The sequence below is a fragment of the Adiantum capillus-veneris genome, chromosome 28 (genome assembly GCF_014529385.1).
Source record: "Adiantum capillus-veneris isolate H3 chromosome 28, ASM1452938v2, whole genome shotgun sequence".
In the NCBI taxonomy this organism is placed as follows: domain Eukaryota; kingdom Viridiplantae; phylum Streptophyta; class Polypodiopsida; order Polypodiales; family Pteridaceae; genus Adiantum; species Adiantum capillus-veneris.
In genome coordinates, this window is record NC_140958.1 from 116138721 (window position 1) to 116282899 (window position 144179).

Genomic DNA, 144179 nt, shown 5'->3' on the forward strand with positions numbered 1-144179 from the left:
TTAGTGTTGCTGAGTCGGATCAGCATAAAACAGCTTTTATAACTGAATGGGGAGCCTTTGCATACACAGTGATGAGTTTTGGGTTAACCAATGGACCACCTTCATTTAATTTTGTTGCTCATAAGGTGTTTGAACCTTACTTACAGGACTTTATGAGAGTCTTTGTGGATGATTTCTCAGTGTTTGGAAAGAAGGATAAACATCTGCTACATCTGAAGCTCTGTTTTGAAAGATGCAGACAATTCAGGATGGCTCTGAATCCTTATAAAAGTGTAATTACTGTGAGGAGTGGAATACTTTTAGGACATGTGGTGTCAGAAGCAGGAATGGCTATAGATGTCAAGAAAATAGAAGCCATTCAAGCAGCACCAGTTCCTACCAATGTTAAAGAGTTAATGAGGTTTGTTGGACAGACAAAGTGGCACTCCAGATATTTGAGGTATTTGTCTAATGTATGCTTGCCATTAACTCAATTAACAAAGAAGGATGTGGCATTTGTATGGGATGAACCTCAGCAGAAATCATTTCAGATGTTGAAGAAAATGATATCAGTAGCACCAATTTTGCAGCCACCTGATTGGTCATTGCCTTTTCATGTGTTTGTTGATGCCTCGGATATAGCAATAGGAGCTGTACTGATGCAGGAGAAGGAGAAGGGATGGTTCAGACCTGTGTACTATGCAAGCAGGGTTCTCACAGGTGCAGAAAGAAATTATCCTGTGACAGAAAGAGAAGCTTTAGGGATGGTATATGCATTGAATAAGTTCAGGCATTACTTGTTAGGGAACAAGATAGTTTTTCATGTTGATCATCAGGCCTTGTTGTATTTGATCAAGAAGCCACTTCTTACTGGAAGGCTTGCAAGATGGATGTTGTTGTTGCAGGAGTTTGACTTTCAGATTGAGCATACTCCTGGGAAGGAGCATGTAATTGCAGATTATCTAAACAGGATTGAAACAGGTGAAGCACCTACTGGGGTAGATGATGCATTTCCTGATGCTCAGTTGTTTGATGTGCAGACTACTGTGACTGAGTCTTGGTATGATCAATTGCTGATGTTTTTGACTGATGGAACTATACCAAGGGAGTTCAATGCTGATCAGAGAAGAAAATTTGCACTGAAAACCAAACCCTATTTAGTTATTGCAGGGGCACTATATAAGAAAGGCATTGATCAAGTGATAAGAAGATGTGTGCCAGAATTTGAGCAAAGTGCAGTCTTGCAGGAAGCACATTCAGGCACAGCAGGAGGGAATTTCTCTGGAGATATTACAGGGAAGAAGATTTTGCAGGCTGGATTATGGTGGCCCACAGTTTTAAAGGATGCACATGATTATGCCAAAAGATGTGTAATTTGTCAGAAAACAGGTCAACCTGATTCAAACAGGGATAGGATGGGGGATCATCCTATTTTGCCTTTGGAACCTTTTCAAAAGTGGGGTTTGGACTTTGTAGGACCTGTCAAACCAACTTCCAAGAGGGGATGCAGATACATTTTAGTGGCTACAGATTATTGCACTAAGTGGGTAGAAGCAGTAGCATTGAAGGATAATAAAGCTTCAAGTGTGGCCATATTTCTTTATCATAACATTATGACCAGGTTTGGGTGTCAAGTGGAGCTGGTAAGTGACAGAGGAACTCATTTTCTGAATGAAGTAATTTCAGAGCTAACAAGGACACATATGATTATGCACAAGAAGTCTATAGCATATCATCCACAGGCTAATGGTCAGGCTGAGAGCTCCAACAAAACACTGGTAAGGATTTTGAAAAAGATTGTGACAGAGAATCAGAAGGATTGGGATGATAAGTTGGATTCTGCCTTATGGTCCTTTAGAACAGCTTTCAAAGTCACTACTGGTATGACACCATTCAAGCTGGTGTATGGGCTGGAAGTTGTGGTGCCTATGGAGTTTGTGGTACCAAGTTTAAGAGTCTCAGCAGAGAAGCAGTCTCCAAAGTTGTCAGTACTACACAGGAACAAGTATCTGATGCAGCTGGAGGAGGATAGGTTGGTAAGCTCTTACATTACTGAAGTCATACAAAGAAGAAGACAAGCATGGGTGACCAAGAATGTGAAGTTCAAGATCTTTCAAGTTGGAGATTGGGTAATGTTGTACAACTCTAAGCTGGGACCACATCCTGGTAAATTGTCATTGAGATATCAGGGACCATATCATATTGTGCAGGATAAAGGACAAGGGACATTCATCATAGCTGATGTGTTTGGTACAAGAGTGGAAAAGGCAGTTAATGGTTTCAGGCTGAAGAAATTTCAGGGAAAGCCACCTCATTTGGACTGGCCAAGTGTAGCCTGCATGACTGTAATACCCCTGCAGCCAAGAGATTCAGAATCAGCAAAAGGAAAAGGAAAAATGCTGGCTTGCATGGATTTGAGGAGGTCTTTTCATAGTATCCCATATAATTCACAGGTTGGAGGAAGTAGGCAGTTCCAAAGGGCACATCCGATTCAACATTGCAGATGTTGGAAGAGTACCTGTGTCGGAACTGACCAAGTCGGAATTTTTAATAAGAAATTATTAGGCCCCATTAATAACTTCGGGGAGTGTGCTGAAAAGAAGTTTCGTAGCACTTCAAGGATACCAGGTGGAGATATGTGTGCATGGTACAGCGAGTATAATCATACATGCAACAAAAGTTCAGTACGTCCAGTTCACATGCAGCAGAGCAGAGGATTCGGGTTTTCGCTTGAAGAAGCTTTATTCAGTCTTGCCATGCCGAAAGCAAAGCAATTGATGGCCATGCAACCACAGCCTGATGAGGAGCAGACCGAAGGTTCGGGGCGACGGTTGAGAAGCAAAGCTTTGCCTATGCGGCTTGACGTTAGCAGTGCAGACGAAAACAGTGACTCTGTAGAAGAGGAAACGCCAACGCCGACTCCTGTGTCAGAAGGTAAGGTGATTCAAGCATTAATGGACCCTTTTATGGACTTCAAAATTGACATAGATTGTCAGGCAGAGCGCAACGCCATATGGTTGCAGCAAATAGGATTGTATGAGTTTGCGATTGTGCCTTGGGAAGAATGTAGAAACAATGTATATGCAAAGTCTCAGTTGGAAATACTTAGGAAGACTAAGGGGAGAGTGTCACCGCATGTGGTACTCAATGTGGAGTTGGTGTCTGAGGTGTTCAAGCTGCCTTTTCATCCTAATACACCTATTCCAAAGTGTTCAGAGGAAGCACTGTAAAAGGAGTTTGGTCCAAGAGAAGGAGGCAGGCAGTATTACATGTTAAAGAATGTGGCATATGCTAGGAGAGAGCAGCTTAAGTGGTACTTGGAGAGGCTATGCTTTATTGTGAAGTTTGATTATATGTCAAAAGAAAACTTTGCACCATTAAGCTATGCAGAGCAGGGAGGAGAAGTGAGCTGGGCTCACTGGGTGTATGAAAAGTTTGCAGCAGAGATTCATTCTTCAGACAAGAGGAAGACACAGGCAAATAGTAGGTTATGTGGTTACTTGTCAGCATTGTTTTTTTTTGCACAGAGAGTACAGAATGGTGAAGCAAGGTGGCCTGTGAAAGCAGAAAAACTGGTGCAGGAGAAGCAGCAGCCAGTTCAGATTGAGCATCCCATCATGGTGCATTCTGAAAAGATAGGATTTGTGAAGTTTAATGCTAAGCATATGGAGGCTTATGAGGATTTGGTGAAATCCAAATATACTCCAGGAGAGGCCTTTGAAGAAATCACAGCAAAAATGTAGTTTGCAGAATTTGGCACCATGGATGTTGATTCACCAATGCAGGTAAAAGCAGAGGAAACACCAATAAAGCTTGGTAAGGCTTTCACATTATCCAACAAGAGGAAGAAGTCTGAACCAGTCAGCAGAGTGTTTTCTAGATTAGATTTCAGTGCTGAGGAAGTCTCTGGAGTATCAGTAGACACTGGGAAATTGGACAGTGATAAAGTAGTTCAGATGCTGCAGCAGGTGCAAGAATTTGTGAGGCAGCAGAATAATATGCTGAAGGTTCAGAGTATGCAAGCTGAAAGGAATGCAGAAAAATTGATGGAGTTTAAAGGACAGGTGTCACAGGTGAAAGAGTTTGAAGAGCAGATAGCTATGATGAAAGTAAAGTATGAGCAGGATATGGAGGAAACAGTGGGGAAACAGAAGATGGAGTTAGCAAAAGTGAAGAGATCATTGGGGGAGTTTAAGCAATGGACTGAGAAAGTGGAGGCAGCGGTTGCTTTGGAATTGGAAGACATGGCAAAGAGAAATGCAGAGTTACAGGTCACTGTGGAGATGCAGAGGTTGAGATTGGAACCTTTGCAGATACTAGAGCAACAGATGTTGGCACAGGAGGAAATTAGCTTGAGTGCAGTATTAATGAAAGAAGGAGAAGTGTCTATTCTCAAGAAGCAGTTAGCTTTGGTTGCACAGGAAATGTGGCAAAAGACCAAGGAAAGAATGAGATTTGTCATTAAGTATCCATATGAGGTGCTAAAGGCAGGGTTAGTGCATGAGGTAGAAGCACAATTGTTGAAGGAAGTGGAGGAATTGCAAAAGGAGAGAGACTGTTTGAAGCAGCAGGTTCAGCAGATGGAAGAGAATAAGAGACAGCAGCTTGCAGAGGCAGAAAAGAAAGAGGAGAATTTTACTAATAGTTTTTTGATGCAGGATGTAGCTGAGGAGAAAGTGGCAGAAGAGCAGATTGATACTGTGATTGCAGATAGAGCACAAGAGGTGGAAATGGGAAAAGCTGATGCAGCAGATGCAGTAAAGGAAGCAGAGCTGGTGGATCATAAAGTGAATGATGAGGACCAGAGTAAGGAAGAAGCTGTGCAGTAGAGGGTGGATTCCTGATCAAGGGATATGTGAATCCGGGTCAGATTTCTGCGAAATCTACCACCGGGGCGTACCATGTGTTGAGAGGCACATGTTAGAAACTGACTCTGAATAGCTAAGTCGGATTTTGACTTATCGGATATTTACTGAGCTGTATTTTGCTAAGTCGGATGTAACTGTCTTTCAGTTGCAGTCTGCTGAATGTCTTGTGACTGGGTAGTTAAGTCGGATTTATCTATATAAGTGGGGAATGTATCTGCGCAAGAGGTATCTGTTCTCTGATATGAATGTGATGATGATGGTGCAGTGCAGCAACTATTCAGTGTATTGTCTCTGCTTACTCTGATATTTTTGAGTAGTCATGTTTACTGTGTCTGAATTGTTGTTAATGAAGTATGGTGGAGTAGATGGTTATTCTTGCTGTGTATGATGTTCATGTGTTGACCTAACCCACAACAGGAACAATGGTGAGCTTCACAAACAATGCAATCAATGCATGAGCCTGTGCAGCCTTAACATCCCAACGAGCTTGTTCTACCGTAGGGAAAACAACTCTAACTACAACAATCCTTGCAGCAAGACCTGCAACATCCTCAACATCGCCTACATCCTCAGAATCAGGACGTACATCAATGCCCTGGACAATGTTCCAGACGCTCTTTGACACAATAACAGGTTGTATCATATAAGCCCACATAGGGTAATTGTCCCCATCCAACCTATCCTCAGCAGCAAACATCTTGAACACATCTATGTTGTTGTTGTCAGCCATGGTAAATGTTGCACCTAATGTGAAAACTGCCTAAGAATAGGAGAAATGGAGTGGGAACAACACGTGCTATATAGCACAAACTGTAGAAGACTGTAAGGCACCTGTTATGCAGAAAACGGCATTGACATAAATTCTGCACAAAATGACAAAATTGCCTGTGCAGATCTGCCTGTAGTGGAAACGGAGGCCGAAATGAGCCCGAATCAGAAATCTGAGCAGACAAAGCTCTATGAGCTGTCCCAAAATATTTGTCGACCTGTGAACGCTCGCCTAAGCTCATTGAAATCGGAGAAAGTGAGCAGGCGTGTGCTGGAGCAGCTGGCGACAGAGCCTAGGAGGACGCAACCTGCTCTGATACCAATTGTTGGAATTAGGGTTTCAGAGAGACACACAAAACTTCGAGAAGACGAAGGAAGCTCAAGGCACACAATAGAGAGTGTATTACTTACTGTGCAATGGAAAGATTGACAGCCTTAGAGTGATGGGCATATATACAATGCTCGGGGGAAAAAACCTCCTAAAGAGGGAAAAAATGCCCCGGCGGTCCTAGTGTGTTCACACCCATCACTACCACATGTATATGGTAACAACTTGGGAGGGTCAGTGGGCATCCTGGCAGGGACCTCCTTCTCGAACCATGCACCAGTGATCCTCACAGTGGCAGACAGGCAGAGGAGTGGGAGCACAATGCTTCGCATCCTAGAGAGGGTCTTGTTGGACTTAGCACTTAGAGAGACGGTAGAGGCTCTCTGGACAGAGGGCATGGACAGGTAGGATTCTCCTGCTGACAGAGTGGCCTCAGGCCTAGCTCAGATTAGCCATTTTTTTCTTCAGGAGTCTCTCACTAGCTGGGCTGCAGCAGCGAGAGAGGCGAAGCAGCGTCTCAGACAGGGCATTGCTTCGTTACAATGGATGTAGGAGCAGCATCCATAGAGTCCTTGGCTGGAGGAGCAGTTACAGCGGGCTCGACAGGAGCTTGCTAGCACAGAGGAGAGGCGAAATGAGTTTTCTTTCCATCGACAGGCATCTCAGTGGGCTCAGGCAATGAGACCTCGGCACTCGCATACCAAGGTCAGTCAGTTGAGGAGGCCCGACGGATCAGTTGCTTCTGAGCCCGAGGATATGCGTGCAGTTGATACTGACTTCTACCGTGAGTTACTGTTTGTAGAGCCCCAGTTAGAGCGTCAGGATGCATGTAGGGAGCAGGTTTGGGCATAGATGCCTTGTCTTGTGTTTACTGAGGAGATGCGTCAGAGGCTAGAGCTGCCACTTCAGCTTGAGGAGCTGCACATAGCTCTTAGGGCCCTCCCCCGTGGTAGTTGTTCAGGTGAGGATGGGTTGACTCCCAGTTTTTTCTTGGAGTACTAGGACCTGCTTGGCGCAGATCTCTGTCGTGCTTTTCAGTACATTTTTCACACAGGAGTGATGCTTGACAGCATGAGTGAGGGTCTGATCTACCTCATTCCCAAGGAGGGTGGCTCCTTGGATGAGATTCAACAGTGGCGCCCCATCACCATCCTCAACTCAGCCTACAAAATTCTTGCCAAGGCTCTGAGTTTGAGGATTCAACCACTTCTAGAGAGCCTTATACATTGGACCCAGACAGGTTTTGTCAAGGAACGCAGTATCCTTGACAACATCTTTACTTTTTGGGAGGGTTCTGCCCTGGCACGGCTCCGTGGTGAGGACCTTGTGATTCTTCTCCTCAACTTTGAGAAGGCATATGGCAGAGTTGACGGGGACTTTCTAGAGGGCACTCTACGCAGGATGGGCTTCTTAGATGCTTGGATCAGAGGGTGTCAGCCTTGTACAGATAGGCTCATAGTCAGGTACTTTTGGCAGAAGGTAGAGGTGATCGCTTCATGCTTACACGCTCAATCAGAAAGGGCTGTCCTCTTGCCCCCTTTCTCTTTCTGTTCTATGCGGAGGTGATGAGCAGGTTTTTGGTGTCACAATAGGTTGGTCTACGGGGCTTAGCAATCCCTATTCGGGGAGATGAGCTACTGGACATTGAGTTTGCCGATGACTCAGCCTTGTACTTAGATATCCAGGAGGCCAACCTTCACAGATGTGAGAAGGATTTGGAGACCTTCTGTTGTGCATCGGGCGCACTGATTAAATGGAGAAAGACAGTGGCTTTCTCGATTGGTAGTGCTCATGTGCTAGATTGGATGGTAGGAGAGGGTTTCAGGTGGATCCCCCCAGGGACTGCAGTTCAGTACTTGGGGTGTTAGGTTGGGTTGGACTTGTCTCCCAAGCAGCAGATTGCTCCCCTTCTCCTGTCTATCAGCACATTGTTGTTACATTGGAGCTCAGCGCAACTTTCTTTGGCTGGCCGAGTAGTAGTTGCCAACCAGCTGTTGTTGGTGACTATGTGGTACATCACTTCCTGCTGAATCTTCTCGAATTCTTGTATCAACTAGGTAGAGAGGCTGATCAGGAACTTCCTTTGGTCAGGACGTGACACTAAGATAGACCGATCCAAGGTGGCTTGGCAGGTCATCACTCTTCCTTGTTCACAGGGAGGGCTTGGGATCATTGATCCAGCATAGCAGAGCAGAGCCCTTCTTGGGAAGTTCATCGTCAAAGGACTTCTTCCAGGTGAGGAGCCCTGGAAGGAGTTGTTGCTACAGCGGATTTGTGCTAGGGTGCCTCAGTCAGGAGTCCCTTGGATACCTTCGACCAGATGGATCTTTACAGAGATGCACAGAGTTGGTTTGAGCAGGAGATTGGAGGACCGCTTTGCTGTGAGTTTGCTTCGATCTTGGGAGCTCTCACGGCGTGGCCTGGAGCAGAGATAGCCGACGTGCATGGAGGAGCGCCTACGGAAGCCCCTCGTCATGAACCCCATGGTTAGCACTCAGAGAGACCACTTGGTTGGTAGTCGGCCTCATGTTTCCTGGGGTCCCATGGCAGCAGGTCCAAAGCGCTCTCTAGGTGACTCGCTAGAGTTCACAAGTTTGTCAGAGGAGGTGTAGGGGCTCCAGCTACAGGGCATGAGAGGGGTGCAAAGCATGTGTCAGGACATCTCAGAGTCAGTTCCACCTGAGTGGCTCACGCCTCTCAAGCTAGTAGCACCCCGATGGATGGGAGCCTTTACACGACTGAAGGTTCTCATCTCAGTGAGGGCCTACTCAGAGACTGTCCCAGCCCTATTCTTCGAGCTTCAGGGTGGGGGACGCCTATAGCGAGTTGCAGTAGAGGCCCCCCAGGTAGCAGAGTGTTGTTTTCAGAGGATCCGAGTAGTGGGCATCTGTGGGAGGACTTGGGTCATAGACCTTGAGACTGGACACTAGAGGCTGTGGGCTTGGGAGTCTTGTCCACGGGCACGAGTACAGTGGGATCCCGGTGAGTGGCTATGGAGGGACCCCTTCTCCTTTGCAGACCACCTAGGAGTCCCATTCTTTTAGTACACTGTTTGACTGGGACGTCATATACTAGCAGCACAGAGAGAGGCCCGCCCCGTTACAGCACCTCATTGGCAGGAGGAGGGTCTCAGAGTTGAGTTCTTGGCAACCTTTTGGGAGAGTTTATGGGAATCCAGACAGCCGAGGCGAGTCACCTTGTTTCAGTGGTTAGTCGCACACAGAGCTACAACAGTAGGGAGCTGGCTAGTGCATAGTGGTCTCTCGGTCACATGTGCAGCTTGTGACCATTTGGTGGCGAGTCAGCGTCACAGTCTTTGGGACTGTCCCTCGGCCTAGCATGTGTGGCTACGAGTTCTTCGGCTGATGCCTGCTCTCTCCACGGCTCGACAGTACACTTGGGGGGCAACGGCTTGGTCCACCCTCACGGGCCTAGCACTTCAGTTTGAGCTATCTTTCACCAGCAGGATGAAAGTGATGCAAGAGGGGCGACCTACACTCCAGCCTACTACAAAGCTTACTCCATAGGAGTGGTGCAGTGAGAGAGAGGAGTGTTGGGAGCTCATCAGTGGCCTAACACTCTGATTCATCTGGCGGGCCCGCTATTTCCGCATCTTTGAGGCTCGCCCTGTGCCACCAGCAGAGACTATTCGTGACTTTTGGCTAGAGCTGATCCATACTCTCAGAAGACAGCTTGAGGGACTACAGGGCAGCTCTGACCGCATGCGGGAGTGCCGCGAGGCTTTTCTTCGAAACTGGCGTCCTGGGCCTTTCTACACCATAGTCCAGGGTGTACTCCGATGGCATTACCGACCACCTGTGTGGCTCTTCCCTCCCCCCATCTCTTGATTTAGCCCCATTGTACATATACTGGTTTTTTCATTGGCAGAGTCTCCCACCATGGTTGTTGTAGCCCTATGGGCAATTTCAGTAACTAATAGAAGGATCTTTTTCTCGGGAAAAAAATAAAATAGGTTCTCGTTTCTATGAAAAGAACAATTCCAAATTAGAATCTCTCTTGGTTGATTACTAAAATTCCTTACATTAGGGTGAAAAGTTGATACTTCCTGCTGTGTATCTTTTAATGGCGGAGACTGTTCCAGAATCGGAGAGTGTCCACGCACTAGTAAGCTCCACATTTTGTCTTTTTCTCACAAAATAATTGTTGATTCAAGCATATATTCATCTTTATTGTGAGGTCCCCACCCCGTCGTATCAAACAACGGATCTGATGGTAAACCTGGTGGCCACTAGATCTATAGCGGAAGCAAACAAAATGGTTCGGGGTTCAACTAGCGGACGATCTCTCATCACAAAGTGAGTCGAGTTCGAGCCTACTAGCAACAAGATCTAGCTCCACCTCGCAGGGGAAGCGTACTTAACTATTTAGCGATCCTAAGACCCACCTTCCAAGAGGAGAGAAACCCCGAGTGCCTTTTTCCCCATGTTTCAGAGGCACGTACTCTCGAGGATTCGCCGCTCAAGGGGCAATGAGTAATACCAATATCGAGTAAGCACTATGGGGACAGAGAGTTCCCGACGAATCGGGACCACCCATCTCGTAGGCATTGGCAACCTGAGCCAAGTCCCCACTTTCCACCCCCACACTCACACTTCCTTGTGTGACCTAATTACTACCACAAAGGTTGTTCAACATAAAGATTCCTTGTTTAATTCCGAATCACATTGTTCATTAATACAACCCTTCAACCAGTATTGCAAACAACACCAAGACAGAATTCTAGTAAAAATTCTACTCAAACTTATTCATAAAAGTTCCAATGTTCTGGAGGTACAACATCCCCCCTCCAGCGAGAGTTTACTCCTCCCGTTGTCGCCTAGCTGCCCATACAACTAGGTATGTCCACCGCATAGAAAGCACGACATGAACATTCCCACTGCTTAACCAGCAGACGTGGGTTCCCACCGCTTAACCAGCAGTCGTGGGTATCCACCGCTTAACCAGCAGTCATGGATTCAAGAGCCCTTAACCAGGAACTCTGCCCCCTGTGATCAGTAGGGGGTTCATGAATAATTCAACATTGGAAATAGAATGAGCATGACGAGCTAAATTTTCCCTAGCAGACATTCTTTCCTATTGCAAACAGCATTCCCATCAATCATTTCCTTCCTACTTTAGAACTTAATGTACAATGATTTCAATGCCGAGGTTTCCGTCGGATTTCTCCAACATGTTTGGGGATATGAGCATTCCTAACTAGCGTATGCAATGTTAATTTAAACAACTTGAATAAAAATATGATCTACCTCTTTCACTTCTTCATCGATGGCCCCTGAGATGGCCGGTATTTGTTCCTCCATGGGAGCCTTCCCCTTCCCGTTGACATTGCTCGTTCCTGCCTCGCGATCATGGGCACCACCGAAGCGCGTCCTCTTAACCGGGGCCATTTCTCACTACTTCAAATGATTAGCTTGGAGAAAGAGCTAAGGTTCACAAGCATCATAACAGTCCAATGGGTAGATTAGTGACATCAATTAATCCGTCCTATATGAGAGTCTAGATTTCTTTCATAAAGCAATCATTAAGGATGGCACATAATCCTATGGGAACCGGCTCTAAGATAATTATTCGGCTTACATGATCAAGAATAATTAGGATTTCACTATTGGAATTACCAGCGAATTGGATTAAGTATGATTAAAATATTTCCTAGCAATTAGATGATGCAGATTTACCCTATGCATATGTGTGAGGAAAAACCAATTCCTAGAGACTTATTGACGGATTAATATCTCCTTAATTACCTCTTAATGCATAAGAGAAATGAATTCAATTAAGCTACAATGTTAATGAGTGATTACAATAGTGATTCTCTTCAATCTGCACAAATACTAGCTTATCGATTAATTACTATGCTATCTAGAGAGAGAAGATTCTGATAATTATGCTCTAATCATTAATCGAGAGTGAAGAATGGCTGATAATTCAGCTATGGAATGATGATTACATAATAGAGTACGAATAAGGAGAATTTAGAGAGTAGTCAAAGAGATTTTCGGCTAAGAATAGGCATAATGTACGAGAAATTTTTGGTGGTAGAGAAACGGATTTTCAGATGGCATTAATTAAACTGTCGTTACCGTGATTAAGAGCTGGTAATCTTCTCGATTTTCTGATCTAATCGAGCTTCTTGAGATGAAAATTCGGCAGCACCTCCCTCCTAGCTTCTTCTTCAATAGGTGTGTGATTCGGCAGAACCTCCCCAATGTATGTGGGTGTGTATGTGATCATAAGTGTGTGTGTGTGTGTGTGCAGGTCTTTAAATAGGCTCCTACAGGCTGAAAATTGATCTGGGTTGCTAAATGCATCTGGGAGCTTCTCCAATTAAGCATGGCAAGTCCAGTTCTCTACCCACCAAGTGTCAGGTTGGCTTGGTTAACTGGTTTTAAGACTGAGTTGCAGGCTTGGCAGCTTTCCCAAGACTCCCACAAAGCAAGAGGGCGCCCCCTAGCTGCTAAAGCTGATCTGGAGTGGCCTCAGACCTGTGTCCCGGGTCCCCGGTGCCTCCCGGATAATTTTGTGAAAAATTGGTTTTAGGCTAAACCGGGCCATACGAGTCGGATTTAGATGTCGTAAATTGCTATACTAAGCTCTAACTAAGACGTACGGGTCTGAGTACCTTCCATATTTAGCAGCCCCCCCCCCCGGGGTCCGAAAATGTATTTTTTTCAAATTCGGGGTACTGGTGCAGTTTTTCGAGACGATCAAAACTGGACGGGTCGGGTGACCAAAAACTTACTATTTTTGGAAATTTTTCACAAAATTTATTTTAATTCACATTTTGAAGCTTTATAACATTCTAAACATCATGGCACTGACAAAATATGGAAAACTGCTAAAAATAGTAACTTATTCCATTGTATTCATTTCGTGGTATAAGGGTGCTCTTGTGATCAGGTCAGAGACCTTACATTTATGACATGGAAGCATAAGCAAGCTTGTTTTGTGTTCAAATGTTGTCATGCCACCCAATCTTCTCCTCCTAACATAATGCTTGCTATTAGTTTATAGCTAAAGTCATATCATTGGTGGACTTGCTTGTGTTTAACCACCCCCTCCTACTTAAGATTGTTATTGTTTCAAGTCACAAGCTCATGTCATCTCCTTTTCCCTTTGGATAGCACTCTAGACATTCTTCTTTTATCAAGTCTTCCTTATACAAGTTCTTCCTTAGCCTGGATTGTCTCATGTTATTCCAAGTATGTCATGTACAGTCAAGTCCCTCTCTTGAATTGAGCAAGGTACATGGATTATTATTTGGGGTTTGTTGTTTACCCCCCCCCCCCCCCCCCCCCCCCAACCGATTGTGCATTTTGCATATCATTGTATGTATTGATGTTTGCGTATGTTGGTCTCCTTGTAGGGTCATGGGCAACCTGCACGTATAGGATGTTACACACAAACTTTAGAGGCCTTATGCCATTGTCTATCACTCACATAAGGTATGATGAGATCTTAGCTTACTTGTGACTAGAACATGCCTTCAACGTGGTTTTTTCACCCGCACGGTTTGCTAGTTCGTTGATGCCACTTTTGAGTCGACCTAGCTTTTTGGAGGGGAATAATGGGGACTGGTTGTTTATGGCATATGCTCACTATGATAGGATACAAGACGGAGATTCACATCAAATGATATGGTCTTCAAAACCTTCTTTTATATCACCCTTTTTATGTCTATGGGATGAGTGCCTCCTCAATGCAGAACCTTCCATTATAGTTGAGATTCTCTCTAGCATATGGTTAGTAATTATCCACACTACACACCCTACATAAATAGTACGACTCTACTTAATGACCCCATCCTTTGTGATCATCACGCTCTTGGATATGACATCCTGGATAGAAAGGTCATCAAGAGTTCTTCCTTCTTTCGTGAGGGTGCTACGTTTGGCATATAGATTTGACCAAAGCACCAGCAAAAGCACAAGGTGTTTCTCTAACAGCCGACGAGTAGCAATCTGATGGTGAATGCTCTCATTTATGAAAATTCTTTGTGTAAGGACAACGCCTTCAAGGTGCAAGAATGTTTTATTGCATCTGGAGAGAGGCCTTCACTTGGCATCCGATGAAAACAGTGCAAAGTTTCCTGGCCCAGTTCTTTGTGATCAATGCACTCCAGAAGATGACATCCTGGATAGAGAGGTCATAAAGAACTCTTCATGCTTTTGTTATTTGGCATACATATCCACCATAGCATCGGCAAGCATGGCATGTTTCTCCAATAGCCCACACCTAGAATTTTGATTGAATCCTATCATCCATGATGAGGACTGGTGTAAAGGCCTCAAGCCTTCAAAGTGCAAGCATAGGTGATTGCATATGGAGAACAGGTGATTGCATAGGTGATTGCATATGGAGAACAGCCTTCACTTCGCATCTGATGAAAGCTTCCTGACCATGTCCTTGTTAAGGATTTGCTAGAATCAAAGCGTTGAGAGAGACGACCTTCTTGTGCTGTTGTGAAGGCACCACATCCAATGAAAATAGCGCAAAGCTTCCTGACCCTATCCTTTGCAATCAACATGCTCTAGGAGGTGACATTTACGATAGAAACATCATCAAGAACTCTTCGTGCATTCATGAAGTGCCACATCAAGAACTCTTTGTGAGATTCATGAGGTGCCACATTTGGCATACACGTGAAGAAAGCGCCAGCAAACACGTGTCTCCACCAGCCCACGACTAGCACCTTGATAGTGTTTCCTCTCATCTATGATGTAAGGCCACATGTCTTCAAGGTGCAAGCATAGGTGATTGCATATGGAGAAAGGTCTAAACTTTGCATCTGATGAGAATAACACAAAGCTTCCTGACCCTGCGCTTGTTGGGCATATGCTGCAATCAATGTTCTCGAAGGGATGACATTTCTGGCAGAAAGCATAGAAAGGGTGACACTTGGCAGACATATTGACCAAAGCATTGCCAAGCATAACATGTTTCTCCAGCAGTCCCTAACTAGCAATCTCATTGTGAGTTCTCTCCAACATGTCAATGAGATACCAATGTCTTGCATTACGCCACCGGCCTCAAAGGTGCACGCTTATTTGATTGGATCAAGAGAGAGGCCTTCACTTTGCATCCAAGGAAAACAATCTTGGATCTTCCGAACCCTATCCTTTTCAACGAGGGCAATCCAAAAGACCACATCCCATACAGAAAGGTCATCAAGAACACTTCCTGCTTTTGTGAGGGTGCCCCATTTGGCATACATATTGCCAAAGCACCGACGCTTTTCTCTTAATAGCCCATGACTAGCAATCTGACTGTGAATCCTCTCATCCATGACAATGCCACTGGTCTTCAAGGGGCAAGCATACTTGATTGCATCTGAAGAGAGGCCTTCACTTTGCATCCGATGAAAACAGTTGAAAGCTTCTTGACCTTGTCCTTTGCAATCAATGCGCTCTAGGAGATGACATCCTGAACACAAATATCATGAAGAACTCTTTGTGCTTTCACTAGGGTGCCACATTTGGTGTCACATGCACATCTAACCCTATGTGCATGTGGACAAGCTACTTCAAATCTAGGGTTCAGGTCAGCTTAGGAAGTGTTCTGGCACCTTTGTGAGCCCGTGTGCAGGCCGTGCATGTCCACGCACTTAGAGTAGTTGCATATCCTCTGGTTGCACACAGCATGATCATCAGCATGAGAGTCAGTACCCATCATGAGCATTTTACAATGCATAGAACCCATTTTTCCCAATTATTCATTTTCCACTTATTATTTGATAAGTGACTTTGTTGGGAAACTGAGTAGAGCAAATTTGCTAAGTGGCTATATAAGAAACCTAGCGCTAGCACTTTCTGGCAAAAGAGGCAGCAAAAGTTCCAACAACTCGTAGTGCACCTTCTTAGCAAGATCGGGAGGAGGCCTAGCGTTTCCAGCCACCAACAGCAAAGCAGTTAGCGTTTTTGGCTACAGATCAGCCTAGCGTTTTCAACAGATAGCAGATCAGCCTTGGCGTTTTTGCTATAGATCACATGGCATTTTTCAGTTGCAGACCTTGCCGAGCATTTTGTTGTTTCTGGCATCAGATCAGCACCATTACATCAGCGTTTCCAATTTTCAGCACTTAGACACAGCAGATATGCCCCTAGCCTCACAGATCTCACCTAAACGCAACAGATCCTCACCATACCGTCAGATCAGCCAGTGTTTTCAATTTCAGCCCACTGTCCGCAGTTTTTAGCATCTACGTTTTCAGCGCATCGTCGTCGCTATCGCCGTCCTCATCGACACAGTGTCAGTATTCAACAGAGAGTCAGTAGTTATCATATTTTAGATTTCAGCCCCTAGCATTTTCACTTTTCAGCCTGTCCTCGTCGTCGTCATCATTGTCGTCGACATCGTCGGAAAGTTCATTGCATCTAGACCATTGTAGCAGATTTGTGGGAAAAAGCAACTTTGGTGTGAGTGCAAGGCCACAAAGGGGTGCGCCGCCGACAGGGAAGAGTCGAGATTGGGTAAGAGAAAAGCCTTCTCTAACGCAGATTGCAAGCCTTCTCTAACTCAAGAACCCAAGAATCTCAAGAATCCAAGTTCCTCGCGAACTTAAGTACCCAAGATCTCATTGTATGCTTATCACTTGAAGCGGACTGGATACTTTGCGTGAAGGTGATGAGCATGGAGGAGGTGAAGAAGAATTTTACCCACCAATTTTTCTGCCTCAAATAGCCTTCCATGAGTGGATAGCCTGCAACCACTTCCCCGCTCTATCGTCGATCAAAGATGTTTGGAAAATCTAGATTTGTGGCGTACTATTCTACCATATCCTCGAAGCTGTGGTGATAAGCTGCCAAAATAGCCAAAACCTAAGGCTTACAAGACAATGCATCCTCCACCACACTCTTCTATCCTTGATCATGCACAATCTGAAAGTGAAATTGTGACTAAGTGTTTGCCCACTGTATCTGCTTGTCCGAAAGTTGTTTCGGAGATGCAAAATAGCGCAAACTCTGATGATCGGTGAACACTGCCAAATGATCTCCAAGTAGAAAGTGTCGCCATTGAGTAAGAGCATGGAGGAATGCCAAAAGATCCTTCTCATAAATTTGTGCAATCCATTCTGATCTGGAAAACGTTCAGCTCTCATAAGCTTAAACTGTGACCCCAATGTACCTCAAATGGCTTTTGCAAGACTGACAAAGCCAATACTAGGCCAGTCGTCAACGTTGTCTTGAGAGTCTTGAAGGTTGCAATCTTAGATGTTCCAGCATGCGAAAGGAACCCCTTTCTGTGTCAAAGCATGTAGAGGAGAAGAAATCTCCACAAATCTTTGAATAAACCGTCGGTAGTAAGAGAAAAATCCCAAAAAGCTTCGGACATTCTTCAAATCGGGCCAATATTTGATGGTCTCCATCTTGGCCGGGTCCATTTTGACACCCTTCACAGAGACGATGTGTCCAAAAAAGCAGATCTCGGGTAAGGAAGACTTCTTGCTTTTTCTCTATTTATTTTGCTTTTTTGCATCCTGTCTAGAATTGAGGACGACGAACTGTCAAAACTTTCTGAAGACCAAGAAGAATCTAAGTCATTCTTGAAACGAGCACACTTCTTGGATGTGCTTGCCACCTCCAAACTCGACTTTTGGACCAAATAACTGGGAAAACCCAACGATTTCCTTCTCTTCTGAGAGGCTTTAAGCCTTTCAGTATCTGGTTCATCTTCTCTTCAAGATTTTTCTCTAACTCTTTGTGTGAGTGCAACTTCCGCTCTGCACTCATGTGTCCTTTCAACTTTCTTCATGACTTGAGAGGAGAATCAATGCCCTCACGTCATCTCGAGCGAAACTCATCCATCGGATAAATGTTTAGGTGTTTCTCGAATCTCAGGTCTATGAAGTAATTCATCAATCTTTTCACACACGTGTCAACCTCTAGTTGACGCTTGGACTCCACTCTTCAATTTCCGTGTCGTATTTCAACTTTCTTTGCCTACCCACTGAGAGGTGTTATCTCTGTCAAAGATGCTCCGTGAAAATCCATGTGTAATCTGGGGTTCTTTATGGATTATACACTTTAAGACATAGCGATAAATACAGAAGCGCGCCCGATGCGTGATGGATGAAGGGTGCGAGTGGCTAATAAGTTTGGAGTCGAGACACGAAGATTCTTTCACAAAAAACTTGTTTGCTCTGTCAGATTCTCCTCGAGGATAGTGACACGTGGCAGACTCGTACATAAAAATCCTTGAGGATAGTGACACGTGGCAGGCTGGTACATAAAAATCCCGGACAGGCTAACATCGCAGGGCTGCCGTACGGAATCTCCATGAATTGCAGCGCAAAAAAGAGGGTTGTACGTATCTGTGTTATTTGCACTGGCTGAAATTTGCTGGCAGCTTTTGGATATAAGCTTTTGAATTAAAGGCTTTTAAGTTGAATGCTTTTCGGGCTCTGCTTTTGGGCATCCCTTGTATCAATAAATAACTTCTCAGAGCATCTGGACGTAGAGTCTAAGAGTGAGCACCTACCCACTCTCTTGTACTTTGAACACAGATTAATACAAAAAGAAATACCGAAAGGGGTGCCAGTCTTGAGGCCAATACCTCTAGGCACGGAACTATGTTGGGCCGTGTCGACCTAATTGTGAATTGTGAACTGTTTTGAAGTGAATCTCTGTTGTGTCGCGGTAGAATCTTGACTTGGGGTGTCCAAGTTTGTTATAGTGGTATCAGAGCACAACCGATTTCTCTTCTACCGGGAAATCCGTTCCTTTTCTCCCAACACTTATGGATTCCAACAGAAATAAATCGACTTCTTCTGCATCTGTGAGTGCGGGAGGAGATCACGGAGAAGATTCTCATGAGCAATCAGAAGAGTATGGCCCACCTGGGCCTACTCAGGCTGAGATTGAAGAGATGGAGCGTCGACAATTGGTTGACGATGCAACAAAGATGATGATTAACATTGTGAAGGATCTCAGCAATCCTTCAAAGAAGTGCACACCCAGTGGCAAAAGGTCACAGAGCCACCCATCAAACCGGCACTCAAGAAACGTCCTTCTTCGAGGATGTTTACAGAGCAAGAATTAGAAGAGGTGGTTCAAACACAGATTAACCGGCTTTTGGACGCAAACAATAAAGACAAAAATCACGACAAAAAGCATAAGAAAGGAACTTACTTTTTGGGTTATTTGGGGCGTCAATCTTCCTTTGCATCGGTAAGAAAGCAGAAGAAGCCTGTACGATTTGAAGGACTACCCAGTTCTTCTTCTTCTTCTTCTTCTGATAGTTCTTCTAGCTCTTCTGGCTCGAGCAAAGAAGACAGGAAAGGAAAAAAGCGAAGTAAAAAGCAAAGCTTCGGAAAGGGCAAAAGGAAAAGAAGCCTAAATTTCGTCTAGTTTCTGACAGTTCTACAGAGGACTCATCCTCAGATAGTTCGAACTCCGACGATCAATGTTTTATGCAAAGAAGAAGCATTTCTATAAAGCCAACCAATATGACTTCCTCGAAGATAAAAAGCAAGAAATTAAGAGAATTCAAAGGTGGACAGTCAATTAAGTTTGACTCTTTTTTTGGATTTTGAGATGCTCCAAGGGCTTTGGCCTTCATACAACAGTTTGACATAGCTTTCTCTGGAGGGCATTATTTAGAGCACTCCAATATTTGGACGGCTACATCTTTCTTCAAGCGAAATGCTCGAACATGGTGGTCCACCCTTCTACTGAGAAAGGAAGCTCCGGTTAGATGGTTGAAATTCAAAAAGCTTTTTATTTCTTGTTGGCTAACTACGGAGTATGAACAAGATATATGAACTGCTTGGAATAATCTTCGGATGACCAAGGGAGATTCTCTGAACGCTTATTGCGAGAGATTTTGGAGCTCTTTTCTACCAGCCTCTTCATTTAAGGTCTCGTTTAAAGAGCAGATTGAGCGGTTTTGCTGCGGACTTCCTACAGAGATTAGAGACAACAAAAGTCAAATTCTATTCAAGAATGGACGGGTCATGCAAAATGGGGTTTTGCCATACATTCAAGCAATCTGATGTACCCCACTGATGAGATCTTGACTGAGAGAACCCAACAGACTTCTAATAATGAAAGTACAAAGAAAAATAGTTCCCAAGAAAATAAATACAAGGATTCACGAGCCCGGATCACTCTTCAAGAGAGGGCCAACTACATCAAAGATGGGAAGTGTTTCAGATGCGGGGAACATGGGCACGTCTCCGCGAAGTGCCCTAAAAAGGAACAACAAGAACAAAATGAGGACATGCCAGAGAAGTCGAGAGCAACTGAGGAACGTGGCAGAAAAGGCAAGATGAAAGCATGACTCGTTTCAGATTGCATGAGTACTGACCCAAGCACGATTGATGAAAGTATAGAACTTTGTCGATCTTGGGGCAAAGTGAAAGATCAAGAAGCCCTCATTTTCTTTGATAGAGGAGCCAGGGCCAACTTCATTTCACTAGAATTGGCAGCACGGCTCGAGATTACACCCGATCAGATGGGAGTACAAGCAGAGGTAGTTCTAGCGGCACCCAAACGGGACGTGGCCATTACACCTGTCACAACTTCGGTTGCATTTTCAAGGGTATTTGGGGCACGAGGACTTCTACATAAGGCCCTTGGAAGGTTGTGATGTCCTCCTTGGAGTCCCTTGGTACCATAAGAACAATCCCGTGGTCGATTATCGGGCGAAGAAAGCGACATTGACAAATGAAAAGAGCAGAAAAATTGTACTTGATGTGAAATTAAAGGGCGAGTCTGTCCCTATTGTATCGGCTTCGGATGTTTCGAAATTAATGAAATCCAGTCGGTTTTTTTACTCGATCTTTTTGAAAGAGTTGAATGATGAACATAGGACAAATATGTCTGAACTTGATAAAGAATGCCAAGATTTTCTCCACACTCATGCGGATTGCTTTTCAAAGGGCCTGTCAGGCAAGTTTTCATCAGCTCGTCCTGACAATCATACTATTGATCTGATACCTGGAAGCACACCACCAAACCAACCACCTTATCGAGTGAGCCGAGCCTAGAATGAAGAGATTATGAACCAAGTGAAAGACATTTTGTAAAAGGGTCTTATCCAGCCGAGTACTTCACCTTACTGCTCTCCAATGTTGTTGGTTTTAAAGAAAGGCGGATCTTGGAGAATGTGCATTGATTATAGAGCTCTCAATAAAATCACCATCAAGAACAGGGTTTTTGATTCCGAGGATCGATGATATTCTTGACCGACTACAGGGATCCTCTTGTTTTAGCAGGATCGATTTGAAGAGCGGATATCATCAGATCCGAATCACGCTGGGAGATGTCTACAAGACAACTCTTCGGACGAGCTTTGGTTTATATGAATTTTTGGTGATGCCTTTTGGCCTTACCAATGCTCCAGCGACTTTTGACCTAATGATGCACAGGATTTTCAGAGAGTACAAATCTTTTGTTGGCACTTTCTTTGATGACATTATAGTCTTCTCTGACGATGAGGCAAAACATAGACGATATCTGCTATAGGTCTTTCAGGCATTGCAAGATCACAAGTTGGTGATCAATTCCAAGAAGAGTGAAATTTTCTTACCGGAGATATACTTTTTGGGACACATCATCTCAGCGGCAGGAGTGCAGATGGACCCGGCCAACATTGAGACTATATGTGATTGGCCCGATCTGAGGAATGTCCTAAAGTTAGAAGCTTCTTGGGCTTATGTTCTTGCTACCGGTGGTTCATTAGAAAGTTTGCAGAGGTTGCTTTCCTCTACATATCTTGACACAGAAAGGAGTCCCTTTCTCGTGGGGACCCACAGAGGTGACGGCCTTTCGAACTTTGAAAGAGAAATTGACTACCGGACCAGTTTGACTTTGCCGGATTTGCAAAAGTTGTTCGAAGTATATTGTGATGCTTGTGGTCGTAGTTTGGGTGCGGTTTTAATGCAAGAAGGCCATGTCATTGCCTATGAGAGCCAATTGTTTTCAAGGCCGGAATTGACAGCACAGATTTATGAGAAAGAGCTTTTGGCGGTTATCCATGCTCTTACTCAGTGGCGACATTACCTACTCGGAGCTGATTTTACGGTCTTCACTGATCATCAGAGTTTACGCTACTTCTTGTCACAAAAAAAGCTATCAAAAAAGCAGATGCTGTGGGCTAACATCTTGTCACAGTTTCACTTCCAGATTGTCCATGTATAGGGACAAAAGAACTTGGTGGTAGATGCTTTGTCCTGGAAGCCGTTAGTCTTGGCTATTTTCGCGATTCATCATAGAAGCTTCGAGGACATGGTCGATCAGTACACCACAGATCTAGATTTTTCATATGTATTCAGTCAAATACAGATTGGAGAGGTAGTAGCGGGATATTCCATTCGGGATGGCTACTTGATGAAGAAAACGATGTTGTATGTTACACAACCGTTGAGGGAAAAGGTTCTAAACGAATGCTATTGTCCACCATTTACGGGTCACCGCGGAATTGGTACCACCTTGAAAGGTGTGGAGCAATACTTCTTTTGGCCGAGACTCAAGAAGGATGTGTAAAATTTTATATGCAGTTGCTTGGTATGCCAGAAGGTCAAGTTTAACAGGCATAAAGCACACGGATTGTTACAGCCTTTACCCATTCCCGCCCGCCCCTGGGAAAGTATTGCTATAGATCTCATTTTTTATCTCCCGAAGATACAGAGTGGGCACGATGGTATCTGGACTGTTATTGACAGATTTAGCAAGCAAGCTCATTTCATTCCAGTGAAGAAAACAGTCAAGCCGGATCATTTAGCGAGACTGTTCATTGCCTAGATATTCAGATTACATGGCATGCCTGAGACAATAGTCTCTGACAGAGATCCCCGATTCACGAGTTTGTTTTGGAAGGCTATTTGGGAGAACATTGGCTCACGGTTGCAGTTCTTGTCATCTTTCCATCCGCAGACATATGGGCAATTTGAGATTGCAAGTTCAGTCGTACTAGATTTATTGAAGTCTTACATTTTTTATCACAAGACTCAATGGGAAAAGTTTTTGCCCTTGGTGGAATTTGCCTACAACAACACGATCCACTCTTCGACGAGGGGAAGGCGCCATTTGAGATTATTGAAAGTGGTACAAAGGTTCCACCCTTCCTAAGCACGAAAGATAAGATTTTTGAAGCCGACAAGTACACGAGGGACTTGGAAAATCCTTTTGCCAAGGCTTGGGAGGATTTAGCAAAATCTTAGGAAAGAACAAGAAGGCAACAGATCGACATCTTTGCGATTTGAAATTAAAGGAAGATGATTGGGGGCCTTTACGATTTGAGAAGGCACGCTTGAGAAAGAAAAAGGGAAAGGAGATGCTTTTTCCAAAGCTTAGCATGAGATACTATGGACCTTTCCAGATAAAAGAAAAGATAAATGATGTCTCCTTTAGATTGAAGCTGCCCGATACTTGGAGAATTCACAATGTGTTTCCTGTCAGTCTCTTGAAGCCTTTCAAAGGCGATGTGCCCGATGATGGGGAGCCAGATGAGGAACCCAAAGTGGAGGAAAGCGAGGAGATACTCGTTCCAGAACAGATATTGGCATATAAAGATAGAAAGATTAAAGGTAAAGTGATTAGGCGGTTCTTGGTTAAATTCAAGAACTATTTATCCTGCATTGGATGCAAAGTGGATGGAGGATGAGGACCTAGCAGATACTCCTCAGATTGTGGAACTTTACCTTGAAGCATTCGGTTTAGCATAGCCTTCTCCAATAGAACCCCGATTTCAGCATGGGCGAATCTAGTGCAGCAGGTTTGCACAAGAGGGGAGCCACTCCGCTCCTTTATCAACAGATTGCCCCGATTTTTGATATAGTCACTAATGTCCCTTTGGGTTTTAGGGATACTGCTGAGCTGACAGTATTCTGTTGTATGACTTGATGAGTTGGAATTCCCGAAAATGAAAATGATACCGATTGATTTGTACTTGACTTGTTTGAGTGCAGGTGCTGATAGATGAAATGATTGCAGCATTTTGGTCTCATAAATCTCTATAGATACGATTGCAATACAGATTAGTTAATTGGGCATCTGTGAGGTCCCGATTGGATCTAGATGCGATTGCTAAATACGTTGCCGATTAATCATGGTCTCAGATTTGGAATGATTTTGAATGTGATTTGTCCTGTGATGTCTTGTGTGATTGGTACATGTGCTAGATGTGTTGTGCCTAGTATGTCGGTACTAACAGTCAATGTTTGCTAAAGACAGTTTGTGGCCTTTGTCTGTTTTGCAAGCGTAATCGAGGGCAATTACAATGCTTTCAAGAGGGAGGTATGTGACGTGGTAGCAAACCCGAACAGTGACACGTGGCAAGACGATACGGAAAAATACCGGATAGGGTGACGTTGCAGGGCTGTTGTACGGAATCTCTGCAAATTGCGGTGTAAAAAAAGCGAGCTATATGGATCTGCATTATTTGCGTTGGCTAAAAGTCGCTGGCAACTTTTGGATATTAGCTTTTGAGTTAAAGGCTTTTGAATTGAATGCTTTTGGGGCTCTCCCTTTGGGCATCTCTTGTATCAATAAATAAGTAGGCAGGGTCTCACTTCTCAAAGCATCTGGACACAGAGTCTAAGAGTGAGCACCTACCACTCTCTTGTACTTTGAACACTGATTAATACAAAAAGAAATACCGAAAGAGCACCGGTCTTTGGGTCCAATACCTCTAGGCATGGAACTACGCCGGGCCATGTCGACCTAATTGTGAATTGTGAATTGTTTTGAAGTGAATCTCTGTTGTGTGTCTGTAGAATCTTGACTTGGGGCGTCCAAGTTTGTTACACCATACATATTGACCAAAGCATTGCCAAGCACATGCTTCTCTAGTAGCTTGTGCCTAGCAATCTGATCGTGAATTCACTTTGTCATGTCAATGTCTTGTGTTAGGCCACATGCCTTCAAGGTGCAAGCATATTTGGTTGCATCTAAAGAAAGGCATTTACCTTGCATCGGATGAAAATAGTGCATATTTTCTTGACCTTGTTCTCTGCGATCAACACACTCCAGGAGATGACATCTCAGATCAACACACTCCATGAGTGTGTTCTCTGCCATCAACACACTCCAGGAGATGACATCTTAGATCGAAAGTCGTGAAGAACTCTTTGTGCTTTCGTGAGGGTGCCACATTTGGCAAACATATCGACCAAAGTACCAGCAAGCACGACATGTTTCTCCAACAGCCCAAGACTAACAATCTGATTGCAATCTCATCATGAGACGACGACTCTGCCATGTCAATGTCTTGAATTAGGCCACATGTATTCAAGGTGCAAGTGTATTTGATTGCATTGTAGCGGAGATAATGTGTTGTGATCTCTATAGTGGGTGCTCCTCAATGTGAAAACATTGTAGACAGTAAATAACAAAGTTAACAGAGTGACTCAAGAGTAGAACCTGAACAACATGAGACTGGACTAACTCAAATGAACCAATACAGAATTTGGCATGGCAGTACACTCAGCTCCAAGCGCACAACCCATGGTAGAATGGGGGTGTCGAGACTCAAATTTGCAGGGATGGTGCAGTCGTGATGTGCATGAACTCAAAACGCTAGACTCAAGACGCTCGACCATACAAAGTAGACGATGATCATGATAAAGATGCTATCCCATGTTGGAACCAATCACACATATATGTATCATAAAGAGCCAACAACAGCTAGCAAGATATCTCAACCCAGTTAAGACTATCTACAAATTGTTGTGGTGGTGAGCTGACAACGGTGTCTCGTGGACCACCATCCGTATCATTTGCCATGCTTCATTGCCCAAGCCAGAGTACGTCCAATGTTAACTCCGGCCCAACTGTAGCTAACTATTTGTCCCGTGCCAGTGACATTGTAGCCCTGCTACATGCATTTGAAGAGAGGCCTTCATGAAAGTAGTGCAAATCTTCTTGACATGTTCTCTGCGATCAACACACGCCAAAAGATGACATCCCAGGTTGAAAGGTTGTGAAGAAGTCTTTGTGCTTTTGTGAGGGTTGGTGCCACATTTGGCATACATCCCAGGTTGAAAGGTCATGAAGAAGTCCTTGTGCTTTCGTGAGGGTTTCATGTTTGGCATACATATCAACAAAAGCACCAGCAAGCACGACATGTTTCTCCAACAGCCCAAGACTAACAATCTAATTGCAAATCCTCTCATTATGAGACGGTGGCTTGCATAAGGCTACAATCCTTCAAGGTGCAAGCATAGATGATTTCATAAGTAGAAAGGCCTTCACTTTGCATTCAGTGAGAACATCGTGTAGCTTCCTGACCCTATGCTTGTTGAGAATATGCTACAATCAACCCACTCCAAGAGATAACATCTCGGACATAATGGTCATCAAGAACTTGTTGTGCTTTTGTGAAGGGGCCACATTTGGCACACACATGACCAATGTGTTCCGTAAGTATGTGTCTTTCTGAGGTAACCCTGTTTGCAAAGCTTAGTATGTATCCTAGTGACTTGTACAGATCCTTCTTTACTAATTAGTGTTCTACAACAGCTCCTTGATTGTGAAGTCTCTCCGCCATGTCAACATCTTGCGTTGGGCCACAAGCCTGCAAGGTGAAATCATATTTGATCGCATTTGGAGAGAGGCCAATGAAAACAACATATAGCTTCTTGTCCTTGTCCTTTGCACTCAAGGCATCTAAGAGATAACGTTTCAAAGAACAAAGTCATGAAGAACACAACAACAATAATAACTCAAGTCTCTGACCCTCAAATCAAAGTTGGGCAAGCTCCTAAAAGTTGAAGTCTCTAAGGTAATAACCATGACTTTTTTGAATAGCTAGTAAATGCATATGTTGACGTAATTTAGCAATGTGTCCAAAAGTGCGGAAATCGCTTGTAAGGTTATTACGTTTGTGTACCTAAAGAATTGTAGATAGTACGCTCCTTCCTCTGGTTTCAAGCTTTAGCAATTAATCACTTTTGTTTGTTTTATCGCAAAGAGAGAATTTGTTGTACTCTTGCAATTAACTAACATGATTTTGCATTGTGATATTTAGGAACACAATCAAATTAGCGATGCACATTTAAGTGATGATCTTTTGGACAAACTTGGAAACAAAGATGATTTGAAGGTAATGTATATTTGTGGCATGTTTTTAAATTTCTATTGTAAATACACAATTATAATTGTGTGGCATGTCATCTAAGGGACACATGTCATATGCTTTCTATTTCCATGGTGATATATATTCTAGCGGTCCATGCTTTGGAATTAATTGATAGTTTGTTGCATAAAAGTAGAGCAATTTTGTACTTTTGTATCAAGCACACTTTAATTTAGCAAAGATTCATAGACTTTATAGTGTTGAGTGAGCAGCTATGGGACCAGCCAAGTGAAAGTGAAGACAAAATTGTGAGCTTCCAACATGATGAAGAGATTGAGGTCTCAGTATACACAGTTTGTTTTATTTTTGTGTGTAAAAAGCAAACTTGAAGCTCAATGAAATGCTAATTGATCAGGTTTTGGACACGGACAAGTCAAGCAAGACTGAGGATGAAGGGCGTAACTTTCAACACAAGGAAAATAATGAGGTACATCTTTTGAAGTAGTTGTTCTTTGTTTTAGTATCTATAGTCCAACAATATTTTAAACACGTATCATGCATATTTGGTCCCAGAATACTCGACAAGGTTGAATTTCTTTATGCAGGAAAGTGGAGATATCCATGGTCAAATGTGTGTGTCATGCCATCATTAGGGCTTGTAGTCTCAAAGGCATGTGAAAAGAACAATGCCAAGAAGGACAATGATAACATTGTCAATACCTCAATAATGGAGAATCGATATGAGAGAGAAAACATGCTAGTTCATGAATACCATTCGATAATATATGACATGATGTGTTTGCGACTAGTGTTCATATGTTTTTTTTGTTTGGTTAGTTTTTCAATATTATTTTTTATTATGTATCTTGATTCTTCCTTTTAGATCGATATGACCGCTACTCTTGCACGAGAAGTGACACTTCTTACTAAAGAGGCTTTCAAGAAGAAACAAGAAGGACTCATTGATGACAATTCTTTAGATCTTGAAACTGTAAGTTGAATAGTATGGGTTGATTGTAGTGACCTAGGGTATCTATTGATTTCTTATATGAAACATGTAGGCTACTGTCATTAATGGTGATTTGGGAAAGGAAAACGTTTTGTTTTTGAACTCTAATCTTCTAAGATTCGAATTGAGTTTGTAAATGTACATTCTATAATGTAAAAGTGTGCAAAAACTTACAATAACACAACTTTTACACGTTTTTCTACATTGCAAGAGATCGAAGTGTACTCAAAGAAGAGGACACGTACCAAGGGGCTTGGAAAGAGTATGAAGAAAAAGGTTATATTTGTTTAAATATTGTTAGTAATGTTACTTCTCTCATTTGGATAGTTGATGTTAAATGAACATTGTATTTTAGGCCTTGAAAGATATTACAAGTGCTATTGTTGAGAGGCCCAAACAAACAAAAAACAAGACACAATGGTGAGAACTTATCTTTTTGAAATCATAATAGAATATTCATTACATAAGTGGCAAGTAAATTCAAGTTTCTTGCAGGTTCCGCATGTTTCTATTATAAGGGCAAGATGTGAGCGACTTGTAAGAGCTCCTTCAAGATATAAAGATTGAGAAACTCTTTTTGTCACACATGCTTTTGGTCTTTTTGCTTTGGTTTTGTAAGACTTTCTCTATGTATACACATTGCCTTCATGAAAGAGATAGTATGTCTTTAAGATTTCTACTTATCGATCTATTATGAGATGGCCTTTATAGAGACAATATTGTTGTTGGATCCTTTTTTGGGCTTTGTAATTTTTGTGTTGCACTATAATATAGAAAATATATTACCATGATAAGTGTTTTCATTGGTTTCGTAAAGTTTGTCTTCCATCTTTGTTGCTTAAAAATATATTTTTGGCTTATATAAACTTTTTGGATTGGTGCATTTTACCATTGTTATCACAAAGACAAAAGTGGAAAAAAAGAGAGTGAGACAAGCAAAACATAAAGATGTTCAAATATGGAAGCTTTCATATTATAAACAACCTGCAGAGGTTTGCGATCTTAATTTTCATCTAACTGTTCTTTGTTATGTGCGTTGATTGTATTCCTTATGATACAGCAGCTTTATGTTGTTTGGTCTTTCATAGATCAACATTGCAAAAAAGTGTAGTGTGGACTTTGATTTACTATCAGAAGAGGACAAGGAAACGATCATCATGAAGTATTTAGATGAACATGATGTAGATGCTATGTATGGAAATTTGTCTTCTAAGGTAAAGCAACTACAAAAAAGGAGGAGGTACATTTTGTGGATCTAAAGGGGTCCTCAAAGAGTTTCATGTTGGATATAGTAGTTTCTTGGATAATTGCATTAGGAAAGGTCTTTGTCGCCCAACATGTGGGACTCGTTGCCACTGTCTATATTAATCCTTCAAATTTGAACTAAGGGATTAACTTGAATGAGCATCTTAATGGATCTAATATAATTCTTCTTGATAGAAGATGAAGAATATTACTTCAAACTATCAAATGTTCTCACTATGCGCAATGGAAAATTGGTGAAAGTTAAATGTGCTTTGTAGATGGCTTAAAAGTGTCATGCTCGTTATTCTCTTCAGCTTTCTAGTTTTTGTAGAAAATTATCTAGAATTGACAATCTCTACATATGCAAAATGGTTATGTACAACTTATTGAAATACATAGAAGGGATCCTTGAAATAGTTTGACTTTGAAATGAACATAAAAAGAGAGAATTATAATAGCCTCATCTTGTATACGTGTAATTATGAGCATGTTTTTAGAGAATGATGTGTAAGTGTGAACATAGGAGCTAAGGTCTTTTGTCAAATGTTGTATTGACCTAGTTCTTTTTTGATACGAGCAACACAAATATTGCCAGGTCTTTGCTCGATGTAAAGTTTAACAAAGATGATGCAAACAAATATACTTCTCCATTGTTTATTCTACTTTATAGCTTCTCTTTATTTTCATGAAAGGAGAATATATACTCTTTAAACAAAATATTATATATATATATTTATTTATTTATTTATATTTATATTCATGATTGGATGAAGATCAACGCACCAAAATGCATTGGCACCTCTTTAATAGTTAAAGGAGAGAATTGCACTCAAACAAAATGGATTTAGTTGTTTCACATTGTATCAAAATGTTAAAGGTATCTTATGCACTCAATTTCAATCTTATATATATGAGACAGAGAGAGAGATGCTATATGTTTCTTACATTGCTTAAATTATATAAATTGAGCTTGCAATAAAAGAAAATAAATATTTTTGTAAAATTAGCAAATGGAAAAGTCATCTAAAAATTATGTAAAAAAGCTCTCATTCACATCATAAGAAAATCGCTTTTCTAATCATGCTAATGTAGTGTTTCTATCCTAAGAAAAGTGTTATTTGATTCATTAAAAGATCTTATGAAAAATTCTCATGTTAGTTTTTATCAATAAAAACTACTTTTTTTAACATGTAAAGCTTGTTTCTCATCATTGAAAAATTGGTTGAAGGATTCTTATCATGTGAAATTTTATTATCATGTGAGTATTTTTCTACAATAGTCTCTTTTTTCTAGCATGAAACGTGTGAAGAAAAAAATTGTGACATGAGAAAAATCATTTCTATACAAGAACTTGGAAATTCATAGTGAGTTCTCTGAAGCGTGCCAGAATATGCACATACATCTATGAAAATTGAATTATTACCCTATTTTCTCTTCATGAGAACTTGTCAAAAACTTTTGGTGAGATGGGTCAGGAGGTGCTCGGTGGGCGAGAAACAGTTTTCCGGGCCCACACCACCTCATCACTCGGTATGCATGAACTATAGTCGTTGAAGCCACCTGCGCATGACTACAATGTATTGATCGACTCTTCGTGTTTTTATTGTTTGCTTTGCAGGACCCTCAGCTCCTTCTCCTCAGATTGGAAATATTTTGGTGAGGACCGCAAGTAGTGTAGGGAAGGGATTTTTTCTTGCCAGTTTCATGACGTTGCCTAATAGCTCTGTCTTACACAAACTTCACCCGAAGGTGGTGCGGAGGACACCACACCTACAGCTCCTATAGACCTATCGCCAGCTCTCGCAACTGCGTCACCACAGCTACGCCCTTACCCTCCACACTCTTTTTTTGTGTCTCGCGCAACCTTCTAACTTCTTTAATTACTGGCTCATTGCAGGTTGACGATAGAGAGGAGTTAGCATCCCTCGAGTCAGACGTACACAGGGCGCACTTGGACGTTGATGTTGCACGTTTGGAGAACGGGCTAGCTTATTTTAGAGCTGAGCACATTGCCGGACGTGCACACCACTTGAGCCGATCGAGCTCCTAGCACTCACCGTGTGCAGCCTAGCATTCCACTATATCCATTTGCGTCAGACTCGGGCCTCGGTAGTCTCCCCCTCTTATGGGAGACTCGTAGTGCGCTTGGCGACCATCCAGAGTGCATCATATGCCTTGAGGTCTTCGACCACGGGGGTTGGTATAAACTTGCATGTGGACATCGGATACTTCTTTATTGTTTAAGGCGCAATATGGCAACGCGTGCACCCTGTCCACTGTGCAGCCGAGAGATCCCTATACATTTGTATCGTCGGTGGGGTTTAGATGACCTGCATCCAGGCCCACGGATCAGAGTGGATCTTGTCACTTTCGGCGTTTACTAGGTCAGACTCTAGACATGGACAGAGCTGGAGTGGTATATGTGCTCTTAGACACTGGTTATGACTTGGCCCAGGCCGAGGAGGAAGCACTCAGTGTGACACATGTCATCCCGACATATATCACAGAGCAGCGGGAGGCTGTACAACACCATTGGGACGTGCCAATCGACGACGCCTTAGACAGACTGCTACGGAGGGCATCGGCCGCTATCACATTTCCTATTGTTGTTGATTTTCTTGATGCCTCACTTATTAGAGACATGGAAGCCATTGAGACTACCACGCGTGTAGGCTTTGCTGCTCGCATCTATGCGGATCGACGCTTATGGGAGATGGGTAGAGATGCTAGACGCTTTCTGGTGGAGTAGGAGCTTGTAGTTGCCAGAGTGCGGTTGCCACGGGAACGCAAGAGAGCAGAGGCAAGACAGCGAGCTCAGGAGGTTGGCGAGTCATCAGCGACTACAGGAGAACACTGCAGAGCCCAGTCAGTGCACCATAGCTGAGAGGGTGGTGGAGGCACCTCGCACCAAAACATAGTTGGCTCCTTATACAGAGATTGCAAACTCAAATGAGGACTAGTTGTGTATCATTTTATTGTATTGAATCATATGTATTGTATCTCATGTTGTAGCATTTGGGATTGGAGGAGGAGTCTGAGGATCGTTTTGGATTGGTCATGATTTTTGTGTATATAGGCTGGACACCTTTTGGATTGTGTTGTATCTCATGTTGTATCATCTAGGATTGCAAGAGGAGTGTGTGTATCATTTGGAGTTGGTTATGCCTCTTTTGGGTTATATACATTAAATGATTCCTCATTTCATATTGTGCTTAAAATTTTGTTTGCTCCATATTAAAACCTTGTCAAATGTTTTCGTTTATGGTTTACGGTTTAAGGTTTATGGTTTATGGCTTAAGGTTTAGGGTTTAGGGTTTAAGGCTTAATGTTTATGGTTTACGATTTAAGGTTTAGGGTTTAGGGTTTATAGTTTAAGGTTTATGGTTTGTAATTTATCTTTTATGGTTTATGGTTTAACATTTTGACGGTTTATGGTTTAAGGTTTATGGTTTAGGGTTTATGGTTTATGCCTTAAGGTTTATGGTTTATGGTGGGGGTTTAAGGTTTATGGTTTATGGTTTAAGATTTTGACGGTTTATGGTTTATGGTTTAAGGTTTATGGTTTAGGGTTTAGGATTTAAGGTTTAAGCTAATTAGTTTAGGATTTATGGTTTATGTATTAGGGTTTTGGGTTAAGGGTTTATGTATTAGAGTTTATGGTTAAAGGTTTAGAGTTTAGGGTTTTTGTACTACAATTTAGGGTTTAGGGTTTAGGGTTTAGGGTGTGGATTCTAAGGTTTAAGGCTTAGACTTAATGGTTTAGGGTTTATGTATTAGGTTTAGGGTTTATGCACTAGGATTTAAGGTTTAGGATTTAGGGTGTGGATTTTAGGGTTTAGAGCTTAGGCTTAATGGTTTAGGATTTAGGGTTTAGGGTATAGGATTAAGGGTTTAGGGTTTAGTACTCTTGGCGCCAAAATATGCACACGTCGGGAGTGTGCACTATCCCCCACGCATGAAAATTTTGGTGGCTAAAGGATGTTGTTTTGGAGCGGCGCGGCCCAGGGATCTCATTAACGTTGTCACGATCGGGTGATTACGTCAATAACTCTAGTATTTACGTAAAAAAATCACGTGATCACGTTAATTGTAAACGTGACTTTCATTATGACCTGTAAAAACGTATAGAGCCAGGTAGCCCTCCGAGTTTTCCATCTTTTCGTGTGAGGCCCGTAGGACTTTTTCATTTTCGGCGGGCCCGCTGGGTATATGTAATTTCCCAGTGGGCCCACCGGTGTCATGCAGCTCCGCTGCCATAAAAAGAAAAAGAGCAGAGAAATGCAAGCTAAGCTTTTTTGAAGCTTACACATTTAGTGAGCATGGATCAGGGCTTGATAACAGGTCAAGTTTAATGATTAATGTATGCCAGATGCGGCTTAAAAGTGTTGAGCTCTATATATAGCACGAGCTCCATATATAGCAATTGGGTCCCCTCTATATATACATCATCTGTGTGAGTATTCTACACACTTTGGGGCTTGTACATGCTGGTGTCATCTCTCTCTCCTCTCGTCTACATGTGCTCTCTCCCTCCGGTTCAACATGGTATCAGAGTGCACAATTCTCAATACAGCTAAGTAGATTTTATCTTTCTTCTGTTCGTGATAATAAATTAACTTGCTTGTTATCACGGATGACTTGCGATGTTATGGAACCTGCACTAATCAAGCTTTGATTATAAAAGTGGAAGAGAGAGAGGCAGCTCCGCGAACATGAATACGTGCAGGTTAGCGAGGTTAATGTATGCACACGAGGTAGAGAGAATTGTTGAGTATGAGAGCGGAAGAGAGAGAGCCATTTCTTCAAACATTAACACGAGCAGGTGGTTACTATGTGCACACGAGAAGAGAGAATTGCTGAAAACAGGAGCCGAAGAGAGAGAAGCTGCTCTGCAAGCATTAACACCTGCAAGAAGGTGCACGAGAGAGAGAGAGAGAGAGAGAGAGAGAGAGAGAGAGAGAGAGAGAGAGAGAGAGAGAGAGAGAGAGAGAGAGAAGCATCTATAATTAGCGGGCTGAGGAGTTACAATAGCGTTCTTGGAATTAATCACTCGCTATTATCAGCAATACAATATCATAGAGTTCTCTGACCTTCAAAAGAGAGTGTCAGATTAACGCTTCTTTTCTTTACGAGCATGGCTAAATAAAGCAGAGAACAGTCTGAACAGGGCTACCTTCAAGGAGAGGAAGGAGTATGAGAGCACGCAGTGGGTGCTCCTCTCGCTTGTCCCAGCGCTACCTTGCAGGGGCTAGAATCACTTTATTACTCTTTGCGTTAAATATAGCTGCTCAGTGCTTTTTAACTGTGGTGATATTTTAATGATGAGGAGCGGCAGGGTCTGCTAATTAGTGACAGCGCAGACAAAGCCATGCGGGCCTACAACCCGACCTCGCCCTGTCGTACACTACCAAGGGTCTGCTCCCTGCATGCTGAGAAAGTCTCTCTTCCACCTCCCATGCTGACGAAGTCAGTTTCTGTCGGTAGCGCGATGAGTTTTTAGTAGCAAGGAACCACGTACAGCACACCAAGCTTTATTTAACGCAAGAAGCCAATCTGTTATATTTCTTTCTCGTTTCTCTGTGAGCTTAGTGCTGCGCCATGGATTTCTAGTTTGCATTTACTTTATGTGGCTGACGCAGCATATTGTGTTGTCTTCGCCGGCGGGAATTAGCAAGCTTGACTGATTTGACAGGGCCAAGCAAGCTTGAATGATTTGGCAAGTATGGCCGACAGTTAATGATGTTGATAATGAGTGGCTGCAAACCAGCGACTGTTATTGAAATTGAATTATTGCAGAGACCAACAATCTCGTATGTTTGTGAGCTGGTGGGCGCTTTTGAGAAACGTGCAGTCAACATGTTGGTGATGCAGTCAGCACGCTGGTGAGGTAGTTTTGTTCGTGTGTGTGCAAGAGGCTCTGCCTTCTATTTGCTCTGGCCTTTTTCCTTTAAATAGCGCTGCGTTCTTTTTACTTTTTGCTCTTATGGCGGCCTAATCCTCTAGTTCACCTATATTTGTGGCCTTTGCTGCTCATAATAACGGCCTTTGTTAAACACTGCAGCATGCAGGTCCTGCAAGCCGATGGTAAGAGTCGGCAGCACCAAGGTTTGCTTTGACTCGTGTGTCAGTTCGGTTCGTATACTCACTGAAAATCATCTTCACAATAGTGAATATCGATATACTTTCACTCAAAATCACCTTCAACACATTTACAGATCGATAGAGCTGCAGAGCCAAGCGTAGTAATGCGCGAGAAACTTACTCTTCTGCAATCTCAATAGTTATGGGGATCTTGGTTGATGTACTGCTATTGATGAGGAGGCCTGGTTTTTCGGAGGTCCTTTGGGCTGGTGCTGAGTCACCCCTCCTCGCCCTCGCATTGATTGGCTAGCCTTTTGGACACCTTTTCTTGGACTTCTCTCCTCAGTCCGCCGGCTCTCCTCAGTCCGGCTCCCTCTGCATGCCTTCAACAGGTGCGCAACTTTCAGCAGTGGCAAGCCTTGATTGGCGCCTCATGTCTATGACCCAAAAAAATTTCCCCTCAACTTACGTATGTCTCTACACCACAGCATGTCTGCATTTTGGAACCATTATTTATAGCTCCCAAATTTTCACTTTGTTATAAGCTAAAATAGCGCCCTTTGAGACATAAGTTTTCTCCTAGGTCTTAGGCTTCTACCTTGATAGTGTTTTTCCACATTTCATAAGCATGTGGATGTTTTGAAGATGTCTGTTCATCAAAGTACTCTAAACGGTGCCTAAAGCAATCCATATGGCTAGGAGTACTTGGGAAACTCGAGCAGATTGGTCATCGCTCCCTTGACAAATAGGTGTTATAGAACATTGATGGGTGCAATTCATTTGAACCTTGGAGGTGGACCTCAAGGGCCTGCAGGCACCAGAAAAACAAAAACCACGAAGGACCTTGCTGAGGTATGGATTGTAGAGTTGTGTCTTATGGACGGGGTCCTAGAAATCTGCTTCGTTTTATGAGTTTCAATTTGTGCTGCAGTATTTACATGCAGACACACTGAAGTATACACTATTTTATGTAAGGTCCTTGACTCATTAGGTCGCAGCTTGGATGTGATGGCTGAAGACATCATTGCGGATAGTTTATGTCTAAGGTCTTGATGGGGACTAAGATGTAGATTGCAATGTTGTCCTTTTGATAACATAACAATGGATAGTACATAAATACATGACATGAAATGATGTCCATACAATATTCAAGAAAATGGCCATAACAATGATGCCATGACAATGAGATGGCCCATCTGCATGTATAACAAAATAGGAGTATAAGTGTGCACATATGTATATATAACAAAATAAGAATGTATGTGTGCACATAACTACATGACACAGGATGATGTCCGAGCAAGTATTCATAACAATGACCTTAGTAATGACGGCATGTTGATGACGATGTCCAAGACGATATTCATAACAATGGCCATAACAATGATGGCATGACGATGACGATGTCCGAGACAATATTCATAACAATGGCCATTACAATGATGGCATGACGATTGATAATGTTTGTGAGGGTATTCATAATAGTGACCATAGTAATTATGACATGAGGATGACGATGTCGGAGATTCAAGACAATGGTCGTTGAGAGAGAGTTCAAACAAATTACCATTTCGAGGAGCAGTGGCTATAGTCTGTCCATCTTTCTCAATTCGGCATTTGGTATGATCAAATCCAACAAACAGACCAAGATCAACAAGTCTACCAACTGAAAGAAGATTACGTTGAAGATCTGGTACATGTAGTACTCCTCGCAAAATTCGAGTGGAAGAAGATAAGGTACCAAGATATAAGTCTCCAATACCCTTTACTTGACAAGTAGTATCATCAGCAAGATAAAAAACACGTTGAACTGGCAGTGGATGATAGTTATGGAGCCACTTAGACTGATATGTCATATTTCCTGTAGCACCAGAATCGACAATAAAAAGTGATCCATCGCGTACATGAAGTATTCTGTCTGGAGAAACTGAACATAGGACGCAGCTTGTTTCTGGTACAATGTTGTTTCGATGTTCAGTAGCATATGCTCTATTCTGATCTGAGTCGAATCGACGCTTATAGCACATATGAGACTCTATTTAGGGATCCCACGAGTATGGGCTATTATTAAAGCTACCTATGACCTACTGCACCAGCTTCGCCTTTGTCTCTTTAGGCTGCATCTTTGTCTCAATGTTTTATAGGGAATCGATGAAGCTTCTCTATAATTAAGCATAGCTTCTCTACTACTTCAGCTTTGTCTTTGCTTCTTGTGGTTGTGTCTTTATCTTGATGCATAAGGGGAATGGTCCTGCATGACAACGAGGCTTGGGTTTAGCGCATGGTAATCGTAGTGGATGGTTCAATGCATGGTAATCATCTCAAATGGTTCAATATATCATTATTATATTTCTTATTTTGGTGCTATTTCCTTTTATCATGCTCAAGTTTGCATATACTCTTGCGTATTATGATAAAGTCTCAACAAGTTACAGTATTTGGAGAAATATTATTCATGGTTCTTGTCATGAAAATGTCATTTGATGTGCAACATTAATACATGATTCGTGCAATTTGACACATATGCTTTGTACATAATGACTTTACTAATAATTTTCTTGATGATATGATAGATTACCTCCAATCACTCACAAAGTTTATGTTGGAGCCTATTGTCGAGCTCAGTGCTATGCTTGTGATTATCATATCTCACCTTTCTAATCAGTATTAGTTCCTCGATATCTAATGGCACTATGGTTGTTATCGTCTCAATGCTCCCTCGTTGTCATGGTGCTATCACTCTTCTCGTCTTATTACACCCTCGTGGTCATTACCATCATCGTCTTTGGTCCTATGAATATTATCGTCTTATTGCACCCTCGTCATCATTGGTGCTATGGTTGTTATTGCCTTATTGCACCATCATCGTCATTGGTTCTATGAATGTTATCGTCTTATTGAATACACCCTCGTCATTAGTGGTGCTATGGGTGTTATCGTCTTATTGCACCCTCGTCGTTATTGTTGCTATGGTTTTTATCATCTTATTACACCCTCGTCATCATTGGTGCTATGGTTCTTATCATTATCGTCTTATTGAATACACCCTCGTCATCAGTGGTGCTATGGGTGTTATCGTCTTATTGCACCCTCGCCGTTATTGATGCTATGGTTTTTATCATCTTATTACACCCTCGTCATCATTGGTGCTATGGTTCTTATCATTCTTGTCATTAGGGACTTGGCAGTTGTGACTATGCACCACTAGTGTTTCATAGCATTTATGTACAGTCTTAGTGCACATATGATTGCATCTACATAACATTTGTTTCTCTGTCGTCTCTAAAGAGGCATGGTGAACCGTCTCTTAGGACAATCTGATGTGATTACTTTTAACCTTCACATTTTGCTATGTTTCCTGAGTTGATGTCATTTACAGGATAAAAGTCACGTCAAGCAGCATGTACAGGGGCTCAAAGATATTGAAGCTACTCAAAGATATTGAAGGATTTGCATCAATTCAATTATAGGGTTATTAAACTTCCAAAGACGCTTGAAAGCGCACAATGTATATTATGGAGTGATGTTGCTCCTAGAAAACAAATTTTGTAAACTTTGATAATTGTTAATATAACAGTGCATGTATATGGTGCTGTGGATTTTTCCCTTGTTCCCCCAAGGGTTTTTTCATCCACAGCTAGGGACTCCTATTTGAGTGGGGGTGTTGGAGCTATATATACCAACCCCTATGCTATATATAACTAGGAGTCCCCACTATATATATGTACTCAGTGCGTGCTCTACACACACTTTGGGGTTTGCATATGATGGTGTCTCCTCTCTGTCTTCTCATCTAACTGCACGAGAGTAACGTCTAGCTTCCATGGCTTTGACTTCAAGGTGATGAGGAATGTCATATTTGGTTTATTCATGAGTAAGTTGGTCTTGGTGCTGACTGTAGGCTCAAGTTTGTGAGAATAGGTTGCAGTTTGCAAATCATATAGTTTCTTTCATTATATTTTGATTGAGATTATAGACTGAGATTTGATTGAACAGGCCCTTGAAAATCATGTAGACAGAAAATTGTGGGGGTTACGTTCTTAAAGCTCTTGTGTCATATGTGAGGCTTATGTTTCTAGCTGGACTTTATGAATTTGTAAACCATAGATTTTCTTTCATTATATCTTTGATTGACATTGTAGAATTAGATTGACTGAATAGGCCTCATGTGGACAAAATTGCTGGGCCGGGTTATGTTCTTAGAGCTCTTATGACGTACGTGAGGCTTATGTTTTTAAGTAGACTTCGTGTCATATTTAATTACTGAATTCATTCAACAGAGACGAATTTTATACCAATTGACTTTGATCCCATGGAATGCACATGGATTTTAATATTAGTGCTTCATATCATGAATTGCTAGACATTGTGTTGAATATTTAAACTTCAATTTATGATGCTCATGTAGTGACATGACCAATATTGGAGAGTTTGATGGAGTAATTTACTCGATTTTGTGCCTTGATGATCATTCTATAGAGTTGAATGCGTCATCTTGCCACTTGAAAACTTATTTTCATGGAAATACTTATGAATATCATCTCGAACATCGTCATCGTCATGCCATCATTGTTGTGCCCATTGTTATGAATATCTTCTCGGACATCATCGTGTGTCATTTATTTATGTGCACACATACATTCTTATTTTGTTATACATATGTGCTATCTGATCGTCACGCCATCATTGTTATGGCCATTGTCTTGAATCTCCGACATCGTCATCCTCATGTCATAATTACTATGGTCACTATTATGAATACCCTCACGGACATTATCAATCGTCATGCCATCGTTGTAAATGCCATTGTTATGAATATTGTCTCGGACATCGTCATCGTCATGCCATCATTGTTGTGCCCATTGTTATGAATATCATCTCGAACATCGTCATCGTCATGCCGTCATTACTATGGTCATTGTTGTGGCCATTTTCTTGAATATCGTCACGGACATTATCAATCGGCATGCCATCATTGTTATGGCCATTGTTATGAATATCGTCTTGGACATCGTCATCAACATGCCGTCATTACTAAGGTCATTGTTATGAATACTTGCTCGGACATCATCCTGTGTCATGTATTTATGTGCACACATACATTCTTATTTTGTTATATATACATATGTGCACACATATACTCCTATTTTGTTATACATGCATATGGGCCATCTCATCGTCATGGCATCATTGTTATGGCCATTTTCTTGAATATTGTATGGACATCATTTCATGTCATGTATTTATGTACTATCCATTGTTATGTTATCAAAAGGACAACATTGCAAACAGTCTCTTATGACATTTTGATTGTGATTATTTTCATTGACATTTCTAAGATTTTCTCGATTGTATTTCTTGAGTTTATGATATTTGTAGGTATGACCAAAAGTTAAAGTTTATCAAAACATTTTTTGGTGAAGAGATTATGGCAGAATAAAGAAGTTTATGAAGACATTTTTGGTGAGCAGATGTTGGCATTCTACACAAAGATATCTCTCTCTTGAGCCTTTAAAGGCCATTGTTGTACTTGGTACGAGTGATGTAGCTCCTCATAAGCATTCTCTGTAAATTCAATGATATTTTTAATATAATGGTGGGTGTATATAGAGCTGTGGGTTTTTCCCTTGAGTCCCCCAAGGGTTTTTTCATCCACAGTTAGGGACCCTTATTTGAGTGGGGGTGTTGAGCTCTATATATAGCACGAGCTCCATATATAGCAATTGGGTCCCCTCTATATATACATCATCTGTGTGAGTATTCTACACACTTTGGGGCTTGTACATGCTGGTGTCATCTCTCTCTCCTCTCGTCTACATGTGCTCTCTCCCTCCGGTTCAACAAAAAGGGCCAACTGATGCCAAAAATGGACTATTCTTAAAGTGAACACATATGTGAGTTTATGATCTAGAACTGTAGTGCTTGAAGTGCTCTACCGGCTTGTCTTTACGGCTCATCGATTGGAGCTACAGTGAAGAAGTTATGGAAGTTTGAAGTTTAAATCGATTGTAGATCCATACCGGATTGGGCGACTGCAGCTGAGGTGAAGAAATGAAATGATTGCACGGGCCTGAAGTGCACACTTTGTGGAGCGCCTCGGTATTTTCAGATCAATGATCGGAGTTATGATTGCCAAGTTATTAGTTGTTAAAGATTCACCAGGGGCCGGCTTCGTACGAGTTCGGTCGGCTCAGTCGGAGTGCCATTTGGGAATTTTACAGCCTCAACAGGGTTTGTATGCATTTTATGTAGTTTAAGAAGTCTAATGGGATTTACGGCTTGGTAGGCAGAGTCCGGTGTCAGTTGTTGGCATGCTGAGCTGGGTAATTTTTGCATTATTCGGGATGTTGTTATGGCCAATAAGATTCTCAAAGATATTGTTAGTCAAGGCTTACTGGAGAAAAATGTCGTGCTTGACATTGCTTGGCCGACATGTGTACCAAACATGATGCCTTTTATTTGTTGCCTAACATTGCCTGGCCGAATTGTATGCCAAATGTGGTGCCTTTGATAATGCTAGCAATAGGCCATAACCTAATGGCCGTCCACTAAGACCGGCCGCCCATCAACTTAAAGGCTGCCCAACAAACTTAGGGGCTTGAGTGTGAATAAAAGAAAAAAGAAAAAGCAAAGAGATGGCGTGCAGGCAGGAAACAGTGCAAAGGAGAAGGAGAAATGCGCTTGCACTGCACTCTCTGGAGCTCGAGTGGCTTTCACACAGAAACGCGAATTGCTCTACATGCGTGGGCGCCCATTTTCAGAACCCTTCCAGCCGAATTTGTGCAGGTCCGGAACCTGCTCTTCCAGGGAGAAGGAGAAATGCACTCGCACTACGCTGTCTGGAGCTCGAGTGGCTTCGACACAAAAACGCGAATTGCTTTACATGCTTGGGTGCCCATTTTCAGAATCCTTCCATCCGAATTTGTGCAGGTCTGGAATTTGCTCTGCCACGTCATCGGCACTGTTCCCACAACGACGGCGCCGTCGTTGCATAAGTTGAGAGATGGCTATTAATAGAAAAAAAGGGAACGACGAGGGCAATAAGGCAAGAACGTAAGCAAAGGCGAGGAGAGAAGGAAAGGATTCGGGGGCTCTCGTCCAAGCTGTCACTCTCGTTCCGCCTATTCTTTGGTAAGAAAAGTAAGCAAAGAAGGTGAGGTGAGCTCGGAGGAGGAGCTTCGAGAAGGATCTCCCTTCCCGCTCTCGAGCTTTAAGGAGAATCTTGCTCTCTCTCTCTCTCTCTCTCTCTCTCTCTCGACTTCCACAAGGAGCCTACCTCTCTCCGTGCATGAGAAGGGGGCATTAATGGCGAGAAGGAGCTTGAAAAGAAAAAGCGAAGCAAAGAGGAGAACGAGCAAGAGGAGAGGTTTGAAGATTGGTAGAAAGAGCTTAAGCAGGAGAGCTTGGGCAAGGAGCTTGAGCAAGAATCTTGAGCAAGCCAAGGCAAGAAGACATTCCAAGCAAGGTCGAGATTAAACAAGCAACCAAGGTTGAAGCAAGCAAAGAGAAGCTTGGCGAGGTTAAAGCAAGCAAGTAAGGTGAGAAGCTTGAGTCGAGGTCAAGGAGGGAAAATCTCTCTCTCTCTCTCTCTCTCTCTCTCTCTCTCTCTCTCTCTCTCTCTCTCTCTCTCTCTCTCTCTCTCTCTCTCTCTCTCTCTTCCGAGCTTGGACAAGAGAATCTCTCATTCTTGAGCTAAAGAAGGGGCAAGAAGGGATTTGAAGACAGCAATTGAAGACATATCAAGCAGTAGAACAACCGATCTAAGAAAACCGGCACAATAGGCTTTTGTTCGTCACCGGCAACTTGAATTAGTTATTTCTTTTTTATGAATCTCGGAGCCGTTAACGGCCCGGGTAATTGTAACGGGAGCCTAAACTCCTTGATTTCAGTGAACCTAAGTGTCGGCACTGTTAAGAGCCTGACTTGGTTATTGCCAGCAAAATGTACTCGTAGCTTAAATTGATTAATTCAAGGTTACGATGATTGCAGAGCCTTTTTCACCTGTTGTTCTCTCTCTTTCACACCTCTCACAGTCACAGGCCCGCCGGTGCCTGCGCGGCTCACATTTCGAACATATATCCCCCGATATCTTTGGTGAACCTGACGCGAAACGAGCCAGGGTGGGAGGTAAAGATGGAGATACCAAAGCAATTAAAGCAGTTTATTGACGATTTCATTTCAAATGGATTTGATAAAAATATAGCAGCTGTATTTTTTCAAAAATGATGGAATTGGTTCAGGGGTATCTGCAGGAAGCAAAAGCCATGCAGATAAAAAAGCAGATTGATGATGATGTAGAGCTATATAGCACTTGATGTTGTATGTGAGCAATATCATATTTTTTGGGAATATGATCTAGAAGGTTTTATTGCATGTTATGAAGATGAGATGAAGAGCCGAAATGTTTCAGAAAATCGGATGATTGCAGCTTTTGAAGAGGCTGTGAACTCGGATTTTAAGAAGCAGGTTCAAGAACTGCCAGAAGCATATACAACACGGTGGGAGTATTTTGCGGAGGAATTTATTTACGAAAACTGAAGGATTCTAGATCGGGAAATAAAGGAGATTACTGAATGAAGCCAGGTTGTCTTCAGTAAAGGTGAAGGGGATCAGATGCAGTTCCTCAACTATGATGAATTCTGGGAGCATATTTCTGCAAGAAGTAAAGCCAAAGAAAATGCTGAGTTGGAAGTAGCAAATTCAGTTTCAGAGGAGCATATTTTGAGCAATGAAGAAAAGGTAAAAGATGAATTTAATGCTGAAACAGATTTATGTGAATTTTTTTCAAAGATTTCTCGCATGGACGCTACCTCTAATAATGTTTCCAGTGAAGACATAGACTATACAACAAGTGGTTCGCAAGTTGTTGACCTTGACATGGGTTATTCTAAAGGAGTTCATCAAGCATATGAGCCTCTATAGGATATTTCTAAAACTATCAGCACTATAGGCAAGCAAGACAGCATGTTTGCTACATATGATTTCATAAACAAAGCTATTATATAAACAGTAGCTGATGAAGTGACCAAGATTGTGGACCCAGTACAGGATGAACCTGAGGATATCAACGAACCTATGATTGCTACTAACCATATGTTTGCAGATGCTATTATCATGGAAGAAGATGCCATAATCGATGATTTCTTGTCTAGATATGAAGGAGATGATTATGACAGTACAGAACAGCTTTTTGATGCATGTACCTCTTCAGAGGGGGTGTCAGATGATCCTTTAAAGTGCTATGATGTATTGCTAAGTAACATGGATGCAGATGAGGAAGCAGAGAATGATATGGATGAGTATGAAGATTGCTTAGATTATGCTGATTGTGAACAGGTTATCGACAAGGATTTTACATCTATGCTTGTGGATGGACTGCATGAGGAGATAACTTTACAGTTTTGATTAATGTTGATACTTCCAAGGGTGATTTTCCTGAGGATGTTATGGATGAAGATCTACACGATAAAGCTATTTTTCATGATCAAGTTGAAATCCCAACAAGTGAAAATTCGTCTGATGATACAGGTCGAGAAACTCCTAAGGTTTCTCGTGATGGCTATGAAGCTCGAGGGGGTGATGATGCTAAATTATCCTTGATACTGCACAAAGTGCATAGGGTTTTTCATTTGCTGGACAATGTGCTAGATGTAGCTGGATTTGGATGTTGTTCCTATTGATGCTTATGTCAGTGATGTCTTGGCTGCCAGTAAAAGGGAGTCAGATTTCTTTAATGCTTTTTGGTAACGAGCTTTAGTTGCCAAAAGTTTACGGGATGTGGGTGTTGCACTATGATTCAGGTGAAGCTCTAGTATATCGCGGAGCCCATTAATGCCATGTGATCTCAATGGAGAGTGATTCAGGAGATTCTAAGGATGTTCGTAAGTAGATTCAATATGGATGGATGCTGTTAAGTATGCATAGTAATTGCGTGCTATTTGAACCAAGGGTAGCATATTTGCACCAGAAATGCTTGATGTTGATTTATATAGGAAATGTATACTCATGTGGAAATTATGATGCTTTAGTGTGTGGGAAATTCCTTATTATCCAATTTGATCATGGGGGCTACTAAAGTGCAAGTTACAAATACAGAGGATAACAAATGCCTGATGTAGCAGGCTGTATGATACAAAGTTTTGTTTTCTAGAGTATGCTAAGTTAGAAGAGTGTTTGGTTATGCATTCAATAAGATAACATGGCTGGCTTCCAGCTAACTTCTTTGGACAATTAATGAAGTCTCTTCACATCTTTTGAGTTGTTTCTACTACGAGAACTTGAGGTAAAGGACTTGACAGCCATTCCGTATGCAGACAGAGTAAGGCATACTTGAGCTTGATAGGGTTCCTTAAAGAGATCTCAATGGTCAAGCTGTGTGTATCAGTCATTGGAGCACTTGAGTCTGGCAGGGTTCACTAAACAAGTTATCCATGATTGAATGCTTTGGAGATACGACAGCTGTGGTTCAGAGATTTTTGATGGCAGCTACCTAATGATTAAGCTACAACATTGATAATAGGGTATAAGCCTTCTTTCATTTTTCATACGTTTACCAATTATGTGAGTCTGATGATGGAAAAGAGCTTAAGGTACCTAAAGCAGATGCAGATTGAAGTGCAGTTGGCACAGACTGGAGGCTGTGCAGGTTCAGAGCGGGTGGATGTCGTGCAACTCCGCTGCCATGAAGAGAAAAAGAGCAAGGAAATGCAAGCTAAGCTTCTTTGAAGCCTATACATTTAGTGAGCAGTGATCAGGGCTTGATAACAGGTCAAGTTTAATGATTAATGTATGGTAGATACGACTTAAAAGGGCCAATTGATACCTTACTGATGCCAAAAATGGACTATGCTTGAAGTGAGCATAGATGTGAGTTTATGATCTAGAACTGTAGTGCTTGAAGTGCTCTACCGGCTTGTATTTACGGCTCGTCCATTGGAGCTACAGTGAAGAAGTTATGGCAGTTTGAAGTTTAAGTCGACTGTAGATCCGTACCGGATTGGGCGACTGCAGCTGAGGTGACAGAAATGAAATGAATGCACGTGCCTGAAGGGCTCACTTTGTGGAGCGTGTCGCTCTTTTCAGATCAATGATCGAAGTTACGGTTGCCAAGTTATTGGCCGTTAAAGATTCACCGGGGGCCGGCTCGGTACCAGTCCAGTTGGCTCGGTCGGAGTGCCATCTAGGAATTTTACAGCCTCAACAGGGTTTGTATGCATTTTATGCATTTTAAGAAGTCTAATCGGATTTATGGCTTGGTAGGCAGAGTCCGGTGTCAGTTGTTGCTGGCACACTGAGCTGGGTAATTTTTGCATTATTCGGGATGTTGTTATGGGCAATAAGATTCTCAAAGATATTGTTAGTCAAGGCTTACTGAAGAAAAATGTCGTGCTTGACATTGCTTGGGCAACATGTGTACCAAACATGATGCCTTTTATTTGTTGCTTAACATTGCCTGGCCGAATTGTATGCCAAATGTGGTGCCTTTGATAATGCCATCCATAGGCCATAACCTACAGGCCGTCCACTAAGACCGGATGCCCATCAACTTAAAGGCCACTGAGCCAACTTAGGGGCTTGAGTGTGAATAAAAGAAAAAAGAAAAAGCAAAGAGATGGTGTGCAGGCAGGAAACGACGCAAGGGAGAAGGAGAAATGCGCTCGCACTACGCTCTCTGGAGCTCGAGTGGCTTCGACACAGAAACGCGAATTACTCTACATGCTTGGGCGCCCATTTTCGGAACCCTTCCATCCGAATTTGTGCAGGTCCGGAACCTGCTCTACCACGTCATCGGCACCGTTCCCACAATGACGGCGCCGTCGTTGAATAAATTGAGAGACGGCTATTAAAAAAAAGGAAACGACGAGGGCAATAAGGCAAGAACGTAAGCAAAGGTGAGGAGAGCAGGCAAGGACTCGAGGGCTCTCGTCCGAGCTCGGGCTCTTCTTTCAGCTATTCTTCGGTAAGAAAAGCAAGCAAAGAATGCGAGTGAGCTCGGAAGAGGAGCTTGAAGAAGGATCTTGCTTCCCTCTCTCGAGCTTTAAGGAGAATCTTGTTCTCTCTCTCGGCTTCCACAAGGAGCCTACCTCTCTCCGTGCATGAGAAGGGGGCATTAAGGGCAAGAAGGAGCTTGAGAAGAAAAAGCGAAGCAAAGAGGATAACGAGCAAGAGGAGAGGCTTCAAGCTTGGTTGAAGGAGCTTAAGCTAGAGAGCTTGAGCAAGAAGCTTGAGCGAGCCAAGGCAAGAAGACATTCCAAGCAAGGTCGAGATTAAACAAGCAACCAAGGTTGAAGCCAGCAAAGAGAAGCTTGGCGAGGTTAAAGCAAGCAAGTAAGGTGAGAAGCTCGAGTCGAGGTCAAGGAGGGAAAATCTCTCTCGCTCTCTTCCGAGCTTGGACAAGAGAATCTCTCATTCTTGAGCTAAAGAAGGGGCAAGAAGAGATTTGAAGACAGTAATTGAAGACATATCAAGCAGTAGAACAACCGATCTAAGAAAACCGGCACAGTAGGATTTTGTTCATCAACGGCAACTTAAATTAGTTATATCTTTTTTATGAATCCCGGAGCGGTTAACGGCCCGGGTAATTGTAACGGGCCTTGATTTCAGTGAACCTAAGTGTCGGCGTTGTTAACAGGCTCTCTTCGCTATTTGCTAGCAAAATGTACTTAGAGCTTAAATTAATTAATTGAAGGTTACAGTGATTGATAGATCCTTTTTCACCTGTTGTTCTCTCTCTTTCACACCTCTCACAGCGAGAGGCCTAGCGCCTGCTCGGCTCACGTTTCGAACACATATCCCCCGACACTGGGAAAATGAAAAAGCCCGACGAGAATAATTATATATAGTAAACAGTGTGCTAACCGCGGTCCTTTAGCTAGGCAAATCCTTGGGGAGTGTATCAGAGTGCCGGGTATAGTCATATCCTTGTCAATTGACATAAGATTACAAATTCACATGTGCTTTTTTTGGACCAAAAGTGATTCTTAATTCAGTAACCACTTCTAACAATTGTTAAGACGTTTACTAACATAAAGGTACGAAACCAAAACAGCTGAAAAGTTGGAGAGTCATACTCATTGCGAAGAAGCCATTGGTCCAAATGAGAGATGTAATTAATTTTAGAAGATGAGCATATGTAAATGACGAGTTGATAGTGAAGGGTCGGATGTCCTATACTAGTGTACCGAGAATATAAAGATCCTTGAAGTCTTGCAGTATTTGAGTTGATTTACACTTGTCATTCCACAATTTAATTGGGTTAAAGTAGCTTTTATATATTGAATTGGTGGCATGGGTGGGCTACAATTCTTCACTGGGGACAAGTAGTTCTCAGTTGAGTGATTATATTGAAGGTTTATTTGCGTTAGTTCATGCATTGGTTTATACAGAGAGTGCATTATGTACTACAATAGATTATTAGTGATTAAAATGATCAATCATATATTTTATTGCTTTCGTTTGTTTTTTTGTAGCAGTTGAAATTAGATGTGTCTTATTGTTTGTAAATCAAAGTGGACATATAAATCATAATAATAATAATAATTGCATTGAGAGATTCATAGCATTGGTATAGTTATTATGCCATGCATAGACTGCATTGCAATGTGTATGGTTGCTCACAATATAGGTGATCGATATCACTACAAGAGGTTGTGTGCTCTTGTGACGCTGTTAGCGACAGAAATACATTGGGTTTTTATAACCCCCGGCGTCGCTAAAACCGTCGCTAATAGTGTCGCTACAAGAGCGTCGCTATATGCGTCGCTATAGGCATCGCTATATGCATCGCTATAGGCATCGCTATATGCGTCGCTATAAGCGTCGCTATATAGCGACGGTCATAGCGACGGTTATAGCGACATTTAAACAAAAGTCTATAGCGACGCTCATAGCGACGCTACAGAGCCATAAATAGCGATGCACGAGAGAAATTTTTTTTGGTGACAGGGCATTGAATGCCCTGCCACCCATCAACCATATTGTACTTGATTCACTTTTTAAAAAAAGTGCAAGGGTAGATAATAGACCCAAAATAGTCACCCACAAGACGCATTGTTTGCAAAATTGACAAGCGTAAAATTGACAATTGTACACATCATAGGCAAAATGAATTGATTGGCAAATGTAGTAATGACAATTGTATAACATCATAGGCATAAAGAATTGATTGGCAAAATGAACTGCGGTGACAAATGTAATAATATACATGGTTCAAAAAGACGTATAAAATCCGTCTCATGATACATAAGCTATGAGAAACCCTAAACTAATGCTATCTAGCTACGGCTAAACTGACGTCGTCTAGTCAGACGTCTCATCGCGTCCAAGCGGCGTATTTGTCGGATTCTGCAAAAAAAGACAATAAGACAGCTTTCAGTAAGTATAAACATATAACGACATTTATAAAACAATACAAAAAATAGAAAAGAGTAAACCCTAATACTAACCATGCCGCCGCGAGAATTGAGAATGTCCATCAGGGCGTTTAAGCCCTTCCTGCATGCGTACTCACGCTCGTACGGTGTGGGATCACGTCCTGTCATCGACCACTGTCAAAACATACAAAGATTTCATTATGTTAGAATTAAAAAACTCATAAACCCTAAACTATCGAACATAAAGAGCAATGCGAAAACACTTACAAAATTGGCCTCAAATGATGCCCATCCACGGCTCCCCAAGTGGTGCGAGCTCCCTGCCTCTACTCGCGCTCTGGCTGCATCCTTTTGTTGCTTCCACTTGTCGGGATTCTCGCGCGCTGCTTTCTTTTCATTCTTCCAATCTTCTTTGGCCAGCCAATCTGGCCTGTTCCACCCATGCTTGATTGCTTTTTGCACTTCGGAACGCTTGTCTTTGCAGTATTCGCGCATTCGAATCTTCATCAGGTCTTCATTGAAGCGTTGATCCCGTGTTGGAACGGGAAACTCATCATGAAGTATGCTGATGACTCTGGCTTATAAATCACTTGGTACTTCACTCCATTTGTTTAGTATGTAGTATCTAAACAGCTGAGAGCAAAGACCATGCATGCACGAGATCACCTTCTTGCCGTCATCATCCATGATGATGCCGCCACTGAAGTCGACGGAGTAAGGCAAGCCCTCTGGCCCGTGACGCGTGAACCTGGGTGTCCCGGCAGGGGTCTCTAGCGGCGTGTCCACCGGCGTCTTGGCCCCGAAGCGAGGAGTGTCGAGTGGGGTGGCTCCTGGCGTAGTAGGTAGAGGTGTGTAGCTGCTAGGAACAGTCAGCCGCACAAAACCTGGCGTAGATGGCGATGATGTGGCTGGTGTGGGGGCGGGCAAAGAAGTGGAGGGTAAAGAGCATCGTCGAACACGAGGCAGTGTGGAGGCATCGGCGGCAGAATCCCCACAACAACCGCCACCGCCACCACTAGAGCGCCGGTGTCTAGACGAGTGTGAAGATCGTCTCGTCGACACCGAAGCTTTGAAGCGCGCCGAATTCTCCGAAAGAGAGGGAGATGCGGATGGAGTAGGAACACGTGATGATGCGCCAGAGCGATGACGCTCCACATGCCACTGTCTCTGCTGCAGTGACAAAGAAGAAAGAAACTCCTCATCATCCATACCTGCATTAAACACACGAATATTTAAACTTAATATTGAATGAATAGAGTAGACAATGACGTAAAGACCATTAAATACAATGACGTAATGACGCATATAAATACAATGACGCAATGAATTGAGTGATAAAAGAGGCAAGTCAAAAACTCAGAATTTTCAATCAAAAAATATGAGCGCGAGTAGAAAAGAGCGTTATACACCATGGAAGGTACTTAGAGAGCCAGAGCTTTTACAACACGGAGCAAAATTGTTCAAATACAATATTTGTGGCTTTAAGAGATCTCTCTCTCATCCTCGCATAACTCAGCATAACTTCTTATATCTATATAGAGCTCTCCGTTTAAACACATATCCTCTGTTTCATTTTATAGCTCCTCTGCATGCACCCCATATAGAGTAGTAGCATCTTGATGCTCGTCTAGCACCACCGCAGCGGCTTCTGATTGAGCATCTTCTCTGATCTCCTCCATTGATGCCGTTGCGATTGGCACATGGTAGCCTTCATACGTCCTTGCACTACGAGGGGCTACCTCTATGACATACCACCAGTTTGATGTAGACTTTGTAGAATGAAATATTACCTGCCAGAGCCACATAACTTACATGAGAGCTTTCAAGCATATAACTTGTAAAAGGGGGATGTTAACTATTTACATACTTACTTGTTCACAATGCTCGGGTAGTACGAAAGTGTCTCTTAGGTCAGTCCATTTCTTAGTAGAATCCACCTCAAGAAAACCAGACTCTCCTCTACGCACAGTAGCGTTGCGACCCTCCATGATTATCTTGAACCATTGCACGTCGAACAAGTCGACAAAAAATCCTCTGTAATCGATCCTCAAAATCTCTTGTAGCGTGCCGAAGTAAGTGAGTTCCGCCACCACAGGATCTGCATCAGAGGAACGTCGTCGACTAGACTGTTCAAATTTTGCCATGATTCCACAATCTTGAGTAAAACGCTTTTTGTCAATCCGTTCCACCCTAAAATGTCGACCTTTACACCATGCTGCTGTGTATGACTTATACTACAACGAACAAAGATTATGAGTGGCCGTTCAAACGTTTAGAAATAAAGTCCCTAGCTAGGCATACATTGCAAACTTACCTTGGTCGCGCAACCCCGAGAGTACTCCCACTCTTCCTCAGTCACTTCGTCACCGCATTGTTGTGCGCTTTTCAATTGGTTGTGCAACCATCTTAAGCTCATGAATGTTGGTAGGCTCTCCAGACCCGTCGGATAGTGCATCGGTGGTCGTCTTCCCCATCTCCACTCGATTCGTGCCCTTTGTCGCTCTTGCTTTGCATCTCATATTGTGAAATCCACTTTTGCATCACTGGATTGTGAAGCATGCAAAATCGGTTGATTTTAGCCTCTAGATCTTCCGTCATCTTCTTCTCAACACCGAGATTGCACATGACAATCCCAGATATGCGCTCATCATCTATGGTTCGCCATAGCGTGTCCCGGGCTTTATCAAATCCTTCTAGCCACTCTCCAATGTACACTAGGGACTCTAATATCAACCAACCTTCTGCCATGCTACCCTCCGAACGTGCCTTTTGACACACATATCCCTTAAGCGTTTTCATGAAACGTTCTAAGAAGAACATCCATCTGGAATGAACTGTGTCAGCTATTTCCACCTCATCAAATATGTGAACAAGAAGATGCACCTGAATGGTTATCATGGTAGTAGAAAAATGTTTCTCAAACATGCACACAAGCTCCGCAGCATTTAGTTTGGCGAATGGTATGGAGTCTACGTTGATCTCCTTTTGTGAGATCCATTGCACCAGCTTTGCAAGTTTGTAGATTGTGTTACGGATGTCGAGAGACAAATATCCCTCAATGGCAACCGGTAAAATAAACTGTAAAGTATGTGCAGCAATGATATTAAAGTCCACATTTTATGCAATGATATTAAAGTCCTCTATGAACGTACCTGACACATTTTATACCAATCGTGTGACTTCAAACCGGTAAGCTTTCCTTCTTTAGTAAAACACATTCTGAGTGAGTGCATTACGCCAGTGGGGGTCCGCAAAGATCGAATGGTCTCTTTTACTTTGCGTTCTTCGGCTCCTGTGAAAATACATGGTGCTTTAGGGAGTTTTATCGATCCATCAGACGCTGTTTGCGACCAATATTGTTCCATACGATCCACATTTCTAAGGTCAACTCTGGCTCCCAAAGTATCTTTCTTGCCGGTCAGATGGTCCCATAGTAGATTACCCACATTCTTGAATATGTGCATTGGATCGAGCAAGTGAATCTTGCTTCATCTCGGGAATCTGGCATCACATTGTCAGCTGGTAGTATGTGCTCTTTAAGCAATCTACACAACATAAAAATACGATACAGTCGTGTAAAAATCTATCAGATCATTATACATTTAGAGTTTTATTAAAGTAAACTAATTGTAATAGATCACTTGAAAAGCGCTGTGACGCTAGTGTCACTCCATCCAAACTTTGTCTGCATGTTGAGAAGAACCAGGAGTGCTTTCAATCTAGACATACGTGCTCCATTATACAATGGCGTATCGGCTTCACTTTTTATATCATCATAGATAAGCCTTTCTGAATCCATGATCATCTCGATCATTTCATCAATCTCGGGCTCAAACATTTTCTCGTTGGGAATGTGCTCTGCATGATCATCCCCCGAGCTGTCAGAGGCTACATCTTGTCGCCTCACATATGCTGCTTGACCAAAGCGCCTGCGAACACGTCTATTGGGTTGCAAGATTGCTGCTTGTTGGCCAGCGTCAGAGTCTGACGAGTTATAATTGGCAACAACTCGATCTATAATAGATGGATCGAGCTCGCCAAATTCGCGAACGTGCTGCAAAGAAACACGTCTTGTCCGTCGCACAGCATGCTTGCATTGATTACAAGGACATAAGACCCTCGTTGAGAGATAGGTGTTTCGGTTGGACGGTCCCACATCCTCGTCACTACTCATAATGAGGATAAAAATATTATAACCTGGACAAAAAATTTAATATTCTGTTGGCATTCTTCGTCTTCTCTCTCTCTCTCTCTCTCTCTCTCTACCTCACAGTCTCTAGTCATGTCCAATCCCCGCACACCTCGGTCTAGAGGTGCACGGAGATCAGAACCACCGGGTTATAATCTCGTCTTTATTGGTCAATACATATATTTGTGGGTACAAGAAATCTACAGACCCACGTCTACATGATACTGCATGTAGTGGACAAAACCCCTTTGCCTCTTCTCTAGCTGTAGCACTTCACAGCATCTTAACATCTTTTCACAGTAGATCTTTTCACTGTTCGTCTAACTCTAAACCCTAAACCGTAAGTAATTCTTGCGTGGACTCGATCTAACGTAAATAAGCGTATAAAATCTAAATAAACGTAAATCTAACTAAAAATAAACCTAAATCTAATTTAACGTAAGTCTACATCTAACCTAATCTTTAACGTCTTTTGGGATAGTTTCCTACGACGTTAAAACTCTCTTCTTCTTATGTGTGTGTGTGTGTGTGTGTGTGTGTGTGTGTGTGTGTGGGTAAACCTAAATAAACCTAAGTTTAATCTAATATAACATAAATCTAAATCTAACGTAAATTATGTTATATTAAAAACAAAGAACTAAACTAAAAGGGATTATAAGAACCTTAAAACCGATTTAACACATAATTTTTCACATAACTCGGCAAGAGTTGGCATTCTCATCACTAAAGATGTGAGAGTTAACTTTCGGCGGTGACGCTGCCTCATCTCCATCCACATCTGACGACAGAAATTGGCCCTTTGGACCGTTCTTGCTCTTGTTACTAACTTTGAAGTTGTTGTTGAATGACTAGAGGTTGTCTAGATGGTCATTTTCGGGGATGTAGTGACTCTTGCCGCCCTGAAGATCCACCTTCTTCCCTATCTTCTGAAGACATTTCACCAGTACTTTTGGATCGACGGAGCCCACCATGAGTGAAGGCAGCAATACCCTATATTCCATTGAGGGCTTTCTTCACCCGCTTCGTGCAGGCATCGCAGTCTATGGAGACCTAAATCTAATCTAATATAACGTAAATCTAAATCTAGCGTAAATAAACGTAAATCTAACTAAAAATAAACCTAAATCTAATCTAATTTAACTTAAATAAACCTAAATCTAATTTAACGTAAGTCTACATCTAACCTAATCTTTCACGTCTTTTAGGATAGTTTCCTATGACGTTATAACTCTCTTCTTCTTGTGTGTGTGCGTGTGTGTGGATGTGTGTGCCAATAAAAAGAGATAAATGGTATAACCTTTCTATCACCCATGCCAAGTATGATAGATTGGTTATGCCATTTCCCTCTTGAATAATAGGTCTTGAGTTCAACTCCTCGTCGGCTAGATCTTTAGGTCTTTTAATTTTAATTAGTTTCCTACGACGTTAAATTAGTTTCTCTCTCTTTCTCTCTCAATGTGTGTGCATTTTTTTGTTTATGCATGTTTTTTCTCTCTTTTCCTCTCTCAATGTGTGCGTTTTTTGTTTATGCATGTTCTCTCTCTCTTTTCCTCTCTCAATGTGTGCGTTTTTTGTTTATGCATGCTCTCTCTCTCTTTTCCTCTCTCAATGTGTGTGTGCGTTTTTGTTTATGTTTGTACTCTCTCTCTCTCTCTCTCTCTCTCTCTCTCTCTCTCTCTCTCAAAAACACTATGTGTGTGTGTGTGTGTGTGTGTGAGAGAGAGAGAGAGAGGGAGAGAGAAAGAGGGGAAGGGAACATGAGAGTGAGGAGAGGGAAGGAGCATACCTGGCTCTCATTCCTCTCCTCGTGTGTGTGTGTGTGTGTGTATGTGGGGAGAAGAAAGAGAGAGAGAGAGAGAGAGAGAGAGAGAGAGGGAGAGCGTTACCTGCTCCTTGCTTGAGGGCTCCGAAAAACTCAGATCTGAGATCTGAGTTTTTTGGCGCTCTCTGTTATTTTTTTTAGCGCAGCAGCGACGCCGGAAAATTTGCGACGCTTATAGCGACGTCGGGAATTTTTTTTTTTGAGCGTCGTTGTGTGAGCATCGCTAATATGAATAGCCTCTTGTAGTGTATGTGGATTGACTAGCGTGCATTGAAAATCTCATATTGCACATCATGGTTACTTTCATATTGAATGGTTTTTAATTTTTAATATACATTGAAAATAAGAAAAATGTTTCAAAAATTAAACATCTGTTTCTTTTGTCTTCAGTTTAATTTAAAACCAATGGAGAAAATGTGGATACAAGTGGTATGAAGAAACCAAAGAATAAAAAAGCTCCGAACAAAGAGTGGGATTATGCTCACAACATATGCGATCGATATATGGAGTGGTAATGTAAGTTTTGTCATCATACAACAAAATTTGAATTTTAGATATAGCCGACATTATACAATTGTAGGTTACATGCATGAGTGAGAGAGAGAGAGAGAGAGAGAGAGAGAGATAATTTTTACATGTTAATAAATTTAGTTTACTTTTCAAATGCCATATTGTATTAATCTATACTACTAATAAATGGGGGAGGGATTCAGGGCCCCACCCCTTGCCATGTGGAGGTCTCTCCTCCTCCGTCTGCTTCCGTTGCGGATTTTGGAGAGAAGGTTCAAGTGACGTGGAGCTATTCAAACAGAAAGCCACCTGCTATTTATTTCACGCGCACTGCTTGAAGGCTCCGAAGCATGAGGGAGGGGCTGAGTCGGTTGAGAGAGAGAGAGAGAGAGAGAGAGACTCACTATCATCCCGTCTCGCCATCAACCCGACTGCATTAGCGTAGAGGTCACTCGGTTGCTAGAGAGAGAGGCAGACAGAGTGTTTCCATCAACCGCTCCGGTAGTTACACACACACACACACACACACACACACACACAGAGACGACCTCCTGTCAGCCAGTCAGTGTGAGCTCTGAGAGAGAGAGCCACAACCTCCTGTCCAATCTCTGCGAGCTTTGCGCCAACCAAGCCCAAGGTATCTCTTTGTTTGTGTGTCTGTCGAGGTTACTGCGTCATCATGCTACTTGCACACACACACACAAAGAGAGAGAGAGAGAGAGAGAGAGAGAGAGAGAGAGAGAGTCATGCAGTTATTGAAGGTATCTCTTTATGTGTGTGTGTGGAGGTTACGACATCATCATGCTGCTTGCACAGAGAGGGAGAGAGAGAGAGAGAGAGAGAGCGAAATAGAGAGAGAGACAGTCTCATGCAGTTATTTAAGGTATCTCTTTCTGTGTGTGTCGAGGTTATTGCATCATCATCCGGCTTGCATAGAGAGAGAGAGAGAGAGAGAGAGAGAGAGAGAGGCTCATGCAGTTACGGAAACCCGCTTGCTTCCACGTGATGCACCGCGTTTGACGTCAAGATTCTCGAGAATAGCTACACATCTCTTGCCAGGTTATTGCGACCTGCACGTCGTCAGAGCTGCTACACTCCGCCGTCAGAGCCGCTATACATTCTGCCGTCAGGTAACACCATCTGCTGCTACGCAGTGCCGTCAAGGTCGCAGTAGGTTGCTATGCGTTCTACCGTCAGGTTACTGCAATGTGCACGCCGTGAAGACACCCCAGAGCTGTGACATGTCATGGCGCGAGTCAAAGCCAGTGCTCTGTATTTTAATGCAAGTTGATATTATCGTTCTTTAAGCATGGTGCATCAAGCTGTGAATGAAACTCTTTTTCATAAGCTTTAATTCACTTTATTGCTTTTTTTTTTGCAAAACTCACAACTGTGAGTGAATTATATTGAGCAGCCCAAAAAAATTACAAGGTCATGCTCTTGTTGAGCCATGACATCATCCAGAGACAATAATTACATGAGGGCAGCCACCCCCACCAATACACATGGTCCAGAAAGTTGTCTTTTTGAGATCTTTACGCCATCCTATGCATTCCATCTGTTGACAACAATGCACAAGTAGTCCTAGACCAATCCTTCGAGTGTTGCTTGCACCCGAGCGTCCATATTAGCACTTTGCTTTCTTGAGTAATTTTTGCGAAGCTTGCCACCTCAGAACCTCCTTCAAACACACGGAGGTTCCTTGTCTGCCATACATTATGTAGAAAGAAATATGTAACGATTTGAGTGCTGACGAGGAGGGTAGGACTTCCTGAATTCATGCCTCCAAGGAATAGGTCAATCTTGAAGAACCTAATTTTCCACGTTCTTTGGACCCACTTGCATATTTTCCCTCCGAGGCCTTTAATAGTTGGGTAGTCCATGAATAGGTGGGCCAGATCTTCTCTAGCCATCGTGCACCCCAAGCATCGATCTGATCCAATCCCTCTCTCCTGAATCTTCACCCCCGTTGGTAGAGCACCCCAAATTACTTTCCATAGAAAGACCTTCATGTGCTGCGGAACCTTTGGCTTCCATATCTGCTCCAATACTTGCTCCCACCTTTCCTCCGACCATTGCTTTTTCCATAGCTTGTTTAGGGGGCTAGACCAATTCTTCTTATGCATCATTGTCTAATAAATGCTTTTAGGATGGGGTTTCCCTAATAGACTTCTTCCGGGCCATTTCCAGGAATTCCAATCAAACACCGAATCACAGATTGGCATCACTACATTGTCAAGCTCCTTCATCACTTTGTGGACCAGCAAGACCTCCAAGCTATTGAGTTGGTACTGGGTAACCAAAAGGTCAATGGTTTTCCAACTATTGTTGCCACTGTCCCAGAAGTGTCCAAGCCGCTTCAGACCCTTATTATTCAGTTTCCTGGCTGTCTCAATCGAATAGGGATTTTGTTGCAGAGATATTGTACAACTTTGGACAGCTAGAGGGACAAATGCAAAATGGAGTTCTTGAAGTATCTGACTTCTTCCCCCCACTTTAAGACTCCTACTGCTCTCTTGCATTATCTTACCAATTCTCTTAAGCTACCTCCCATTCTTAAGGTAGACCACTCCGGGGCTAACAGTTTGTCATGAACCTCCACCTCTCTCCACTTTCCACCATCCAAGCCAAGGTTAGATGTTTCTATCATATCTCTGACCATGACAGGCCAAACATGATCCTGTTTAGCCAAGGAGACAACAAACTTGGCGCAACAAGCTTCTGCATGGGCCACAGGGTTGAGAATTCCAAGGCCTCCTTGATTCACCGATCGAGCAACTAATTCCCACCGGGCCTATTGCCATGGCCTGGAGGATTTCGTGTTGTTTTTCCATAAAAACCTTTTTACTGGTTTTAAGAACTCTTTCCAGTGACACTTAGCCATCTTGAGAAGCGGGCTAGTGAATGCAATGTAAGGAATCATAAAAGCATTCATCACTTTTATCCGAGTTGGGAAAGGGAGAAGAGCATACTCCCACCTACTCATTTTTGTTTTTATTTTCTCAAGCACCCACTCAAATCTTTGCTTGTGAGTCACGTCCACCCCCAAGGGGGCTCCCAGATGCCTAAATATATTCCCTTTGTGACAATCTCCCTCGACCAGACAGAAGGGTCAAATGAGTCCTTTCCCGATAAGGAGATCAGCCTTGACTTCTCTATATTACACTAGGACCCCGAAGCTTTTGAGAATATTTGCACAATCTCCAGAGCTTTTCTGATGACCTGGGGGCATGCCTTCAAGAAGAGGAGAGAATCGTCTGCAAAGTTTTTCTAGGAGTTGGCTATTTCCTGGCAAAGCGAGGCCTTGAAACTCCCCTTGTTCCGCACTAGCTTCGAGCGTCATGATTAAAGGGTGTGATCCTATGGCAAGAAGTAGGGGGGCCAGAGGGCATCCCTGCTTCATAGACCTTTTGACCTCAAAAGAGCCCACAATTCTATCATTGAATAGGAGATTTGACTGGCTTCCAGCCCCCAGTATGCGTACCAACCGGCATAAACTAGGTCCAAAGCCCAGAGCTTCCATGATGGCTTCTATATATGTCCATGTTATTCTGTCATAAGCCTTGTCCAGGTCCAACTGCAGAAGAATGCACTCCTACTTTGTGACAGTTGCGTATTCGATGCCCACCATTGCTGCCAAGATGCTATCGTAAATGGACCTTCCTTTTATGAACCCATGTTGATGGGGAGAGATGATCTTGGTTAGTAAGGGGGCTAGTCTGAGGGCTACTGCTTTAGCTATAATTTTGTAGGCCAACGACATCATTGTTATAGGGCGCCAATGTTTCAGTTGAGAACGGCAGATCTGTTTTGGGATGGGTTTGATAAGCCCTCTCTTTACACTTACCTCCAACGACCCTTCGACCATGGATTTATTGGCCAATATTGTGATTGGGGCCTTGAGATCATCCCAATACTTAAACAGAGCCTCTTTTGCTTGAAATACTAGCCTCCTACTTGCGCCTAAAATGAAAAGCCTCCTTCATTATTACTTTCATGATAAGGAATTATTTTCACATTACATCGCTATAAACATCATAATTAAAGGGTTTTGGTTTATATAGTTTGATTATTCTAGGAGAGAGATCACTGAGAGAGAGAGAGAGATCTAACATATGTTGCATCATTGCAGGGGATGGCACTAGAGAGGTAGAGGCGGCAACACTAGAGCAACGACAATCGGAGCGCGACATGATCGGAGCGTGAATGCGATCAAGCGGCGGCGATCAACAACTACTAGGTAAGAGCATGTTTTTTGTGCACACACACACACACACACACACACACACACACAGAGAGAGAGAGAGAGAGAGAGAGAGAGAGAGAGAGAGAGAGAGAGAGAGAGAGAGAGATATGTTAAATTAACATTTTCTCTAAATTTTAAAAGCGTTTCAAAAATTTGTACTTTATTTTCATTTGTATTTTAGAGATAGCTGGCATCATACAATTGTAGGTTACATGCATGAGAGAGAGAGAGAGAGAGAGAGAGAGAGAGAGAGAGAGAGAGAGAGAGAGAGAGAGAGAGAGAGAGAGAGAGAGAGAGAGAGAGAGAGAGAGAGAGAGAGATAATTTTTACATGTTAATATTTTTAGTTTACTTTTCAAATGCTATATTTTATTGATAACTTTAGCTTGGCAGAGGGAGATAGGGAGGGGGTTACAAAAACAGGGATAGAGACATAAATATGGAAACTGTGTGAGAAATATAGAGTCATCGTCGAGAGAGAGAGAGAGAGAGAGAGAGAGAGAGAGAGAGAGAGAGAGAGAGAGAGAGAGAGAGAGAGAGAGAGAGAGAGAGAGAGAGAGAGAGAGAGAGAGAGAGAGAGAGAGAGAGAGAGAGAGAGAGCGATATAGATAGAGAGAGAAGTAAAATAGCGTGAGAAATAGTCATTGTGTGTGTGTGTGTGTGTGTGTGTGTGTGTGAGAGAGAGAGAGAGAGAGAGAGAGAGAGAGAGAGAGAGAGCGCAATATAGATAGAGAGAGAAGTAAAACAGCGTGAGAAATAGTCATTGTGTGTGTGTGTGTGTGTGTGTGTGTGTGTGTGTGTGAGAGAGAGAGAGAGAGAGAGAGAGAGAGAGAGAGAGAGAGAGAGAGAGAAATAGATAGAGAGAGAAGTAGGTAAATAGTGAGTGATAGGAGTGAGGAGAGACAAAAAGAGTGATAGGTATGGCTTTTTAGGTTATTTAAGTAGAGGGATAGAGATGCTATTTAAGTATGGCTTATGAGTTCTAGATCATATCATCAACTTGCTATCATTGTCCACAACATACTTTGATTTGTTCAAAACCGAGAAAGCATACTATCCATGCTAATATAACCTCTCTATCTCTCTATCTCTAAAATCCCACAGCATACTTTGATTTGTTCAAAATCTAGCAAGCGTACTAGCCATACTTAAATAACCTCCATATCCCTCTATCCCTAAAATGATTAGTGTCCAATGCTATCCACAAAAATGAGCCCGTCGTATATAAGGGTCATGACTTACATAAGGGTCGTATATAAGGGTCATGACTTACATAAGAGACTGAGAGAGTAACAGGTATGCCTTTTTAGATTTTGGCTTTGGTTTGGGTTTTATATGTTAGATTAATAATTTTAGTTGGAGAGAGGTATATATAGAGAGAGATAAGGACAACCATAGGTAGATAGGGTTAGAGAGGGGGAAATGAAGAGAGAGTGAAAGAAAGGGAATGATAGAGGGAGAGAGAGAGAGAGAGAGAGAGAGAGAGAGAGAGAGAGAGATAGAGAGAGAGAGAGAGAGAAATAGAAAAATAGAGATTGAGAGAGAGAGTTTGGCTTTTTAGGCTATTTAAGTGAACATTAGATTTTGGCTTTGGTTTAGATTTGATATGGTAGATTATTAATTTTAGTAGGTAGATAGGGTTATAGAGAGAGACATGGAGAGAGCAGGATAGAGAGACAAACATGGGGAGAGAGAGAGAGGGAGAGAGAGAGAGAGAGAGGGGGGGGGGGGGGGGGGGGAGGATATATAGAGAGGGATAGAGGGACAAAGAGAGCAATAGAAAAATAGAGAGTGATAGGGATAGGTATGGCTTTTTATATTATTTAAGTAAATTTAGATTTTCATTTTGGTTTAGATTATTAATTTTAGTTGGAGAGAGGGATATATATTGAGAGATAGGGACAAAGATAGGTAGATTAGGTTAGAGAGAGAGAAATGGAGAGAGAAGTAAAACAACGTGAAAAATAGAGTCATTGAGAGAGAGAGAGAGAGAGAGAGAGAGAGAGAGAGAGAGAGAGAGAGAGAGAGAGAGAGAGAGAGAGAGAGAGAGAGAGAGAGAGAGAGAGAGAGAGAGAGAGAGATAAGGGGGGGGGGGGGGGGGGGGGGGATAGAGAGGTAGGGATAGAGTGAGGGAGAAATAGATAGAGAGAAACACATGTATAATCGTTCCTAATGTTACAGTAATGGAGGGATTCCATACCTTTGCAGGAGATTCTTTGGAGGTGGTCCTTTCTACCCTAGAGAGAGACCAAATCAACAATATACAAAATGCCAAATGTGCTACCCGAGGTGGGGATGGACCTCCAAAGAGGCAGGTTGTGGATGGATTAGGTACCATCCACACATTATGCTCCAACATTCAAGCCTCAAGTCAAAGAGCAGAGACATCGTAGGTTTCTTACAAGGAGAGCATTCAGAGGTTGAGCCAATCACAGGATGAGCAAGGGGTTTATCTTCGCCATCTTGAGGAGTGAATGCAACTACAAATCAATTGTATTTTGCAGCAGCAGAGCTCGGTGCAAGAACAACTTTCTCACATAGAAGGAAACCAAGACTCTCTCTCCTCCCTCCGCCATTATACAAAAGGTATAGATAGATCTTACAATAGTGCTCTCTGAAAACCCCTTGGAGAGCTTTTCCATGTGGGTTTTTAAATGATTCTCCCTTTCTCCCTCCCTCTCTCATAGTTTCCTTCCACAAGTTTGGCCATACTCTCTCCGAAGTTTTCTTATGAACCATCTCCATCTCTCTCTCTCTCTCTCTCTCTCTCTCTATGTGTGTGTGTGTGTGTGTGTGTGTGTGTGTGTTTGAGAGAGAGCGTGTGTGTATTAGATCCTCTCTACGTCACTCTCTCTCTCTCTCTCTCCCCTCTGCCATTATACAGAAGGTATAGATAGATCTTACAATAGTGCTCTCTGAAAACCCCTTGGAGAGCTTTTCCATGTGGGTTTTTAAACGATTCTCCCTCTCTCCCTCCCTCTCATAGTTTCCTTCCACAAGTTTTCCATACTCTCTCCGAAGTTGTCTTATGAACCATCTCTCTCTCTCTCTCTCTCTCTCTCTCTCTCTCTCTCTCTCTCTCTCTCTCTCTCTCTCTCTCTCTCTCTACGTGTGTGTGTGTGTGTGTGTTTATTAGATCATCTCTATGTCTCTCTCTCTAAGAGAGTGTACGTGTGCTCTTTTTAAAATAACAAAACCACGTGCGGAGGATGCCAAGTTTCCATGTGAAAAAGATAAATATAGAAGTATATATATAGAGCTTTACCATGTGTGATGCCAAGTTTCCCTTATCTCTATCTCCTCACTCCCTCATAGTTCACTTCATCAAACCTCTCTAGATTGTTAGAGGATTACATTGTATTGCCTTCACTTCCTTCCACAACTTTGACCATACTCTCTTCTTAGGTCTCCACATACTAACCTATAATAATACATTTGTGTACTTATAAGAGTTTTTGTTTTGGATAAATGGCTATTGGTCATAAGGTGTTGTCTCCTGGACAATCAAGACGTAGTAGGATATGTCAAGCCTCTCGAGCTACACGATGTGCGGCAGCGCTAGATAGAGTTCGACGCTCTCTAAGAGAGCTTGATGTAGCTCAATTGGAAGATTGCCAAAATTTGATAAATGTGAATCAATGCAATGAATTTCCTCAGGGAAGGATTGCAACAGATGTAGATATCGAGCCAATACTCCCACAAAATTACCAAGAGATTGAAGTGAGAAGCAATTTGGAAGCCAATAATGGAAATGTTCCTGAGGATCCCTTAATTGTCTCTCTAGATGGTGATTACTCCAAACTTGAAATGCATTGCCTATCTATCACCTACTTATATCCTGAAACTACTTCCTTGATGCAAATCTCTATGCAATCACTTTGTCATGAAAAAGTGTATACTTCACAACATAGGCAGCTTGGATTTTGCATGTTCCCTTTGTGGTGCTTTGACTTGGAAGATAGAAGCAAAGACCATTCGCACATTTGTGGGAAAGATTTGTTGCACTCAAGTAGCGTTTCTTTGCTGCCATTAAGTGAACCTCCTGTAGAATTGAGAAAATTAAGGGGGAGGGGGGGGGGGGGGGGGGGGGGGGGGGGGGGGGGGGGGTAATAGTAGAAGCAAAAAAATCTCGAAACATACCAGAGCATACAATAGTGTGTTGGCATTTGCTTATTTGGGAGCTCATATAGATGAATCTATTTGTCAAAGGAAAGGAATCTATACCTTCAAGGTGCATGGATCTATTTATCATACAATTGGTCCATTGATGCCAGAAGAACAATCAAACCAAACCCCTCGCTTTGTTGAGCTGTATTTTTTTAACACTGAGAATGAATTGCAAAATAGGATGCTTCATGTTTCTAAACTCAAACCAGATGTTTTGGGAAGCTTGCAATCGATGATGCATCGAGTGAATCCGTATGTTCAAGCTTTTAAGAAATTTTCTATAACGGTTCAAACTTCCAATATTCCTAAGACTAGGATGGTCATTACTGAGAAACGTACAAATGGCTGGCAGTACCTTGCTCCAACAGGTGTGGAAGTTGCTGCAATCATGCCTAGTCATGGTGAAGAGAGCAACATTGGCTATCGCGATATTGTGCTAAATCCTTCTAGTGGTGGTCTAAAAAGAATCTCAAATTGCCACAAGTCATACATGCCTCTATTATATGTGTTGTTGTTTCGAAATGGTGAAGAAGGTTGGAATCCCTACATACCACAGGTTGACAGACCGTGAGAAAATAGAGAGAGAGTGAGTGAGAGTACAAAGTATATTTCTACAATGGATTTCTACAAATATAGGTTGCAAATAAGGTATGACACAACACAATGTCTTTTACGTGGTGGTAGGCTATTGCAACAATATATTGTTGATGCATATAGTTTTATGGAGGAGTTGAGGCTTTTATGGGTTTGCAATCATCAGAGTGATCTCCACAGTGAGGTGTATCAGGGTTTGACAGACATGATCAGAGCAAGAGATGTAACAGGGGATGATAGAAGACCACTATTGGGTGTTAATGCTAAAAGGAGGGTTGTATTGCCTTCTTCATATGTTGTGGTCCATGATATATGCACCAACTATATGAGGATGCCATGGCAATTGTTCACAAGAGAGGGAAACATGATCTCTTCATAACATTCACATGCAATCCTAGATGGAAAGAGATAGAGGATGCATTACTGCCTGTACAAACATGCAATGATCATCCTGATCTTACTGCACGTGTTTTCTACCATAAGTTCAAGGATTTGATGGGCTTGCTAATTAAGAGAGCTATTTTTGGCAAGTTCATTGGACACATTTTTGTGATTGAGTTCCAAAAGAGAGGACTTCCTCATGCCCACATTCTCTTGATACTTGCAACCAAGCATAAGCCAACAGATACATCCCATTATGATAAGATGGTGTGTGTGGAGCTTCCTGATAAGGTGATGTTTGCACAGTTGTATGAAGTTATCAGTCGGTGTAATGTACATGGCCTCTGTGGAAACTTGAATAGAAACGCTCCATGTATGGTAGAGGGAAAGTGCAGGTTTAAATATCCTCGAATCTTCAGTGCATCGACTACTGAGGATAGGGAGGGATACCCAACGTACATGAGGAGGGATGATGGAAATTATACTGTTTGTAGAAAAGTGCAAATGAATAATAAATGGATTGTGCCATACAATCCATTTTTGTCATTAAGGTATGATGCACATTTCAATGTGGAGGTTTTCTCCACTATATCCGCTGTGAAATATCTCTACAAGTATGTGTATAAGGGACATGACAGAGCTACTATTGAAGTTACAAGCTATCTTCATGCACGCTATGTATCAGCATCTGAGGCTATCTGAAGGATATTTGGGTTTGAATTGCATCAAGAGAAACCTGACATACAATGCCTCCAAGTTCATTTGCCTCATCAAAATCAATTCTTCTTTAATGACAGAGCGACTGTACAGAGTGTGGTGAAGAGAGAGACCGCTAAAAAGACGACGCTCACACTGAGTGGTTTGTTGCAAATCAGAAGTATCCAGAGGCCAACAATTTGTTGTACATAGACTTCGCAACGAAGTGGGTCTGGAATTCAGCAGGTAAAACATGGACTCAAAGACAGAAGGGTGACATGATTGGAAGAATGTACCACATAGTTCCCACTGCCGTAGAGCTCTACTATTTGCGTATGCTACTCAATAAGTGCAAAGGATGCAGGTCTTTTGAGGATATTCGGACCTTTGATGGACGAGTATATGACACATTTAAATAAGCCTACAATGCACGGGGATTATTGCAAGTTGATGATGAATGGTTTCTTTGTTTAGAAGAAGCTTCATTTCAACAAACAAGAAAACAATTACGGCTACTATTTGTAGTCATTTTGGTATTTTGTGAGCCGATATGTCCTGGTGCACTATGGATTCGCTTTTGTAAAGAAATTTATGAGGACCATGTATATCATATGAGGACTTGCACAACTAATGTGCGTATCTATGAACGCATGGCACAAAACCAAGCATTGTTAAACTTGGATACAATTCTTCAATAGTATGGAAAGAGGTTGTCAGATTACTCTGGAATTCCCCAAGTGGATCGCACATTGCAAATAATGAATGAGCATGGAGTGCTTGCTGAAGAGTTAATGTATAATGTAGAGGAAAAAAGAGGTTTGTCTGCTTGAATGGAATCATCTTTGAATGTTGGACAAAGGGAAGCTTACAATCGGGTTTTACAAGCCATTGACATGAATAGTCATACTGTGTTCTTGTTGGATGGGCCAGGTGGAACAAGAAAGACCTATCTTTATAATGCCTTGCTCTATCGCATATGCGGAGAGAGAGAAAAGTTGCTTTGGCATGCGCATCATCTGGTATTGCAGCACAACTTCTCAAAAATGGAAGGATCGCACACTCTAGATTCACGATCCCTATTGATCTAACTTTTGACTCAACATGCAATATTGAAGTAAAAATCCAACTTGCCGAGCTGTTGTCAATGGCTTCATTGATCATATGGGATGAAGCCCCCATGACTCATAGACACGCTCTTGAGGCTCTTGATAAGACACTAAGAGATGTCATGCAATAACATGTTGTTTGGCGGAAAGGTTTTCCTCCTTGGTGGTGATTTTAGAAAGAGCTTTCCTGTTGTACATAGAGGAGGAAGGGCAGACATTGTTGATGCATCTTTGTGCCGCTCATACATTTGGTGTTGTATAGAAATTATGCGTTTAGTTGAGAACATGTGAGTGGTCAATTGTTGCAATAATGTTAGAGAAAGACAATTTGTGCAGTGGACACTTGATATTGGCAATGGAAATGTTTGTGATGGGGAGGTACATGTGGCTCTGGCAAGAAAGCAGTAACAATGTCTGATTGATGTACATCCCAACCAAAATGAGCTACCAATGCACATAGAAAACGCACAGTAGTCATACGACAAGTGGGAGCAAAAGTCTCTTCATAATCTATGCCTTTTTGTTGTGCATAACCCTTTGCAACAAGTCGAGCCTTATGGCGATCGATCTCACCATCCGGCTTGCGTTTCAACTTGTAAACCCACTTCGTACCAATGGCCTTTTGCCAAGAGGCAAATCACATAAAGTCCATCTGTCATTTTTTGTAAGTGCATCATATTCTGATTGCATGGCAACCATCCAATTTTCTGAATTTTGTGCTTCATTAAAAGACAGAGGCTCCTCAGCATCATGTAAGCTAGACACAGCCAAAGCATAACAATCTGATGCATAAGATGCATAGCGAGAGCCTGAATGAGTACGACTAGACAAAGGTGCATCCAATTTACTGTCACGCAAAGTGTGCACCAGCCATTTTGGCATACCTCTAGCCTGCTCATTTTCAGCCCTTTCCTCATCAAGTACATCATGTACATCTGCATCAGTAATAGGCTGATCTATAACATTTTCGGAAACCCCCATAGGCTGTACATTTGCCTCATTGGAAATTACATTCGTATTTCCACCATTGAAGAGAGGCAACAAAGTGTCATAAATGTCATGTGAGCTTACATTATTGTCTCTAGTACATGATAGCAAGGCCTGAACAGAACCTTCCACAAACACTACATCCCGTGAAACCAGGATACGCTTTGTTTGCGGATGATACAACCTATAACCTTTACTTTCAGCACTATAACCAACAAAAATACATTTGACAGCCTTATCATCCAATTTTATGTGCTGTGTTTGTGGCACCAAAGCATATGCCAAAGAGATGTGCTTCATATGGAGTAATAGTCAGCAAAGCTTTCGTAGGACACCTGTTAAGTAAATAAGTGGCACACATGATGGCCTCAAGCCAAAAAGAATGCGAAAAAGCTAGACTTTTGACCATACATCGTGCCATCTCTGTCAGTGACCTATGTTTTCTCTCCGCAACACCATTTTGTTGAGGTGTATAAGGCACCTTACATTGGTGTTTTATCCCACGACTAGCCAAAAATGCATTAAATTCATGAGACATATACTCCCCCCCTCGATCGGAATGGAGGGTGCCCATAGTACATTTCGAGACATTTTCAGCCATAGCCAGAAATTGTTTGAAGCACATAAAAACTTTGGATTTCGCTTTAAGCGAAAATACCCATGCATGCCTGGAGTAATCATCAATGAAAGTCACGAAGTACAAGTAATTGCCCAAGGACGGAGTTTGCATGGGCCCACAAACATCACTATGCACAAGCTGCAACCTGCATGTGGCCCGAACTGAACCATCCTTTGGAAACTTAGAACGTTGCATCTTACCCAAAATACAGCCTTCACAAACATGTTTGACGGGTGCTTCAAGAGGCGGCAAAGAAGCAACCATATCAGATTTCTGCAAACGCAGAAAACTGGCAAAATTTAGATGACCAAAACGTGCATGCCAAAGTTTTGCATCTGAAATAGCCCTTGAATCTGCAACAACATTTTCAAAATTTGTTCCACACTTGTGATGCAAAGTGAGCTTATACATCCCACGGCACAAAAGGCCAGATGCAACAATTTCATCACCAAAACTGAGATCATGAACTATACATCTGTCATCCACAAATTACAGAAGTTTTGCCATTCGCCAGCAGAACCATAAGAAGTGGCTGCATTGCTGTTATCACCCTTTCTTTGAGAAGCAACAAAAGCCTGTTCAATTGCACGCTGTCTAGTCTTCTTTTTTTTGGAAAGTGACTCTTGCAAGAGCAATGTGCATAATGCATCAAACTTGACAACTTCTGGGTTTCCTTGGGTCATAAGTCTCCAAGTACTAGCAAAAGTCTCATAGGAATCTGGTAAGGCATCAAGAACAGTCTGCACTAGGGAACTGTCTGAAATGACTTCATCTACAGAAATGAGTTGCTCATTGATATCCTTGACACTAGCAAGGAAAATTTCCATATCATCTTCCTCATGCATAATCTTCGACTCCAACTTTTTACGCAGCAAAGCAATTCTAGCCTCATTACGACTTGCATAAAGACCAGCCAAAATATCCTAAGCCTATTTTGTAGATTTTGCTGAATGGATGTGAGGAACAATGGTGCGCTTCACAGACAACGCAATCAATGCATGAGCCTACACATCCTCAAAACTAGGACGTACATCCTCAACATCGCCTGCATCCTCAAAACTAGGACGTACATCAATGCCCTGCATAATATTCCAGACGCCCTTTGACACAAGAACGTGTTGCATCATATAAGCACACATAGGGTAACTATCCCCATCCAACCTGTACTCTGCAGCAAACATCTTGAACACATCTGTGTTGTTGTTGTCAACCATTGTAAATGTTGCACCTCATGTGAAAACTGCCCAAAAATAGGAGAAACGGAGCAGGAACAACACGTGCTATATAGAACAAACCGTAGAAGACTGTAAGGCACCTGTTATGCAAAAAACGGCACTGATTGAAATTCTGCGCAAAATGATGAAATTGCCTGTGCAGACCTGCCTGTAGTGGAAACGGAGGCCGAAATGAGCCTGAATCAAAAATCTGAGCAAACCTGCGAACGCTTGCCAAACCTCACTGAAATCGGAGAAAGTGATTAGGCGTGTGCTGGATCAGCTGGCGACTAAGCCTGGGAGGATGCCACTTGCTCTGATACCAATTGTTGGAATTAGGGTTGCAGAGAAATGCACACAGCTTGGAGAAGATGAAGGAAGCTCAAGGCACACAATAGAGAGTGTGTTACTTAGTGTGCAAAGCAAAGATAGATAGCCCTAGAGTGATGGGCGTATATACAATGCTCGGGGGAAAAAACCTCCTAAAGAGGGAAAAAATGCCCCGACGGTCCTAGTGTGTTCACACACATCACTACCACATGTATATGGTAACATATAGTCGTCGCTATATAGCGACGCCTATAGCGAGGATCATAGCAACGTTTACAGGCCACCTATAGCGATGTTTATAGCGACGCTGTAGAACCTTATATAGCGACGGTCATAGCGACGCTCGAGAGAAATTTTTTCTTGTGGCAGGGCATTGAATGCCCTACCACCCATCAACCATATTGAATGTTTCATTAATTGATTCACTTTTGAAAGAAAGTGCAAGCTTAGATATAGACCCAAAGTAGTCACCCACAAGACAATATAACTATTAACTCCATCATCCATAATATTGTTTGCGGAATAAAAACTGACAAAAGTAAATTGATGAAAGTAAATCAATGACAATTATACACATCATAGGCAAAATCACTTGATTGTTAGACTTTGCAAATGTAATAAATGTAATAGTTACAACACCATTGTCATTATTGAAAAAATATACATGGTTTTCAAAAAGGCATATAAACATCATCTCATGATACATATGCTATGACAAAAGGAAACTAATGCTATCTAGCTACGGCTAAACTGACGTCGTCTAATCAGACATCTCATCACGTCCAAGCGGCGTATCTGTCGGATTCTGCAAAAAAAAAACAATAAGATAGCTTTCTGTAAGTATAAACATATAGCGATGTTTATAAAACAATACAACAAATAGAAAAGAGTAAACCCAATACTAACCATGCCGCCGTGAGAACTCAGAATGTCCATCAGAGCGTTTAATCCCTTCCTGCCTGCGTACTCACGCTCATACGGTGTGGGGTCATGTCCTATCATCGACCACTATCAAGACATACAAAGAATCCATTATGTTAGAATTTAAAAACCCCTAAACCCTAAACTATCAAACCTAAAGAGCAATACAAAATAACTTACAAAATCGGCCTCGAATGATGTGCACCGGCCGCTCCCCAAGTGGTGCAAGCTCCCTGCCTCTACTCGCACTCTGGCTGCCTCCTTTTGTTGCTTCCACTGGTCGCGATTCTCACGCGCAGCTTTCTTTGCATTCTTCCAATCTTCTTTGGCCAGCCAATGTGGTCTGTTCCACCCATGCTTAATTACTTTTTGCACTTCGAAACGCTTGTGCTTGCAGTATTAGTGTATTCGAACCTTCATCACGTCTTCATTGAAGCGGTCATCCCGTGTTGGAATGGGAAACTTGTCATGAAGCATGTTGATGACTCTGTCTTTTAAATCACTTGGTACTTCACTCCAAGTGTTTACTATGTAGTGTCTAAACAACTAAGAGCAAAGACCGCGCATGCGTGAGATCACCTTCTTGCCTTCATCATCCAAGATGATGTCGCTGCTAAAGTCGACGGAGTAAGGTAAGACCTCTCACCGGTGACGCGTGACCCTAGGTGTCTCGGAAGGGGTCTCTATTGGTGTGTCGACGGGGGTACGGACCTCAGGTGTCTCCACTGGAGTCTGTGTCCTGAAGCGAGGAGTGTCGACTAGAGTGACTCCTAGGGGAGTAGCTAGTGGTGTGTAGCCGGTAGGAACGGTCGTCAGCCGTGCAAAACCTGGAGTCGATGGCAATGCCGTGGCTGGTGTCGGGGCAGGCAAAGAAGGAGAGGGTAAAGAGCCTCAGTGAGCACGAGGCGGTGTCGAGGCATCGGCGGCAGCATCCCCACAACAACCGCCGCCGCCACCACTAGAGCACCGGCTATGAGACGAGTGTGAAGATCGTCTCATCGACACCGAAGCTTCGGAGCGTGCTTAATGCTCCGAAATAGAGGGGGACGCGGTCGGAGTAGGAACGCACGATGCTGCGTGAGAGCCATGACGCTCCACGTACCACTCTCTCTGCTGGGGTGACAAAGAAGAAATAAACTCCTCATCATCCATACCTGCATTAAACACACTTTTAACTTAATATTGAACGAATGGAGAACAAAACATGGACAAGTAGAGAGAGAGAGAGAGAGAGAGAGAGGACTCATAAAGGGGGAGGGATTTCTGTGTAGACAATGACGCAATGACACCTATAGACAGAATGGACAAAAAGCCACGTGAATACAATATACATCATAAAACGGAGCTAGATTGTTCAAATACAATATTTATGGCTTTAAGAGGTCTCTCTCTCATCCTCGCAAAGCTCATCATAACTTCCTATATCTATATAGAGTTGTCCGTTTAAACAAATGTCCTCCTTTCATTTTTTAGATCCTCTGCATGCACCCTATAGAGAGTAGCAGCTTGATGCTCGTCTGGCACCACCTCAGCAGCTTCTGACTGACATCTTCTCCGATCTCCTCCATTGATGCTGTTGTGATTGGCACATGGTAGCCTATGTCCGTGCACTACGAGGGGCTACCCCTATGACGTACCACCAGTTTGATGCAGACTTTGTAGGATGAGATATCACCTGCCAGAGCCACATAACTGACATGAGAGCTTCCAAGCACATAACTTCTAAAATTGAATGTTAACTATTTACATACTTACTTGTTTACAATGCTCAGGTAGTACAAAAGTGTCTCTTAGGTCAGTCCATTTCTTAGTTGAATCCACCTCAAGAAAACTAGACTCTCCTCTACGCACAGTAGCGTTGCGACCCTCCATGATTATCTTGAACCATTGCACGCCGAACAAGTCGACAAAAATTCCTCTATAATTGATCCTCAAAATCTCTTGTAGCGTGCCGAAGGAAGTGAGTTCCGCCACCACAGGATCTGCATCAGAGGACCGTCGTCAACTAGACTATTCAAATTTTTCTATGATTCCACAATCTTGAGTAAAACGCTTTTTGTCGATCCGTTCCACCCTAAAATGTTGACCTTTACACCATGCTGCTGTGTATGACTTATACTACAACCAACAAAGATTATGAGTGGTTGTTCAAACATCTAGAAAGTCACTAGTCGTACATTGCAAACTTACCTTGGTCGCGCAACCTTGAGAGTACTCCCACTCCTCCTTAGTAACTTCTTCACCGCAATGTTGTGCGCTTTTCAATTGGTTGTGCAACCATCTTAAGCTCGTGAATGTTGGTAGGCTCTCCAAACCCGTCGGATAGTGCATCGGTGGTCATCTTCCCTATCTCCACTTGATTCGTGCCCATTGTCGCTCTTGCTTTGCATCCTCATATTGTGAAATCCACTTTTGCATCACAGGATTGTGAAGCATGCAAAATTGGTTGATTTTAACCTCTAGATCTTCCATCATCCTCTTCTCAACAGCGAGATTGCACATGACAATCCCAGATATGCGCTCATCATCTATGGTTCACCATAGCGTTTCCCGAGCTTTATCAAATCCGTCTAGCCACTCTCCAATGTACACTAGAACTCTGATACCAGTCAACCTTTTGCCATGCTACCCTCCGGACGTGCCTTTCGACGCACATATCCCTTGAGCGTTTTCATGAAACGTTCTAAAAATAACATCCATCAGGAATGTTATGCCAGCTATTTCCACCTCATCAACTACGTGAACAAGAAGATGCACCTGAATGGTTAGCATGGTAGTAGGAAAGTGTTTCTCAAACATGCAAACAACCCCACAGCGTTTAGTTTGGCAAATGGTATGGAGTATACGTTGATCTCCTTTTGTGAGATCCATTGCACCAACTTCGCATGTTTGTAGATTGTGTTTCGGACATCAAGAGAAAAACATCCCTCAATGGCCACCGGTAAAATAAACTGCAAAACATGTGCAACAATGATATTAAAGTCCACACACAAATTTGTTACACAATTCCCACTATGATATATTCCACTTTGAACATACCGGACACATTTTATGACAGTCGTGTGACTTCAAACCCGTAAGCTTTCCTTCTTTAGTAAAACAGGTTCGGAGCGAGTGCATTATGCCAGTGGGGGTCCGCAAAAATCAAATGGTCTCTTTTACTTTGCGTTCTTGGGCTCCTATGAAAATCCATGGTGCTTTAGGGAGTTTTATCGATCCATCGAATGCTGTCTATGGCCAATATTTCTCCATACGATCCCCATTTCTGGCTCCCAAAGTATCTTTCTTGCTGGTCAGATGGTCCCATAATAGATTAGCCACATTCTTGAATATGTGCATTGGATCGAGCAAGTGATTGATCATGAGTCGGGGCCAATATAGTAACCCGTACCATAGAGATAGTCTCTTCATCCCTAGGGAAAAACCGTCATTACACATCTCCTTCTGCTCTAACCATGCTTGTGCAGACATCCTCGGTGGCTCTCTTCCCAAAAAATCCGTCGCCTAACACATGATTCTCTAGAAGATATGCTTGATGTCCTTCGTAGATTTGCTTCTTCAATGAGGGCGCGCGACGTGCATTCAGTCTAAGTCCACATGTGACACATGCTCTGTATCCGCTTGTTTGAAGCCCTGCATGTATACACATGATAATAGATAAGCTTGAGAAAAACCAAGATTTATAGTGTTTGAGTTTAAGTGTAAATCACCTGAGGATTCTGTTAGTCCGGGATAGTCATGCATGGTCTACATTAGAATGCCTCTGATCAAAGCATTCAGTCGACCTCTGTATCGGCTCATATCCACCACTTTTATGCCAATCCACAATTTTTGTAGCTCTTCCAATAGTGGACGAAGATACACATCCATATTCTTCACTTTATATCGCTCCGGCACAATCAAGCTTAGCCATGGGTGCCCCTTCTTCGTAGTCAACCATGAGGGAATGTTGTAGTTGATGATGACAATGGGCCATACACTGTAAGATGTTGATCTTTGACCAAATGGATTTACGCCATCCATAGCCAGCCTAGGCGCAAATTTCGAGCTTCCATGGCAAAATACGACCATGTTTCATCTATATGTCTCCAGGCTGCGCAATCTGCAAAAATCCGTAGCACACCATCCGAAGATTTATTCTCCTCATGCCATGATTCTAGGGAGGGAATGGACTTACATTCGAAGGAATGCTTGATGCGAAGAAGCAGAGGGAAATGTCACAAAACCGTTTGCGGCATTTGTGTTCCTTGGAGATCTACTCGATATCTCTCGGAATCACATTTTGGACACTTCTCCATGTCTATGTATTCCCCTCTGAAAAGAATGTAGTCGTTAGGACAAGCGTGGATCAAATTGTAATCCATCCCCAAGTTTTTCAAAATCTTTCTTGCTTCCTCTGTGGAATCTGGCATTACATTATCAGCTGGCAGTATGTGCTCTTTGAGCAATCTACACAACGAAAAAAATACGGTACAATTGTGTAAAAATCTATCAGATCATTATACATCTAAAGTTTTTATTAAAGTAAACTAATTGTAATAGATCACCTGAAAAGCGTTGTGACGCTAGTGTCACTCCATCCAAACTTTGTCTGCATGTTGAGAAGAACCAGGAGCGCCTTCAATCTAGACACACGCGCTCCATCATACAATGGCGTATCGGCTTCACTTTTCATATCATCATAGATAAGCCTTTCTGAATACATGATCGTCTCGATGATTTCATCGATCTCGGGCTCAAACATTGCCTCGTTAGGAATGTGGTCTGCATTATCATTCCCCGAGCTGTCAGAGGCTACATCTTGTGGCCTCACATATGCTGCTTGACCAAAGCGCCTGCGAACATGTCTATTGGGTTGCAAGATTGCTGCATGCATATGTTGGCTAGCGTCAGAGTCCGACGAGATGGATCGAACTCTCCAAATTCGTGAACGTGCTGCAAAGAAACGCGTCTTGTCCGTCACACAACATGCTTGCATTGATTACAAGGACATAAGATCCTGGTTGAGAGATAGGTGTTTCGGTTGGATGGTCCCACATCCTTGTCACTACTCATAATGAGGGTAAAACCTTATAACCTGGACAACAAATTTAATCTTCTATCGGCATTCCTCGTCTTTTATCTCTCTCTCTCTCTCTCTCTCTCTCTCTCTCTCTCTCTCTCTCTCTCTCTCTCTCTCTCTCTCTCTCTCTCTCTCTCTCTCTCTCTCTCTCTCTCTCTTTGTTCACACTGTAACTACCTCACATTCTCTAGTCATGTCCAATCCCCGCACACCTTGTTCTAGAGGTGCACGAAGATCAGAACCACCGGATTATAATCTCGTCTTTACTGGTCAATGCCTATATTTGTGGGTACAAAAAATCTACACACCCACGTCTACATGATAGTGCATGTAGTGGAAAAAACCCCTTTGCCTCTTCTCTAGCTGTAGCATTTCACAGCATCTTAACATCTTTTCACAGTAGATGTTTGTCTATAGCATGCATGTATGCCATTCTTGCAATGTAGTTGATGCCTGCTCAAAGCACTTAATTCTTACTCTAGATTTGACGGGTTGTGTATTGTGTGTGTGTGTGTGTGTGACCCTTGGAATCGTCAGCTTGCATCACTAATTTCTGTGTAGGCTCAATTTGCTCTTCCATTGGCTGATCATGATGGCTTATTGTATGGTAGCAGCAGTGGAACATGCATGTGGAATTGCTGGTCCGCATGGACTAGTGAGGCTGTGAGCGCAAGAAATTTTCTCATGTAGGAAAACGAAGTCTTTTTTAGTTTTTTTCATATGAGCAAGTGCTTTTCATACAATGCTTACCATCATGAGCGCACCTTATTGACATGCAAAGAGCACCTTCATTGACATGCACTAAAATCTAACCTGAACCTAAAAGAAGCTAGTCCATCGAACATAAATCTAGATCTAATTTAATCTTAAACTCAAAATAAACCTAAATCTAATCTAGCGTAAATCTAACTAAAAATAAATCTAAATCTAATCTAATCTAACCTAAATAAATCTAAATCTAATCTAACATAAATCTAAATCTAACTAATCATTAACGTCTCTTGGGATAGTTTCCTACGACGTTAAAACTCTCTTCTTCTCGTGTGTGTGTGTGTGTGTGTGTGTGTGTGTGTGTGTGTGTGTGTGTGCCAATAAAAAGAGGAAAATGGTATAACCTTTCTATCACCCAAGTGTGGTAGATTGGTTATGCCATTTCCCTCTTGAATAACATGTCTTGAGTTCAACTCCTCATCGGCTAGATCTTTAAGGTCTCTTGGGAAAGTTTCCTATGACGTTAAAATTCTCTTCTTCTCGTGTGTGTGTGTGTGGGTGTGTGTGTGTGTGCCAATAAAAAGAGGAAAATGGTATAACCTTTCTATCACCCAAGTGTGGTAGATTGGTTAGTCTTAAGTTCAACTCCTCGTCGGCTAGATCTTTAAGGTCTCTTGGGATAGTTTCCTACGACGTTAAAACTCTCTTCTTCATCTCTATCTCTCTCTCTCTCTCTCTCTCTCTCTCTCTCTCTCTCTCTTTTCCTCTCTCAATGTGTGTGTGTATGCATTTGTTGTTTATGCATGTGTGTGTGTGTGTGTTTTTTGTTTATGCATGTGCTCTCTCTCTCTCTCTCTCTCTCTCTCTCTCTCTCTCTCTCTCTCACACACACACACACACACACACACACACACAAATATAGTGTGTGTGTGTGTGTGAGAGAGAGAGAGAGAGAGAGAGAGGGAGAGAGAGAGAGAAAGAGGGGAAGGGAACATGAGAGAGAGGAGAGGGAAGGAGCTTACCTGGATCTCCTTCATCTCCTCGTGTGTGTGTGTGTGTGTGTGTGTGTGTGTGTGTGTGTGTGTGTGTGTGTGTGTGTGTGTGTGGAGAAGAAAGAGAGAGAGAGAAGGAGAGCGCGAGTTACCTTTGTTTGCTTGAGCGCCGAAAACTCAAATCTGAGATCTGGGTTTTCGGACGCTCTCCGTTTAAACCCCTGTCGGCGTCGCTATGAGCATCGCTAAGTTACTTAGCAACGCTCATAGAGACGATGATAGCGACGCTTATAGAGACGACCATAGCGATGCCGTGGGTTTTCACTTTTGAGCGTTGTACTCTGAGCGTCGCTAATGTGAAGTACCTCTTGTAGTGGAAGTTTTGGCAATTTATTTGTCAAGCTAGAAAGAAGTTTTTTACACTGCTTCTACCATAGGCTGGTTATGAGGGAAACAAAACATTGGATTTTTCTCCATATCAGAATACAAGCCATACGGAGAGAATTGTGGTAATTTCTAAGTCGTAATTTTTTGTAAAATTTCAAGCCATTTTGCCAAAAAAATCATAAAATTCTTATATCTTTTCGTAGAGATGAGCTTTTTTATGTTATTGAAAACCAAGTGCTAGTACTTAGTGTTAAAAAACAATGAAATGACCTTCAAGGAATAGTTTCAAATTTAATTGCAAGTTATAAATATAATTTCATACTTAAGCCCGTGCTGACTAAGAGCATAATTTTGGCCTTTCAAAGGTCCTCTCATGGAATTGGGGCTATTATAGTGCAATTTGATAACATCAAATGACTTTATATGTTAAAACCAAGAAAATATGTATTTTTTCATCTCCCTAACTTACTTAAATCTTGTTACTTACACCCTATCTTGGAATTTATATTGTGCAAAAACTCTTGAAAATCTTGAGTCCTCCACAATAACATTGAAACCAAGATTTTAGGTATCCCATTTGTACTCATACCATGCACTTTGATACATTTAGTTGATATGTGTGGAAAGTTTGAAGTTATTTGAGGTTTTGAATACTTATCTCTCAAGAATTAAAATATCAAAATTTTTGCATATGCAATGTTGAATATTTGAAATGATCCAAATTTTTTTTCTTACCAAAGCACTTCTACTTGCTACCTTGAGTCCTCATTGGAAAGGCCAAAACACAAAAACACATCAAAAACATATTTTTTTCTATGCATACAACTATATCCTCGAAATGGCCATATCAAACACGTAGAACTTCCCATTATTTAATATACTCTCATTATTATTTTTTTGCACATATAGCATAATTGTAAAAAAGTTGTGCATAATTTTCTACAAGGTCCCTTCATTTTGTCTTGAGCTTATAAAGTTGATTTCTTCAAAGCATCAATTGCAGTCTTATGGGGGTCCACTTGATGAGTATATTTATTGATCATAATAGCTTCTAAAATGCTAGGTTATATTTTTCAAAGACCCTCTAGCTAACATATTTAGGCATGTCAATAGGGTTTTCTTAAATACACTGTCTAATGCAAATAGCATTTAATCTAAATTTATAAAAAAGGACACTTACGTGTCCTGTTTTGGTACCAAACTAGTGTTAAATTGATGCATGAAGCATCAGTTTTGTACAAAGTAGACAATATAAGGCTCAAGATGGTTAACTTGGTGCAAGAAGCACTAGCTTATATCTAGATAGAATGGAGGGCATCAATATAAACTAATGGCCAAGAAGAGGGGTTGCAACTATTGTATGGGGTGCTAGCACTAGGATCATTAGTTGTGTTCATGATTATACTACGGCAATGGCAGATTACAACTATCGGAAGGAGATGAGGATGTTCCATTTAGGCCCTTTTGCATGGCCTCTTGGACATGTTTACCAATGCGACTAATGCATCCATTTGCGACCTCTCTAGACGGTTTAGTGGGGCTATGCTTGGGTTAGTAGCTCTGCGTCATCATCTCCACCCCACAACTTGCTAGTGACTCGGTGCTTCACAAGCACGACAAGGTCTTCACCAATCACCCCCCTTATCAAATCAATGAGCATTTGTTGTATGGGTAGAACACCGACATCATCTTTGCACAAGTGTAGCATCGAGTTGTAGATAAAATTCCAATGAAAATAGGGGATGCTTGTATTTAGAAATGAGTTACTTGGTAAGACATGCATGTGAATGTTCAAAAGTTTCTTTTGTTCCTTTAAGAAAACTTTGGGAATAGTTTCCAAACCCTCATCATAGAGGCCCTTTATAAGATAATAAAATTTACTACATCATAAAGGCATGCAAGAAGAAATTATGGAGATACAAGCACAAACATCTCCCCCATTGGCCAGCCTTGGGCTCGATACAGGCTCACTCCACAAGCAAAGCCTACCACATGGGTTGGTGTCCCAAAACACCATTCCACACCAATACAATTGCGTATGTTAGGTAAATAGGATACCCGAGTTCTTTGCACAAGTTGGAAAAATTCTCATAATAATTCCCACCCTGCCAGCAATCCCCTGCCCCCTATCGTACCTAGCTAGGTATGCGGTGCTTTCCTCACAGAAGCTCATGATGTTATGCATTGTATGAAAAACACTTGAAAAGACTTCGTTTTCCTACATGAGAAAATTTCTAAATCTTCTTGTGTTGGTGAGCTCTCTTGTATGTCACAACAGAACTGCTCCACCATCTGGGAGGAGCAGGAGCAGTTTGCACAAGCAAAGCCTTGGTGAGATCTCTTGTATGTCACGACATAACTTTGATTATAGCCCCTTGGCAGCACCAATCACATGCATTCCAACACGACATCCGCTCCTCATGCTCACACAAGAAGATTTAGAATGTTTCTCATGTAGGAAAATAGAGTCTTTTCCAGTGTTTTTCATACAATGAATAACATCCTAAGCTTTTGCTCGAGAGGCACCGCCAGCCCTCGGTCCCCTGCCCCCAATCGTACCTAGCTAGGTATGCGGTGCCTCTCGAGCAGAAGCTCATGATGTTGAGGTAAGTCACAATGTGGGAATTATTGTGAGAATTTGTCCAAAACTTCTTGTGTCAGGGATAGACCATTAATCCACAACGACATGTCCCAAAGCCTACAAACAAATAGTACATTTAAGTATTTAGGCTTCTAGGATCATCAATTAGTCCCCCCCCCCCCAAACCAAAAAAAAAAAAGGAGAGACCATTCCACAATTGCAAACTTGAGGTGCTGCTTCCACTTAAGGTTACCTTATTATATGTCGGTGACACAATCCAACATGTTGTAACGGAGTTGGCCACCAGAGTAGGTGGATTGCGGGCCTTGGTGGAAAATGTAGAGGTGGTGATTGAAGAGAGCAGTGAGATGGGGACAGAGCTGGTACCAAAGTTGGGCACCTAGGGTGGCGGTCACCGAGCCTCTAGTCGAACGTGTCGAGGATGTTGAAGTACAGCCTATGGTGTGCATCCACAATAGCAGGGAACCAGACAAGGAGGTTCTGGGAACTAGGGCATATTCTTGGGTGTCTTCAGTAAAGCCTTGGAAAATTGGACAAGGAAGATCTAGAACCTGACATCTCCTTGGGTACTATCTTTAGAAAATCCTTGAAAAAGAACATTACACCACAGCTCCTGAGGTGTGTCCCCTGGTGCCATATGGAAATAGTGAAAGTCATCAGTGAATTGTACTGCGGACGGGCCCTACGGACAAGTTGGTTTCGGCTAAGCATTTTCTTCTTCTTGGATAGCCGGACGGTGGCCAATGTCATCACTACACTCAGATCTCATCGCTCTCAACCCCTCCATCAAGCTTGCAATGTCTCCTCTTGCTCCACCACCGCCACCAATGACCTCACACAACGCCCTTTAACAATGTCACCTGGTTGTTGCAACATGCTCTAACTCCCTCCTGGCCTCCATTGCCTTCTCTTGCATGTCTCTCTTCTCCCCTCACACCAGTTGTTTGGTGATACTCATGATCCATTACAGTCCATTTCCATGTGCTTGAGATCTTTTGCTAGCCAACTAACGATAATGAATTCTTCATGTGGCACAATTATAGCATTTAAAACAAAAGGTTCCCTCCCACACTAGAGGAGAAGCATAAAGTCACCCTTCAACACTAGAGGAGAAAACAAGTATATGGGGGAAGGGCATGTTCCTTATGGTTTATGGAATCTGGGTGAGGATGGCGTTACCTCCCCACCATACGCACGTATGCTTTTTTCTTTTTTGGGGACACAAGCATCCCGTGCACTTAATGCATCTCTTTGCATCTACTATCTATATAATTTTAATATACTTTTACTTAAAACATCGACTAACTCCTAATTTCAATCATGTTGCGAGGTCATTGAGGTTCTCAGGCAACTTCAAGAAGAGATGATACAAGGCCTCGACAATAAGCAACGACACAATATTCAAGGTACATATCAATATTCTGTATTTTGGATTTCTCTTTGGCCTACCTACCCTATGCATTCATGCTCCAAATACAAGTCAGTTTTCTCTCTTCCTTTTCGTTGATTCTCTCTTTCCTTTCTTCACTTTTTTTCTCTTCTTCCATAAAATCTCCCTCTCTCTCTCTCTCTCTCTCTCTCTCTCTCTCTCTCTCTCTCTCTCTCTCTCTCTCTCTCTCTCTCTCTCTCTATCTATATATATATATATATATATATCGTATGCTGTCATATTGTTCGTGCTAGTTATGTGTGCTGGACTTATTTTAATCGCCAGGGTGGGGAGGTGACACCATCCTCACCGAGTATGAATGTATCTTCCACTCTATCACTTATCCAAGATGGCTTTTCTCCCCTTTTCATCTCGCTTCGTCCCTCACTCCCCTTTATTACGGCCTCTTACAAAACCCAAAGAAACTCTTTTAGATGGCTTACATGTGGAGCTACTTGCTGCTCTTCAGAAATTTTCCTATTAATGTCTTGTCTACTAAAGTTTTGCTCACCTTTCATAAAACAAAGAGCAAAAAACCTCAACCATAAAGCCCTTCTTTATCATAACCTACGCATCCAAGCTTGGTGGATAGTCAACTCTATTTATGATTGTGCTCTCAATCTCCCACATCAAGCTAACTCCCTCTATTTAGGAGATATAAAAAAATGCTATAAGAACATCCCCCATGATGGCCCACACGGCCTCATAGCCCACATCTCAAAGCTCATTGTTAGCGGCTAGACACACCCAACGGAGGATGATTGCCCGGTAGAATATTATTTTTTGTAATTATTCTTTAATTGAGAAAAACCATCATTTCACCTTTGCAAATAGTGGGGCTTGTAGAAGCTTCCAAATTGTATCCCATTTTTGACATTTAGACTGACTAAATGGTTAAATTGGAGCATTAGGGTTTGAGATTCTAAGGTATTTATACCACTTTTGACCTTAATGAAAAAAACCCTTTGTCATTTTATAAGTTTGTCTATGTGAGTGAGCGTACTCTGTGTACGAGAGAGAGTGAGAGTTTTATCTTGACGGTACGCACGCACCGGTGGTCGGAATCGAGTGCGGAGAAGTGCAGCGTGCTGCCCCCGAAGAGATCTCCATGCCAACACCTACATTGCGTGTGTACGATCTGGCTTTGCGAGCGCGACCCACGAGCTATATTTGGTGATTCGGTGAGCATACGTTGTCTGTTTTCGCATTTCAACATATCCACGCGTTCGCATTGAGGAGAGCTACACATTAGGCACTTTAGTTTTTGGAAACGATGACCTACAAATTTTGACCAGACATCCTACGTGATTTTGCACCTGGTGTTTAGGGTTGGGGTTTTGGTTCATGGACCTTAGGGAGAGCGACCTATTAGTGTGAATAGGGTTTTCTTCAAGTTCCGTAGCATTTCGAGAACGTTTGATGGGTATTTGGCTCTTGAAAGCGTGGTAAGAAATCTCCTCTTATGTACTCCTGAAGGCTGTAGCTTAGACATTGGGTAGAGACCTCTGTAGGAAGTGTCGAGAGTCGGTCGAGTGTAGATTGACACCCTATGCTTGCTTTCACATGCCTGCGGGTCGAGCTTCGTCCTTAGCTAACAAATCTTGTTAGGTGAGTTCTCGTTGTGCTGACGTCCATGGCGACGTATCTGCCAACATTGGCGCAGCTGCCGGGGATGAAAACCCTAGGTAGGTGATCAAGACTAGTCCTTGAGGATAGGGATTCTCTGGCTTGCTAGAGTCTTGTTTTACATTTAGATAGGATCAGAGGGTGGAGGACACTCTAGGTCTTATAAGGACTATAGGGAGCGAGTGTCTGGCTTAGATCCTTCGACTTAGGTAGACTCAGGTAGAATTGGATAGTTTTAGGTATTAGTTAAGTTGTGGTGTAGAGAGTAGGAGTTGAAGTGGTAGAGGCGGTGAAAGGATAGCTTGAGAATCCGGAGAGGCTAGGAAGCAACCGAGACACCAATTTCACCATCTCACATGATGAGTAGAAGTAGGGTAAGTAGGACATCATGATTTATGATTTGGAGCACTTCATGCATGTTATACTTGTTGTTAGGCTCATCAAAGGGTTGTAAAAGACAGAAAAGAGTGTTTAGAAGCTGAAGTGAAGTTCAAAAGTTTTTGTGAGTATTCATGAGAGAGCTACAGAGCATAGGGAGTACTTCTGTCAGAAAAAAAATTAAATTTTAAGCCAGTAGACATCCTATGCGTAGGATGTCTACAGGGTGTTCTGGTGTGAATTTTGAAAATCTGAGCTGACCAGTGTGTTTAGAAGGTAGGTTTTACCCTATTTTCACCTAGAAAGTCGAAGTTTGACCATATCTTGATAGGATAAGGCCAAAAGAAAGAAAATTGCCAGACATCCTACCGAAATTGTGCCAAGGCATTATTTTAAGGCCAAAACCATAGGATGGCTACATGAGCATGATCTACATGATTTATTAAGTGCATTAGAAAGGTTTCATCTCAAGTGGGTGAGAAAATTGGGTTTTAAGCAGACTTTAGCATTTTTGACTGAAAAGGGCTAGGATAGCTAAAATTGGGGTCTTTTGAAATCCAAACTAAAATCTAAGCATAGCACTGGGTTTCTGACATCAAGGGAAAGCTGTGGCTCAAGTTTGGGGTCAAACAGATCATAGAGAAATCCTACGCGTAGAATGTATTCTGTGTAATTTAGCACTCCAAATCCAGCTTTGAGTATACCAAAGTGATCAGCACCTTAAGAGGAGTCTGTGGTTTGCATTCGAAGCAATTTTAAGCAGTTAGACATGCTACGTGTAGTATATCTACTGCATGAAATTGGAGTCAAAAACTGACTGTAGGCATAGCAGAGTGTTGTATAGCCTGAGTCAAGCCTCCTAGTCAATTTTGGTCCAATTTGGAGTTGATTTGATTGGTCAGACCAACATTAGGATGCTAGAACAGATTTTTGATCAATTGACCAGCTTATAGGTGTCCAAATCAAAAAGTAAAAACAGTTGTGGACTCAGAACATAAAGGGGAATCTATAGTGCAAAATCGAGCCAAAACAGAGTAGGTAGACATCCTACACGTAGGATGTCTACAGGGGCTTAGTGAAGTGAAAAGCTGACTGTGGACATAGAGTGATGTTCCAATTGACTTAAGAGTTCCGAAACTTCCTTTAGAAGTGAAATTGGACCTTCTTTGACCTTTTGACGGAGCAAAGAAGAAATTAAGACTTTCCCTGTAAACTGACCAACATTCGAGTGAAGTACAGTTCCATATTAGTATATCTAATCAAAAACATCGGAAGTGTATAGAATACAATAGTGGTTGAGGTTAGCCCTCCAGTTATACCAATCATTACTAAGACCACCTCTAGCGGTTAAATGCTTTGATTCGATTGCCGAAATTAAACGCTTGTGTACAGGTATATTCAGCGGGTAAGGCAAGAAGTTGTGCGGAAAATGATCCTTTGCCAGGTGAGTGGTTGGATTTTTGATAAATTGCGTTGCTAAGTTTGATGAATTTAAGATCAGGAAGACACATTCCTAGAGCTCAAAAAGTGGCAGGTGATCAAGGTAGCTTAGTGTCTACCGAGGAGTGTTAAGTATGGAGCCTGATTTACCCTTGTAATTTTCTGTGGTAAAAGCGCACATTTGTAAGGCCCCCAGTATGAGGAGAAGCCATCGTGCGTGAAGGAAAATCAGTCACCGGAAACCAAAATTTTCACGGACAAGAATCAGGGGCAACTTTAGAGGCCTCGGGGGCGGATCCCCCTGAGACTTTTTTTTCGCCGGAATATTCCTTTTCACCGAAATATTATGGCCGGACGGCGGCCGAAAAGTGGTCGGAAAACAACCGGTCGGTTGGCCGGTGGCCGATAGTCAATGGCCGATGGCCGGTGGTCAGAAGTCAATGGCCGGTGGCCGGTGGCCGAAAGTCAATGGCCGGTGGCCGGTGGCCGAATTCAAAAGCGGACTTGTCTTCTCAAGGGCGGCCACACATGGGCGTATTGGAGGGTCCGATTTTGACTTATTCGCACAAGGGCGGCTATACATGGCTGTCTCTCATAAGAGAGGGCAACCCTTTTGGCCTATAAAAGGAGGCCATTTCTACACACATTTCATAGTGTGAAGTTGATGCAACAAGGTGAGTGTGAGGTGGTGAGAGTGAAGCAAAGCAGGAGCTCCATTAAGGGTATAATCCCTTTGTAAACTACTTCTTGTTTTGAAGTACTAAATCCATTGAGTGGCTGCTTTCCCGTGGACGTAGCCCACATTGGGTGAACCACATATATCGTGTGTACTCTCTGTCTCTCTCTCTCGCTACTCTATAATCTCGTGTATGTAAATCTGTCTCTCTCCATTAAGTAATCTACTCAATTATCTATTTAGCTACGTCTTATTTCCTAACAACTGGTATCAGAGCAAGGTTTGCTCGTAGCTAAATTATCTCAAGGAAAGGATTCCTTGAATTGAGTGGGAGTTATGGCGGAGAAAGGGAAGCTCAAGATTGAGAAGTTCAACGGCAAAAACTACCAACATTGGAAGATGCAGATTGAAGACTATCTCTACCAGAAGGACCTCTATTTGTCACTAGGCGGTCTTGCAAAGAAGCCCGCAACGATGGCAGATGAAGCATGGATTGTCCTTGATCGAAAGGCCCTGGGAACAATCCGGTTAAGCTTGGCGTCAACGGTGGCCTTCAGTGTTTTGGAGATGAAGACCACGGAGGACTTGATGAAGTCACTTGACGACTTCTACGAGAAACCATCGGCATCCAATAAGGTATTTCTTATGAAGCGCTTGTTCAATCTAAAGATGGCAGAGAATGGTTCAGTTGCAGAACACCTAAATGACTTTAACACAAACATAAGTGTGCGCTCCTTGCCGCACTGTCGAAGCAAGGGACTTGCCAATACACCGTGTGCGAGCCACAAACGGCTCCAAGCACACAACAAGCCTAAACTAGCAAGCTCAAGAGAACAAAGGCTGTGTCACTCACCGCTCTACGCTCGCCTTCGTGGTGGATTCCTCGCCGCGATGAAGAAGAAGCTGCAGTCGTGCCGCGCTCAACCGTCTCGCCGCCGTCGTGCCTTCGTAATGCTCGATCGCACACACACTCTCCCTCTCTCTCTCTCTCTCTCTCTCTCTCTCTCTCTCTCTCTCTCTCTCTCACACACACACACACACACACACACACACGAGGAGGTGAAGAAGAAGAAGATGGAGATGGAGCAAGAGCACTCTTCTATTGCACAAATGAGAGAATGAGTAAAAATTAGGTTTAGTTGGCTTTTATAGGAGCTCACCCCATTCACACTTGGGCGCCCATGCTTAGCCAACTAACCCTAGCATGTTCGTGTTAGAGTGCGCCTCTCATCGGCGATCACTCTTAGCCTTTTCCTATTGGTCCGACAAGCCCGGTACCTGACTCTAAATAATACAACGTTTATAGATCATAGGGTGTCCGTGTGCCGTGAGGGTTAACATGCCCCCCTTTCTGATGTAGATTCCGTCCTCGGAAGCTATTGAGTTGAAGCTGGTTTGTCGAGGTGGGCTCGCATTTGAGATGAATGTCCTTAGCCTTCTTCAGTCACTGCAAAATCCAACAACATTGGCACAGTAATGGCATTCTCTTAAAAAGCATATGTAGTTTTAGGTAGACAAATTGATTGGTCAAAGAATTTCAAACAATTTGTTAGCAATGAACATTAAATTGCAATGTAATCAAATGCATAAACAGATGTAAAGGTAGAAATTTAAACAAGTCTGGGGTCGCTAATTTGACGGTCGAAAGGCACTAGAGATCGAATATTAATACCATGGGTAAGCTTCTTAATTTTTTGTGGTCAATTAAGTTGTTTAATCGCGAGAGCCAAGTATTCATGTTCGAGGGCTGACTAGAGGCTATACCTAGAAAACTTTGTAGTTAAGCTACCATAAAAGGAATTTCTCATGAAATCATCGCCTAACTGATTACTTTTTCTTTGACCCCCCCAAAGTCTTTTCACATTGATTCAATTATGATGTGTGTGCTTATTTTGTATGCCTTGGGGTTTTTGCTCTTCAAGGAAAAGCGCCCACACTGGGAACCTCTAGGGCTCTAGTACCATAGGCGATACATGTGAGTGAAGTACCAATTTAAGCAGGGATTTCTCTTCCAGCTTAAAATTTTACATTGTGGCACTTTGATTTTTTGCTTGTTCATTTTCAGCATTTTAATTTTGTAACTTTGGGGGGTCATATAACATTGTTACCCTCCCCAGGCTCATCACATTAGTAAACTCCCTTTATAATACTTAAGCTAAAGGTCAATAGGGTTAAGCCCAGTAGAAAGCCCTAGTACATTTCATACAATGCTACCTAAATCGGATTAAGAACCTAAGTAACCATTGCTTATTAGGAAGGCATTCCCCATGGTATTAAGAGAAGATTTCTAATACCTAGCTTGGTCAAACTAGTTTAGTCGGATTGCTTGATTTTTAAACCTAGACAAGTGATTATGACAAAACATTACATTGAATTAAATGTTTGTTAGTAAGCAAATGCGCTGAATATTATGCTACCAATCACAATCAAAGCAGACAAACATGGATGCAAAAAAGATAAGGGCAGTGCTAATGGACATAAAACACCTGTTTGTGTTGATGGTCGCGCTTGATTTGAAGAGTGAGTCGAGATAAAGATTCCATGAAGGTCGAAATCCTATCAATAGCAACACGTTCCTGTACACACTAGGAAACAAAAGGAATACCTCCAGGAGGCACATTAGTGGGAAAAGAGAACTTCGCTAATCTCTCAACTCTAAAACAGAAACACTCCTATCGTACTAATCTTACCTACCCTCCATCACTCAAGTGATGAGGATCAAAGGTGTTTTATGGCATAGGTTTCTGTTTCACTGTACCAGATGTGACATGTGTAGGTCGGAGTCAATGTTTTGACTTTTAATGTGCATACTCATTTGCTAATTGCTCTTGCTCTTTTTTTTTTTTTGTAAGTATAAAGCTTTATATGTACATTCCCTAAGATTGGGAGATATAGAGGTCAGGGAAAAAGGTTGAGAGGGAAGCAAGTGAATGATGGATGTCCACAAACACTCCCCCCTTCCTTGGGTAGATCATACCATTTGAAATGAGCTTGTCACCCTTTGAAACCAATTGTTCCAGTTGGTAATAGGTGAGGATTTTTGCCAGTAGTTTTCTATTACCCTAGGTGCCTCGTCAAGTTGCAAGGGTGGTAAGGTGCTCTCCCAGGATCGAACTTGAAGTGGTTCATCAGGTGATTCTTGAACACTGGGAGGTGTGGATTCTTTTGTAGCTTCATGGAGGTCCACTACTATAGATGGAGGCGGTGTAGAAGCTTTTACCTCTATGGATGTATTACATGAGGAGCTAGAAGCTTCATGGGACTCCCCCCTTCCTGAGCTAGGTGGAACAAATCGTTCTTTCTTTGGTACCCAAACTAGCTCGAGAGCGGGTGTGTAGCATTCTGTGATCTTTTTCTTTCCACGATCATTGATTCGTTTTGGAGCTACGGGATTGGGCTCACTTGGGTCAGGTGATAGGTAAGAGCACAATCTACGTTTTGGCACCCAGATTTGATCATTTCCTTGATAGTATCCTTGGGCTTCCAATAGTCGTTTAGGGATCCATTGCAACATTTTCTTACTTTTCTTGGAGGAACAAATCGTTCTTTCTTTGGTACCCAAACTAGCTCGAGAGCGGGTGTGTAGCATTCTGTGATCTTTTTCTTTCCACGATCATTGATTCGTTTTGGAGCTACGGGATTGGGCTCACTTGGGTCAGGTGATAGGTAAGAGCACAATCTACATTTTGGCACCCAGATTTGATCATTTCCTTGATAGTATCCTTGGGCTTCCAATAGTCGTTTAGGGATCCATTGCAACATTTTCTTACTTTTCTTGGAGCGAGTGGTACGTTTCTTACAAGGCTTCCATTTTTTAGCACTAGCTATGGTCACTAAGGAAGCTTTAGGGACCCACTTGTATGTTTTCTTTGTTACCTTAGGATGAGTCTTGTCGGAAGCGATATGCATTGCTTGTAGCATATTTAAGGGTACATGCATTTCATCCCCCTCAGGTGTTACCCAGGTCGTTCCCCTATTTCCCCAGGTATCTATGGTTGCAGCTAGGTGTACCCAGTCTACGTTGTCTGATTCCGTCATACCCGGTAACACATCCATGTAAGGAGAATCTTGGCCAATGTCTGTATCCTTCTTACAAGTGTAACAATATTGTAGTGGGTCCGAGTGAACTGTGGTGTCAGAGCGATGATCAATAATGGTTTTACTCCCTAAGGGGTGTACCTTACCAGTCACCAAATCCACTCTAAGGACAGAGTCTTGGAATTGCAAATAGACATGATTTTTAGACCAATCATGAACCATTTGTGCTTCCCTCATGAATGGTCGTCCTAAAATCATTTCATACGACATAAGGTGTTTAGAGAAATCCATTACAATGAACGTATGTCGTACCTTGTGTCCTAGAACTTTGATCTTAAGATCCTTGAGCATCCCCATAGGTTTGGCTATGGTACCATTTGCCATCTTCACCACAATGTTAGTAACACTGAGGCGGGGTTTTCCCATGGATTCCCAACAATCTTTTGTAACGATGCTAACTCCCGCACCACCATCAAGAATTCCTTTTATAGTTAATCCCTTGGTAGTGATGGGTAGGGTCGCATTAGACTCGTCGCCTTCAAAATACTGCCCTAATTCGTTAATGGGTACCTCGATCACAGACTCGTGTCCATCTAAGTCAAGTGATTGCACATGATTTTCCTCATCAATCATATTCGAGTCAGGCCTATTTGGTTGCGCAAACTGCGGTAATCCCGTTCGTAGCTCTCCGTTAAGCAATGCTCGAAGTGCAAGGAATAACTCAGGATCTCCATACAGCTTTGCTATGATCGTGGTTCGGACCTCAGAAGACATGAAGTCCACTAGTTTGGCAACATTCATTGGCGTTTTGTAGGGTGTAGGTCCTTGACTAGGAACTGGTGAGGATGGAATCTCATATTCCTCAATGGGATCAGGTATTCCTTCGTTAAACATCCTTTCCAACAAGAAAGGTGTATGCTCACTTTCTGATGTCCCGTCCTCACTCCCTTCTTGGATGATACTAGATATGGCTAACGGTCTATGGTTCATGTGGGGTGGATGAACTTGCGTGGGAAACACTGTGTCATGAATTTTGACATGCATGGGTTCTGGTTCTGGTTTCCTTTGAGTCTCCTCCACTAAACCTCTTAGATGTCTCACTTGCTCAATCTCGTCTACTGGGTTTGGGTACGTCCCAATCTTCGTTTTATGATTCTTCCCTTTTTGCCCCTGCGGTTTATCTTGGGGGTCTTGGATTGGATTTGGAAACACTTGTGGTGTTTTCAAAGGCTCTTTATGATTTTCCCTTATTCGGTTTTCATTTGGTTCCATGTTACGGTTTCCTTTGTCGGTCTTTCTCTTTGTGGTATTGGTTCTAGTCTCCATTGTCTCGACTGAATCTGAATCATCCTCGAGGTCATTCATATACACGGGGTCATCTCCTGTTCCTATGTTTGTTTTGGAACTTGGCTTTGAATTTTCCGTATTCTGCGACTTCTTCCTTCGTGTCTTCTTTTTCTTTGTTTGGATAACTGACGCGGTATCTCTCTCTTCGAGGATATGGCCTGGCCCTTGAAGCATGGACCGTGTAATCGCATAAGCGGGTGTGACGGGTGGTATTGGCGATGTCACACTAGCAATTTCGACCGAATTCAAGGGTGTGATTTTAGGCGCATTTGGGTTATAGGGGCATTGGGCAATCAAGTGATCTATGCCACAACGATTACATGTGAGTATTGGCATTGCAGACGTGCTCCCTTGATTCAATTGCATCTGTGTAGCATTCTTTTGCAGCCTAATAGGGCACTCCGCTGCTCGATGTGGTCCACCACACTCGTAGCATTGAAGAGGTGGCCTCCTAGCCTGGGTGTTGATATTTTGACCTGTGGATGCGAGAGCAGCAGCTTGATAAACCGGCTTGACTTGTCCCCAACAATCTTCCATGTAGTATATAGGACATTCTTCCAATGTATCAAGTCCATAGGCAATACTAGTGTCTATTTCCTCCTCACAGCTATCTGCATAAGCATTAGATGTCTCGCAACCCACTTGGTTCATAGGGGCGACTCTTGGGTGCGGGGGCTGCGGTCCTAGCACAGGAGGTGGTAGCGGTGTAGCTTGTACAACATTTTGAGATCTAGGGACCATGTGTTGCTGTAGTTGCTCAGCAGGTGGAGTAGGCATCAATACAGGAGCTCGAGGCGCATCCGCCCAGGCTACAGGTGGTCTATTTGCCATCATACGTTTGATCATTAAACAATCCTTAGCTTGGGGACCATACCTACCACATGCGTTGCAAGTTCCATTAAATTTTACTCTAAACGTAGGGCACTCACTAGTGCTATGTGGACCTAAGCAAATGGAACACCATTGTTGCTCCCTTCTTGGATACATGTGACTATTTTGAGGGGGTCGATTATCCTTAAGAGACTCTTGGATTGCCTTGGTGAGGTCTGTCAAGAATGTCTCAAATACCTTTGGCTCATTGGCAATGGGCTTTGCAGTCATGGGTTCATACTCAATGGCTTGTGAGCTAGTGGATCTCGTGTCAGTAGACACCCTCATGCCTGCTATCATCAAGTTGTCCTCTAATTGGATTGCATTGGCATGACATCTTCCCAGGTTGTGATACCTCTAATCACTAGTCCATTATAGATTCCTTCATTCCTCAACCCTCGAATGAATCGATCAAGCAGTTGGTTATTGTTGAAGCGCTCATTTACAGGGCAGCGAGAGTTTAAGTGCTTTAGACGACTAATGAAGTCCCTTACTGACTCTCCTTCCTTACGTTCGGCCTTCTGTAGCTGAGATGCTACACCCCAAAGCACACCTTCTCGTATGTACTCCTTTAGAAACAACCTTCGAAGGGTAGGGTAGATTGTTTTCTCGTCCACCCTTAGGGTCCTATACCAATCTCCAGCCTTCCCACTTAATGTCAAGCTTAAGGCATTGCACTTATGTAGTTCGTTGCGTTCCCCTAAGGAATCACATACTTGTTCAAACACTTCAATGTGTTTCCTAGCATCTTCGTCCCCATTGAATTTTTGCGTGAGTTTCGCAATTTGTACTGCCTTACTTCTAGGCTCTCTATCAGATGCGTGACGCATATTTTCCGCGATAGATCGACCTATGGTTTGAGCAAACGCTGCCAAGTCACCTATGTGAGGAGGCAGGGCCGGTGGAGGTACTCTTGGAATCATATGTGGGAGAGGGACGGGTACCGGTCTTGGCATATGTGTGGATGATGCAGGATATGGAACATAACCGGGCATAGGTCCACTCGGATAAGGGCTAGGGAGCGGCACTCGAGGAGCATAAGCAAGTGGTACAATTGGAGGTGTGGGGACCATGTGTGCATAAGGGGCTAGAGGCACATACGGTCGAGGCCCCATATTAGGTACTACGACACTAGGTAGTGGCACTGCGCTAACCGTAGATGTCATCGGTACATTCTCTGTCAGGCTTATCCCTGGAGTGAGCACTGTGTTTTCCTTGATAGAGGGTTGAGCCAAGTTGGGGAAGCTAAAGTTTTCGCTCGGAGGCTCAGATTGCATAGAGACCCCAGGTGAAATGACGTAAGATGGGTCCATGGGGCTCATTAGAGGAGTCTCCATTTGTGATAGAGTAGGCTGTTGAGCCTTGCTCGTATCTAGAAATCTCATGGGGCCAGTTGAGAGTATATTTACCCCTCGGTTTTACCTTTCTGATTGAATAATGCCATGGATAACATTACATATCATTTTCTGTTGATCTTCGATGCTCGTGGCACTAGAGGTGGATTGTACAAACTCTATCCATCCTACATGGTAGGCGTGGCCAGAGTGTAGATCCGTCAACACCTCAGTGTGGAGGTCGTATGTCCAATGATCATTAATGAACAATCCTTCTAGAGTCGACGTGTTAACGGTTTCTTGTGAGGTAGAAGCAATGTTGCTCCCCGTGGTTTTACTTGTCACCAACGGTACTCTAGAGGGAACTTCTGAAGGAGGCAGCTCAACAGGGCCTTCTTGGTAAGAAGTTGGTAGGATATCCACATGGACACTCTTTGGGGGTGTGGGGTCCACGTGCGATGTGAAAGGAGAGTCCACTTCCCCACCCCCTTCGTGTGCTTCATTTGCATCAGGTTCCGAGAGAGTAGCTCTACCTAATGTTTCCATGAAACGGCTAAACATACTAGTACTAGGCTGTGGAGCTTCGGGAGGTGTATGGCCTTCTCTCTCAGTGTTTTGGGTAGGGTATGCTTCCATGATTTCTGAGTCGGAGGAGGAATCACTAGCGGCTATTTTAGGGTCTTGGGTGGTGCTACCTTGTGTCCCCACTGAGGGTCTAGAGCTTATCGTGGATGGGTAATGGGTGTCCGTATAAACAGAGGCACCCTCAATATGCTCGTGTTCTAGCACCCGCCCAGAGCGTAAGTGCATGTGCTTTTGATACCCTAAGGTGTCAAAAAGCTGCTCTAGGAGGCCTTGTGACTAGTTTTTAGCGTGTTTTTTGTTTGTTTTTTTGCTAGATTTTTTAGAGCGTGTCGTGGAATGGGCCGTGTGATAGCTCGAAACGAGCGTATCGGTCAGAGGGTCGTGCCGTGCTTTACAGCCCTCCGTTTGGTCACTCTATGCCCTCGGAATCCCTAAAACTGTCAATTTCCAGTAGGGAACTAGGCCCAAACTAGAAAGTCTAAGGGTGCAAGTGGGAAGAGAAAGGAGGAGAGTGGAGGACTTGTCCGACATGCTCTCATTCTCTCTTGAGAGAGTAGGGTATATATATAAGAGTGAGTCTAGTATATATCATAAGACTGAGGACTGAGGCCTGAGCCTGGGCTTGGGCGTGATCCCGATCCCGATCTATCTTTTATACAAACCAACCCGTCCGTTTTAAGAGTCACGTTTTTTATTTTCGAAAAATTTAGCCGCCCGCTCACTCATGTTTTTATTTTTCGATTTTTTTTTTAAATTTATTTTTTTCCCAAAAAAAATCGATTTTTTTTTTTTAATGCAGAAAATACAGAAATTGAAAACGCAGAAAATTGAAAATGCAGAAATTGAAAAAAACGCAAGAAATGCAAAAAATTGAAAAAGCGCAGAAAATGCAGAAAATTGCAGAAATTGGAACTTGACAGAAAATTTAACACAGAAAATGCAGAAAATTGCAGAAATTGAAACTTGACAGAAAATGCAAAAAACGCAAGAAATGTTAACTGTGCAGTGCAAACCAGAAAACGTAGAAAACGCAAAAAACAGAAATCTCCACACAATTACACACACTCATTCCCTGCCTTTCCTATGATAGAGATTGCACCACAAGAAAGCGTAAAGTGCTAACCGAGCTTAGTGTAGGGCATATCCCCGGCAGCAGCGCCAAAAATGTGCGCTCCTTGCCGCACTGTCGAAGCAAGGGACTTGCCAATACACCATGTGCAAGCCACAAACGGCTCCAAGCACACAACAAGCCTAAACTAGCAAGCTCAAGAGAGCAAAGGGTGTGTCACTCACCGCTCTACGCTCGCCTTCGTGGTGGATTCCTCGCCGCGATGAAGAAGAAGCTGCAGTCGTGCCGCGGTCAATCGTCTCGCCGCCGTCGTGCCTTCGTAATGCTCGATCGCACACGCACTCTCCCTCTCTCTCTCTCTCTCTCACACACACACACACGAGGAGGTGAAGAAGAAGAAGATGGAGACGGAGCAAGAGCACTCTTCTATTGCACAAATGAGAGAATGAGTAAAAATTAGGTTTAGTTGGCTTTTATAGGAGCTCATCCCATTCACACTTGGGCGCCCATGCTTAGCCAACTAACCCTAGCATGTTCGTGTTAGAGTGCGCCTCTCATCGGCGATCACTCTTATCCATTTCCTATTGGTCCGACAAGCCCGGTACCTGACTCTAAATAATACAACGTTTATAGATCATAGGGTGTCCGTGTGCCGTGAGGGTTAACAATAAGTCAACTTCGATCGGTGAAAATCAATTTCGATGACGAAGTGCGAGCTCTCCTTATATTATCATCTCTACCGGATAGTTGGGACAGCCTTGTGATGGCTGTAAGTAATTCTATCTCTGGTATAAATACTCTTAAGTTTGATGATGTTGTGGGTTTTCTCCTAAGCGAGGAAATACGAAGGAGAAGCACAGGAGAATCATCAAGTGCTCCATTGTTAGTGGAAACAAGAGGAAGGACTAAGGAGAGGTTCAAAAGCCAAAAGGGTCGTGATCGCTCAAGACCGAGCAAGTCACGCACAAAGTCAGTTCTTGAATGTTGGAACTGCGGCAAAAAGGGCCACGTCAAGAAGGATTGCTGGTCCAAGAAGAAGAAGGAGACAGATTCTCAAGACAACAAGCCAACATCGGAGGCCAATGTGGCAAGTAAAGTAGAGCAAGATTCTCTAATTCTCTCATTAGACAATGTGTCTAATTCCTGGATAGTAGATTCCGGGGCTTCATTCCATACGACACCACACAAGCAACATTTCCAAGACTACACCAAAGGTAATTTTGGGTATGTATACTTGGGAGATGATGAAGCTTGTGAGATTGTCGGCAAAGGTACAGTTTCTGTCAAAACTGCTAACGGAAATGAATGGAAGCTTAAAGATGTTAGGCATGTTCCTTCTCTTCGAAAAAATTTAATCTCTACAGGACAATTGGACGATGAAGGTCACAACATTGCATTCGGAAATAAACGGTGGAAGATCTCAAAGGGATCTTTGGTGGTTTCCAAGGGAGAAAAGGTCGGTACACTTTACTTGTGTACTGTTAGCACACAACCTTCAGCTTGTGCAGCAACTACAGAAGTTGATAGTGCAGTGTGGCACTATCGACTTGGGCATATGAGTGCCAAAGGAATGCAAATCCTTCAAACAAAGAAGCTTCTACCAGGTTTGAAAGAAGTGGACTTAGAGTTCTGTGAAGATTGTGTTTATGGTAAACAAAAGAGGGTAAAATTTCAAAAATCAGGAAATGAAAGAAAAAATAAAAAACTTGAGTTGGTTCTTTCTGATTTTTGGGGTCCTGCAAGTACACCATCACTTGGTGGCTCATTATACTATGTAACATTCATAGACGATGCGACTAGAAAAACATGGGTTTATGTCATGATGAATAAATCCGATGTATTTTCCATATTTCAAAGGTGGAAAGCCTTTGTGGAGAATGAAACAGGTACCAAGGTTAAATGCCTCAGATCCGACAATGGAGGCGAATATTGCAGCCAAGCTTTTGAAAGCTTTTGTGCTAGCAATGGCATTCGTAGGAAAAGGACAACCCCAAGGACACCTCAACAAAATGGGATTTCGGAAAGGATGAACAGGACAATCATGGAACGAGCACGAAGCATGCGGCTACATGCAGGCCTACCGCTTGAGCTTTGGGCGGAAGCTGTAAGTATGTCTGTGTACTTAATCAATCGGTCACCCTCAACGGCATTGGATGGGGGAGTTCCAGAAGAGGCATGGACAGGTAAACCGGTGAATTATGCATTTCTCAAAGTGTTTGGGTGTGAGGCTTTCATGCACATAGATAGAAGCCTAAGATCAAAGCTAGATGCAAAGTCCAAAAAGTGTTTCTTCATTGGCTATGGAGAAGGAGACTTTGGGTATCGCCTATGGAATCCTGAAGATGGTAAAATCTTAAGGAGTAGGGATGTAATTTTTAACGAACAAAATATGTACAAAGATTACTTGGAAAGAAAACAAACAAAAGAAACAGGTGATGAGTACATAGAGCTTGAGGACGGTGAAGACTCAAGGACTGCAAACGGTGACAATGTGCAACAACGTCAACCAAATGAGGAGCCTCAACCTATTCCCCAAAGATCTAAAAGAGCAAGTAGACCTCCAGAAAGTTTTGTTCCTTCCTTCAACCATCTCTTGATCTCAGATTCTGGAGAGCCGGAATCATACGAAGAAGCTATGCAACATGAATCCAAAGAAGAATGGACGAAGAGCATGCAAGTGGAGATGGACTCACTACATCGCAACCAAACATGGGAGTTGGTTGAGTTGCCTAAAGGTAAGCGGGCACTTCAAAAAAAATGGGTGTACAAGCTGAAGGAAGAAGAAGGTGGGAAGAAAAGGTACAAGTCTAGGCTTGTGGTAAAAGGGTTTTCTCAAAAGAAAGGTATTGACTTCAATGAAATATTTTCTCCTCTTGTAAAAATGAACTCAATTAGGCTTGTCTTAAGCCTTGCAGCTGCTCATGATCTAAATCTCGAGAAAATGGATGTAAATAAGGCATTCCCTCACGGTGACTTAGAGGACGAAATCTACATGCTTCAACCAAAGGGGTATGAAGTAAAAGGTAAGGAGAAAATGATTTGCAGATTAAAGAAGAGCTTGTATGGTTTAAAGCAAGCATCAAGACAATGGTACTTGAAGTTTGATCGATGGATGTTGGATCATGGATTCACAAAATGCAACTCAAATCACTGCGTCTACACGAAGAATTTGGGAGATGGGAAATTCATCATCCTAATGTTGTATGTTGATGGCATGTTGATTGCAAGTGCTAACATGCAAGACATCAAAGACCTAAAAGAGGAGCTGTCTAAATCTTTTTCAATGAAAGATTTAGGTGCTGCAAAGAGGATACTTGGTATGAAAATATCAAGGGACAGGACGAAGAAGACAATAAAGCTATCTCAAGAAGATTACATCAAGAAGGTACTAGAAAGGTTTGCAATGCAAAATGCAAAACCAGTTTCTACACCTTTGGCTGGTCATTTTAAACTAACGACGGATATGTGTCCAAAGAAACAAGAGGAGATAGCCTATATGTCTAAAGTTCCATATGCTGCAGTGGTAGGTTCTCTAATGTATGCTATGGTCTGGACAAGGCCAGACATTGCACATGCAGTGGGAGTTGTGAGTAGGTTCATGGACAACCCAGGTAAAGAGCATTGGCAAGCTGTGAAGTGGATACTTAGGTATCTAAAAGGGACAACAAAAAATGCTTTGTATTTTGGAGGAACTGATATTTTTCTAGAAGGGTATGTTGATGCAGATATGGCAGGTGACAAAGATACTCGAAGAAGCACTACTGGCTATGTGTTCACGGTTGGAGACATAGCAATAAGCTGGGCTTCAAAGCTACAGAAAGTGGTTTCACTTTCTACCACGGAAGCAGAGTATGTAGCAATGACGGAGGCAAGCAATGTGGCTCCACAGATTCTTAGAAGAGCTTGGATTCAAACAAGACAATTGTGTCTTGTACAGTGATAGCTAAAGCGTTATCCATCTTGCAAAGAACTCAGCCTTTCATTCAAGGACAAAGCACATTGAGGTGAGATATCACTTCATACACACTCTTTTGGAAGAGGGACAGTTAAAGCTAGGAAAGGTGCATACAAGTGAAAATCCTACAGACATGTTTACAAAGGTGGTCAACAAGGAGAAGTTGAGCTTTTGCTCATCTTCAATCGGCATTCAAGGATAAGAAGCCAGAATGGAAAGCAGTCACAGGTTTGGTTTGGAGATCAGTCTCCAAGTGGGAGATTGTTAAGTATGGAGCCTGATTTACCCTTGTAATTTTCTGTGGTAAAAGCGCACATTTGTAAGGCCCCCATTATGAGGAGAATCCATCGTGCGTGTAGGAAAATCATTCACCGGAAACCAAAATTTTCACGGACAAGAATCAGGGGCAACTTTAGAGGCCTCGGGGGCGGATGCCCCCTGAGACTTTTTTTTTTTCGCCGGAATATTATGGCCGGACGGCGGTCGGAAAGTGGTCGGAAAACAACCGGTCGGTTGGCCGGTGGCCGGTAGTCAATGGCCGGTGGTCGAAAGTCAATGGCCGGTGGCCGGTGGCCGAATTCAAAAGCGGACTTGTCTTCTCAAGGGCGGCCACACATGGGCGTATTGGAGGGTCCGATTTGGACTTATTCGCACAAGGGCGGCTACACATGGATGTCTCTCATAAGAGAGGGCAACCCTTTTGGCCTAAAAAAGGAGGCCATTTCTACACACATTTCATAGTGTGAAGTTGATGCAACAAGGTGAGTGTGAGGTGGTGAGAGTGAAGCAAGGCGGGAGCTCCATTAAGGGTATAATCCCTTTGTAAACTACTTCTTGTTTTGAAGTACTAAAGCCATTGAGTGGCTGCTTTCCCGTGGACGTAGCCCACATTGGGTGAACCACGTATATCGTGTGTACTCTCTCTCTCTCTCTCTACTCTATAATCTCGTGTATGTAAATCTGTCTCTCTCCATTAAGTAATCTACTCAATTATCTATTTAGCTACGTCTTATTTCCTAACAAGGAGAGTGTAACTCAGGCAAGGCTAGATCCATTAGCACCGATCATTGAGGAGGGTAGTGATACTGACACTTCATCAGATAAGTCCTTCTTCATGATGAGTAGTCAAGAGCCAGGAGGTTTCTCCGATGAAGGACCAATGCTAGGAGGAAGTACCTCCCAAAACCCTTTGAACGATGCCAAGTTCACTATAATCTTCTTAGAAGGAACAAACTCTAGGGGAGCCCTAGTTTATTCTGACTATCGAGGACACAAGTGTATTTGTATAGAAGAAATACCTGCTCAAAGACTGGAGATAATTCGAGCCTATGATAACGGAGATAGATTCCGAGACAAAAAGGGGAACCACTATCTGATAGTTAGTAACCCTGAGAATTACAACAGATATGGAGATAACGTGGCAAAAGGAAAAATGGTTTCAGAAACTCAAGAACCGCCTCCAAAAATTGATCAACCTAGAGCTCTTTTTATGTATGATAAAAAACAACCAGGGTCTCTACCTATAATGAGAATGTGGGAATTTACAAGCATGAGAGCAAGGGAGTAGTCTCATATTTTTGATGCAAATAACCCTACCCAAACGAATTAAGAAAAGACAAGGTTCTTTACTTATTCTCTTATGAAATTGCTATGGGGAAGGATATCATTTTTGTTGATAGGCACGGACGAGAATACAAACGTATTCTCCCAGAGGAGTTAGAAAAGGCAACAGTTCCTGAAACATCAACATATGTCCCCAAAGAAGTGCCAAGGTTCACCTATACCCCTACCAAGTTGACAAATCCATTTTCAGAAGAGTATGACGCGACCTCACATTCTAACCGACAACAGACGTTCAACTAACAGAACCAACAAGCAACCCAACCATCATTGCAAGCATGGCTTCGACAAAGTGCGACATTAGAACAAGACCGAAACCGAGATGGTTATCTAGCCACATGAGGGCTAAGAGATTTACAAGAACCACCAATCTATTCAGAGTATCAAGGCAAGAGTAAGCCAAAAACTCAAGAGTCGATGAAGCATAAAAGACAACCCATAAAATGAGTTCAAAGAGATGAACCACCTCTTGCAAAAACCATCAGAAATTATGGCTTAGGGGCACCTCTAGGAGAGGAAACCTCCCACTACTTAAGGCTAGAGAAGGTATATCGAGTAGGACAAGGAGAACCAATGATGAGATTTGTAGACCATCGTAGAATTAGACCTTCTCGGGTGCAAAAATGGGTAAACAAGAAATACACAGGAAACAGAGATCCTAGGGATTACGTAGCAGCCTTTGTGCGTGTAATTATAGCTGAAGAGGTGTTAGACTACCCTACCCAATTTGGAGGGTTTGGACTTACCCTAGAGGAGGATGCTGCTACTTGGTTTGACTCTATGGAGCATAGAGACTTTGAGTCTATGGAGGAGGTGTTTGACAAGTTTATTGAGAAATTCTCACAAAGGGGGATAGCTCATAACACACTCTCACAAATCCACAAATTCAAACAGAAAGAAGGGGAAAATTGTGTGGAAAGTATCCCTACGACTAAAAAGATATGTGAAGTTCTGTCCTGTGGAAGAACTGCCAACTCAGTCCAGACTTATGCTTATACTTATTCAAGGACTAAGGAACGCAAATATCCAGAATAACTTACATATGAAGAGGAGCACGACGTTAAATGAGTTAACTAAGGAGGCTCTTTAGCTTGTAGACAATTGTGTGGTATGATGACGATTCATCCTCACAACAAAGTGAAAGCAAGTCCACTAAGACAGCACTGAAAGGAGAAGTAGCTGTAAGCCAGGAGCAGCTTGTAGAGGAAGTGCTAAAAAAAGTTAATATGTATGCCAAGTCTTGGCTAAACAGCCAAAGTGGTGTGCTATTGAACAAAAATGGACAAACCATGTGACGGAGGAATGTTATTATAACAAGGGATATGTAAGAGAGCGACCTTATGCTCCCCAAGCTCAGGTAGCATCTCCTCAACTTCCACCGATGCCTAGGTATCAAGCAGGCAACCTACCAGGACCTGTAGGTGTAGAAAGACCACAACCAGTATTGGGGCAACAACCACCCCTACCAGGATTACGACCAGCCGGCATAAGATACACGCCAATAGTAAACGAACTAGAAGAGAAGGCTTTGGTACCTATGCATGCATATTACGAAGATTCCAATGGATATGCTGCAAACATTGTCTATTACCCACCGGAAGAACCTCCAAAGCCAGAACCTTGGAGCATGATGGGAAGTGCAGGACCACCAGCAGCTGCACAGACAGTAGGAGAAGGAAGATATAGCTTGGATGAACGAACACTGTTGTTCATAGCCAACGGAGGCATGGGCGGGCAGAGACATGCATACCAACAAAGAGGAGCTCAAGGAGCACCTCAACAGCCTAAGGGACCTTGCTACAAGTGTGGTGGAGACCATTGGCTAAGAGACTGTCCTCATGATGAAATCATTAGAGTCAACACATATTGCACCGAGTGTGAAATTACTCATTTGATTCGTGATTGCCCTAAGAACCCGATCAAAGGAGCAAAAACTACCTTGAACATGTTGGAAGCAGTTCCTTCCAGTGGAGGGTCAGAAAAAGAGACAGTAATACCTATTCAGGTAATGATATGAGCCCAAGCTCAAAGAATGATAAATGAACCCATAATTGAAGAACCAAAGACCGATACCCCAAGTGCAGAAATGGAAAATCAGAGAAGCACTTGGAAAGATAGAAAGGCGCGTATGAAAGCCAGGAGAGAACGAGAGGAAATGGCTCTATCTGAGGAGTTAAAACACACAAACGATAGATTAGAGCGGTTAGAGGATCTAACTAGTTTAAGCTCACACATTGTGGCAACCATAGAGCCCAAGGAAATAGTAGAACCCAAAAGTGCAGGATCAGGAGGATCAGTGTTGGCAGAAAAGGTAAATGAGCAGTTAGACGCACTTTTAAAAGCATACGAAGCCAGACTCAAAAACAACCAAACCCAAGAGCAAAGATGGATGACTTATCCATATGCAGAAATAGAAAAACAGAGGTTGGAAATGTGTAGAAAGATGATTGAAACAACCCAATCCTTGATAGAAAACCCGCTTGGTAAACCTGCAAGTTGGCATGAGGTACCAGCTCCAACCCCTATCAAACCAACTTTAGAGAAACAAGTAGACACGAAGGAGAGACTCACGATTGCCTCTGAGTCTAGGAGAGAACCTATCATAGTGCCAAATACAACAGATGAGACAATTGATGGTTTCCAACCTAAAACATTGGTAGAAATGGGTATGGATTGTAATGGTCTAGATGACCTGTGGAAGCAAATCCGTGACGCCAACGAAGCTAACAAGGTGAGCCACCAAATAAATAGCACGAGAAAGGAGAAAAATGAGATCTTACCTCCCATTGAAGAATTTGAGGCAAGATCACAAATGAACTTTGATATACATTCACAAGGGGGAGATCAGGGATCAATTAGTTTGGGGCACAGCCAACCAGACTCGCTAAAATCTCTACCCTCTTACCTAGGGGAGTATGAAGCTAAGTCTGAGGTGAGAGCAATCCCATCTCAAAGACTTTCTTCCAACAGAGTGATGGATTCACAAGGGTTGATTGAGTTATTGTCCACCCCTGTGGCATGCACAATCACATTAACCAAACTCCCGAGGTTACGGCCAAACATGTGGACCACCATAGACAAATGCTTAAAATTTTTTTGGAGTAAAAGACCCCACCCCAAAGCTTCAAGAAGGGATCAAAGAATTGGACAAGCCTCAACTAAACACTAGGCCAGTACCTTTAAACAAGGTTGGAGAATATTTTGAGGGAGAAGATGGAAATACCACACTACCAGTAGAATTCCAAGGAGTAGTTTCCAAAGCTATTCTTGACAATGCAGCAGGAGTCGCTATCGCCACCAAGGAAATCTAGAAAAAATGGGAAAAATCGGCTTTGAGAGCTACCAGAATGAAATTGCAACTGGCATATGGGTTCATGGAAAAGCCTCTAGGACTTTTAGAAAAAGTAATTGTCACCTCGTGCGAATCGAGTATGAGCATACATTTGCAATAGTTGATTTCGACAAAAAGAACAACTACGAGATTATCTTGGGAAGACCATTCATGAGACAATTAAAGATGGTCCAGGATTGGGGTTACGACCACATATACCTCAGACATGGCGAGACTACAACCAAAATATACCTAAAAGACCATAGTTACAAAGATGTGAACCAGACACCAGTGGAAGAGTTTGATTCAACTACATTGGCAGGGTCCGAACTCCCAACATGGTTAGGCCAGAAAAAAGAGCTATGGATGTGCGGAGCTTCACATTGTGGGAGCTTAAAAAGAGAGAAATGCATCTTAGAAAGAGCTATTGAGGACAAGGATTACATTCCGGAACCTTTTCCCGAAGATGCCTTAGAACCTCTGGAATGGGAACACATACTAGCAACATTGGATGTCTACACCATTACAGATAGCCCAACAATAAAATTTTGCGATAAGGATGGCTATGATGTGCTACCCTATTACATGGTAAGCCTTATACCAGCAGGAGATGAGAATGTAGACCCACCAGAACAAGAAGAGTTTTATGACTCCTCTGAGCATCTGGAGTTAAATAACGATGCAGATAACGAGTATTCAGACAGCTCAAGCGAGCGTGGGGAGAAAACAACGAATATCAAGTTTTATGATTTTGCAGATCAACACCCTAGACGCCAGGAACGCTATAAAAAAAAAAGAGCAGAAAACAAAATTAGAGAGAACCTAATGCCTAGGATAAAAGATAAAACTCACTATCTAATGCTTGTAAAGGCAGAGGATTGTGTAAAAGACCAAATATCAGAAAGATTCTCAAGAGTTCGAAGGGAAAGGATGCGTGAGGAAATAAAACAAGTAAGGAATACTAAAACAGAAACAAAATCAAAAAAATCTCAACAATCAAAACAGGAAAAAACAAAAGACCCAGAGTGGACCAAAATGGAGCGTAAAAAGAAATACCAAGAACTAAAATGGTCGTTATGAGAGGTATGGACTACTGAGGGAGAAAGTGATGGTAAGGAGGAGTCAGAAAAAGAAAACATGAATGTACCATCCCATTATAAAAAATTCACCATACAGGACAGAAAAATCATAATGACATCAACAATCAGAGAAAGAATAAACCAGGAATCTTACGATGGGCCAGAAAATGAAAAACGGATAGACCTCGCTGCAACAGGCGAAAAGCCTCAGCCTGTCTATATAGCAACTGATTTAGAGCTTCAAGAAGAAGAACTGCTAACACAACTTCTCAAGAAGTATAAAGATGTGTTTGCATGGTCCTACAAAGACCTCAAAGGAGTTGATCCATCGATATGCCAACATACAATTCCGTTGAAATCAGATGCCAAACCTAGCAAACAGCGTCCTTACACATATAATGACACATCTGCCAAACGAATCAAAGAGAAGATTGACAAGCTGATGGATGCTGAATTCATCTATGAAATCGAACATAGAGATTGGGTGTCACCCATTGTGGTTGTCCCCAAAAAGAACGGAAAGCTGCGTGTGTGTGTGTGTGTGTGTGAACCTCAAAAAAGTAAACGCAACCATAATAAGGGATAATTATCTCTTGCCGATCACAGAACATGTACTTGAAAGGGTGACTGGGCAACGAGCTTATGCCTTTCTAGATGGGTTTTTAGGGTATAACCAATTGGCAATTTCAATAGAGGATCAACACAAAACATCATTTGCCACAGAGTGGAGAATATATGTGTATAGAGTTATGCTTTTTGGCTTAACCAATGCCCCGGCTACCTTCCAAAGTTTAATGACTCATGCGTTCAAAGAATACCTGAGAATATCCTTAGAAATATATATGGATGATCTCTATGTCCACTCTCTTCTACGAGAAGAGCATATTGACCATTTACAAAAGGTATTTGAGAAGTGCAGAACATATCGAATCTGTCTCGACCCGAAAAATTGCATTTTTATGGTTAGGCAAGGCCGCATCTTAGGACATATTGTCTTAAGAAATGGCATAACCACTGACCTAGACAAAATAAGAGTCATAGTAGACTTGCCCAGGCCCACTAATGCCAAACAAGTACAATCCTTCATGGGACACTACGGATATTATCGAAGATTCATATATATGTATACAGTCATTGCACAACCTCTGTATCGTTTATTAGTCAGTTTCAACTAGACTGAGAAGTGTGAAACTTTATTCCAAAAGCTTAAGGAGAACCTTGTATTAGCACATGTACTTAAAGCACCAGATTGGGAAAAGATATTCCATGTTCACATTGATGCATCTGCATACGCAATTGGGAGTATTCTGGTCCAACGTGGAGACGAAACAATGGATTTCCTAGTTTGTTATGGGAGCCAACACCTAAATAGTGCAGAAAACAACTACACAACCACAGAACGAGAGGGATTAGGAATGATTTATGCTGTAAAGAAATTTCGGCATTACTTGCTCGCAAACAAATTTGTGTTCCTCACAGATTATCAAGCTCTTTTGTATCTAGTAAATAAACCATGCAATACTGGAAGAATTATACGTTGGTTTATTATATTGCTAGAGTTTGACTTCACAGTGGTAGTAAAAAAGGGTTAAACTCATCTACGGGCGGATCATCTTTCAAGGCTGCAAAACGGGGAAGCTCCTGAAGGAGTAGACGATGACATACCTAATGCTTATCTTTTCAATATTGAAATTATACCCAAATGGTCTCAGGAAATTGTTTGCATTCTTTCCTTTGGAGGTAGATTTGATAACAAGGAAGACAGATTCAAACAACAAACAATTCGACAAACAAAAAACTTCCAATTGATTGCAAGACGACTGTACCATCTAGGCTTGGACCAAATTCTACGATTGTGTATAAATCCAGAGGAATTTGAGTGTTATCTTGAAGAAGCACACGTCCAGGATTGTGCATTTCATTGTTCAACAATGAAAACACACCAAAGACTGAAACAATTAGGAGTTTATTGGCCAACTATGTATGCTAACACACATGCTTATGTTAACAATTGTACTATATGTAGTGCCAAACGACCGGTGGATCACGCGACATTGTTTCAGGTAAACATTGCACCTGTATGGAGTCAATATATCATTGATTTTTTAACAACAAGGACATTTCTTGAAAACATAACAAAAGCGCGAAAAAGGGCTATAGAGCTGGAGGCTCGCCACTTTAATTTAATTGGAAATCAACTCTACAAGAGAGGAAAGGACAATCAACTTAGAATCTGTGCAAATGAAACCGAATACCTGCTGATTCTAGAACACACACATGGAGGAATAAGTGGAGGCCATTTTTCAAGCGATAAAACGGCAAAAATTGTCTTAACTGCAGGAATATGGTGGCCTACATTGCATATGGATGCTCAGGAGTTTGTAAAGCATTGTGACACATGTCAGCGCACTAAGGTGACGATAAAGAGAGATGAGATTCCACTACGGCCAATGATGGGAGCACGAGCATTTGCAGAATGGGGCATTGATTTTGTGGGGCCTATTTCACCCCCTGCCCATCGCACCCATACCCAATATATCATTGTGGCTACGGACTATCTCACAAAATGGACGGAATCCAAGGCAACACAAAAAGCAGACGCAAGAACCATTGCACAATTTTTGTATGAGAATGTCTTTGTTCGATACGGATTACCAATAGAAATTGTCAGTGATCGAGGAACACATTTTCTTAATGAAGTCATTGAATATCTGCTAAGGAATTCATAGTCATACATAGAAAATCTGCTCCATATCATCCATAGGCAAATGGACAAGCTAAGGACATAAATAAAACACTATGCACTGTTCTGACTAAAATTGTATCAGAGTCAAGGACAGACTGGGATCAGTAGTTACACTCAACACTATGGGCATACAGGGTAGATTACAAAACATCAATCGGAACAACACCATACAACATGGTGTTTGGTCTAAACACTATATTACCCATAGAGTTTTTAGTTCCAACTCTACGAGTAGCGAAACGCTTAGAATGGACAGGGCATGAGCTCTCTTCAATAATAGATGATCTTGAAAAACTAGATGAACTTCGACTGAGAGCTGTAGCTTCGATCTATGCTAAAAAGAGAAGACAAAAAGAGTTTCTTGATAAGCATGTGCGCACAAAAGAGCTCAAAACAGGTGATTATGTACTTGTTTATACTTTGAAGCAACATGCCAAGAAACTTAAAAGGCGAGGGATGGGATCCTTTGTGATTAGTGACTTATCACAAAGTGGAGCTGTCAAACTTGCTACATTGGCAGGAGCAGAAATGCCAAATTGGATTAGTGGGTGTCGGTTAAAAAAGTATCATTTACCACTAACACAGGATATGCTTCAACAAATCCATCAAGAAAAACAACTGATGAAGGAGACACAGAGGGTACGAGAAGAAGCCCAAGCAGAAGCAAAAGAACACATTGCAAAAAGAAGACTTCTACGACAACAACAACAAAGTGGATCACCGTTGCGAATAAATGCTATTCGACTAAAGAATTTTGGTGAAGACACAGTGGAATCAATAATTGCAGTCAACGTGGGTAGCAATCAAGTTGAATCGACGATATTGCTTGATTTTGGAGCTCAAGAAAATCTGATCTCTTACAAATTATATAAACAGCTCAAGCCCAAAGATCACCTACATCTTAGTCCACAAGTGCTAGAAAGTAGTACATCACATTCGCTAAGAACATTGGGCTAGACTATATTGCATGTACAAATACATCAATATATTTACCCCCACAAGTTTTACGTGGTTGAGGATGAGAGCACACTACACCCTATGTTGTTGGGACAACCTTGGCAGAAAGAGTGTAATGTGCAGATAGATTGGAATTCGGATACAGTCAAAGTTCAACATGCACAAGAACAATAGGTGGTAGCCTTTGCTCAACAAACCCAAAACAACCAGATGACAGCACCACAATCAATGGATAAAGAACCAAAAGGATGGATGCCACTAAAGAACAACACGATACCCATGGAGAACAACCAGGGAACTGCCAACCATGTCCACTATAGACAGAATACAACAGTAAAAAGATCAAGGTTAGCAACACGCGAAAAACAAGTATGGGTGCGGAAGGATAGAGGTGACATGGCATACAAACCACAATACAACAGAAGAGGTCAACAGAAGAACACAGTTCAACCAACAACCACGGGAATAAAAAAGATATGGATCCCAAAGGTAATGCTCAGTAACAACTTAAATGCGACTCGCATTTGGATCCCAAAACCAAAGCAATAGGAACTCCCTTCAGTACAAGCAACACCGGCATGCAGACACACACTACATATGAAACCGGCAAACCGATCTATGTGGGTGTCGATGATCAGCACAACAATGACAACCACGGACGTGGCAATAAACCTACAAAAACCTCCAAAACAAAGCTACAAATGGAAAGCAAAAGATAAAAAGACTACGGCCAATTTCGCCACGACAATTCTCTCCACGGAGATAACCATGGCCAAATCGACAGTAGCAGCAAACCAAGCGACTTTTGCAAGAAAGACGATCAAACAGCGAGCTGTGGAGTCACAACTTTTACTTGCATAGAAAACCCACCGACCAAATCAACAACAAACAGGAAACCTCGACGTTGAATGCCAATAAGCATCTTGCTTATTCCCTCCTCTCGCACATCATTGATTTTTCCATGCATTGACTGAGTATGCATCAGCCGAGCATTAGCACAATTTTTAACCCATGCACTGCACATACACCGAGGCGATACCTTGTCGTCCAGGAGGACTCCGACTAGGAGGGGGGGAGGCATTCTCAAATGCGGATCCAATGAAGGTAAAAAGAGCAAAAAAGGGCATGTTTTTCGACTACTTTGAAGGGTTTTCGTTTGATTGCAAAATTTTCTGGACTAACCTAAGTACATATGCCCTTATACAGTATGAATCTACAAGTATATCGGGCCAAATGCCAAATCAGGCCCCTAGGTGTGTGTATATATGTAAAAATAGCCATTTTTCGAGCAAAATATTGGTAAAACGGAGAAATCCGGCCATAAAAATTGCATGTGAGTGTATATAGTGTTTTGCGGTGATGTTTTTGAGTTATTATGATTTGTGGGGATTTTTTGGGTTTAATTTGCTATTTTCTTTTTAATTTTACTAATTATCGGCAAAAAAACTTCAAAAATACAAAAAGCAGGTGATATACGATCATAATGAAAAACAAAAAATATGGGGATAATCAGTGACTATAGGACAACATATGGTACAATGGGGGTGCAATTATGTGAATGGAGCGGAAGGCGTGTTTTGACCAGATTTTGACCGAAACGTCAAATTTCTCGAAAATTGTGCAAATGGAGTCCAAATCAAGAATTTTTTGAGCCTAAACCGCATCTCGCAAAAAGTTGGGAGCACATGTCAAATTTCATAGAAAGTGGTTTGGGGACCCCTATTATAAGATTTTTTCACTTCACTTAGAGCTCATTTCTACTATTTCCTTCTTGAGAGAGAGCTCTTGCCACCTAGAGCGAACCGAACTTCCAGCAGCTTCTACGACGCACACGACCACCCGACAGGCTCTAGATATGAGAGGTATGTTCACCACCTTGAGCTTTTCCCGGATGTTTGATGTTTTGTTGCAAAAACTAGTGTAGGGTTCACAAGGGAAACGAGCAGTAGAGACCTACAGGTAGAGGTGGCCACCAAACGGCTGACCCAAAAGCAATAAGGCTTCATCGGCGGTTTACGCTAGCATAGGAGACCACTCTTGAATGCACAAAGGTGGCAGAAAACCATTGGGAAAAACCCTAACTTCTAGAGCCCTGCAAGAGGCCACCAAATGGTAAATCAGTGGAAAGTCGCCCAAATGCTACCAAAACTCATGGGTGGGAGCATCTCGACATGCTGTACAAGGCTATATAGCCCACATGACCATAAGGCGACCCAAAGCGGGACTAAGCTTCAAAAACGGCATTAGACACACAAAGCGTCAACTAGCTCTCACAGCCAAACCGGATGTCCGTTTGCCACCAAACTTCATGAGCGGCATTCCTAGACCATCAACAACCAAGTCCTATAGTGGTAGACCACCACAAGTCATCGACGACATGTGAATGCAACCATGGGCGCTTCCAGAGCGACAAGTTGCCAAAGGGAACTCTGGTGAAGCCAAAGCCAATAAAAACCATATGGCAAGGATCCCGAAGGAACCATGAAGCTATGGAGACTAACATCAAGAAATTTCATCGCCGAAAAGCACTCCAAGAGTCAAAAAACGGCTAAGAGGCTCTCAAAGCCAAACAGGGAGTTTCTATCTATCTTTTTGACTTTTTTATTGAAATAGGGCTTAAAGGGGACTCAGGGTGGCTCAAGGCATGTACCAGTAGCATTTCTCATATAAAATTCATCAGGAGACATCCTACGTGTAGGATGTCTCAAGGCCATGTTTTGGAGCCAAACTCAACATCTCACCTCCTACACAGCTTCTACATAGCCTATACATGCTAGCCATCAAGTTTCATCACATTTGGACAAGAGTTGACCTCATATGCATCAAAAAACAGAAAGTCAAAGCATAGAGGCAATAATGGGTCATAGACCTACCAAAACTAGTCCAAATCACATAAAACTTGCACAGTATACTCATTAGCACATTGCCAAGCTAACTGTGAAAATTAATGAAATAGACATCCTACGCGTAGAATGTTTAAATGACCTATTTGACCTCCAGCTGGTGTTTTTAAGTTCCAGATGTCTTTATAACACCTTCACAAGTTCATATCTCAAATTTCAAGCGATTCCCATCACATTTGGCTCCCAAAACCTCCAAGATGCACTTTTTGAGCCTGAAAACACTACACAGGCTCTTAACAACACCAATCCTTATCCAAATCAAAATCTAAGAGCAGGGCCATGTACTACATGCTAAGGGCTACCCATAGAACCAACTTCAAGTCATTTTGAGAAAATGGACATCCTACACGTAGGATGTATCCAGTGCCATATTGACCTTCTGTGTAGGAATTGACTTCATGGGAGATATTTACATGGTATAAGAAGCCTATATATCAAATTTTAACCCAATTGAATATCATTTGCCACCTGTTTAGGACATCCTACCCAATTTGTGAGCCAAAAGCCTAAATCTGCTCAAAATTGCACTTTTTGATGTCCAAACCAAAGTCCAAGTACATAGCCATGTTGCACAGGTCAAGGGCCACAAGCTTGTCAACTTTTACCAAAAACAGAGAAGGTAGACATCCTACGCGTAGGATGCTACATGATTATTTTTTAGCCAGAAATCTACTGTGGGCACATGCATGGTTTCCCTAGTTCCTTTTGAGTTCTTATTTCAATTTTCAAGTCATTTGGGTAGTTAGAACTCAGTTTATCAACTAATATGTAAAAAACGCTAACTTTGGACTACTGAGTGCAACAGGATCCATGGCAGCCACAAAATCACCTGCAAAGAAGAAGAGGATGACTATCAAGGACTACTTAGAAGAAGTGGAGCCTTTTGTTATCCCAGAGGGAACCCTGAAGCCGACAAGCACGTGGATTCAAGATGACCTACTAGAGACCAATGATCTGAGAATCTACCAAGGAGTATTTAAAGATCCGGAGGGAAATGCAGTGGAGCTACCCATGATACCTCAAAAGCTCAATGAATTTGTCAGGAGCACGATGGGGGATAACTTGGAGAAACTGGATCTCCACAATTACTTTGAAGCCTTGACAGCAGGGATTGATGTTAAAAGAGTGTGGGAATTTGTCACCACAATCAAAGAAGACAGCATAGCCCGAGTCACAGATCTGCAAGGCAAGCGTGATACAATGATTGTCATCACAGAGAAGGTGGTGGCAGTAGCACTTGACATCTCTAACAAAGGAGACAGTGTGACAAAGAGGCGAGATGACATTAAGTTCTACTCGAAAAAGAGAATAACTATACATTTGAAGATATTGCAAACCCGAAGGTGGCTATCATGAGCCAACTATACAATCAATACTTTCACATGTGTACCAAGCGGCCAAAGAAATACAGGATGTCACCTGGAGCTATTGCCACCACTTTCACCTGGGCAATGTAGAAGAGCAAACCAAAAGAGATAAATTATGCTTCTTACATCCACGACAATCTTGTGAAGATGGGGACCAAAATTCCCACCTATATTGTAGCTGGTGAGTTGATAACAAAAGTTGTCTATGGAGCATTTCATGCCAAGGGAAACTGGCCTCTACCTCCCTCACAAAATGATTGGCTAAAGCTAAAGGAAGACAAAGAAGAAGAACCTCCTAAGGCGCCTAGGGTAGCCACAAGGTTGAAGCGCCGTTTAGAGACAGTACTAGAAGAGCCGCTGTCGTGCAGCTCCGCTGCCATGATGAGAAAAAGAGCAGAGAAATGCAAGCTAAGCTTCTTTGAAGACTACACATTAAGTGAGCAGTGATCAGGGCTTGATAACAGGCCAAGCTTAATGATTAGTGTATGTCAGATGCGGATTTAAAGGGCCAATTGATGCCTTAATGATGCCAAAAATGGAATATACTTAAAGTGAGCACATATATAATATTATGATTCAGAACTGTAGTGCTTGAAGAGCTCTACCGGCCTGTCTTTATGGCTCATCGATTAGAGCTACGGTGAAGAAGTTATGGCACTTTGAAGTTTAAGTCGATTGCAAATCCGTACCGGATTGGGCAACTGCAACTAAGGTGACAGAGATGAAATAGCCTTTAAAGTATTTGAACCATATGTTGATGACTTTATAAAGATTTTTGTGGTTGATTTTAGTGTCTATGGTGCTAAGAGTCAACATTGGAGCACTTGAAATTGTGTTTTTAGATGTGAAAATAGTTTTGATTGTCTCTCAACCCCTTCAAATGTGCCATAACACTATAAAAAGGAATCATGTTGGGCTATGTTGTCTCCAAAGAAGGCCTTGCAATAGATCCCGAGAGTGGAAATCATCAAGAGGAAACCACCAGCAAGGAGTTTGAATGAATTGCATAGGTTTATTTGCTAGGTTAAATGACACAACGGGTATTTAAGATACATTGTTGACCTATATGCTCCTGTTTCACCCTTAACCAAGCAAGGAGTTGATTATGTATGGGGAGCATCATAAGCCAAAGCATTTCATATCCATAAGATGTTGGTTGTAGCATCCATCTTACAACCTCCAAAATGGGCTTTGCCATTTCATGTCTATGTAGTTGCTTCAAATACAGTTGTTGGAGTTGTTATGAAGCAAGAAAAGCAACAAGTCTAGTTTAGACTAGTATAACCCAAGCAGGTTGATTACCAGTGTAGAGGAAAACTAAAATATGATAGAGAGGAAATCACTATGCATGATCTTTTCCTTAAGTATGTTCAAACATTATTTGTTGGTAAACAAGGTTTTTTTCTATGTGGATTATCAAGCCTTGTTGTGTTTGCTTTAACATGACATCTACAAGGTAGGCTAGCAAGGTGGTTGATCCCTTTGTAGAAACTAGGTTATGTAACAATTCACACCAAGGAAGGAGCATGCAATAGAAGATTCTTTAAGCAGAATTGGGAATGATGAACCAACACATGGATGACAACATTTAGCTATCAACGGTTGGTTTGTTTGTAGTAGCACATGTACCATTGGATTCTTGCTACAAACATATGTTGATATTCTCAATAGGTGGCACCATCTCTCCACAATTCAGTAGTACAGACCAGATAAGGAAGTTTGATTTGAAGTGAAATAAATTTCTAGATATTTCAAGAGCTTTTTATAGGAAAGGAATTGATCAAATAATCAGAAAGGATGTGCCTAAGAAAAAGCAAAAATGAGGCTTGTAGGGAGCTCACTTTGGTATAGAAGGAGGGCACTTTTGTGGAGACATTATAGGAAGAAATATTGTACAATCAATACTTTGATGGTCTACCATCTTGAAGGAATATCATGAGTTTTCTAAAGAATGTGGTACTTGCCAATAGGTAGCAGGACAAGGCAACAAGGATAGGATGCCCCTTAATCTAGTTTTCCTCCTTCAACCTTTTCAATAATGAGTATTAAATTGTTTGGGCCATTGAAGCTAGTGCCAAGAAACAAGTAAAAAAATATAAATTGACATCCATAAATTAATCCACAAAGTGGGTTGAGGCAATGGCACTAAAAGACAATTCTAAAATATCTATCGCCACATTCATATACAAGAACATTATGACTAGATTTGGCTATCCAATAGATTTAGTGAGTGACCAAGCTAAGGAGGCTAATCTTTGAGCCAAGTGGTTGAACCCTTACATCTAAGCACATTATCCAACACAAGAAATCAAAAGCTTACCATCCCCATGTAAAGAGTATCGACAAAGAATTAGTCAAGATTTTGAAGATAGTAAGTAAAAACAAGAAAGAGTGATACCAAAATTTGAAAACACTTTGCTCTTAGAGAACATATTACAAAGTTACCATGGGTATGATTCCCTTTAAATTGATTTATGGATTATAATCAGTCCTTCCAATGGAAAATTTGGTTCCTAGTCCTAGGTGAGATTTCTAGCATAGGTTCTCTCTATAGTAGTTAGAGCAACATAGGTAAATATACCTATAAGAGTTAGAAGAAGACAAGGCAATCCACATATATATTGTAGATGTTATTCAAAAGAGAAGGAAACCTTGGGTTATTAACAAGAGTTCATCAAATTTGGAAAATTTTGTATTGGAGATTTCATAATTCTCTATCATTCTAGATTAGGTCGTCACACCGAGAAGCTGAAGGTGAGATACATAGGTACTTACAAGAGTGTTGAAGATATTGGACCAGGCACATTAATTTCGTAAAATATGTTTGGTAGCAATGTACCTAAGTCAATTTTCACATTGAGAAATTCTTGGGTCAACCTCCACGGGTGGAATATTAAAACATGCTAACAAAGTGCGATTTGTCAAGGCAAACTATCTGCAATCTAAGCAACAAAGTGGAGCCAAAAGATGCACATAGAGAAACCGTTAGTATGGGTTCTTCAAGGTGACTAAAAATTGGCTTAGTAAGTACAAGAGAGCCAAGCAAAGAGCTACAAACAAAACAGAGGATTGTAAAGTTTGTGGAGAGTATTTAACATGTTTTTTTGTCATTGCATAAAAATCAATGGTCAAGCTCCTGATTAAAGAGTAACTAAAGAGATAGCATGGCCAATGCATGCAAATGTTAGTGAGACGTTCACTCAAATAGGATAACAAGATTGCACATTGAGGTCAAGTTTTTAATACAAATTTCAATTTAGCCTCACAAAGAGAGTACATGCAACACTGCACTAGAAATCCACTAGTCATTTCATATGGAGTGCAAGTACACCATCCTTTTAAATTAAGGATTTGTGACCATCATTCTACACCCGTGCTCTTTCGTGTCTTCCATCACACAAGTTAAGTCTTATTTACAAATCCATGGATAAGGAGAAGCTCCAGTGCTTTATTTCTCATTGCAAAGAACATCTCATGATTTAGAGCCTCACAAAAAATGCATGACAAAGATGAAGGTCAGTGAAGACTTAAAAGTGGAAGATGCAAAAATACTAATAGATACAATAGACAACCTTGCTCTCCTAGTTCATGATCATTAAAATTTTATAAATGATGTGGATCTCCAATGCTAAGAATACTTAGTGGTTAACCTAGTGAGGCCTCACCAAATTTTCTCAACTCCCATGGTCTGATTAGATCCAATCCCAATGTTCAATTGGAGTTGGAGTCCTTAAGAAAGATTGGTCAAAGAACTTTGCAAAAAAAACTACGTATACTCGCATCATTGTTGGTTTTCTAGGTGTTTTACGTACATCTTGGTTAGCATGCCATAAAATTTTCATGAGATATAGAGATGAAGGTTGAGTTTGGCCCACCAAGAACAACAGTGCGAGCTTACTACTACCAATTGAATAATATGGGGATAGTTAGAAAATCTCAACTTAAACAGTATTTGTAGAAGATGTTTCTTCTCATCAAGTTTGTCTATATGAAAAAGGAATCTTATGCACCATTGCATGTAGCTTAGAGAGGTGTTTTTGTCAATTGGGCCTATCATTGTTTTTGAAATAATCAGGATAAAGATACATGGTTTCAAGAAAAATAATGCCAAGTATAGAATAGGTTTGTACCTAGCAGCCATTATTTAGGGTAACGTAGATGTCAACACCCTCTGCATGTTTAAGAGTCTTTTCATTAGCCAAGAGAACCTTTCCAGATGCAAGAGTTGAGAAAGCCTACACAATTATGAGCATTTAGCATGCAAGGATGAACCTTTTTCTTGCAAAAGAAGGGTCTTGCTACAAAAACTAAGAGGAGTTTATTCAACATTCTTGTCACAATTAGGACAACTATAAGACCTGATTTGTGTCTTCGTATTCTATATATGATCAAATAGCAGCTTCTCTCTCTCTAGGTGCCAACGACTAGCTAAGACCCTATCTCTTTAATTGCGGTAGAGAGTACGTGGTAATGATAAATAGCAAATACGAGGAGGGAATATCCACAAAGATTCATATAAAATGAGGAAATTTATGGGGGAGCTACCACCTTGCATTGTAAGTTGTGGGGTGTGTGTTACATTGTGGAGGTCTATGGTTTAAAGCACTGTGACGTTATCTTTTGGAGTGGAGCCTCCTACCTCTCAAACCTACGCGCCAAACACAGAATAGTAAAGTCAGACACACCCTATCCCTAATCAAGTCATATTAATTGATTGACAATTCTAATGTGTGTGAAAGTAAGAGGTTCAAAGAGATTGAAGTGCACGTATGCACACTTGTTTGTGAGTTGGCCACCTTAGTTGGGTTGATAATGGTAAAAAAAAAAGATTCTTGATGCAAAAGGGGTTTTGGAGGATGCAAGGATATCTTAGGAAGGGATAGGTTTGGGAGGGGTAACATACTAGCTATGTTTGATTTGCATTTGAAAAATGTTACTCGTTCATGCTGGACAATGCTGCTCCTGGTGATGAGTAGTGGGACCATAAGTTTAAATAACATGTACATGGTAGTAACACATCATCAAATAATTCAAAAACTTCCATGTATGCATGCAGCCTCTAAATGAAACGTGGCAAATTCAACCTTCAAAGCCTAAGGAAGGAAAACCAACAAGAAGCATGGACACAACTCTGCTATATGTGGGTGTGTTGAAATCAATGGGAAGTTTCCATGGCTAGTGTCTATATGCACAAAGACCAATGGAGAGAGAGAGAGAGAGAGAGAGAGAGAGAGAGAGAGAGGTGACATGTGAATGTAAATGCTTGCTTAAAATGGTTGGTGATTACATTATTATAAAAGGCCAGAGGATTGGTTGTGCCGCTTGAGTGTTGGCTGGTGTACATGTGTTGATGTCCAATTGGCCTTGAACTCCAATAGTCCCCCTCAAGTGCAATCATGGCATGGGTTAGGGTGTCAACATCATATTCAACAATGCCTATGTGAGACAACCAAAGTGTGCTCGTTTTGTTTTGGGAACTTGATGCAATGGTGTGGTGGAGTATAGAGATAATGTCCGCAACAAAGATATCTAGGATACATAGCACACTTTGATTGAAGATGGCCTCATAGTGATGACTTCTTCTTTGTTCACTCTTGTTTTTTCATTCATGATTGACACTTCATATTTGCCGTCGGTTTTCAACACCATTCATGAACTTGACATGCTCAAGCCCCCCCCCCCCCCCCCCCCCCGCGAAGGAGAGAATGGTGTCAAAGAAATGCTCTCAAGATAAGAATGATAATTGGTAAAAGATGATTCTTTTTCTCCATCATCATGTAACAATGTGGTCAAAGGTATGGAAGGTGAAGGTAGGTTTAAAAATTTCACTCGTTAACATTGGTACTGTTGTGACGAAGAACATCACCTGCATGACATGAAACGAAAGAAAGTACTTCACCGGGTTTGCACAAGAGGCTTCACAATTTGTCCTTGCACCTTTGTTGGCCTTTCCACCTTTCCGCAGGCTTGTATGCACATTGTGCTCCTCATTCCTCAAACCTATGAAAATCTCAATGCACCATTGGAATGCTATTTTGTGGTAGAGCAACGGAGGGAATTACTCACCATGCAGGAGTCTAAAGTTAGGGAAAGCAAGTAACCCCCCAAGGGATTCTAGGACCACCATCCGTGGGAGGGAATGGTGGGTTAGGCGGCATGAACAACTCTATTCTTATCTTGGAAGAGGGTTTCATTCTTCTTTGATGCAGTGGAAACTCCAACAAAGTGGAAGGGTCATAGTTGTGAGATTTGATACCGTCTTGAAATCAATGGGAAGGCTCCATGGTTTTTGCCTGCATGCACATAGACCATGGAAAATATAGAGAACAAAAAACAGAGAGAGGCCACATGTAGACATAACTACTTGATTGATTAATGGTTGGTGATTACATTATTAAAGCTTTAAAGTGCATACAAGTAGATGATGTACTATTTGGGAAAAAAACATGTGTTAATGCCCAATTGGGCTTGAACTCCACTAACAAGGTGGTGCATTGGCATCATTCTAGAAGGAGAGAGAAGGATATTTTTCCATGACCTATGCAAGTGTAAGTAATCAAATCTGCCAACACCAATTAGTAGTGAGCAACACATCAGCTGACTACGATTATAGCTCATTCCAAACCTTGCTATGCACAAATCGGACCTCAACCCCTTGTTTCCCACACATGCGCTCCCATCACTTATAGTCTTCTCCTCCTCATAAAGAAGTACCTAATACCTATGCACTTTAGTTTCTGAGTTGCACTATGACCCATGCTTACTATGCTATGTATTGTCCTTGTAGAGAAATCGCTTTGTTTGCACTTGACATAGTAGCGATTTCTTCTAGAATTGCTTTGTTTGGGTACTATCCTTGTAGAGAAATCTCTCTATTTGCACTTGGCATAGTAACGATTTCTTGTAGCATTTCTCTATGTGGGTACTAGGGAGTCTACAATGACATATGAGAACACCCATGAGTAACTGACCACCCATAACTATGGTAAGGAGAGATAATGATAGGCTCAAAACTGTTTGGGAAATGCAGGGAGGCTCTTTGTAAGACTCGACCTTGCTAATAGAATTTCTTGTAATCATCAAAGTTTGAAAATCTTAATGGGAATATAGGCTACAAGCATCTAAGTTTGGGTCATGAAGAGTGTGTATGTAAACTCAGATTTTGAAATGGTAACTAATTTACTACTAATAGGACTAAATTGATCCTCTAATAGTAGGACTACAAAACCTGGCAAATGTTTTAAATGGTGAGTGCCAACAAATGTTTGCACTGAAGAATTCTAGGTTCACTATTCTCTTGTTATTAGCACTTTTTTTATCATCTTTCATGGATGCATAGCCTTATGTGTTGAGGTGAAAGTCTTGGTCCTCTGGTATGCATCTCTTCTTCCATCACATTTGAAGACCTTGAAAAAGGTGAGTAATAGTAGATATTGCCACTAACTCTTCATCATCACAATGCTTACTTATGCAAGATGATCAAATATAGTTTCTTTACCTTGCACCTACTTCAACAAGTTCTAAAGTATGAAGTCAATATTTCAAATTCAGACACTCTTACACTGGTAAAACGTGTTGGTAGTAGAGAGTTGTCTTGTCCTTATAATCGTCTCTTCTTGCCTTTGTCATTATCACAACAACAATAGTGAATCTTATCATGGATAATATTTTTTGAATGTGTTTAATGACTAAAATCAACAGAACGCTATGGAATGGATATGCTTGCTCTATGTTTTTTCTTGATATTCTAGGATTAAGCAACAAGGTAGTCTTACAATGAAATTGCTTCCATTGGGGTACCATCCTATGCAAAACAAGGCTTAGAGCTCACCTCTCATCAAACTATAGATGACATCAACCTATTGAAAGATATTTTAGTTTATGTTGTATTTAAATTTACTAGGGTTTTGAAATTTGACAACATGTTTCTTACTCTCTCATTGGTAGTAGGCAGAGATGTCACTAATATTGCCAATCCACCGCTTGAGCCCGAGACCTAAAGGGATGGAGAGAGCTGAAAGTAGCCAAGGGGCATGTGAAATAATACATGGCCTGTTAGACCTAGCTCCAAATGACAAGACATACTCAACAAAGAAGCCTTAGAGGTATTGAATTTTTGGAAGCTATAGCCACATCCTCTACCAATGACTACTATTGTACTATTAATCTGGGCTCTAGTCTCTTCTCTCTAAGATTTGTACACCGGTAAGAAATCCCATAAAATGGTATCATTGCCTTTGCACCGTGCCCCTCTAATAAATGACCACTCTTTTTATCACCCTTCATGAGAATTTTACAAAAATGTAAATGAAAGCCATATAATATCTACAATTCTTTGTCAAACAAAAAGAACTTGGAAGAAAGAAATAAAGTGGGGGAGGGTAGTTGTTTAGATATTTCTCCACTCTCTCTTGAAAACCTTTTTTGTATCTCTCACACTCTCTCTATCTTTGTCTCTATGCACATGTGCGCTTGCTATCCACGCATTATTGTCTCTCATGATAACCTTGTGTGCTTTCTTTCCCACACACCATTGACTATGTGCGCTTGTGTGCTTGCTCTTCCTTCGTGTACTCTCTCTGTCTCTCGTGAAGGTGTTGGGCGACGGAGCGATGGTGGTGTGTTGGGAATTGTTGGACGTCAAGACAGAGATGTTGAGTCTGTGCGACTGAACAAGATGTCGAGGTTGTGTGATGCTGAGAGCAGGGGAGGCTTCTACGCGAAAAAAGGGGAGGGGAAAGGAGGGGAGGGGGGGTGTAAGACTAGGGGAACTAGTGCCTTGGAGTCCACCTTCCAACCTCCCACTATATAGCATGGCTCCTAGCCCTTTGAACTCCCTTTCCACACTGCCTAGCCCGGTCTTGCCCTTTTCTAGTCCGGCCTTGACCTTGTCCTAACATTACTCCCCCCTTAAAGAAGAGTTTTCGTTCTCAAAAACAAAAGTGGAAAATTTCTTCTTCAGAACACTAATGTTTTCCCAAGTGGCGCCTTCCTCAGGTCGATCTTTCCACTTGATTAAGGCTTGTTGACGTACATGATGACACATACGTAAATCATGACAATCAAGAATGCGTTCAAGATCATGCGGTAAGGTAGGAGGTTCAAACAAAATCAACCAAAATCTGTTGTTCAATGACATTGTCATCCCCATGTAACCGCTTTCGTAAACGGCTTACATGAAACACCGAATGAATACGAGAATGTGTAGGTAGCAATAATTTGTAGGCACGATCACCTACTCACTTGAGTATTTTGAAAGGCCCACAATATCGTGGAGATAATTTAGGTGTTGGCCCAGTTTTCAGACTTTCTGAATGTTCTTGCACACGTAAAAGTACTTCCTCCCCTTCCTCGAAGGTAACTTGCCGACGTTTCTCATCAGCGTACTTCTTATACCGATCATGCCCTTGTCGGACATTCTGACGAGCTAGTTTCAGTATATCCATGTGGTCTTGGAGAAAATCCTTAACCTATTGGAGTTTTTAGGTTGCCAAACCCACCGTAACAGGTGACCTAAGTTGAAACCCATACATGAGAATGAAAGGACTAAATCCAATTGTGACATGCTTAGAACTATTGTACGCAAACTTGAGAATAAGTAAATATTCTTCCTAGGATTGTTTCTTGCTGACGTGTGCTCTTAGCATATCCTCTAGCACTTGGTTAACTCATTCAGTCTGACCATCTGTTTCTGGATGATCGGTTGTACTGAGGTTTAGTTGTGTACCCAATCATTTAAACATAGCCCTCCAAAAAATTGGGATCACGATCACTGACAATGTTACTTGGCAAACCATACAACTTGTATATATTGTCCACAAATAACTTGGCCAGTTCGGGAGCCTTAATCGCTGATTTGGTTGGAATAAACTTACATAGTTTAGTGAACCGGTCTACGACCACCCATACCAAGTCATGACCTCGTACAGTGGTTGGTAAACCCACAATGAAATCCATAGAGATACTTTCCCATTTACCATTGGGAATCTCCAAAGGATGTAAGAGTCCTCCTGATTTCAAGTGCTCTGCTTTACTAACTTGACATTTTTGGCAATGCAAGACATAAGCTTAAACAAAGCCATGTAAACCTAGCCAATAAAATTGTCGTCGTACGAGAGCGTAAGTCTTTCTAATACCCGGGTGCCCTGCACTTGGACTATCATGACATTCATAAAGAATTTGGCGCCAAATGTCTATGTCCGTTGGGACACAAACTCTCCCCTTATGGAGTAGGTACCCACACTACAAGAGGTACTTAATAGTAGCGACGCTTGTAGTGCGACGCTCAAACATGAAAAACCAAGGCGTCACTATAGGCATCGCTATGGGCATCGCTATGTTACTTGTAACATAGTGACGCTCATAGCGACGCCTATAGCGACGCTGCCAAGGCTAAAAAAAAATAACCGAGAGCGTCCGAAAACTCAAATCTTAGATCTGAATTTCGGCGTGCGCTCAAGCAAGCAAGGTAACGCTCTCCCTCTCTCTCTCTCTCTTTCTTCTCCACACACACACACACACACACACACGAGGAGAGGAAGGAGAGCCAGGTATGCTCCTTCCCTCTCCTCACTCTCATGTTCCCTTCCCCTCTTTCTCTCTCCCTCTCTCTCTCTCTCACACACACACACATATTGTGTTTTTGAGAGAGAGAGAGAGAGAGAGAGAGAGAGAGAGAGAGAGATAGAGGGAGAGAGAGAGAGAGAGCACAAGCATAAACAAAGAATGCACACACACATTGAGAGAGGAAAAGAGAGAGAGAGCATGCATAAACCAAAAACGCACACACACATTGAGAGAGGAAAAGATATATATATATATATATATATATATATATATATATAAAACAAAGAGAGGGAGAGAGAGAGAGAGAAAAGAAGAAGAAGAAGAGAGTCTTAACATCGTAGGAAACGATCCCAAGAGACCTTAAAGATCTAGTCAACAGGAGTTAAACTCAAGACCTGTTATTCATGAGAGAAATGGCATAACCAATCTATCACACTTCGGTGATAGAAAAATTATACCATTTTTCTCCTTTTTTTTATTGGCATGCACACACACCCACACACACACCCGAGAAGAAGAGAGTTTAATTTAACGTTGTAGGAAACTAATTAAAGAGACCTAAAGATCTAGCCGACGAGGAGTTGAACTCAAGACCTGTTATTCAAGAGGAAAATGGCATAACCAATCTACCACACTTGGGTGATAGAAAGGTTATACCATTTTTCTCTTTTTATTGGCACACACACAAGAAGAAGAGAGTTTTAACGTCGTAGGAAACTATCCCAAAAGACGTTAAAGATTAGGTTAGATGTAGACTTACGTTAAATTAGATTTAAGTTTATTTAAGTTAAATTAGATTAGAGTTAGGTTTATTTTTAGTTAGATTTATGTTTGATTAGATTTAGGTTTATTTACGTTAGATTTAGATTTACGTTATATTAGATTAGATTTGAGTTTATTTACGTTATTTACCTGTTATTGAAGAGGGAATTGGCATAACCAATCTACCACACTTGGGTAATAGAAAGGTTATATCATTTTCTTATTTTTATTGTGTAAGATAAGGTTAGATTTAGATTTTCGTGTAGGCGCAACTCAGAGAGCCACCGATGCTTGTCAGAAATGGCGAGAAAATTTCCCGCGCTCACAGCCTCGACAGTCCATGCGGACCAGCAATTCCACTTGCATGTTCAATTGCTGCTACCATACAATAAGCCGTCATGTTCAGCTAATGGAAGAGCAAATTGAGCCTACACAGAAATTAGTGATGCAAAATGACGATTCCAAGGGTCACACACACACACACACACACACACACACCACATCCCATCAAATCTAGAGTAAGAATTAAGTGCCTTGAGCAGACATCTACATTGCAAGAATGGCGTACCTGCATGCTACAAACAAAGATCTACTGTGAAAAGATATTAAGATGCTGTGAAATGCTACAGCTAGAGAAGAGGCAAAGGGGTTTTGTCCACTACATGCAGTATCATGTAGATGTGGGTGTGTAGATTTCTTGTACCCACAAATATAGGCATTGACCAATAAAGACGAGATTATTACCCGGTGGTTCTCATCTCCGTGGTTCTGATCTCCGTGCACCTCTAGACCGAGGTGTGCAGGGATTAGACATGACTAGAGAATGTGAGGTAGTTTACAGTGTGAACAAAGAGAGAGAGAGAGAGAGAGAGAGAGAGAGAGAGAGAGAGAGAGAGATAAAAGACAAAGAATGCCAATAGAAGATTAAATTTTTTGTCCAGGTAATAAGAGTTTTACCCTCATTATGAGTAGTGACGAGGATGTGGGGCCGTCCAACCAAAACACCTATCTTTCAACGAGGATCTTATGTCCTTGTAATCATTGCAAGCATGCTGTGCGACGGACAAGACGCGTTTCTTTGTAGCACATTTGCGAATTTGGCGAGTTCAATCCATCTATTATAGATCGAGTTGTTGCCACAAGTTGTTGCCAATTATAACTCGTCCGACTATGACGATGGCCAACAGGCAGCAATCTCGCAACCCAATAGACGTGTTTGCAGGCGCTTTGGTCAAGCAGCATATGTGAGGCCACAAGATGTAGCCTCTCACAGCATGGGGGATGATCATGCAGACTACATTCCCAACGAGGCAATGTTTGACACCGAGATTGATGAAATGATCGAGACGATCGTGGATTCAGAAAGGCTTGTCTATGATGATATGAAAAGTGAAGCCGTTATGCCATTGTATAATGGAACATGTGTGTCTAGATTTAAAGCGCTCCGGGTTCTTCTCAACATGCAGACAAAGTTTGGATGGAGTAACACTAGCGTCACATCGTTTTTCAGGTGATCTATTACAATTAGTTTACTTTAATAAAACTCTAAATGTATAATGATCTAATAGATTTTTACACAATTGTACCGTATTTTTATGTTGTATAGATTTCTCAAAGAGCACATACTACCAGCTGCTCATGTGATGCCAGATTCCCGAGAGGAAGCAAGAAAGATGTTACGAAACTTGGGGATGGATTACAATTCGATCTACGCTTGTCCTAATGATTGCATTCTTTTCAGAGGGGAATACATAAACATGGATAAGTGTCCGAAATGTGATTCCGAAATATATCGAGTAGATCTCCAAGGAACAAAAATTCCGCAAAAGATTTTGCGACATTTTCCTCTGCTTTCTCGTATCAAGCATTTCTTCAAATTTAAGTCCATGGCCGCCCTAGCATCATGGCATGAGGAGAATAAATCTTCGGATGGTGTGCTACGGATTCCTACAGATTGTGCATCTTGGAAACATATAGATGGAACATGGTCGGATTTTGCCAGGGAAGCTCGAAATTTGCGCTTAGGTCTGGCTATGGATTGTGTATATCCATTTGGTCAAAGATCAACATCTTACAGTGTATGGCCCGTTGTCATCGTCAACTACAACATTCCCTCGTGGTTGACTATGAGGAAGGGGCACCTATGGCTAAGCCTGATTGTGCCGGGGTGATAAAGTGAAGAATATGGATGTGTATCTTCGTCCACTATTGGAAGAGCTACAACAATTGTGGATTGGCATAGAAGTGGTGGATATGAGCCGACACACAGGTCGACAGAATGCTTTGATCAGAGGCATTCTAATGTGGACCATGCATGACTATCCAGGACTAACAGAATGCTCAGGTGATCTATTTACACTCCTCACTCAGACACTGTAAATCTTGGTTTTTCTCAAGCTGATCTATTATCATGTGTATACATGCAGGGCTTCAAACAAGCGGATACAAAGCATGTGTCACATGTGGACCTAGACTGAATGCACGCAGGGAACCCTCATTGAAGAAGCAAATCTACAAAGGTCATCAAGCGTATCTTCCACAGAATCATATGTTACGCGACGGCTTTTTAGGAAGAGAGACATTGAGGATATCTGCACAAGCATGGTTAGAGCAAAAGGAGATGTGTGATGACAGATTGCCCCCAGGGATGAAGAGACTATCTCTATGGTACGAGTTACCATACTGGCCCCGACTCATGATCAATCACTTGCTCGATCCAATGCACATATTCAAGAATGTGGGTAATCTACCATGGGACCATCTGACCGGCAAGAAAGATACTTTGGGAGCCAGAGTTGACCTTAGAAATGTGGATTGTATGGAGCAATATTGGCCGCAAACAGCATCCGATGGATCGATAAAACTCCCTAAAGCACCATGGATTTTCAGAGGAGCCCAAGAACGCAAAGTAAAAGAGATCATTCAATCTTTGCGGACCCCCACTGGCGTAATGCACTCGCTCCGAACGTGTTTTACTAAAGAAGGAAAGCTTACCGGTTTGAAGTCACACGACTGGCATAAAATGTGTCAGGTATGTTTATAGTGGAGTATATCATAGTGGTAATTGTGTAAAAAATTCCTGTTTGGACTTTAATATCATTGTTGCACGTGTTTTGCAGTTTATTTTACCGGTTGCCATTGAGGGATATTTGTCTCTTGACGTTCGTAACACAATCTACAAACTTGCGATGTTGGTGCAATGGATCTCACAAAAGGAGATCAATGTAGACTCCATACCATTCACCAAACTAAACGCTGCGGAGGTTGTGTGCATGTTTGAGAAACATTTTCCTACTACCATGCTAACCATTCAGGTGCATCTTCTTGTTCACATAGTTGATGAGGTGGAAATAGCAGGCACAATACATTCCAGATAGATGTTCTTTTTAGAACGTTTCATGAAAACGCTCAAGGGATATGTGCATCAAAAGGCACGTCTGGAGGTGTTGACCGCCGGGTCAACAACACAACATAACTCAAGTTTCGTACCAAAGTCTTATCTTTTGCGAGTTATGAAATGCTGCGGATTATGGCTATAAACGTCATTTGTAATGAGTAGTTATTCTAGTTTCAGAAGCCGGGGTGCAATGGCACTTCCAGATTGTAAATACAAAGCCATTTGACCCTTTCAACCCCATTTTTGGTTAGCCTTAGTATATAGGGTACCTAGGTCATTTTGTAAAGGAGACTTTTTATCATAATCAAAACTTGAGCGCTGTCGTTTACTGTGTGTGAGAGAGAAAGAGAGTGAGCGTGAGCTTCATCCTCTTGCTATGCCCGGCTCGCTCAACACATTGGAGATCCGATTGCACCATTGTTGTAGGCTCGAGGAGAGCTACGCGACGACGCCAAGCATTCCACGCAAGACGAAGTGCACACGTCGACGCATCTACGAGCTAGTAGTCTATAGAATCGTGGCGACATAAGCTACGTATAGGTACTCATTAATTTCAGTTTCGGGCACTTTCAAAATTTGGCTCTGTCATCCTACGCGTTTTCCGCATACGGGTTTAGAGTGAGGGTTTTGAGTGTAGAAGCTTAGGGACAGGTGTATCCTAGTGAGGGGATGGTGTTCCTTAGGTTTCGTACGAATCTGGCATGATTAGGTGAGTTACCTTCTGTATGTGTGTATGTGGCTAGGTGGTGTAGTTGAGAGCAGTGAGGTTCTTGATTGTGGTTTAGTTGGCCTTCCAGAGTGTTGTATGTGTAGGATGGTCTCATCCTGACAAGCTAAAGAGATTTCCTCCATGTGTCTATCGTGTCATCTGTGTCCTCGATTGACATTATGTTGATCTAGGTCGTGTTTGCATTCATTTCATGGGTGTGTGAGTCCCCCCGTCCAACATTGGTGCCGCTGCCGGGGACACAAGGACCTAAGTAGGTTTCCTACTAACACTCATGTGATGGTTGCTTGATTTAGTTTCGGCTAAAGAAAGCGTTTTTCTTAAGTGGATTCGGAAGAGGATATTCCGTGATCAAGTGGATAGCCAGGAAGCGTGTGTCTTGCCGAGGGTGTGCGACTAGATAGGTTTAGTTAGGATCTGTGGATTAGAGTAGTTGTTGGTGGTCGAGTGATTTGTGAGGTGATAAAAGCATTTACTAGTCCGTGTGTGGTAGTGAAGCGTTTTTCTACTCATAGATGCAAAACCCCATATGATTTGTAGGAGTAGCTTTAGGTAAGTGATCCGATTCTGATCTAGAGCTATTTAGCATTGAATTATTTGCTAAAGTGGTTGATTGCATTTGAAATCACAGAAAAGTGTGCTTTTGAGGGTAAAAATGCATTAAACAAGCTTTTGTGGATATTTTTGCATGACTTACTGACGCTGTGCATATAAAAGAGCATTTGCAAGGGTTCTATGAAGGAAACCTGTAATTCTGTAAACATAGACATCCTACGCGTAGGATGTCTCAAGGGGGTTCTAGAGACCAAATTTGAAAATTCTGACTGCACCAGTGTGTTCAGAGGGTAGGTTTTACCCTATTTTCATATTGACTTGGGTGTTTTTCCCTATTTTTGTTGACCAAAAGCCAAAAGGCGGAGTCAGAAAACGTAAAATTTCAGCAAAGGCTTAATTGAGTGATTTTTGCATGTTTTTGCAATTGTGAAGCATACTTGCACTTGCTGAGAGCATAAGGAAGCATCATGGACACTTCAGTCTCAAAAAATTAGCAGTAGACATCCTACGCGTAGGATGTCTACAGGGTGATCTGGTGGAAATTTTGAAATTTTGAGTTTACAAGTGTATTCAGAAGGTAGGTTTTACCCTATTTTCACCTGGAAAGTGGAAATTTGACCAAATTTTGATAGATCAAGACCAAAAGATGAGAATGGCCAGACATCCTACCCAAATTGTGCCCAAGGCATAATTTTTGAGACCAAACCATAGGGTGACTTCAAAGGCATGTTCTAAATGTTGTATTGAGTGCATGTGATAAATTTCATCTCATTTGGGTCAGTGAAAGTGAAGATTGAACAGACTTTAGCATTTTTGACTGAAAAAGGCAAGAATAGCTAGTTTTGGGGTCTTTTGACATCCAAACTCAAATCTCAGCATAGCATTGGGTTACATCAAGGGGAAGTTGTGGGGCAAGTCTGGGGTCAAACAGGCCAAACAGACATCCTACGCGTAGGATGTCTTCTGTGTGATTTTGGACTCCAAACAAAATTCTGAGCATACCACAGTGATCAGCACCTTAAGGAGAGTCTGTGGTTCAAATTTGGGGGTTTTCTGAGCAGTTAGGCATCCTATGCGTAGGATGTCTAAGGCATGATTTAGAGGCCAAATTCAAACTTTGGACATAGCAGGGTGTTGTATAGCCTTAGGCAAGCCTCCTAGGAAAATTTGGTCCAATTTGGAGTTTATTTGACTTGGGAATTCATCAAAATAGACATCAGGCTTCTGGAGCAGATTCTGGATCATTTGACCAACCTATAGGTGTCAGAATCAAAAAGTAAAAATAGTTGTGAGTTAAGCACATCAAAGGGAAGCTACAGTGCAAGTTTGAGCTGAAACATACCAAAAACACATCCTACGCATAGGATGTCTCTAGCTTGATTTAGGACTCCAAACCAACCTATGAGCACACCACTGTGATCTGCACATCAAGGAGAAGCTGGGGTGAAAATTTCAAGTCATTCTGAGCAAAAAGACATCCTACGCGTAGGATGTCTCAAGGCCATTTTTAGGTCCAAAGGAAATTCTAACCATACCATTGTGTTGCTGGACTTAAGGGGAGTCTCTGGACCAAATTCTGTTAAATTCTGAGCATATAGACATCCTACGCGTAGTATGTCTCTAGGCCAGTTTTAGGGTCCAACTGTACTTTTGACCATACAGAAGTGTTCACAGTGTCACAGAGATCCCAAATCTTTTTTTTCAAAATTGAATTTAGACTCATTTTGACCATTCTAAACTGCATTTCACTGTTTTGGCCATAACTTTCATAAACGGTATTGGATCAGAAAAGTTTTTATATCAAAACGTAGCCTGAGAGCGGCTCTACAAATCTTAGAGCAAAACATGAACTAAATGTATGCCTACGGCCTACGGCAACCATTTAGTTCAATTTTGAAAAAACACATCGTTTAAGGCCTCAAAATGCATCCGCAAGTATGGGGTGTCTAAAAGCGACAATTTGCGAGAATTGTGACGAAACGATTGCGGTTTTGGACATAGTTTCGACTTTTCCCTAACCAAAGCACTTGCACAGTGGACTAAGTCTACTTGAACTAAGCAAAAGCTCTTAAGCCCAGAAATCATGTCTATCCTAGATTCAAACGCAGCTTACACAAGCTTGGAGATCCCGACGATAGAGGAATATCCTCCCACAATGGATCTTCCAAACTTGCAATTGATAAAGACCCATCTTGTTGACAGAGTTTGGATGATTGGTCATGAGAGTGAAGGACTATATAGATACATTGATGACAATGAGGTCAATCTCTATAGGTTCTCAGATCCATACCTAGAAGAGATAACGGATTACAAGCTCTTATATGTCTACACATACGGAGTCGACTGTCAATGGAGATCTATAGTTGTCGACAAGTATGGACGAGAATACGTAGTTGTAGAAAGAACAAATCCACAGACTGTACTAGAAAGAGGTGGATATTTGGTCAATGAAGGACCACAAATGCCTCCACCAAACACGAGAATTCCTATAGGAATTCCAAGAAGAGAGCCACCAGGATTCCCTTCAAGAGCGATAACGAGAGAAGGATTGGGAGAGTCTCTGGTTAGACTTGTAGACAATCGACGAGTTAGACCATCCCAAGTCCAGAAATAGGTAAACAGAAAATACTCCGGAAATAATGATCGAAGAGATCACGTAGCGGCTTTTAGAAGAGTTATTAGAGCAGAGGAAGTTTCAGATTTTGCGACACAGTTTGCGGGATTTGGATTGACTCTAGAAGATGATGCAGCTACATGGTTCGACTCGGTGGAAAAATGGGATTTTGAGACCCTAGATGAGTTGTTTGAGGAGTTTATTAAGGAATTCTCGCCAAAAGGCATTGCTCACAACACGGTCTCGCAAATCCATAGATTCAAACAGAAAGAGGATGAATCAGTACGCAAAGCATCATTACGGCTCAAGAGATATGTTAAGCTCTGTCCAAGAGCGGAATTACCTACGCAAGCACAACTGATGCTGATCTTTATCCAGGGAATGAGACATGCGGGCCTTCAGAAGGATCTGCATATGATAAGGAGGATGACGCTAAACGAGTTGATCAAAGAAGCTCTTTATCTAGTGGATAATTGTGAGGCACACAAAGAAAAGGACTTAAAGAGTCAAGAAGATGACACATCCTCTCAGCATAGTGTTTCACAGATAAGTGAGTCCATTGCCAAGCCAACGGCACCTATTGATCAAGAAAATCTTATCGACGACTTGGTCAAGAGGTTGATTCCTCTTGTAAGGTCTGATTCGGGAGAGCCAGAGTGGTGTGAAATTGAGAGAAAATGGACGAACCATACGGAGGAAGAGTGCTATTATAGCATGGAAAATGCTAGGGAGAGGTATGTACAACATGTTCCAGAAGCACCTACTGTTATAGAATTGACATTTTATTAATTATTGCAGCTGACAGGTGGAAAAGACTTTACCAAGCTAGGCTACTGCAAAAGGATATTATATTTATGTATATTTGATTATTCAAGTGCTCTTTATGAGCTTTGGTCATTTATGACCGGCCGACCAGTTTGTAACCAATTTGACCATTCAAGAAATCTATATAACAAATACGTGCAAGAGGGAAATGGTCACTCTTGCACGGGGGGAGATTGCACCCAGTGTTTGCGTTGTTCTTCTCTCATCTTCCCTCTTCTCTCTCGCCATGCCGGCATAGCACTCCGGTCTAGGAGGTGCGCCTGCACGCGCTCTTTTATCCTCTCGCGCTCTCAATCTCTCTCTTTGTTCGTGTACGGCTTCGATTCTGTGCTATCGGCTTCGATTCTGTGCTATGAGGTTCGTCAGGTATGGGGATTTGCCGATTTATGTGTTGTATGGTGTTATCTTGGATGATTTGCAGGGCAGCCACGCCTCCCGACTGTAGCAGTGGTATCAGAGCAAGGCTACGCTCCAGTATTAAATAAATTGATGAGCACCAGCTAAGTATTTTATTTTGTCATTCTTGTAGGTGTTGCTAGTTTCTTCAGTTTGCAGTAATTGGTGTTGCTTGCATGATACAATTAGTGACCTTTAAAATTAAAGAGAATTTCTTCTTTATCGTCATAATAGAATAATTACTAGCAAAAGTAAAATAAAATTGTGAATCGTTAAGCATAGTTATTGAATAGATTAAACTTAATCTCATTATCTAAAGGGTAGGCCATGACTCGCCCCATAGAATAGAGCATGCAGAGTATTGAGGCGGTTCTTAATCTTCATGAAAGTCGAAGACCATTGAATCAATGACTACGGTTTTAATTAGAAAGGGTGAAGAGAAGCCATGCAATATTGGCGATAGTCAATATGATATTCGTCATGGAGTGCCGACTATACCGTACGGTCGTCAAGCTTATGGCAGTGCACAGATCATGGCAGCTGAGAGACCAAAACAATAGGCATTGAGAGGGGCAGGATGCAGCTACACTCTAGCGAGGCGTAGGAGCAGTCGACCATGGTTGTAGCACTAGGAGCAGAGGCGTAGGCTTGGAAGCCAAGTAGCATGCTCACCGTTGAGCTTACCATCGAGCAATAGTAGGGCACCAATATTCAGTTTGGATGAGTGTCGATTTGAGTTATCCGTGTGAACAACCTCGATTTTCGCAAGCCATATCACTAGACGTTCCGTCGTCTGCAGCCTTGCTGCACATCGTTTGGAAAGTAGAGCCAACCTTGCCATATGGCTTTGCATGGAGACTACCCACTAGACCCTTGCAGCTTTTTGGCGCCTTCCAACAATCTACTGTGCACCCTCCAATCGCTATGCAAGCCATACGTCCACTCTCTCTCTGTTTATTGAACCACTCTCTCTCTCTCTTTTTAGTGTTATGCATGGCGTCACCAACCTCAACCAAACAGTTTCTCTCTCTCTCTCTCTCTCTCTCTCTCTCTCTCTCTCTCTCTCTCTCTCTCTCTCTCTCTCTCTCTCTCTCTCTCTCTCTCTCTCTCTCTCTCTCTCTCTCTCTCTCTCGCATACCAACCATTCAACCCGTAGAAAATCTGCACTCGATTGCATGGGCAGGGCACGTAGCATTGGGGCGTCTACTTTTTAATCTCTCTCTCTCACACACACACAGACGTAGGCTTTTCAGCCCTGCAGCCCGACTCACTCTCTCTCTTTCTCTGCCCCTTGTTACAGCAGTACACATCGGGCACCCCAGTTCTCTCTCCCTCTCTTGTTTGTTGCCCACGCCTGCATGCACAGGGCGGCTGCCTACCCTATCAACCGTCTCTCTCTTGACTGGCGAATCAGATTTCTCTCTCATATAGTAATTGCCATGCAGCAAACTCTCCCCCGCACCACTCGTCGCAGATTTTTTCTTTTCCCCGGCTCCCAGTAGCCCCATATTCATGCAGAGCGGCCAACCTTCAGAATCTCTCTCCCTGAAGCCGTCAACCTCGAACAGAGTTAAAATCTCTCTCTCTCTCTCTCTCGTTGCTCGGCGGCGTCCAACACACCTTTTCTCTCTGCCAACAACTGCGCATACTTTCTCTCTCTCTCTCTCTCTCTCTCTCTCTCTCTCTCTCTCTCTCTCTCTCTCTCTCTTCACCAGTCAATTAATCGCTCACTCTCCCTACCTCTATCTCTTGCATGGCGGGCTGTCAATCTCTGCCAACCACTAGAATTTTGAGCTCTATCTCACTCACACAACCGCCGCCCAAAAGAAGCCATCGGCCATTCCCCTCTCCAGTCCACCAACTCACTCTCTCTCTCTCTCTCTCTCTCTCTCTCTGATACAACCTCCACAGAACCGACTCTTTCTCGCACTAGACATCACTAGCCTATGGAAAACGCGAGCAACTTCAAGCTACTGCGTTGAGCAGCAATGCCTGCATGTCGAGCTAGTGTGAGAATTCAGCAAGCCGCCATCAGCAATGGCAATTACAGCACTATAAAGCCACAGAAGATGACAACCTCGAAGAAGGAGAAATTTGGGAAAACCAACAAGACGATGTCGATCTAGAAACCGGAGAAATTTGTCATGGTGGAGAAGATGTTGAAGTTCGTGATGACAAGGTAGAGGATGATCGGAAATTATTATATATATATATATATATATATATATAAACAGCAAAATTTGTGACACCACGTCCACTATGATAAGCTCTTCATCTAGTGTTGATGCAACACGCAATTTGAGATTGACTATTGTAGTCCATGGAGATTGACCATTGTACTCAATCTCTGCATAGAGTATAGTGTATATTATTGTGTGAGAAAGCACCTCGCAATATCGATGCCATCTTGCTCTGCGTGGCCATGTCCAATGTGAGCCACTGTTCCAATTAGCTCGATGCTTGCATTAAGGCCGCTACTATCGGCCCTAATTCAATCAGTAGCAGCATCGAAGGACGAAGAAAGCTGGACATTGCATACGCTCTTCAATGACTGATGCAATACTTTCGCCAACAACACCCACTGTCGAGCATTCTCAAGCACTAACAATGCTGCTGATGATTTTAGTCTAATGCTTTCACTTTACTTCATTTAATTTTGTACCCAAACATTATATTAGCTCTATAAGGATTGTAGCGGTTTGGTCACGTAGGGATTTGAAGATGAGTAATTTAATTTGTTTCTCTCTCTGTCTTCCCCCTTCCAGTATGGCTACTTACAGAAGCGGCCATCGGCAAAGCACTTCAACGACCCGTGGAATCTTTTCTCGCCTGACACCCTTTGTCGCGTCTCCTCCGGCATACGATGATCATGATTATGAGTTTAATCACGCTTTTAGGCTTTTAAATTTAGTCTTTCACTGTACTTCTTTTTCTTTTTGTATCTAGGAATTGGTTTACAACCACAAGGATTTGGTCTCATCGATAATTTTGGCCTTTTGATGACAATTAATAGGACATTTTATTCCATCTCTCTTTCCCCCTCGCCCCCTTACATTTTGGACCTTGATTGATATCAATACCAAAACTAAGCAGTGACCCTACTTTTGTATTCGATTGCCCACCCTCAAGCAAACATGTATACGAACCCGCACAATATCTAAGGGCATCTACATAATTAGATAATTAAACAACTTAAATTATAACTATAACCTCTGAGACATGCTAGATATCTGTCATATCGATGTATTTTCACTAACCTTCATTATTTTGTGCATGGTGAAGCTATATCAGGCCTAGGTATTCTAACAAAGATAACCATATGAGAACTCTAAGTAGATACACTTCTAGCTACCAACACTTAAAGTGACTGCTACCCCGATTACACGAATACAACTCCAACTCTGTAAGAAACTATATACTGTAAATGAGACACTTACTCTATCATCCCTATTTGCATAATACACCCTTCATTCTGTTCTGTCAGATTATACCCATTAGCAGTCATGTAATGGAATTTTATTTTCAAATTGATTGCTCTATTTTAATTTTAATGTTCCATCATACACTCTAATGGTAGTGCAATGTTTTACAATAGTTATTAAAAAAAAAACCTTGATTAGTAACTTAATTGGACCTCCTATTTCACTTTCGTATTGTTATCATACGACCCCCCTCTCTACTGCCACCCATCCTCCATTGATCACAACTCTCATTATCAACTTTTAACCTGTTCATACAATTAGTGTGTGCTTCAATTTGTTTTACAATTTATCACACATCATTTTCACTACTTTGTCTTTGAGGATTACTATTGTAGATAAAGCTATGAGTACTAGTTTCACGTCAACAAACCTTCAGTCATAAACATCCTCCATGTGCAATCAAGCTCAATGTGTAGTCTAATATACATTGGTACACTATAGCGGCCAAGTAGTACTTCTCTTCTTTTGAGATACATTGAATTATCTTAAATAGGTTGCAATTCTATTTTATTACATACCCTATTTCAGCACAAAATTAACACATTTTGCAATTGTTAACTATACTTTTGTGCAAGAGTCAAGGCGGCACTCCTTCCTCCTTGTATCTCTCTCCATGCACATACTGGTATATGTATATATATTTTCAAAAACAGTATATCCTCCTAGTCATGACTTCTAATTGTATGGAAAGGGAATTTTTACTGAGCTAACTTGTCTAAAAGGTACGCAGCTACTCATGTGAGCTAAGGTGCTTTGGGATACTATAAAAAAATAAAATACAATAAAATAAAAAAACTTGTTTGTACATACTTTGTCACATAAGCATACTCCAATTTTGTGTCAAACATATAATAGATGTTTTATTTTTATGCCTGCTCTAGTCCATTGGTCACGTACACACATATTCGCTGATTTAGGCAGTGTGTAGATACTCATCTTGGTGCAGATCCGCCGATTTAGGTAGCACATTGATAAATTGCAGATTCATGATTTTTACACTTATACCAAATGCAGATTCGCCGATTTAGGCAGCACATCTTATTGGTGTAGATTTGCCAACTTAGGCAACACCGACCACAAAATCATGTTGTAGTGGCTAGCCACCACTGTAACTGGTATGATTTTGTTACCCGGGTACATGATGAAAGCGATTTGGATTTGGACTTATATTGTGGAATTGGAATTGGATTGGGATTTGGTATCTGGTGATTATTATGACAGTGTTTATGTGATGAGACTTGAGTTTATGGATTTTTCTTTTACTATTTGATACAGATTTCTAATCATTGTTTTTCACAAGTATTGTTTGCAGATTTTCATCTTCGCATCTGAGGACAATTGCTTTCCAACGGAGAGGTATGTTATAGAATTGACATTTTATTAATTATTGCAGCTGACAGGTGGAAAAGACTTTACCAAGATAGGCTACTGCAAAAGGATATTATATTTATGTATATTTGATTATTCAAGTGCTCTTTATGAGCTTTGGCCATTTATGACCGGCCGGCCAGTTTGTAACCAATTTGACCATTCAAGAAATCTATATAACAAATACGTGCAAGAGGGAAATGGTCACTTTTGCACGGGGGGAGATTGCACCCAGTGTTTGCGTTGTTCTTCTCTCCTCTTCCCTCTTCTCTCTCGCCATGCCGGCGTAGCACTCCGGTCTAGGAGGTGCGCATGCACGCGCTCTTTTATCCTCTCGCGCTTTCAATCTCTCTCTTTGTTCGTGTACGGATTCGATTCTGTGCTATCGGCTTGGATTCTGTGCTATGAGGTTCGTCAGGTATGGGGATTTGCCGATTTATGTGTTGTATGGTGTTATCTTGGATGATTTGCAAGCCAGCCACGCCTCCCGAGTGTAGCACCTACTCCACCTAGATACATTACGGGGAATGCGCCAGGACCAGTAGGAGTTTTAAGGCCACAGCTTGTCTTAGGACAACAACCTCCACTGCCAGGTGCTAGAATGCACGTAGACATGAGATACATGCCAATGATGGAAGCATCAAATAAACCAACGCCAATACCAGCTACAATGTGGTATAGCAACCAAAGTGAGTACTACTATTCGGAGCAACAAAATGTGAGAGAAACACATGGAGTGGTGAGGCCGGTACAACCTTCACCTCCTGGGTTTCAGTTGAAAGAAATAAAGTATGAAATGGACAAAAGGACATTGCGATTCATTCAAATAGCGGCTTATCTAGGTCAAAGCTTGCTTATAGCCAAGAGGAAATGCTAAAAGAATCTCCTCAACCAGAGACAGATTGTCACAAAAGTCGTGACAACCACTTGGTCAAACAACGTCCTCATACGGAGATCATTGAAGTAAATGCCTATTGTCTTGAGTGTGGCATCACTCACTTGATCCCCGATTGCCCGAAAAAACCAAACCAAATCAGGAAAATCACGACAAATGTATCAGGGATTGTTCAGCTCCCTAGTAGCTCAAAAAATGAAAATGTCGTACCAGTTCAAGTGGTTATGAGGGCACAAGCTCAAAAGAAAGCTGATGAGAATCCAGAGACAAAGAACACGGAAAGTGTCAAGAGTCCAAAGACAGATGATGGACCTTTTACTAGAACCACCAGTTGCAAAACTTGAGGATGTGATCCGTGTCATGCCTGCACAAGTAATCCCACCAAACCAGGAACTAAAAGAGCCAGATTCTAGTCACGAGCACAGACCAAACCTCAAAGACCCAGCATTAGAACCAAGGATAGTACTGAATACCACGGATAACTCTTCCGAGGGATTTCACCAAGCTATACCTGAGGATTGTAAAGAGGTAGATAGCCTTGACGAATTGTGGAAACAAGTCAGAGAGGCCAATGAAGCCGATGACCTAAGAAGACGAGTAGACAAGACTGTGATGAACGAGGAGTGTTTCTACCACCAATAGAAGAATTTGAGACTGGATCTCAAATGAATCTAGACGTGCGATCGTATTGAGGCGACAAAGGATCTATACAATATATGGATAGTCAACCCAATTCGCTAAGAACACTACCGTCCTACATGGGACAGTACGAGACCAAGTGAGATGTGGTTGCAGTCCCATCACAGAAACTGTCTCCCAACAAGGCCATCGATTCAAAGGGGCTTGTAGATATTCTATCTACCCCAGTCACCTGTACAATAATGTTAGCCGAGTTGCTCAGAATAAGACCAAACATGTGGGCTAATGTGGGTAAATGTCTAGAGAAATTTGGTGTAAAAACCCCGATGACTCAAATCGAGGAAGGCATCAAAGAGCTTGAAATGCCTCAACTAAATACTAGGCCAGTGCCATTAAACAAGGTAGGCGAGTATCACGAGGGAGAAGATGGAAACACCATCCTTCCTGTGGAATTCAATGGTGTAAAAACCATGGCAATCCTTGACAGTGGAGCTGGTGTGGCCATTGCAACCAAAGAGGTTTGGAAAAAATGAGGAAAACCTGCCTTGATATCCACACGAATGACCCTGCAGCTTGCAGACGGACACAAGGAAAAGCCCCTAGGACTACTAGAAAAAGTACTTGTTACTTCTTGTGGCATTGAATATGAACACACTTTTGTTGTTGTTGACTTTGGCAAGAAGAACAACTATGACATCATTCTAGGAAGACCATTCATGCGACAATTGAAAATGGTCCAAGATTGGGGTTATGACCATATATACCTGAGACATATGGAAACCATAACAAAGGTAAACTTGAGGGACCATAGCTATTGGGATGTGACGAGAACACTGGTTGAGGAGTTTGATTCCGCCACAGTAGCAGGATCAGAAATTCCAGCTTGGTTAGGTAAGCCTAAAGAACTGTGGATGTGTGGAGCTTCACAATGTGGTAGCTTGAAACGTGAGGAATGTATCCTAGAGCGGGTTATAGAGGATAAGGACTATATCCCAGAACCATTTCCTGAAGAAGAGTTAGAGCCTTTTGGATGGGAACACATCTTGGCTACTTTGGACGTGTGCACCGTGGAGGATGCTCCCACAACAAAGTTTTGTGATGAAAATGGCTATAATGTCGTTCCTTATTTTGCAGTGAGTGTAATCTAGGAAAACGAAGAGAACCAGACATCAACAAGCTCTCGAAATAAGAAGCACACAAAGAAATGTGGAGAATCAAAAGATGAAGAAGACGACGAGTTCTATGACTCTGTAGAACACTTCGAGCTTCGAGAAGATCAACGACCCGGGAATCAATGTCATCGCTACACAAATAAAGTGCATCAAAAGTGGATTCCAAAGTCCTCTGTGAAGACACAGCCACCACAAGCATCCTCATACATGGCTCCTAATAAGGATGCAAAGACTCATCTAGGAGAAATACGACCAGAGCAACGAGCTAACAATGCTCTAATCAATGGGCTAGAAAAGTCCTCCAAGAAACTACCACCCACAAGCAAACAGACAGTAACTTTCCACTACCAACCAAAAAATCAAGGGAAAGTACAAGAAGTCAACCTTGCTCAGGATACTAGCGATAGTGATGAATCTTACGACATCCCCTATCATCAACTCAGGCCATCACTATCACCAACCCCCTTCAGCAACAACCATGACAGGTCAAAAGAACAGGACAACAAGTCGAAGCCAAAAAGCTTGACAAATCTGGATACCAAAAAGCCAGATCGGCCAAAAAAAGATATGGATCAAGAATACAAAGATCTTTAATGACAAATCACAAGATCCAACACCAAAACAAAAACAAGGAAAGCGTGCACGAACAGGTAAGAATATCACAAAGTTGCAAGCTTTCACAACTCAGGTTTGGGCTCCAAAGAAGTTGATTCAAGCACAAAAAAGTCAGGAATTCATTTGGATTACAAAACAACCACAGTATCAACTGTCAAAGCCTAAATCCCATCCCCAACCAAGCGTACAAGGGCTGAAGCAAAGACCATTGTTGACTCACGCAACAAAAAGGTGGATCCCAAAGAAGTCTCTTCAAACACAAACAAAGCACGGGCAAGTATGGGTTCCCAAACGAGAGCCAGCAACAAAACAACCAATAATCGCAAAGAAATGGGTCCCAAAGAAGAAGAACAAAACTACTGTCAGTGCATCGCCGCTTGAATTCTTACAATTCTTCCTACGATTATAGTACAGTTAGAAGAGAGCAAGTCACTTCAATCAAGCAACGATACAGGAGCTTCAAAGACCATTACATTGTTTAGAATAGGAAGCCTCGCCAACAAATGCCAATAAGCAAATTGCTCATACCCACATCTTGCACAACATAAATCTTTTCCATGCATTGACTGTGTATGCATAATAGGGCAACATTACAAGGCCTGCATAGGCACAACTTTTACTTGCCCAAGCACAACACATCCCTTTGCGATACCCTGTCGTAAAGGATGACTCCAAATAGGAAGGGGGGAGGCATTGTGATAATTTTTTGACAAAATTTAGAGTATATACCCTCATAGTAGTGTTACAGAGGAGTATGGGGACAAAATCCATATGTGAGCCCTAGGGACTTGTGTATAGTGTACATAGCATTTAGATTTCTATTTGAATGATTTTTCTTTTGTTAACTTCGTTTTAAGATTTTCTTTGTTTATTATTAAGAAAATTTTTTAAAAAAATCCATAATCCACGTGAAGAAAATACTGACGAGAGGCCTAAGCACTACAAAGAGAAGAAGGCACGGGGAAACGATGAAACTTCACGAAGTATGTCTCAGCAGCCACTACAACAGCCGAAGAACTTGTCACAAAGCAGTGTCAACATGCAACCGACAAGTCATACAAGTTGAGTGAGGTGTTAGTCCCAAAGCTTCAAGTAATATTCTCTGTGGTCTAATCGTCTTAGCTATTCTAGGTACTGCTCAAGCTGGAAGAGTTGAGCATATTTACGTTGTGTCGCTCATGCTGGTATAGGTGAGCAAAAGAGTCGAAGTCTAAGTACTTAAGTCTGGTGAAGTGAAGGAGAAGGTCCAAAAGACACTCACGTACTCAGCACAGTGAGATACGAGTGGAGAAACTTCTACATCAAAAACCCTTCTTAAAAAGGTGGAAGCTATTGAGACATCTTTTGATGTCACATGTGCTACATTTATTCCTCGAAACACCCATCATCTCCTTCTTTCACATTGCATGCTTTTGTTGACAAATTTCTCATATGCATATAGAGTGTCCTATAATTGGCACTTGCATCAAGCACAATTTCCGTGTTTCACCGAAGCACTCACCTTTCATGAACATGTACTTCACGTTCAACTGCTCAACTCCACTAAGAGCATATACCAAAGGCATTCTTTTCCCACCGGGTTTTTTCCCTTTGGTCATCCAGGTTTTAGACCCTAATCTAAAGACACCTATCACCGTCCTCTTGTACAAATTCCTTCTACATCAACAATAAGGAAATGCTACTCATCAATTGACAAATGAATTGGAGCACCAATTTCAGATCATAGCATACTTCTCCTCAATGGCGAGTCGAAGAATGGCCTACAATGATAAAGCTGCAGACAACACTAACAACATGATTGCACAGGAACAAAGAAGTCCCCAATGAAGAAGAGCAAACATAAAAGTAATCAGAGGATCTCAAAAGATGAATGGTTATGATGATAGATGCCCTCTCTAATGGATCATAGTTCTTGTTGTGGTTCGACAAAGTTACAAGCAGTGCAACAGATGAAGCCAAAACGACAGCAAAGTGTTGACCGCTAGGTCAACAACACAACATAACTCAAGAACAAAGAAGTCCTCAATGACAAAGAGCAGACATAAGGGTAATCAGAGGATCTCAAAAGATTGTCCTTGATAATGCGCATCGAATGCTCGGCAAGGTTTTGAACCTCAAATTAGAATAATTAAGTCCTGGATTCGGCCTGACAGACAGACTTTGCATTGGAGTGCAACTTGGCCTAAATAAGTTAAGGG

General features: G+C 42.1%; 1 protein-coding gene across 1 annotated transcript; it reads left to right on the plus strand.

Annotated features, from left to right (window-relative positions):
- The first annotated feature begins 65546 nt into the window (after positions 1-65546).
- LOC147421146 (uncharacterized) lies at positions 65547-66293 on the plus strand. The gene has a single exon (XM_086504613.1). The coding sequence runs from the start codon at positions 65547-65549 to the stop codon at positions 66291-66293; it is 747 nt and encodes a 248-aa protein (XP_086360739.1).
- Positions 66294-144179: the final 77886 nt, after the last annotated feature.

What these genes read in the sequence shown, in the direction of transcription:
- LOC147421146 (XM_086504613.1), top strand. Translation starts at nt 65,547, where the DNA reads ATGGCAATTGTTCACAAGAGAGGGAAACATGATCTCTTCATAACATTC.